Source organism: Myotis daubentonii, chromosome 12 (genome assembly GCF_963259705.1).
Source record: "Myotis daubentonii chromosome 12, mMyoDau2.1, whole genome shotgun sequence".
Lineage (NCBI taxonomy): Eukaryota > Metazoa > Chordata > Mammalia > Chiroptera > Vespertilionidae > Myotis > Myotis daubentonii.
The window spans coordinates 24,491,794-24,631,748 of NC_081851.1; the positions used below are offsets into that span (position 1 = coordinate 24,491,794).

The following is a 139,955-nucleotide window of genomic DNA, read 5'->3' on the forward strand; positions in this document are numbered from 1 at the left end:
CCCCCCTCCCCAGTAATTATTTTTATGTCTCCTATTGGTCATTACTCTGAGCCTCACAACAATGTACTTCCCCTCCTGTGCTGTGTGCTTTTCTTATCATACTAGAAGCCCGATGCATGAAATTCATGCAAGAGTAGGCCGTCCTTCTCCCGGCTGCCAGCACCGGCTTCCCTCTGGCACCTGGGACCCGGGCTTCCCTCACAGCCCAGCTTTGTCTGTAAGGTCGTCCGGAAGGATGTCTGGTCTAATTAGCATATTATGCTTTTATTATTATAGATACCTTCCTTACACATGTTATAAACCCCCAGTACATTATTGGTTTTTTTATTTAAATTATCAGTTGACTTTTAAATCATTTACTACAAGAATGAAGACAGTCCTTTTTTAAAAAAAATGATCTTTATTGTTAAAAGTTATACAGATGTACCCTTTTTTTTCCCCATCGACCCCTTCTAGCACCCCCCCACTCCCTCTACCCCAAGCCTTCACCACACTATTGTCTTTGTCCATGGGTTATGCATATAAGTTCTTTAGTTAATTTTTCCCCACCCACCCACCCCTGCCTTCCCTCTGAGATTCGACAGTCTGTTCCATGTTTCTATGCCTCTGGATATATTTTGTTTATCAGTTTATTTTGTTCTTTAGATTCCACAAATGAATAAGATCATATGATACTTGTCTTTCTCTGACTGGCTTATTTTGCTTGGCATAATACTCTCTAGATCCCTCCATGCTTTCTCAAAGGCTAAAAGGTTCTTCTTTTTTACTGCTGCATAGTATTCCATGTTGTAAATGTGCCACAGCTTTTTTATCCACTCATCTACTGATGGGCACTTGGGCTGTTTCTAGATCTTAGCTATTGTAAATAACACTGCTATGAACATAGGGGTGCGTGCATTCTTTTTGATTGGTGCTCTGAATCTCTTAGAATATATTCCTAGAAGTAGGATCCCTGGGTCAAATGGGAGTTCCATATTTAATTTTTTGAGGAAACTCCCTATTGCTCTCCACAGTGGCTGTACCACTCTGCATTCCTACCAGCAGTGCATTAGGGTTCCCTTTTCTCCACATCCTCGCCAGCACTTGTCATTGGTTGATTTGTCGATGGAAGCTGTTCTGACAGGTGTGAGTTGATTTAAGACAGTCTTTTATATCAACCCCTATAGTTATTATTTCAGTTTTCTTTGCTCCTTTCTGTAGATTCTAATTTTTATCTTGTATCTTCCCTTCACTCCGAGACATTACTTCACTTTTCTTGTAGTCTGGGTCTGCCGGTGGCAAAACTCAGGTTTTGTTTATTTGGAAATGTTCACATTTGACTTTCCATTTAAAAAATATTTAAAGCTGGACACAGAACTATAAATTGATAGCTTTTTTTTCTTCCTGTCAGCACTTTACGTAGATGTTGCATTGACCTCTGGCCTATGTTGTTTGTGATGAGAAGTTAGCAATTTTTCCTATCACTGGGTCCCTGTATGCAGTGCACATCTTCTCCTCTGTGTTCTTGTAAGAATTTTCTCTTATCTCTGTTAATTCAGGAACTGTGAAAGGACCTGAGATTTGAGTTTTCTCTGCTAGTAAGTCAGTGAGTTGGCATGTCACAGTTTTTAGTTACTGGCAGAAGATGAGGTAGCTTATGACTCACAGCAAAGCAGAGTAACCTGCATATAGGTTCCTGCCTCCAATCCCCACAGGGTAATATGACTGGGGCCAGATGTTACCTGCACAGGTAGTGAGCCATGTGACAACAGAGGAACCCCAATATTGGGAGGCCCTGATCTTACATAGGAAAATCCAAGAAACTCATCTATCTCTTGTCTGGCAGGAAAAGACTGAGGTATCTCTTCATTCCAGGGTCATAAAGACAGGGTTGGGGGGTTAGGGGGGGGGATACAGGTGTGGCCTAGAAAGGGTCAATGGGGGGAAAAGAGGACATATGTAATACTTTCAACAATAAAGATTAAAAATATATTTAAAAAGAAGACAGATATTTGCCTTCCTGGAGCAAATTTATCTATATTCCCCTTATTTGTTTATTTAAAAAATAATGGTGATCATATTTCTACTGACACTTCCTATCTCTTCACCCCATTATATTCATCTTTTGCTGTAGGTTTTTTAACATTCTTATACTTTTCATTTTTAATTCTTTATCCTCTGATTCCAATATCTTCTCTACAGGTGTGATATTGTCATATAAGAAATATATATTTGGTATTTGCCCCTGGTCCTGACACGGAGCTCCTGAAAACCCTTGTAAGTTCCTGAGTGATAGGGTGATAGGATCATCTTTGGTCATAATATTTGGTTTTGGCCGTACAGTGGACGTAGTGGATAAATACACTGTAGATGTGCTGGGTTCTGTTATTTTCCTCTGGGGCGTGTCCATGTGCTCCAGCAGGAAGTGAAATGACTGGGAGCCCGCCCTTGGCGTTGCAGAGGTATCGTTTTAGGTTTGGGATAGATTGCTTTTGGTTTTGTCCCTGAGTCTAGGGACAGCCCTTAATCCTGAGATGTAATCTTTACTCTTTAAGTGTGACCATTCTGAAGTTTCAGTGAACAACCCAGAGAGTTTACCAAGCTCCTCTAAAACGGCAGGACTTGAACCCCAATCTCCCCAGCAGCAGGCAATTCACTGCTCAAATGCCTTCTGAGCTACTGTTTTCCTTTGGGTTGTTTAGACTCTCACCCACTGTGTGTTCACTCAGGAGGGAGGTGAGGATCTGAGGTCAGTGTGGGTGCAGATGGAGGGCTTGCTCTGCGTGTGGCTCCCTCCTTCCCAGGGTTTTCCCTCAGGGAACTCCTACCCCTTGGCATCCCACTGCTGCTCACCTCCCTGCCAGGATGCAATCTTTTGGAATATTTGACTCATCCTACCCCACAATGTCCCGCCAGTGCCTCACATGCATACAGTAGGTGCACAATCAATGCTGGAAGAGTGAACAAATGAATTACTAATAAGTAATAGGGTTTCTGACCCTGCACCAGGGCCCCATCTAACAAAGACAGAACAGCAGAGCTTCACGGTGACAGAGCAAGGCCTTTGAGTACTGACTGTCCCACTGCGCGCTTTGGGGGCGCATGGTGGGGCGCGGGAGGTGTGGGGGAGCGCGCAGGGCGCGGGCAGGAGCCCGCCAGGACCGGCCCAGCCAAAGCCAGCCCTGCTCCGCTGCGGTCAGACCAGTCTGACGGCTACGCCCCTGGCTGCCCTCCCCGCCCCTTGCCCCGCCCTATCTCATGTCCTGCCTTCCCCTCCTTTCCCCTCCCCGCCCCCGGCCGCCCCGGCCGCCCCCGCCGCTGCACCTGGAAACCTGTCCCTCCCTCGAGTGCACCCTTGGAGCTGGACCGCCCAGCCCACGAGGCCTCCGCCCCCAGCCCTGGCTGCCTCCGTACTTGGACACCTGGGCACCTGGGCACCTGGGCACCTGGGCACCTGACCATGGGACGCCCGGGCCGGCGGGCGGGCGGAGCAGCAGCCCGGCGGGAGATGGGTAAGGGTCTTGGGGAGGCAGGCTGGGGGTCCCGCCGCCCCCGATGGGGACTGTGTGCGCTGCGCAGAGCGCCAGGCGGGAGCATCTGTTGGGTCGGGCAGGACGCTGAGGGAGGGCATGGGGCTGGAGCCAGGAAGAGCCGGAAGAGGCTGCAGGAGTGTGGAAAGCGAGTGGACACCTTCAGAATCTAACCTGGTCGGGTGACCAAGACAGGGACATCAAGGGGACAAGGCTGAGCGCCACTGGGAAAGCCTGCGGGCCTGGGTGCGGCCACCGGCTCCTCCAGCTGGGCCGGGTGGGTCTGGCTGAGCCGCCCTGGGCTGCTGTTAGATAGAACTACGAGACCCTGAGGGTTTTCCTCCATCTCCGTTGCCTCTATTGCCTCTATTCTGCTGTCCGGTGCCTCGGTGGCCCCTGGCGCCCAGGACCAGGCCAACCGTCCCCTCTGAGGCCCCTGCCTGGTGGGGCCCTGTCCCTGCAGGCAGCCCCCAGAAGAGCGCTGGGTGGAGGATAAGCCAGCCCTCCCTTAGCTCTTCTGGGTGCATCTGCCAGAGACCTTGGAGAGATTCCTGGGAAGGTAAACAGTATCCGCTTTGCTGACAAACTCACATCCCCTCCAGGGTTCCTTCCTGGCCTTAGAGCTGAGTCTAGCTGCCCTTGTTTCTCCAGGCGCACGATGGATTTTGCTGCTCTAGTCAGTGAACTCACCCAGACCCCTGTGCCAGGACCTGATGTCTAGGTCAAGAGGCTAGCGTCAGCTGCCCTTGAACCTCATTAGCCTGGCCCTTCCCCAGCCCCAGAGCTGACTGAATGTAATTAGCAACTAATTGGGTGTCTGGTAGCCCCTCTACATAAGAAACGCCAAGATCAAGTGTAGGCAGTGGATGTGTGGATTCATTTTTTTCTACCAGACATGGCACTTCTTCTGTGTGAAGGGTATGAAGAAGAGCCATTCATTCATTCATTCAGTCAACAAATATTGACTGCAAAAATGCAGATGACCCATGATTTCAGAGTGATAAGTGCTGTAAAAACAAAACAGAGTGGTGGTGGGCAGAGAACTTGGCTCTCAGCTGGAAAAGGGAGCAGGCAGGCCTGAGGGAGGAGGGAAGACGGCACCGTTTCAGGCCCAAAGCTCTGGGCACAGGGTGGGATGTCCTTGTTACTGTGAGCAGGACTTAGGGGCTTCCTAACGGATCAGTGAGCGGTGGAGGGCGGATGAGTGGTGAGCTGTCCCTCTCTGAGTCCTGAGAGTGCATTTCTTGCTGGGAGGCTTAGTCTGAGATTTAAGCTTCCCCAGAAGACATGCTCTGTGTCTCCCTGTTCATTTGTTCATTCATTCATTCATTCATTCATTCAACAAGTACTCCTGAAAGCCTGTATGTTCCAGGCACTGTTCCAGGTATTAAGGATGCAGCAGTGAAGCGGACAGCACTTTCCCGCACAGAGCTTATTTTCTGGTGGGAAAAATGGCAACAAATAAGAACAGCAATTTTAATGTCAACTCAGATGAATCCTATGGAGCAAAGCAGAGCAGCGTAAGGGTGGCGGGGGCTGCTGAGTTTAGTAGAGATGCCGGACAGGCAGTACCGAGGGGATGAAATTTGAACAGAGACCTGAATGTAGACAAGACACAATCATGTGACTCTCGGGGGGAACAGCACATGCTAAGGCCCTGAGGTGTGAAGGAGGTGTGAGCCTGCTGGCATGCTGGCCGTGCTTAGGAGCAGGACAGAAGCCAGTAGGCCTCTCAGAGCCTTTCCTTCAAGGTCGGGGTGCAGAGGGGTCAGCCTGATGACCAGAGGCACCCGAGAAAGCAGATGTTGTTCTCAAACCCAGGGTGAGGCTTGGGACAGGAGGTCACTAGAGATGGAGAGTGTGTATCTGGGCAGGAGGCGGATCACTTGCTTTTCCCACCCCCAGCTTTCACCCAAACATCATGGGCCACACAGACAACTAAACTGGGGAGCAGACCGAGTTTTTCAAATCAGTAAGGACTCTGGAAACTGGAAATGGGGGGTGGGGTGGAGCACTGTTGCCTTCTAGGAAAATTCCAATAACCTTTCATTGTTGAACTAACTAGGTGATCTCATTACTTGGCTTAAAAAGGCAAACAGGAGAGTACATAACAATGGACGTTTATTGAGCACGCACTGTGTGCCAGACACGCATCCCCCTCACAGCGAGTCTGTGCAGGGTGTACTCCCACTGCCCCTGTTTCACAGGTGGGAAAACTGAGGCTCAGTGACTAAGACAGCTGCCCGTCTTGAGACAGCTGGTGAGTGTGGAGGTCTGGGTTACCGTCGAGTGGTGCAATTTTAGAGCCCTGTGCTTTGAGAGAGATGTTTGGCTGCCCAGATGCTTGTCATAGTGGAGATGCTTGTCTTACCAGCAGGGTGGTTAGAGCAAGCATGTCGAACTCACGGCCTCAGGGCCGCATGCAGCCCACAACGAATGTTTTTGTGGCCCAGCCAATATAACGGTGTGAGTCGTTATTTACATTTATGAAAGGAAATAAGTCTCCTGTCAGATCCAGAATTACTGACACTCACCTTGGGTTAGTTTTGAAAGTAATCACTGTGAACACGATTTCCCCTGAAATAGGAAAGACAGTAGCAGAGAAGAGATGCCAAGTGTCAGGAAGAAAACATTAACTTTATCATTGCCCTTGTTGTTGTTTTTTTTATACTCCACTTTTCTAAATAAACCTGCGTTTCTATGAAAATGGAAGCTTTTGTTTTTTGCGGCCCACATAAACTTCAACCTTGTTTATTTGGGCCGTGTTAGCCTTTGAGTTTGACATGCTATGAGCCCACTCCACCGCTTTCCTTCTTTTTAAGGCAATGTTTTCATGGGTTAAATTTTCTTTAAAAAATATTTTTAAAGGCCATACTCGCAGGTGTTGAAAATGTTTTTCAACTGTTAATCCAAACAGCCCTTCAAGCAGCAGTGAAACACCTCCCCCCCTCTCCTGCCCTCTGATGCCAGTTCTCTTCAGTTTCTTGAGGCGACGTCTGGAGAGAGAGGTTCTGCTCATGAACAAGCATATGCAGTGTGTGCATGCCTCCTCTTTCTCTCTCTTTTTTTTTTTTTTTTTTACCAAATTGTAATAATGTCAGGTCTGTACTTTTAAAAACTTTAATATACTTACTGTTCTTCGTCAGGACATACAAAGGTCCTCCATCCTGGTTGAATATCTCACAGAGGGGAGGTCCCACGTGTAACTAGTGGTCTTTTCTGGCTTTCTGGGTTGTTTTACCTGTTTTTGTTTGTTAGTTTGCAGTGACAGACAGTCACGTATGAACATACTTGTGCCTACATATTTACTTACTTCTGCGTCTGTTTCAGTAGAAGAAATTCCTAAACGTGGACTCGCTGGTTGAAAATCCCCATGTGTTTAGATTTCGGCCGGTGCTGCCAGCCCGTGAGACGTAGCTCTGAGATTGTGTCTTCGCAGCTTCGCCAGTCGGTGTGTTAGCAACTTTCTTTCTTGCTAATTTTACAGGAAAAAAGAGGTGCCATCACGTTGTGGTTTAATAGGGGTTTCCTGGTGAGTTGTGTTGTGAGTCTCTCCTAGGGTTTAAGCTGTTTGTCTTTCTCTTTCTGTGGACTGTTCATGCCCTGGCCTGTGGTCTAAATTGGATTGTTGTCTTGTTTTTTTTTGTTATTGAATTATAATCTCTCATCTCTAGTTCCACTGACTGCCCTCCCCACCTTCCCCTACCGCCGAGAGCAGCTGCCACTGTGATGCATTTATGATCTGTTTATCCTTAGATCTGGGTGTATTTTAGAGAAAATATGATGTTGATTTGTATGTACATGTATTTTAAACTACATATACTGCATTGTGCCACAAATCATGATCCTTTTACTTCTTAAACCTGATACTGTGTTTTTAGGAAGATCTCTGACCACCGTGTGAACTCGGTGGCTACAGAGTTCCATGACTGGAATTATTGTGGAATCATCGTAAGCGCTGGTTCTTCTTGGCTGTGTGTAGGAAGGTTGTTCGGAGAAATGGCATTTTGGGTGTGTGCCTTGGGGGATGAAGAGGAGTTGATAGATGAGCAGGAGGATGGGGAAGGGAACAGCACTGAGCAAGAGGCAGCATAGGACACGCTGACATGTGAAAGTACTGGGAACATTCAGGGAAGCCCCAAGGCTAATGGGGTGGAGTTCAGGGGGCGGGTGTGTAGTCCCAGGAGAGGCTGGGGGTTTCAAATACCAGGACTGGGCTTTCCCTACAGGCCACAGGGTGTGGCAGTGGAGTGGGAGTCAGTTGTTAAGGTTTTCAAGAGCAGAAGTGATCTCTGGAACCGGAGTGGGGTGTGGACATCGATGTGAGAGGCAGGAGGCCTCTGCAGTGCTGCAGACCGGAGAGGACCGGGCTCTGTGTGAGAGTGGAGCAGCTTCGGAAGGAGAAGCAGAGGCCTGGGCACCAGAGGAGGCCTGAGGGGCCTAGGCTGGTGTCAAGGCTGCTAACTTAGGAAACCAGGAGAATGTGGTGTCACAAGCAGGGCCCAGGAGGGGTAGGCTGGGCCCAGGGTTCACTCCTGGGCCTATGGCTGTGCTGTCAGCCAAGCTGTCAAATTTAAAGGCCAGCTCCTCCAAGCTGGGGAGGGGTTTGTGGTAGCTCAGTGAGTGAGTAGGTGGGAGGTGAAGGTGTGGGAGTGGGTGAGGTCGCCAGGGAGAGTGAGGAAGGCAGGCGAGAGCCTGGGGCAGGCAGGCAGGCAGGCAGGCAGGCAGGCAGGGAGAAGTATGCAGGGAGAAGTGGACAGACAGGCCCAGCCAGCTGGGAGCTGGGTGCACTTTCGAACTCTGTCCTTTGCTGGCCAGACGCGCTTGGGAAGGCATCCTTTCAGGAGGGAGCGTGGGCAGGGGTCGGGGGTCAGGGACGGTCATAAACAAGGAGCCCAAGAAGTGGTCCCTGCTCTCCTGGTATCTCTCAGTGGGGCTTTGGCGGGAGCATAGGAGTGCGGAGACAGACAGGAGGGACTGGGCCCCCGAAGCACAGGTAAGTGTAAGGGGCTTTCTTCGCCGGGAGCTGGGCTTCCCCACCCGTTCAGCCTGTGGGTGACTGTAGAGTATAGCTATGGATGGGCTCCTGTGGCACAGACAAGGCCCTGGGCCCAGGGCTTTGCTGCTACAGGCAAGGTGCGTGTGGGCACCCCCCAGGGGAATACGCAGCCTGTCAGGTGACCCAGGAAATGCCCTGCTCTGAGCCCGGTCTTCCTCCTTCGCTGTCGCTGTGCCGGCCAGCGTACCCGTTCTGTTGCCGTAACACCCGAGCCTCCCTTGCCTGTGTAGTGGGAGCCTGACGTCCTGCACCTCCTGGCAGGTCTCGGCTCATGAGCATTGTTAGGAAGCGTTCATCCTCCAAAGGAACAAATGCTTGTCACTGTTTGTGACTACTTTTCCACCTGTACTACTTTATGTGTTTATTTTTAGAAAAGTAAGCAAGAATCTGCTAGTATTAACCGCAGCAAAAATATACTTAGGAGAGTGAAACAAGGAAGGGCATAGAAGAAGCAGCAGAAGAGCCCAGGCTGGGCTGTCCGGGCTCACTGGGAAGTCAGAGAAAAGGGGGTCTGGGAGACAGGTTCAGGGGTTAGCCTGGGGTGAGCTGCCACTGCTCACTGCTGCCCTGGCTGTAACTCTCCTGGGGTCCCTTAGAGGTTAGGGGATACATGCGAGGGAGTGGGAGCAGGGAATGGCACCGGTGTGCTCCCTGGAGGGAGAGCACCTATATAATTTTATTACATTGTTTTTTCCTTGAAAAAACAATGTAAAGCAGGTATTACCTACTTTAGCGTGATTCTAAGCAATAACATCTGTGAAATCATAGGTTTGCTGTATCAATTATTTTTAATGCAATTCAGGTAAATGCTTAACTATTTAAAATATTAATTCTGCGTCCGCTTATCCACTTATGCAAACCTCGTCTTAGATCTGAGGAGGCGGGAGGAGATACTCGGTACTATGTAGGAGAGGGAAAATACTACCTCTGCCCTGTTTGATTCAGTGACGGGGCCTGACCAAGGACAGACGAACAGTAGAAAAGACTTACTGGCATGCACAGGGGACCAATCAAAGACAGCTGGCTTGTTAAAGTTAAAGGCTTCTACAGTAAACCCTCATTTTGCAGACAACGATTTGATGGACTTCAGATTGAACGGACAGAATTCCCGGTCCATATATCATATTAACACCCTGTTAATTTTAAAATGCCTTTAACCAAGATTTGCTTATAATCCAATTAACACGTTGTTTTTGTTATTAATTCACTATTATTTTAAACAAATTTTACTGAATAGGCCATATGTTGGAAAAGACACTACAGTAATTTCGCCGACATAAGTGATTATTACATATCCACAACTATGTCTACATATTTAAATCCCAGAGTCACCGCCCGTAAATAGCGTTTGGCGAATGATCAGCACGTGGTCCCACGGAGGGCGTGTGACCTGCTGCAGCGGTTTCAACTGCGCAGGAGGTTCCCACGTGCACTGAGCCACGCCCAGCGCTCCAGTCGCCTGCGCTGTTTATTCGGGCGACCGGTGAATGCACGCATTTACTAGGCCTGCTCAGTATAAATTTAAAACGACAGTAATACATATAGAAAACTTCTCTGTGAAGTTGAACTTTTCATACATACTGAATTTTAACCACACAAACGTGTCTACATGAGTAAAACACAGGCAAACTAACTTGATGACTTTTTATCATATGCCTTTGGCAAACCTACTTCATTGGGCTTTCGGCTTTAAGGGACATCCGTAGGCTGAGTTAGTCCAGTAGAGTGAGGTTTTACTGTTTACTTAGTGGGGGAAATGGAGGGGAGAGAAGGCTCCTATGGGAAGGCAAATAGGTTTCTGGAGGACACACAACTGGGTGTTAGAACAAATGGAAGGTGAGAAAGCCTGTGGTAAAGTTTGGGTTTAGGAGCTGAGTGGTCTGGCTGTCCTGGGGGCCATAATCCCTCCCGGAGAAGGGTGGGTGGGTCTCACTGAGACCCACGGGAGCCGGGCTCCTGCAGGAGGAATTACGAAGCCGAAGCCGCTGTTTCCATCAGCTAAGGGAAGCTCTGAGGAGGCTGCTTGCTGCATCTGTGAAACCTCAAATGTCTTTACCTTAAACAATAATCTTCATACCAACTGTGGAGGCCAGGCGGGCCCCACACCAGCAGGAAAGAGGCCCCATGGCAGCCACCTGAGAGGTGGTCACCCCAGGGGCAGACCCTCCTCCCCGCCCCCGCCCCACGGAGCTCCGCCTTCACAGGCAAGGACAGAGGTCGGCAAAGAACCTTCCAGCCGTTAAAGCGAACAGGAATATTCAATTGTGATGTCACTCAACGAATTTAATTTTCTAATACCTTTATTATTTCTGCTGATGATCAACAGGATCCATACTTATTTTAAGAAATTAGATACATGCCAAAAAGCATAAAGCACTTAACCATGTGCACCATACCACACACGGACAGATAGCCACCATCGACCAATGTGTTGGCATTTTCTTGTCTAAATACACAAACAAGTTTTTAAATATTGAGCTTATAGTGAGTATATAAACAGTTTTCTTACTTGATGATATACTGTGAACATCTTTCCACTTCATTAAATACTCTACAGAAACGAGATAGTCACAGGCTGCCGGGGTTCACCATCTGGCCCCACGGCTTTGCCACCATCTACTTATCCAGGCCCCGATTGGGGATGTTGACGGGGGAGCGTTCTTGCCGTATAAGTAACTGCATGCACATGTGCTTCAGCAGATGTTTTGCAAGTGTCTTCTGGGTGCCCGGGGGCTTGGGGACAGAGGTGAGTGACTGTGGAGTCCTAGTCACTGCTACTTGAAGACAGATCCATGACAAGTGGCCTGGGAGTGAGGCCGGGCCAGGGAGCCCTGGCCTGGGCGTCTGTCCACGGCAGAGGAGGGATAGTCTTAGAAGGGTTCTGTGCCTGCCAGGGATTGGGCAACCAGGTCCAAGAAATACCAGTGTGTCAGTCACTTCCGCAATCACTCTCTGCCCGCTCCAGGAAGCCCAGGCCACACCAGGGCTAGCGCCCTTGCCTGACACGTCTCCCTCCCACTCTAAGACCGCAGGCATCAGGGGCGCCTTTGACCCAGGCCATGGGCTCAGTCACTGACACCCTCACTTGGCCCTACCTCCCAGCTCTGCTGCATCCCCAGGGAGCCCACAGTCCATCTGGGCATGGGCCCGTAACCTCTGACCTGGCAGAGGGATGTTGGGAGGCAGGTGTCTGCCTGTCTGTTCTCCCCGAGGCCAGAGAGCTGGAAGGGATGGGCTTTTTCTGGAGGCAGCAGCGTGTGTCTGTCTTACGCCAAGGCCTCCTACACATTCAGGGATACGGGGGGGGCCATCGAGGTGCTGCTGGCCTAGTTGTCACCCTGCCCGGGAGCTGGTGCCCTTGGAAGGATCGAAGTAAGCTCTGTCGGCTTCGAGGTTTTAAGCTGTGGGTTGGGAGAAGGGAGTTCGGGCCCCACTGTCAGCAGTGCTGTTGGCTTGGAAAGGCCTGCTCCTCGCCTGTAGGCTGCAGAGGGGAACGTGTAGCAGAACTTGTATTTGCCGGGCTCGGCAGCCCTGGGTTCCCGTGCAGCCTGCGTAAGTGCTCTGACCTCATCCGTGTGTAGCATGGGGGTAATGACATCCTCCCCGCCCGGACTCACAGGGTCAGAGATGCTGCTTGTAAAGGGCGTGGTGCGGGCCACTCAGCACCTAGGGGCCTCGGCCAAGGGCAGTACCAGCCAGGTGCCCGCTCCCTTCCTTTGCTGCCCCTTGGAGGGCAGAGCTGGTGCTGAAGTCCCCAGAGCTGCTCTCCTGGGGTAGGCTCTGCTCCCTGTGCTCTCAGTTCCGAAGTGCCACCTCCCCACCTGGGCTGAGTGGCTTCCTCTGTGGGCAAACAGGAAGTCGCTTACCTCGAGGGAGGGAGGAAGGGCTGCCTGCCCACAGCTGTGGTCATGTCCGAGGACTGGGTGTCCTCTGGGCCCTGGGGGATGGTGGCTGGGTAGGGAACCCAGGAGTGAGGGGGATTGCAGGGGACCAAACTCAATGTTGGCAGGGGCTCTGGGGCACACGCCAATTTCCCCTGCTGTGCCCTCACTGGGGCTACACGCCCTCTGTCCTTGCTGGCACCAGGGGTCCTCAGCCCAAGGTGCTCCTTGCAGTCTCGAGAAGGAGATGAAAGTCCTAGGACATGGAGCAGAGCAGGTGGCTACAGGAGTCTGGGAGTCTCTTGAAGTTTGCTGCCCGCAGGAGCACCTGCTAGCCATTCCCCAAGGCCCAAACACACACACCCTCACATACAAGACAGGCAGCTTGGAGGAGAGGGAGAGGCCATCTCCCCTCCCCTTGGATGGGGCTGGAGGTGGGCAGGGAAGAGGAGAGGAGAGTGGACTCACCGTGGGCTTGAGGCCCTGCACAACCGGGGTGAGCCAGCCAGCCCTGGCGCCTGGCCGTTCACAGTGAAGGGGAGGAGATGGCCACTGTCCCCTCCTGCTCAGCCCCATTCCAGCTGCAGGGAGCTGAGGGCCACCGGGCGGGTGGAGAGGCTGGGGTTGGGGTGGGAGGCTGGCCCTGTCCTCCCCTCAGGGCCGCCTGGCTCCTGTCCCATTGCCTATACCAGCCGTGGGCAAACTACGGCCCGTGGGCCGGATCTGGCCCGTTTGAAATGAATAAAACTAAAAAAAAAAAAAAGACCGTACCCTTTTATGTAATGATGTTTACTTTGAATTTATATTAGTTCACACAAACACTCCATCCATGCTTTTGTTCCGGCCCTCCGGTCCAGTTTAAGAACCCATTGTGGCCCTGCCCACCCCTGGCCTATACCCTCCTTCCCCGCTGGCCGGTACCCTCCCCGTGGCCCCATCGGTGGTCACTTCACTGCGTACGCATCTCCCTGGCCTTTGCAGCGGCATTCGATAGAGCCGACCACTTCCTTTCCCAGAGTCCTCTCCTCCCTCGTCCACTGTGACAGCATTGCTTATGCTTTCTCACCTCCTTAACAGTGCGGCCCTCCCCCGTGGGCCTCGGCCCCCGCACGGACCCACGTCCTGCTGGTCGCACACGCAGCTCTCTCCACTCCCGGTGTGTTTTTCCGTTGCCTGTTTGAGTAGCTCACAGATCCACAAGCCTAATATTTTTAAAAATCAACTCTTGGTTTTCTCCCCTCAGCCTCACCGCCCTGATTCTGTGCTTTGAGCAGATGCCATCACCACCCTTGGAGTCCCTCTCGCCAGAAATCCAGGTTACCTTCCACTCCCCTGTCCTCTACGCTCTCATCTGCTTAAGTGGCAGGTCCTGCCAATCATCCAGGACATACCCCCAGGCTTCTGTGTCCCCTCCTCCACCACAGCCTTGCCTTCCAAGCCACGGCCCCACCCCCCACCGCCCCTGGACGGCCACTGAGCCCCCACTGGCCCCTGGTTCTCACGGAGGAGCCTCCGACTGTCTTCTCCATTCAGCCGCTGCCGATCTTACCACTGCACTGAAATGCTCCCTGCCCGTCATTTCCCCGCTGACCGTGTGTCCTGCCTACCACTGGGGACCCTCAGGACCTGGCCCTGCCACTCCAGCCCACCTTCCCCTCACCCCTGGCCAAACTGGCCTCTCTCTGGTCCCTTCGCTCAGGGAGGCCTTTCTGGCTTCAGGTAAGGCAGTCGCTGTGCCTAAAACTCCTGCCCCAGGCTCGCTCTTCACATGCCGGCTGCTCCCCGGGTTTCCTGTCTCCCACCCGGTGAGCCCACCGCTGCTCTCTCATTCCTCCCTGCTCCTTCCCTCCCCGGTGCTGGCATTGCCTTATTCCTCTGCTGGTCTATTTTGTCTCTGGCCTGAGGGCAGGGATTGTGCTTGTTTCCTGGTGGGTCAGCAGCATCTCCTGGGTGAGCGTGTGGAGGAGGTGCTGGCTGAGCAGTGGCCACAGTGCAGAGGCCCTGGAGGCTGCGGGCCGAGGGGAGGGCCTGCGTTCGGCCTGGGCCACGAGGCTTCTGGCTTCCAGTGGGCAGTGTTGTAAGAGCACAGGTGCAGGAGGGGGAGCAGCTGGGGCGGGGCGGTCAGGAGCCAGAAGTTGTGCCACTGAAGTTGGGGTGCCCCTAACGTTTCCTTCCCAGAAAGAACAATGGGGGCCCCACTGACACAGGGGATATACATCTGGGTTATAACTGCAGCTGACAAACTGTCACCCAGTGCGTCCTGTCCTACTTCCCACCTTAACCAGGGGTTAGGTCCTCAGCCTCCTAGGAGGGTGGCCGCTGCCAGAGAGCCCCGCCCAGCCGTGGGCCCCGCCGCAGCCCCCTTCCCTGCCTGTCTCCCTCCTTGCCCATGGGCCCAGGTCCTGTCTGCCCCCGCCCCGCCGCCCTCAGGTGCAGGGCTGCGTGGAGTAGTAAGGCTGTGCCGCACGGAGGAAGAGGCCAGGCAGGCCTGGGAGGCGGAGAATCCAGGCTCCTGGGGCCTGGAGTGCGGTGGAGAAGGTCTGGGGTGCTCTCCCTGTGGACCTCTCCGGGGGTGCAGAGGAGCGGGGCTGGAGCTGCCGCCCTGCCTCTGGCCTGTGGGCTGTGCGGCCTGGGCTGTGTGGCCTGGGCTGTGTGGCTGGTGGTCTGAGGCGATATGCGAGTGGAGGAGTCTCCTGCGCAGTGAGAATTGGGGAGATGAACTGGGGTGGCTCGGGTCTCAGGACCCTCCGTTCACAAGTCGGTGGTGGTTGAGGCCGGAGAGGTAGGCTGTGCAGAGAGAGACAGGAGCCGTGCGGCGATGCCCTCCCCACCCCCACCGGGCTCACTCTCGGACACCTGTGGCCTGTGTCCCGCGGAAGGACGTTAGGAATCCCGTGTGGGAATGGACAAGAGCTGGTTCATGTGGTCGGAGGCTGTGAGCTCCCAGCCCAGCTGTGTGACTGCCCAGCGGTGAAGCCGGGGCAGAGGCCTCGCCTCGCTGAGCCTGCTCCCCATCTGTATAAGGGGTACAGCGAGCAGGTGAGAGGAGTGGCTGAGGCGCTAATGGGGAACACTGACCACCAGACAATTGTCATCAGGTGACAAAAGTAGAAATGTCAGTTGTTACGAGCAGAAAAGAACAGGTGACCAGCCCGGGCCTCCTGTGTCCCCCCTGGTGCCCTGCAGGGCAGTGAGAGCTGGGCAAGATGAGAACCTGTGACAGAACCACAGGCAGGAAGGGGTGGGGCCTTGCACAGTCCAGGGCCTGCACCTTCCCCTTTCTCTCGGGGCGGGTGAAGGGCGTGATTCTCTCTGGGGGCGGGGGCACGTGGGTAAGGGGCCGTGAGGCGCTGGGCCTGTGAGTGAAGGCTCCTGACTTGTGGGCAGGAAGTGAGAGGTGCAGAGCAGCTGGGGAGACTGGGGGAGGGGGGGCAGAGCGGGAGGGTGAGAGTGTCTGGGGGTGAGGGGAGCGGAAGTCGGAAGCTCCAGCCACCACATTCGCCACTCACAGGGCAGACACACGGCAGCGGGACCTGCTCCCTTGGAGGTGAGCCCGGTGGGCCCGCTTGGGGTGGGCCTGGGCCCCAGCGGGCCTTGTGTGCCCTGGGGCAGTGGCTGGGGCCGGTGGGCAGAAGGAGGGCGCTGTGGTCTCTACCGGGCACCTGCCGTGAGCTTAGCCCGGGCTGTACCCCCACCTTTCACTTCCTTCTCTCTGTCCCCTCCTCTCTCACCCTTCCCCGGCCCATCAGGCCCTTGCTCTGCTTCCTGCCCCAGCCCCGCCAGAGCCCTTTGGGGTCTGCAGCAGTGAATTGCCTGACGAGACTGCTGTGGCTGGGTGCCCAGTGGGTGCTCTTGGGGCCTGAGGCCTCAAGGAAGCCTGACCCTCGATCTTTGAGGGAGAGAGGCCAGATGGGCCGGGGGTAGTTTGGGGTGTGGCCACTGCAGGAGCTCAGACTCTGCTCTAAGGGGGCTCCTAGCCCCACCCGGAGGGGCTGGTTACAGGCAGGGCCCCGACTTGCCGGTTTGCCAGGTCACCTGGTGGGCAGCAGAAGCCATGACACTCAGTGTCCCTGTGCGGGCACTCAGGCCTTCCAGGTGTGGCTGTTTCTTCACGGTGAAGCCAGCCTCGGAGGGCCCGCCCCCCCACAGGACCTGGTTCTAGAGCCTGAGATGCTGAAAGCTGGGCAGGGCCCCCTGCCAGGGGCCAGGATTAGTCCCCTCAGGGCCTTCGCCAGGTTTGAAGGATGGGCCACAAATGGGCCTGTCGCCCTAACCTCCTGGACATGTGCAAACAAGGAGCTGCCCAGCTCGGGGCTCAGAGCCTGCTGAGCTGTTTGTGGAGTGAGGGGGGCGTCCCAGAGGGGTGAGGAGCCCAGCCTGGCCTGAGCCCTCCCCGTGCGCCTAGCCCTTCCCCGGGCTGCAGCTGCTCTGGGACCTGTTGGTGCTCTGCCCCATTCTCTGCCCCATCATCCCTCTTCTCTGCCTGAGTCCTGGCTGACCTTGACCCTGACTCCACCACAGGGTCCTCAGGCCCCCAGAGCCTCCCTCCTCCCCCTCTCCCTCCCTGCGCATTTGCATTAAGGCTCCTGGTGTGGCAGGAAGTGGGGCCTCCCCTGAACTTGGCCTGCTAGGTCCCCAGGTTCAGGTAGGGGCGTCAGTCCTGCAGCTCCGGACAGAGGGCTCACCCTGGGCTCCCGCCCTGAGGCCGACATTTCTGACCCGGCTCCTGCACAGGGACAGCACCCAGCACTTCCTCAATCCCTGCACAGGCCAGGAGCCTTTGCTTTTTCCATAGGAAGGAAACAACTTCCACAGTGAAAGGAAGGCATGTTTGCTGACTGGAAGCTTAAAAGAAGAGACACAGAGCCCAGGAGGAGATGCGGGGCTGGCTGGCTCGGAGGCCGCTGAGAGCGAGGTGCCCACCAGGCCGCTGCGCTGGGAGGGAGGCCGTTGGTGTGTTTCGCTTCTCTGAGTGGACCCTCCACGCAGCAGAGTAAAGGGGCAGGCAGGGCCCGGCACTGGCGCTGACCCGCTCCCGTCCCGTAACAGGCCTGTGGAGCAGCGTCCTCCCTCTCATCTCCGCGTTCTGCAGACCAGGAAGCAGGTGGCGTTTCTGACCAGTCGGTGGCTGGTCAGCTGCCGTTAGGGTGTGAGTCCAGTCTGTGGGCCTCAGGTGTGGGCGTGCAGGATGCTCAGGCCATCAACTGTCACAGGGCAGGGTGTCTGCAGCCTCTTGCAGGCAGAGGGTAAGCCGTGTGCCCAGCCAGGGGGAGAAAAGCAAGCGCAATCCTCAAAAGCACAGTTCAGCTCCCAGACGGGGTTCCCTCCTGTCCCAGCTTCACAAAGGAGCTGCCTGAACCCAAGCAGGTGGAACCCAGGTGGAGTGGAACCGGCAGTGGGGGTGTGTGTCCTGGTCCCCATCTCAGCCCATCAGCGGGCACAGTTCTCCTCCAGAGACCCCTCGAGATGGGACTTGCCTGACGTGAGTTTAGCTGACGAAGCCGGGCCGCAGTGGACCCGTGCCCGCCCCCCTCGCTGTCTTCTGGGGCGTCAGCATTTTCCTGGATCCTTCTCCCAGAACTTATCCTCGAACTTCTGAGCCCTCACGGAGCTTAGAAAATGAGGGGCCACTGTATCTTAGGGGTGGCAAACCCCCCTTGTGAGACGTGTGGCAGACTTTCCCCCTCCTTTGTTCTGAGGATACCTGAGATGAGCTATTTCAAGAGATTTCACTGAACGCCAAGAGCGGATAAAAAAGTAAACCAAGAAGATTCTAGATGCAGGAGACCAGGCACGCCTCCGCCTGGGAGGTGCCACCTGCCCCCAGAACAGTCTGGTCGCCCCCCTTGACCCTGGATCCTTAACCCTTGCTGGGTCAGGATGGGTGGGACTGCCTTGGTGGCTGTAAGTCACCTCTTTCCTCAGGTCCTTCCACCCCTCCATTCAGGGAGGAGAAATTGAAAAAAGAAAAAAAAAGGTGGGGCGGGGAGGGAGATAGAGATAGAGACTCAGACAGATAGAAAGATGATAGATGATAGATAGATAGATAGATAGATAGATAGATAGATAGATAGATAGATGATAGATAATACAGAGATAGATAGACTGGTAGTAATAGATAATAGGTAGGTATTTCTTAGCCCTCAATTGCCTGAAGGGTCCCCCAGTCTCCTCTCCGTCCAGCTGCTCCTGGGAAAAAGGGACGCACATGAGCGTGTTGGCTGCTGGCACCTAGGGACAGCTCTGCTGCCTGGCTTCCTGGGAGGAAGGTGCAGTTGGCTCAAGGGCAGCCTGGCCCTCAGGTCGGAAGGTCACGTGATGCTGAATCTCCTCTCAGCTCAGGCTCCCAGGCCCCCAGTGAGTTTGTTGAGCATCTGTCATCCCTCCCTCCCCATTCTCACAAACACCTCCGAGTGACACCTCAGCCCACAGCCTTGCTCTGACAGTGGGAGCAGAGAGTGAGTGACTGCTCACAGGGCTTTGTGACTGCAGGGTTTTGAAGAGAGCACAGACCCTTCCCCCCTGAGCTCCCTGCACGTTTTTGGAACTTGGCACTTTAGCATCTCCATTAGTAGAAGGAGAGAGATGTGGCCGCTGTCCGGTTCCTGTAGCTGCCAGGAGCTCATGGTGAAGCAGGTGCGGTGGGTCATGTTGCGAGGTCCACACGTTCCTTGCACCCCCCCGGGGGGGTGGGGGGGCAGGGTTGCCGGATGAAACCCAGTTATGTCTATGCTTCAGAGAAACAATGAATACTTCTTTGGTACAAGTATGTATCAAATATTGGGAATGGGTATCCTATATATTTATTTGCTAAATGTGGCAGCCCTGCCATGCTCAGCTGTGACCCCAAATGGAATTGCCAGCTGGAGCCAAGACCCCTCCCACCAGGCTCTGCAGCCCCAAGTCTCACAGGGGGTCCTGGACTTCGTAATCAACACTAAGGTTGTTTCTAACCTGCTTGACCTGAAGCACAACCACACCCCCACCCCGAACTTTACAGATGGGAGAGAGCATAACATCAGCGATCACCGAAGTGATTCGATCTAAGTGTAGAATTAACGTTGACCTACGTGGCTGCTCTGTGTACATACGCGTACTTATTTATAAGTACATGTTTGCAAAGATGGGTGTGGGACTCCTTGTAAAAACTTGCAGAGCACCCTCTTCCCTCACCCTGCCCGCCATCTCCGTCCGCTGCTGGCATGTGAACTCTTCCAGTCAAGCGGGTTCTCCCGTGACAGCGGAGGTGTGACGTCACTGGTGCCGCAGGCAGGCCCTGAGGCTGGTCATGTGCAGATGCAGGTGTGGGGTTTGGAGGGATGAGGACGCCTGGGAGAAGAGTCTGAGGCAAAGGAAAAAGAAGAGATGTGACGAGGCCAGGGGCGCATTTCATCCGGGAACTGGGTGTCATAGGGCCTGTGTTTAACCTTTCCGTTCCTGAGAGCCAGAACGAGGCGGAGACAGTCCAGCGACGAGTCTCACAGGCCAGGGCGTCACCTGGCCAAGCTGACGGCCGTAAACCAGCCCCCGCCGGCCAGTCTTGCAAAGGACGAGGTTCTAGAGACAGGAGACTCCGGAGTGGGAGGAAGGCCGTGGACTTCTTTCCCAGGTGCCTGCTTCTCCCGTGACAGATTCTGTTCCGTTTTCCTCGACTCTGGTCTGTGTTTCTCTGGCTGCCACCTGCTTTGGCTCACGTGCTGCTTTTGGCTCGCCACTAATTTCATGCTGTTCTGAGGCACTTCCATCTCCCGCTGCTGGTCGTCTCTCAGGTCGAGATCCCTGAGAGGAGGATCTGCTTCAGCCAGTCCATCTCTTTCAGCTAAGCTACTGGGGCCCCTTCAGCCCACAGATGGGTGTCTTTGGAGCAGGCGGCCGAGATGGTGGGGTCAGAGGGCTGTGGAGGGCAGTGTACCCCAGCCGCGGCCATGGACATGGCCAGGACCCCCAAGTACATCTGACACACTAGACAGGAGCTGGCAGCCCCTTGCTGACCTGCTGTGCTTTGGGTATTTCCAGGGCAGAGTGGATCTCCGTTGCCCCCCTGGCCAGCAGGCCCCCTAATCCACACAATGGGACTGTGACGGTGGACACTGCTGAGGACCCCTGCACACTTGCTCTCCGTGGATGATGGATGACAACACACTCTCTGAACCTCCAGAACCCATGGAATTTCTCAACGTCTGTTTGAGCGACAACCTGCAGCCCCACCCAGGAGTACAGCCCAGGGAAACGAGCGGCCGTCCTGACCCGCCTGGACCTTTGCAGGAACTGACCTGGGCGTCGAACCCTTCTGAGTCCACGGGGAGGCGAGATGCTCCTGCCGGGGGCTCTAGGACTGAGCCCGAGGGCCTGGGGAGTGGGTCTTCCCAGGGGGGTCCTCAGCAGAACCCCACCTCATCCACGCAGGTGGTGTTCTGGGCGGGCATCCTGCAGGCCCAGATGTGCGTCCTGGACCTGGAGGAGGAGCTGGAGAAGACCGAGGGGCTCCGGGCCGAGCTGAGGTCCTGCATCCCCACGGCCCCTGTTGACCTCCCCCCGTTTCCCTCCAGCCCGGCGGCCCCCCTGGACCCGGGTCCCCCCGCCAGCCCTCCCTCGGGGGAGGACAGCAGCAGGCCTGAGGGAGAAAGCCAGACCCAGGTGTCCCCCGGGAAGGGGACGCCAGACTCCTCCCCAGAGTGGGGTGCCGAAGAGGAGAGCCTGTTCTTTGACAACCCCCTCTTCCTGGAAAGCCCTGGCTCAGAGACCAGCGCTCCCAGAGAGCGCTTCTCCTGGGGGCACCCCGACTCCTGTGCTGACGAGGACAACGATGGGAGGCCTGAGAGCCCGCAGACCCTGGAGCCTCCTCTCCTGCTGGGCAGGGTGCCGTGGGGGCTGGGCGATGAGCCAGATTCGGGGGACAGCACGGCTGAGTCCAGCGGGCACACTACCCCTCCGTTCCCTGTGCCCACCTACAAAACACACTCCTTCTCCTGGGCCGAACCGGACAGCGCCCAACAGGCTCCCACAGCACCTCCCTGCTGGGCAGGGAGTGAGGTAAGCTGGGCCCTGGGCACCCACCCAAGTGGGGGGCCGGACCTGGGACACAGAAGGACAGGCCTTGCTCTGTGGCCGCCAGGCCCAGACACTCTCCACATGCCAGGGCCTTTGGGGACCCTGGAGAAATAAGACAGGAAGGCAGGACCAGCGAGGCCTTTAGAATTATGGGAAAGTGGACAGATACTGCCATGGCCACTGAACGTCCGCCCCATTACATCCACGTCTCCATCAGGGGTGTGGCTGGGCACAGGGGGGTGGGTTAGGGTGGGGGTGGGGGGACCGGCGGCCCCTCCAGGTGCAGCCTGTTCCTGCCCATCCTCAGACTGTTCCCTCCCGCCTCCAACACACCCAGCCCCAGCCGTAGCTGCAGGGGTCAGCGGCAAGGCGCCCTCTGCCCCCAGGAGGGTTCTGTCCAGCCGTCCTCTCTTTGCTTACAGGCTGCAGCATTTTGTTACTTTTAGCTCACCATCTCTCATTCCTCCTCCCGCCCAGTGTCAGCGGGTCAGGCCCACAGGAGGTGGCAGCGTGCTTGCTATCAGCGAGGACAGTTCTGGGGACAAGTGTGGGAGACAATAGGGGCACAGTTTTCCCAGGGCGGCCTCTGCTGAAGAGATAAGGAAGCTTCAGATGGCGGAGCAGGGCCGCGACTCTCATCTCAGAACCCAGAGAGCCGCGGAGGCCTGCTGCCGGGAGGGGATCCCCCCACCCAGGCTGCCCCCTGCCCCCATGTGGGCTGGCCTCCTGGCTCTGGGGCCCTGGGGGTCACCGAGGGAAGCCTGGGGCCCTGTCCTCCTTGAGCTTGCAGGGTGCTCCCACCGGGCATGGCAGACCCTGCCCGTGGCCGCCTGGGGGCTATTGCCCTCCCCATTACACAGCCCCTCCTTGGGCTGGTGCTGCGGGAGGCAGGGCCCCCGGGGGGACTGTGGAAGGGAGAGGAAGGGCCGAGAAAACAAGTCAGTGGACATGGCCTGGGGCTCGGAGGGTATGGGATGCCCTGGGGGTTGCTTCCCCGGGTCAAACCGCTCTCCTCTCCGTTTCTCCCCTAAGACTTCGCTGGCAGGCGGCCTTGGCCCTGCAGCATCCTCTGTGGACAAGGCACTGACCTGGGACACAGGGCATGTCAGATCTGACCCCAGCCCTGCCACCCATCCTGTGCATCCTCCGGCAAGTACCTCCCTCCCTGTGCCTCCCTCCCCGCTCTGCGCAGGGCTCAGCACCAGCACTCCTAGGGTCCTCCCCTCCAGAGTCCTCCCCGGGACGCAGGATCCCCGCTGGGTGGGCCAGCACAGCAGGGCGGGGCGTGTCACTGTTAGTCATTCTCCTCCTTCTCCCTCCCCTTCCATTCTCAGGGCCTCCAGGGCTCATGGATCCCCTGTGCCTCTCACCAGGCCCTGCCCCGTCCTGAGGGCGGGCAGACAGAGCAGGGCCCTTCCTGGCCCCAGGTGCCTCTTACCTCCCAGGACAGAGGTGAGACCCAGTGGGGGGCCCGGGACGTGGGGCGGTGGGAGGCTCTGCCATCTGAAAGGTCATTCTTGGATCCGTGGGTGTTATGAGGGCCCCCTTGTACCCTGTTAGATAGACCTGTGACATCATCAGGACCATGGGTTTACGTACTCCCCTCACTGAGGAAATGTATGGGAGACCCCGGTTTCCAGGCCTGGGTCCTAGTGGTTCACCTGCCCGAGCCTGGCTGCCTTGGGGCTGGGATCCCGGGAGCCCTGTGCCCTGCACGTGGGAGGACGCCGCCCGGAGGAGGGACTGGACGTGCTGCCAGCGGCAGGGAGGAGCCCAGGGAGGGTGCCCGGGGAGGAGGCCGAGGGCTGTGTGCTCTGCCAGGCCCCGGGCCCCCAGCCTGCTGCTCGCCCGCTGCCAGCTCACTCCGCTCGCCCGCAGGTGACAGAGATGCCGAGTGTCCCCAGGAGTCTGCTCCCTGCACCCCTGCCCCCCGCCCCTGGTGGGGCCCAGCCTCTTCGCCGGAGCCCAGCAGCCCTGAGTCTGAGAGCAGAGGCCTCGGGCCCAGGCCCAGCCCCGTGTCCTCATCCTCCTGGGAAGGCAGCCCGCAGCCCCAGCGCTGCCACCCCAGCAGCGCCTTCCCCACGTGGACACTAGACGCTTCCCGCCTGGCCCGCCTGGAGACGCAGGTGGCACAGCCACGGTCCTCAGAGACAGAGGAGGCCCCCGAGGCCCCAGACCCAGGGGAGGAGAAGAGTGAGGGCCCTGCGGGCACTGCCCACAGTGGAGCTGTCCAGCCCGATGCTCACCTGGCTTCCACGGGAGGGTAAGTGCGGGCTGACAGCGGCTCCTCCAAGGGCGCGTCCGGGGGTCCTGGTCTGGGAGCGGGAGCGGCGCACGCAGGGATTTGGCGCTCCTGTCAGTTTAGCCGGGATCGTGTGCCTGGCACCAGCAGGGCTCTGAGGAAGACAGGGCAGGTTTGGAAGCATCGGACACCAAAGAGCAGACAGTCATACACATGGGGTGGGATCTGAGCCAGAGCCTGTCCAAGGCTGGACAGCAGGAAGGGCGAGTGTCCAGGAAACCTAGCCAGGCCCATGTGCCCCGAGAGATGGGAGCCACGCCAGGTAGGTGTGGGCGTGGGAGGCCAGAGCACGGGACGTGGGGTTGCACAGGCTTTGACTCTGCGGAGGCATCTGGGAGAAGTTAACGTAGGAGCCTGGGCCCGGGAGCTGGCTCAGATCTCAGGGGAGCCGGAGCACCACGGCGGGCTTTCCTGGGACCAAGGGAAGAGGTCTGGGGGCTCAGAGCAGCTGGAGTAACCCAGAACTAAGGCCAGAGGTGGGAACAGGCCAGGTGGGAAGCCAGCCTCGTTCTGCCCCTCCAGATGCTGGGTGACGGAGAGGTCATGTTGGAGAGGCCAGGAGGAAGCAGTGGTGGTGCAGTCCACCTTCAGTGGACCTGAAGCTGCACTGCCTGCAGGGTCAACCGCACTCCCATCCCTGTGCCCCTACATGTGACTCAGAGCCCATCCTATGAGATCACAGAGCCCATCCTATCACATCACAGAGCCCATCCTATCACATCACATAGCTCATCCTATCACATCACATAGCTCATCCTATCAGCTCACAGAGCCCCTCCTATCAGATCACAGAGCCCCTTCTATCAGATCACAGAGCCCCTTCTATCAGATCACAGAGCCCATCCTATCACATCACAGAGCCCATCCTATCACATCACATAGCTCATCCTATCACATCACATAGCTCATCCTATCAGCTCACAGAGCCCCTCCTATCAGATCACAGAGCCCCTTCTATCAGATCACAGAGCCCCTTCTATCAGATCACAGAGCCCCTTCTATCAGATCACAGAGCCCCTCCTATCAGATCACAGAGCCCATCCAATCACATCACAGAGCTCATCCTATCAGATCACAGAGCCCATCCTATCAGATCACAGAGCCCATCCTATCAGATCACAGAGCCCCTCCTATCAGATCACAGAGCCCCTTCTATCAGATCACAGAGCCCCTTCTATCAGATCACAGAGCCCATCCTATCAGATCACAGAGCCCATCCTATCAGATCACAGAGCCCCTTCTATCAGATCACAGAGCCCCTTCTATCAGATCACAGAGCCCATCCTATCACATCACAGAGCCCATCCTATCACATCACATAGCTCATCCTATCACATCACATAGCTCATCCTATCAGCTCACAGAGCCCCTCCTATCAGATCACAGAGCCCCTTCTATCAGATCACAGAGCCCCTTCTATCAGATCACAGAGCCCCTTCTATCAGATCACAGAGCCCCTCCTATCAGATCACAGAGCCCATCCAATCACATCACAGAGCTCATCCTATCAGATCACAGAGCCCATCCTATCAGATCACAGAGCCCATCCTATCAGATCACAGAGCCCCTCCTATCAGATCACAGAGCCCCTTCTATCAGATCACAGAGCCCCTTCTATCAGATCACAGAGCCCATCCTATCAGATCACAGAGCCCATCCTATCAGATCACATAGCTCATCCTATCACATCACATAGTCATCCTATCAGATCACAGAGCCCTCCTCCTCGGGCACCTGGCCACTCCACTGTCCTTGGAGATGCAGAGGCTGGGCCATCACCGGGGCTCAAAATCTAGACAGAGAGGGACCCTCTCCCAAAACCAGTTACTTCAGCCCAAAAGAAATCAAGGAGACCCATCTCAAATGAGAACCGTACTTCTGGAGTAAATAATGAAAGGGTTAATCGGGGCCTTTCTTACTAAAGATTCCATAAATACACATATTGAGTCTTATATTGAACACAATAGCAGAGGTTTAATTTTCCTGGCACGAGCTTGCTGGCCCCATAGCTATCTTTCATTCACACTCAACTTTCACAGTGAGATCACCGAGGCTTATTTCATTTTAGTAACAGCTCTGTTAAGATACAAATCACTCTTGAAGGTGTACAATCCGTGGCAATTTATATTTGCAGAGGGGGGTTTTCCCTCCCAAGTGTCTCTCCGTCCCGATACCATTTTAGGAAGAGCACCAACTGACAGGGTCATTTTGGTAAAGTATTTTAGGGCTTCGTCTGCTGATCATCCATAGAGGTAGTTGTCTGTAGATGGGACAAGTGTGTCTGTTTCACTTCCTGCTCTTCAATGTTCGCCGGACTAACTCTCCCGGCTTCTCGGTCAGTGGCTTTCCGTGTGGTTCCTGGCATCTTCCCGCATCACCTTCCCCGACTTCATCAAAGCCTGCGAGTTTTTGCCAGATTCGTTACTTTACTTTTCAGTTGGTTTGTATTCTGTTTGCCCTGCCCTGTTGGGTGTGTCTGAGCGTCAGGACCTTGTAAGAAGTTCCCAGCAGACACGGAGCCCATTCCTTGGTGAGAGGGCCCTTATCAGTGAGATTCTCATGTTAGGATGAGTTCTGCTTCCCTGCACAATCCCTCACTGTGGCAGCTTGGATAGCGAGCATTCAGATAATGACGATACCAGGGCGGGGTGGTGCTGTTGCCAGGGCAACCGAAGCGTCGGGTGGAGGTGGGACTGGTGACCACTGCGTGTCAGACTGAGTCGGTGGGGTGGCCGGCCGGCACTCACTCGTGCCAGGCCACCATCTTGTCCTGTCTCCACGGGAAGGCCTTCCCCGGCACCAGGGAGAGACAGCGCAGGCCGATGCCCCGCCTTCGCCACCCCGAAGCCAGTCTGGCTTCCTCTTCTTGCCTCATCCAAGCACCTTCCTCGGTCGCAGGTCTGGCCGGTCGCAGGTCTGGCCGTGGAAGCTGGAGCTGGAGGGTGTGGGAGGGGCAGGCGTGCTGAGGGCTCCTGCAGGACCTGACCCAGAACCCATGTGTGCCCATCCACGTGAGAGTGAGGACACGGATGACCTTTTGCAGGCTTCCTGAGAGCCCCGTGCCCCAAGGCAAGTCCCCAGAGGAGAGCCAGGGGCTGCAGGCTGCAGACAAGCTGGCCAACGGCGTCAGGACGGACAAGCAGGCCTGGGACCTGGCCTCCCGCCTCTATCGCCTGGAGGGTTTCCGGAAGTCCGAGGTGGCCGTGCACCTGCGGAAGAAGTAAGGGGCTCAGCCTGAGCGAGGGCCCTTCCCTTGGGTGAGGCGGGCAGGCTTGCTCCACCACCCACCCCTCCCCAACCCTTCAGCCCATTGCTGCCCTCTCACCCCATTGTCCTGTCCTGGTTGTACCCCTCCCCTGTCCAAGCCTTCCTCTTCCTGTCACACTGGTGTCACCCCTTCTCCACACACTGGACCCAGCTTAGAGCCATTGGATTGTCCACTTTGCCTCCCAGCCCTGATCACGTGTGGCCCTGCCACCCAGCATGAGGTGGGGGCCGCTACAGATCAGACCCTGGCTGTCCCTTGCCCTCTTGGGTCCCAGGGTCCGGCTGGCTGGGCCTTTGCCTTGCTTGGGGCCCCCAGTCCCAATTCCCAGGCCCTGGGATGTGTGCAGACCTGGGGTTCCCCCTGCGCCTGTGCCTCCTGCCCCCTCCTCCACCCAGACATGATCTCCACTTCCCTCCACAGCAATGACTTCAGCAGGGCTGTGGCTCAGGAGTACCTGTCCTTCTTCCAGTTCGGTGGCCAGAGCCTGGACCGGGCCCTTCGGTAACGCCTGGGCCCTCCCTGGGGAGGAGGGGTGGCCGGGCAGACCCTGCCCGAGCCCGGGGCCTGCTGTCCAGCCCGGGCCTGTCCTGATCCGGGCCTCCTCCAGGAGCTTCCTCCAGGCGCTGGTGCTCAGCGGGGAGACCCAGGAGCGGGAGCGAGTCCTGTTCCAGTTCTCCAGGCGCTTCCACCACTGCAACCCCGGGCTCTTCTCCTCAGTAGGTAGGTGGGCAGGGCTCCGGTGCCCCAGGCGGAGGGAGCCTGCTCGGGAGTTCCCTGCTCAGGAGTTCCCCGGTGCCAGCGGGTGGGTGTGCTTGGGGGCTGTGGAGAACCAGAAGCACTTGGGGGTGCCCTGCCCAGTGTGGGCAGAGGGAGAGCCGAGTCCGGTCCCAGCACTTTCTCTCCACTCACCTCCCTGGGACAGATTCTGTGCACACCTTGACGTGCGCCATCATGCTCCTGAACACGGACCTGCACGGCCAGGTGAGCAGGTGGGGAGAGCGTCTGTGGGACCGGAGGCCTAGGAGGGGCCAGGAAGGACCCTGGGGAACTGGAGAAGGGTCCAGGGTGGCTGGCCGGGCGCTTCCTCTTGGTGGGGGTGCCAGCTGTCCCGCTGCTTCTCTCCTTGCCGCAGAACATTGGGAAGAGCATGAGCTGCCAGGAATTCATAAGCAACCTGAACGGCCTGCAGGACGGCGGGAACTTCCCCAAGGAGCTGCTGAAGGTGCGCTGCCAGGGCTGCCCACGGAAGGCTCCCTCCCTCCCAGGGCCTGAGCCGGGCTCCTGGTCCCCAGGGGATGCTGCGCTCGGGGCCTGGCTTCACCCAGATATCCCGGCAAGGACAGGGCCCCTTGACTGCCTGCAGTGTCACCGGGGGATTTCTTAGCTCGTGCAAACGCCCAGCCCCGCCCCGGGCCTCCTGGACCAGACTTCTGGGGCTGGAGCCCCCGAAATGGTTACAAAGCTCGATTCTGAGGCCTGTGAAATCAGAGAAGCACTGTTTTTTCCTTCTCTAAGTGAAAAGAGGCAAAACTTCAAAAAGAGACAGTCTAGAGCCAGTGCTCCGGCGTTTGAATTCTTGTCTTGGACAGTATAACACGTGGCCAACTTGGGTTCCTCCTGGGGTCGAACCACTGAAGTATTGTTGTCACAACGACATCAAGTGAGTCGGGAGCTCACACAGTGCCTGGCACGCAGTGTGCTCGTTAGCAATCGCAGCATTTCTTGAGCACTTATTAGGTGCCAGGCACCTGCAGGTGTGCCCAGGACTACACAAAGCTGGCAGGATGCATCTATGTGAATAGCCTGTTACATCATGTGACAGCTCAGCACCTCATTCATTCATTCACTGTAGTCATTGGCCCCATCAGTCGGCCGGCCCTGCTCTGGCAGCCCCCTCCGTGCAGGATGGTATGTGGACGAGTCCTTTGGAGAGAAGGAGTTCAGGCCTCGCTGAGCTCAGGCAGAGACTAGGACAGCACGATGTGTGGCACATGGCAAATGCCCCATGGACGGCATGCGTGTGTGCGTGCACAGATGAGCTCCTTCCCATTCACGGAAGGGCGGCAGCTGTGTTGGGTGGAAGAGGCAGGCTGCAGCACACCCCCCCCCCTACTTCTGCCCGACGGAGTTTGGGCCTCGCAGCCTGAGGCTCCCTGACCACCGTGTGCCTCTGTTCCAGGCCCTGTACTGGTCTATCCGGAGTGAGAAGCTGGAGTGGGCCGTGTAAGTGACCTTCCCTCCCCACACTCCTCCCTTCCCTCCCCATCCTTCCCCTCCCCAGCCCACCTGAGGGCGGGTAACACCTGGAGGAGCCAGGGGTGGGGGTGGGTGGGGCTTGTGGAAGACAGAACAGATGGGTTGGCTTTGAAAGATTTCTTCTGGGGTGTCCTGAGATGTGGCTCCCCAGTGAGAGAGAAAGGGTGGGGGGCCCAGTCAGCACCTCAGCCTGCTTCTCTCTGTTCAGGGACGAAGACGACGCAGCCAGACCCGAGAAGGCCCGGTCCTCACCACTCGGCGGCAAGATGAGCAGCCCCTTCCTCCAGCCGGCCCTGGACCCCACGGGGCCCACCTACAAGCAGGGCATCCTGGCTCGGAAGATGCATCACGACGTGGACGGCAAGAAGAGTGGGTGCCGGCTGCTGTGCGGGGCCTCTGTCTGTGGGGGGCGGGGGGCTCGGCTCAGGGACACGTGCTGACGTGTGCGCAGGGTAACTGCCTCGACAGTGACTGTGTGAGGCACAGCTGGGGGGTGGGTGGCAGACCCAGGAGGGATCCGCTATTCCTGCCCCTGAGCCCCGTGCTGAGGCAGAAGCCAGACAAGCCCGCCGGTGTGTGACTGTAGGAAGGGCTAGATCAAGGATGGGCCATGGCGGGGGCGAGGCTTGGGGTTCTGTTTTGGGGTGGATGTGGGAGACAACGGGTTCAGGCTCCTGGGAAATGATGAATCTGAGCCGAACCTCGGAAGGTCTGGGTATCTGAAGCTGGGCAGAGGGTGTCCCTCATGAGGAAGGAGCAGACATAGTTTGTTCCAAACATGGCGGGTGTGAGAGAGGACGCTGGGAAACGCACTGGGCGCAGCATCACCCGGGTCTGCAGTTGGGCCTCATGCCCAGGTGGCTGGAGCTGTAGAGCAGGGCACCAGCATGACGAGGGCACCAGCAGCCAGGGCACCAGCATCCCACAGGCCCGTGCACGGCGGTGACCACAGGGAGCAGGCCCTCTCCTGCCCACGGGCTCCCGCCCCGTGCCTCTCGGGAAGGGCCCATGAAGTTGAGGTCGTCCGCAGGGCCCTGAAGGGTGTCTGAGCTGGGGCTGTGCTTGTGTCTGGAGAGGGGATGGCCTGTCGAATTTGTTGTCTGTCAATAGTTCTCATCTGTTTGGGTTTCCACGGTGACTGCCTGTGTGTAGGACGTGGCCCACGCCTGTTTGTGACTGTGTTTTGTGTGTCTGAGTGATTCTGTGCACCTGGGGCTGGGGGCTGGAGCTGGTGTGAGGGGTGAAAAGCGGGGGCCTGGGCGTGTCTGTGGGTATCTGGGTGGGGTGCCCCCACTCACCTGTGCGTTCCGCTCCTGGGCAGCGCCATGGGGCAAGCGTGGCTGGAAGATGCTCCACACCTTGCTCCGAGGGATGGTCCTCTACTTCCTGAAGGTAGGCAGGGTGTCCACACTCGGGTGGGGGGGGGAGGGCAGGGGGGGGGACAGGGGAAGGCCCAGAATGGTGGGGGGCCGCTACTGAAAACCTCTTTCCTGAGCCGCTGTGCCATGGCAGGGAGAGGACCACGGCCCTGAGGGGGAGAATTTGGTGGGGCAGATGGTGGACGAGCCCGTGGGGGTGCACCACTCGCTGGCCACGCCGGCCACCCATTACACCAAGAAGCCACACGTCTTCCAGCTGCGGACTGCCGACTGGCGCCTCTACCTCTTCCAGGCACCGTGAGTCTGGGTGGGAGACAAGCAGAAGGCCCCTCTTCCTGTCCCCTGAGCCCTGCTCCTCTGAGGGCTGTGGCCCTCCCTGATGGGGCTGCCACCTGGACAGCAGACCTCAGGCGCCCTGCTGAGGGGCTCTGACTGCACCCCAAGGCGGGCTCCTGCAGCCACGCCTGCCCACGGCCCACTTGGCCAGGGAGCAGCTCTGCCCTGTCAGCCCAGGTCAGCCTCCCAGGTTTGAACAGAGGACTCCGGGGTAACGATGACATCATTTTGGGGGCATTTGATGTAAAATCTGTTGCCGTCCGAATTTTCCTCTTTGGTGAAGGGAAAATGCACCCGCGGAGGTCTGCCACTCTGCTAGCCACAGGGCTTCTGGCTTCTTGGGGCTCCAGTCCTGAGATGCTGGACTGCCCTGCCGGGAGAACACCGGAGCTGGGGGCGGGGGTAAGCGACAGGACAGACTCGGAGGCCCTGGGGACCCCTGGGGACCCGCCGCCTCTCTGCCCTCAGCACTGCCAAGGAGATGAGTTCCTGGATCGCGCGCATCAACCTGGCCGCCGCCACGCACTCAGCGCCGCCCTTCCCGGCCGCGGTGGGCTCCCAGCGGCGATTCGTGCGGCCCATCCTGCCCGTGGGCCCTGCCCAGAGCTCCCTGGTACGGCCTCGGGGAGAGGCGGGTGCGGCAGGGGGTGTGGGGGGTGCGCGCACTGGAAGACTAGAGCGGAGATGGGGGCCGGGGCTGCGCACCTGGCCCCGGGAGGAGGAGGGCTGCTGCTGAAGCTGCACACCTGGCTCTGGGACCTGAGGGGTGGGTGGGCGGGGAGCCGGGTGCTGCGCTCCTGGGCCCGGAAGGAAGGAGGGGGAGATCGGGATTGCTTCTCCCTCCGCCTCCCGCAACTAGGAGGAGCAGCATCGGTCCCACGAGAACTGCCTGGACGCTGCCTCCGACGACCTGCTGGATCTGCAGAGGAACTTACCGGAGCGGCGGGGCCGCGGCCGGGAGCTGGAGGAATACCGCCTGCGGAAGGAGTACCTGGAGCACGAGGTGAGCCGCCGGCCCCCGTCCGCCCCCTGGTGGCCGCGTCCGGCCTTGCAGCCTTCGCTCCTCTGTGGCTCTGGGCTGGCGAGGTGCTGTCTGCACTGGCTTGCGCAGGGCGTGTCCTGTTCTGGGATCACGGACCAGCCGCTTATCTGAAACGCTATTAAGGGACATTATTTTTATAACTGTTTTCTCCTGAGAGTATATTTGGCAGGGAAAATTATTTTATATTATTTCCCCTAACACCTACCTAATAATAGGCTGTATTTGTGGCGCTTGTATTACTTGCTCGGGTTATCTTGTTAAATTACCTAACAACTCTGGGGCAGGGACTATGACCCTCCTTTTACAGATGAGGGAACTGAGGCATCGAGAGAGCAAATGAGTCACCCAAGCCTGATCAGTGTAGATGCTACTCCAGTCTTAACGAAGGAATGACTTTTATTAGCGCTACGATCGACCTGAAATGTCTTAACCCCCTACCCCCACCCCAAGCTCTGCTCTGGCCTGACGTTGGTGCACATTCTAGTTCAGTGATGGCGAACCTTTTGAGCTCGGCGTGCCAGCATTTTGAAAAACCCTAACTTAACTCTGGTGCCGTGTCACATATAGAAATTTTTTGATATTTGCAACCATAGTAAAACAAAGATTTATATTTTTGACATTTATTTTATATATTTAAATGCCATTTAACAAAGAAAAATCAACCAAAAAAATGAGTTCGCGTGTCACCTCTGACACGCGTGTCATAGGTTCGCCATCACTGTTCTAGAACCTAAGCAGCCAGGCAGGTGAGGGGCGGTGTGACAACAGAGGGGTCAGAGGTGATCCAGAGGCAGAGACCAGAGACGCAATGGTCAGCGTCACCTGCTGGCTGTCCCACCCTCACCTCCTGGTGGTGCCCTCTGGCTTTTTGTTGCACTCGTGGCTGTGAGCGCTCCATTTCCCAGAGGCCCCGGGTGTGGGCCACAGGTCCCAGGTCGGCCTGCAGAGCTCCAGCACCTCCCACCACAGACCAGAGGGGTCTTTGGCAGCCGCCAGCCCTCTGGAGCCCTCCTGGCCTCCTTCACGAGCAGGGTCCTGATGGTGCCCCACCCAACCTCCCAGGCTGGGACAAGGAAGTGATCTCATGGGATGCCCCACCCATACCCCCAGGGCTGGGATGACGGCCTCATGGGATGGAGGGTGGGAAAGCACTGACCAAGCTGGAAACCGGATCTGGAGGTGCTGGTTACAGAGTCCTTAAGAGTGTGAGCAGACGAGGGCTGTTAGCATCATGCTCCCCAGATGCCAGTTGTTAACACGCCGCTCAGACTCAGCCAGGTTTCAGCGCAGGCATGAGCCGTCGTGTGCAGCACTGCACAGGTCTCAGGCCTGCTCGGTCCTGGCCTTTCCGTGTCTGGGAGATGTTGGTTACAGTGCATGTTGTTGGGCGTTAGAACAGGGCTGGCTGATCTGTGTTACTGTCAGACTGTCCAGATAGTGGCCGGGCTCTAACACGCTACTGCTGTGTTCTGCAAAGCCTGGTTATAGGTACAACACAGGCGCTAGCTGTGGGTCCAGCCCTCTCTCTGCAGCAGTTTTTATTGCCACAGCTTCATACACATGTTATCTGCCCGTCCCCCGTGATTCCAGCCTCCTCCCTACCTGGAGCCAGGCGGTGCTTAAGGTGGGGGTGCCTGTGTGTTGCAGAAAACCCGCTATGAGATGTACGTGCAGCTGCTGATGACCCGTCTGCACTGCCCCTCGGATGACCTGGACCTGTGGGAGGAGCAGCTGGGGAGGGAAGCCGCAGGCCCCCAGGAGCCCAAGCCCAGCCTGAAGAAGTCCCACTCCAGCCCCTCCCTGCACCAGGACGAGGCCCCCACCACCGCCAAGGTGAAGCGCAACATCTCAGAGCGCAGAACCTACCGGAAGATTATCCCCAAGCGGAACCGCCATCAGCTGTGAAGCGTCACTCACAGACTTTGGCCCCTGCTCTGGGGCGGACCTGGGATGCAACCCTGTGGGATGGAGGGGAGGACCCTGCTCTGCTGAGGGACAGCTCTCTCTGAGCCTGCCGGAGTACTGCTCTGCCCTGCTCTGCCCCGAGTCAGGTCCTCAGCCACCCTGGTCCCTGGCCACTCCCGAGGGCGGAGAGAGACCAAAGATTTGTCTCCACTCCCAGAGTTTATCCCATGTCACTCTTCCCTCCTCCAAAATCCAGAACGGCCCCTTTTCCTGGGCCTGGGGCAGCTCAGCGCTTGTCGGGGAAGCAGAGCAGATGGTCCCTGAGCTTCCAGGAGAGAGCCTGGGGCAGCCGAGGCCTCTGGGCGGTCGGTCAGGCCCCGGGAATAGTCTTGTTTTGGGAATCAGGTGACCTGCTGCTGGGAGAGGCCCGGGAAGACCCCCCCCCCCCCAAGCCTCCCGTTGCCCAGACCCTGCTCAGGGTGGGGCCGCTGTCAGGGGCAGGGCCTTGAAGGTAGGCAGGTGGCAGGGCTCCCGGAGGCTGGCTCTGGGGACTGCACCTTTGTCTCCTCATCCCTACAGTCGGCCCTGCACCAGGGCCAATGAGAGCGCCCCACCTCCATGCCCAATTGCTAATCAACAGAGCAGAGCCAATGGCCCCAAAGCGGTGGGGGCTCCAGGGCTCTGGGGAGCCCTGAACAAGGGGCCTTTGTGTCCCCAGCGCCAGGAAAGAGGCTCAGATCCCTGGGGAGGCTGAGGAAGAGGTGGTGACACAGCCCCTGGGGCTCTCCTGGCAGGAGCTGCCGCTGTGGAAGGGTTGAGAGTCATGGTGGAGGCCTGGACCCCCTCCCCACACCCCAGCCCTTAAAGCTCCATTCCCCAGGGGCACCAGGCCCCTCTGGGCCCCTGCCCTCCCTTTATGTCCACTAGAGCTGTCCTCTGGCTACTTTTGGCTGGGTCTGTTCTCAGGGTGGGGCAGGGGCTGGGGAGGGCTCTGGACACCCACGGATCTGAGGCTGTGCCAGTGGGAAGGAGGCTGGGCTGGGGGAGCAGCCACCATTGTCTCTGTTCAGCCAAGTGTGCCCACAGGCTGCCCGCCAAGAGGGGCCTCTGCTGCCTGCCTGCTGCCTGCTGGCTGACGCACTGCCTCTCCACCTTCCTGCTGGGCCTCCCCCTCCCATCCATGCTTGTAACCAGCCCTGTGGCCTGGAACTCCCCCAAGCTGGGCTGGCCCTGGGGGGCCACGAGAGGTTTCTGACCAGGGCCAGGGGCTGAGCCATGCACCCAATGGGTGTGCAATAAATACAGGCCAATGAAGAAAGGTGTGCACGAGTGTGTGAGGGGGGAGGGTTGGGCAGCTGGGTCACCTGTTCTCTGTCAGGCTGTATCCCCTCTGCCCTGTGGGCATATGCACATCTATGAGTATGTATGTGTGTCTGCATGTGTATCTGTGTTTATGCATGTCTGTGCATGTGTGTCTGTGTGTCTGCATGTGTATGCCTGTCTGCAGGTGTGTTTGTGTGTCTGTGTGGATGCATGTCTGTGCATGTGTGTGTGTGTCTGTTCATGTGTGTAGAGCATTGTGTGCTTGTGTGCAGGAGGCACACATTTACTATCAAACTGGAGGGGACCTCAGAATCGTTTATTCACCCACTCGTTCATTTATTCACTTCACAAATAATATCGACCACTTTTCATGGGTCAGTGCTAAGGAGCTAAAAATGAATGGACCATGTCCCTGACCTCCCGGAGGGGACGGTGCTGCTCTGGTTCCCAGCGGTCGGCATGGAGACACTCATCTCTCTATGCAGTGAGCTGACGACACCGTCCCACCCGCCCCCAGGGTTTGGGCCCAGTAGGGTTGGTTCCAGGGCGTGGACCTAGCCACCCCTAGGCCCTGGGTCGCTCTGACATACGACACAGGTAACAGGATGCAGAGTCCAGTCAACCCATGTTATGGAGGTGGAAGCCTGGTTTCAGGTGGACATGACTAGGGCCAGAACTGGCACTGAGCCTGATGGCCTTGGATGAGGTATTTGACCTGACTGGACGCGGATCCTTATTCTAAAACAAGAATGAAAGGCAGAGGGTGTCTGCCTGTGCGCATGTGTATAACACTCAATGCTTCTTTGCTCATGAAGAACTGGCACCTCCTTTCACTTGGGCACGTGAGGCCTGTGGATCCAGGGGCTGGTGCCCAGGTCCTGGCCCGTGTTGCCAGGCTACTCATGCCAGAGGCCTGGCGGGTGGAGACTGGGCTGTTGGGCTGCAGTTATGGTGGGTGGCCACTGGGGGGCGGGCTTGCATCTTCCTGGCTTCTGGGCCCAGGTGCTTGCTGCAGCCCTGGGCTCACGGATGGCAGGAAGCCAGCCTGTCCTGCCATCTACAGAACCAGGAGTGGCTCGGGCCAGGTCTCCCACATCCAAACCTGTCTCCCCCACACAAAGGGTAGGGACTTTGACATCGTCCTGCAGATGAGAGGAACATTTTTTCTGGACCTTTATGGGGACAGCCTAGAGCAGCGGTCACCAACTGGTGGTCCGTGAGGTCCGAAAGGCTGGCGGCCGCTGGCCTAGAGCCCCCCACAGAAGTGTCCCAGGTGACCTAGGAAAGTGAGAACAAGCCCAGTCCCGGTGTGGGGCAGGTCGGATCCTCCAGCCTACATTTGACCTTCTCGCCACCCCGCCTGTCCTCCCCCTGAGACGAGCTGGGTGCTGCAAGCTGGCAGAGTGGGTCTGAGTCCTCCTTCCCATCCAGGGGAGCTCAGGCTCCAGGGCCCTGAGCTGTCCTGACCCGGGTGGGACTGGACTCTTCCTGTCTCAGCATCAGCCAGGTCTGGCTTTCTGCTGACATCCTCTGTCTGTGGTTTGCCAGGCACCGCGGAAGAATAAAAGGTCCCACGGCCTTGGCCTGGGGTTTTCCTCCGGGGGCTCAGAGTCAGAGGGAGACAAGTGGGGTGCGTCGGGGTTGGAAGGAGCTGGGCTGGAGGGTGGGGCAGGCAGGTTGAGGAAGGCACAATGTAAGAGAGGCCCGAGGCCAGATCCCCAAGGACCTCACCAGAAGCTCAGGAGTGTGGCTTTCCAGCGGAAGAGGGACGTGCAGGGCTTGGAAACAGCCTAGGAGCCTTGCTTTCAGAGGACAAAACGACTCGAGCAAGTAAGGCCAACTGGCAGGGTCCGAACGTGGCCTGGAGATGCTCTTGCTATTAGTGCAACGCTGCTGTAAGCCACAATAAATTTAAAAAATGAAGGGGTGGGGGGCAGCAGCCTGGAACCTGGGACAAGGTGGTGATCCCACACCTGGCCCTCCTCCTCCCTTGTTCTCCCTGCCCCCAGGTGCTCCCAGGGACTTACAGGTGTCCAGACTGCCTGCTCTCTCTCATGGCTCCTCCCACCTGTGCCTCCAGCTCTTCTGGGTGCTGCATCCTTCACCATCAACTGTGGCTCACACCTTCACCTGTCCCTCACACCTTCACCTGTCCCTCACACCTTCACCTGTCCCTCACACCTTCACCTGTCCCTTCCTCCTCCGTCTCAGTAGTGAGAAGTGCTCTCTGCGTTCCTGAGCTGATCCCTCCCCTGAGCCCACACACAGCCCACCGGCTCCTCCCGTCACCATGAACTGTCTCCCTCAGGGTCCTGGCTGCTCCTTGGGCCTAATCTCCACCCCCTTTACCATCTGGCCTTGCAAACACCTTCAAGTCTCCCCTTCGCGAAGAAAAAGATGGTCTTTCTAGCCGTTTCCCTCCCTCCCCTGGCTCCTGGCTCCCTCCCAGCCACAACTCGCTGAGAGGCTTCCACCTGCCCCTCCCTAAACGCCACCACCCAAGAGAGCACCCAGAGGACCCTCAATCATCAAGGCCACGGCCTTCTCAACCTTCCTCCGCCTTCCCTCTCAGTGACCGTTGGGCAAGGCCCTGGAGCCGACTGCCCGGGAGCGAGTGCTCGCTGTCCCTGTGCCTGACCGGGGTCCAGTTGCTTAGCTCCTGCGCTCCATCTGCTTCCCCATAAAACAGGCTAATAACACTGCTTACCTCACGGGGTCCTGGAGGATTCGGTGAGGTGATGCACGTCGGCATCTGAGAACAATGCCTGGCACAGGAGGGCGTGGGGCAGGTTAGCCATTAGTGCCCAGCCTCGCTGCCTCACCCACGGACCTGCCCCTCCTCTGGGCTCAGGCTCAGGCTCTGCCTCAGACGTGTGAGTCCTCCTCGAGGCTAGGCCTTTGCACACGGCTCCTCCTGCCTGGATGCTGCAAATCGCACATCTCAACTCAGACGCACTTTAGCGGGAAAGGGCATCGACTGGCTTCAATAACTAGATGACCTGTGCTCAGGGCAGGTGAGGTGGCTCCATCTCCCTGGCTCCATCTCCCAGGCGGAGGAGGCAGGGGTAGCCTCCTGGAGCCAAAATGGCTCAGCGGCATCCCCCTCCTGTGCAGATCTAGCACAGACAATAGCTGCTCCTTGGAGCGTTCCTCTGAGCAGCCTGCCCTGGGCCATGGCCCGTCTCTGAGCCCATCAGTAAAGTCAGGAGCTTCGGGTCATCAGAAGCCATCTTCTGAGATGGGAGTGGGGCAGGGTGGAGGCAAACTCCCAAAGGATGGGACTGGGCCAGCTGTGGAGAGACTGTAAGTTTATGAGGAGCGGGAAGAGGAGAAGCCACTGTCGCCAGTGCCACCTCCCGCAGACAGCCTGCTTGAGCCCTGCTCCCAGCTGTTCTGTCATACTGCATCCACAGCCCCCTTCCCCCCCTCTGCTCCCAGGAGAGCGGAGCTTCCGAGGAGGGCACAGGCAGCCTGGCATCCCCCGGGCCCCATCGAGGGTGGAAAATGTGAGCCTCAAGTCTGTCCTCCCTCAGGTGTGGCGCCCCGGTGCTCCTGGTTCTACCTGCCTGTTTGTCTTCTGTCTCTCCTCCTCCTGGTCCTCCCACCCCTGAACTCAGCCCTTCCACAAGTCTGGCTGCCTGCAGGCCCTTGGGGAACTTCTGGGACTCTCCTAATCGCAGCCTTCACCCCATCTTTGCTCTGAAGGTCCGAGCTGGAGTTCTAATGCCTGCGGGATGTGGCCCCTCAACAAATCCGCCCGGAAATGGTCCGTTTCTGTACAGACGTTACTTATCAGACCTCAGTCTGACCTTGGCATTGTCTGCTCCTGAGCCCTGTGCATATGAATGGTTCTGCAGTGGTTTGCTCACTGCTTTGAAAGACGGCACACCAGGATGGCCAGGAGCTGGGGCCAGGCCAGCCTCTCCTCACCTCGGTGTCGGGCACAAGGTGGTCTCTGGTCTCTCTGTCCCTATCTGGGGTGACGGGACAGGGTCGGGAGGGACAGGCACAGAGAAGCAATGACTCCCGCGCCCAGCAGATGAACTGGGTAAGTGCCTGGCAGCCCCTTTACCCGGCCACCGAGAGGCTGGAGGCCCAGGTCCAGCTCCGCCGGGCTGCCCGCCTCCTGACCACTCCCCCCCGTTTCCTGAGGTACCCGCGCTGTGCTGCTTCTTCCTACCTGACTCACGATGTGCGTTTCCTGTGGGCTGTCTCACCCTCTGGAACAAGGTGGGGAATACATTAATATTTAAAATAAGACAAACAAAATGTCAGTGTGTGTGTGTGTCTTAGGCTGGAAATTCCTTAAGGGCAAGGACCATGTCTGTTTATATAGCACCTGGCAGAGTGTCAAATTGGGGCTTAACAAATGAATTCTGATGAAGATGAGAAAGGAGCTGCCTGCATGAAGATGCAGAGGCCTAGGCACCCCGGTCCAGCTAAGCCTCATCCACCCCCTTAGCCAGGGGCACCCTTTCTCCTCCCACCCCAAACCCTCACCCTGTTCCCGACCCTCTAGGCTGCTTTCCATCCTCCCTGGCCTGTCCACACTGCCCACAACCAACCCTGTCCTCGCCCCCACTCTGCTCTCTCTGAGTCGTGCCCCTCCCTCACAAACACACTCACGGGGGGTCCACCCAGCCCACCTCCCACCTGCTGCCCAGCCCTGCACACAGCTTCCTACACAGCGGGTGGCTTGTCCGGGGCCTGGCAGTGTGTCCTGGAAGCAGGAGATGCCAGCAGCCGAGCCGTTGGAGGTGCTGTCCCCAAGCGTGCCTTGGCCCCGTGGGGGCCTCCAGCCAGGCGGGGACCTGGCAGAGGGAGGGAGAGGATAAGCCGCTTCAAAACTCCAGATGCAGCAGTTAAAAAGAGGACAGAGGCAATGATCCTTCAAATTGCCACATCTGTATAATCTGCCTTTTATTTTCTGCTTCATGAAGTTTTATTTCCTATTATTTATTCACCTCCCCGCCCTCCCCTCCCCCAGCTCAGCTCCTCCTTAGCGGGCGACATGCTCAGATAGGCCCTGAGCCTTAGCTGGGACCTGGCCCACCCCCAGCTCCCACCCTGGCCGGCTGCCGGGGAGGCACCTGCTCCCCTCCGTGTTGCAGCCCCAGGCCTCCCTCTATCCTCTATCCTCCACGCAGAGCTGGAGGACATGGAGATGGAGGAAGGGACCTGGGAGGTGAGGCCTGTCCCCAAGGCCTGCATCCTGTCCCCACCCTGAGCCGCAGCTTTTGGAGGAGGAGGCAAGACCGAAAGCTCACAGCCAGGGGGGCCTCAGCCTCCATGTCGGTCTCCCCTCCTGGCCTCTCTCCCGCTGTCCACCCAGGACCCTCCTCCCCCTTTCTTCCCTCCAGCTCCTTGGGTCTGAGGTCAAATGGCTGGGCAGGTAGGCGAAGGGGCACAGCCATGATCACACAGGGAAGGGCAGCTGCTGGTCTGTGTCAGGCCCCGGACACCACCCCTCCTCCCCGCCGGCCGCGGAGCAGAGACGCTCTGAGCAAAGCCCAGGCCTTCGGTGCAGGCTCCTGTCAGAGTGCCCGGCCGGGCCCGGCCTCCATGGGAGCAGTGGGTGACAGGGTGCTGGGTCCAGCCGCCCGCCCTGCGACACAGAAACACAGGGACAGAAGCCTTCTCCAGGGAGAGTGCCTGGCTGAGGCTCAGGTGTCGGGTCTGCGTTGGTTCCTGGTGGCTGCTGTTTGGAGGGGACAGGAGGGGCAGAGAAAGGCCCGGGACAAAGGGGCTTTGGGAGCATCACCTGACCCCGGCAGCACTTTATGTCGCTCCTCTTACGCCTGTCACTGCCTCCCCACCTTGCTCTCTAGGTGACGTTCACGAAGGTCTCCTGTCTGAGCTCCGAGGGGTTTCGTGTTGTTTGGGTTGTTGTTTGTGGGGGCTGTAACTCAACTGGACTCATCTTGTTTCCTCCCGAGCACCCATCATAGGGCCTGGCACACAGTGGGCGGCTTACAAACTTCCGAGGTGTGAAGGGGGCTTCTGGTGCCAGCCCGCATGGCTGTGGCCTGTGAGCTGGGTGCGGGCCCCAGCCTGGCGTGGCTCAGCCGCTGAGGCGGGACCCTAGCCCCCCCCCCCCCCCCCCCCCAGAGACCGGATTCCAAACGTGGGAATGCGGTTCTCGCCTCCGGTCTAGCGGAAAGTTACCTGGGCAATTTGGGAGAAAGAGGGCTTCACGCCTGAACCAGTCGGATGAGGCTGCACTGCCTCGCGCTGACCCAGGCGACATCCTGGCCTGCGCCTGGCATTTCACAGCTGAGGAATCACCCCCCCACACACACTCCCCCCGGGCATTAGCGGGGAGGGTGACAGGTCCAGGCCCTGGCTCTTTAACAGGGGGACCTGGAACAAAGGGATGACGTGTGGCCAGGCTCGTTATGAGGACAGTAAGGAGCAGCCCCAGTGATCCCCACAGCCCAGCCCCTGGATTGGCAGGAGGCCTGCTTCCTTCTTCCCCTGCCCTCACCTTGGGTGGGGGGTCACGTTCCCGTTCAGACCGAATCCACCCTCCTGGACACTGTGCTCTGCACAGGGAGGCCCCTGGGATCAGGTGGGTGGGTTGGGCCTCTCACCTCTCCAGGGGTACGTGTCGGGGAACCAATGTGGCCCACAGCTGGGCCTCCCCTCTGGCGCCCGGGAGGCTGGGGCAGGGTGTGGAAAGGCAGCCAGAGGGTGGAGGGAAGATGAGTTGGCCGGAAGGTGAGCTCCCAGTTCAGGCTCTAGCAAGGCCTCTCTTGTCAGTTCAGCTTGCTACCAATGAATCCCCCCACCCCACCCCCAAAAAAGCAAACCAACATGAAACAAACAAACATTTATTTGTAAGTGCACAGGTCTGGCTCCTGGACTTCAGGGCCTGTGTCTGACTATGGTGCGTGGCCGGCTCTCTGACCCGAGAGGTGCTTGGCTGGGGAGGAGGAGGGGCAGTGGGGGTCTGGGGCACCGTGGGGAGGCGGGGGGGGGGGGTGTTGGCTCCATGCTGGTGCTGCTTTGATTTATCCCTAATGAGTTCTCAGCACATGGCTGCTCCCAGCGCACCCCAGGGGCCAGCGCGGCTTCCCGCGGCCCAGCCCGCAGACTCCGCCACAGCCGCTCGCTCAGAAAAGAGCCAATTTCCACACTGCACAGTCCGCTTCACTCGGGGAAATCACATTTCCCTGGGAGAGCCGCAGGCGGCACCTCCCTGCCCGGCCTGGCCGGCTGCCACCGGCACAGATGGAGGTGCCCCCCCCCACCCCAGCGCCCCACTCCCACCCCCAGGAGACCCAAGCCGGGCCCCAAATCTCCAGGAGGCCTCTCCTCAGCTGGGGCCTGGCGTCGCTGCCCAGCAAGAAGAGGAGAAAGGGTGCTGTCCACGGAGCATGCTGGCCCGAGGGACCAGTCTCCAGGGAGAGGCACCGGCTCTGTCCCAGGGGCCTGGAGAAGCAGGGGCGAGTGGTATTGTGGGCCTGTCTGGAGGAGCGGGTGGGGGGGAGGGGTCTGGACCACCAGGAGGAAACAGCCCTGTGGGGTGTCCCAGTCCCCAGGAGCCAGAGGAAGGGAAGTAGGCCAGGAGGAGCATAAGAGGTCAGAGAGACGGCCGGCCCGGTCTTTCCTGAGCCCTTCCCACACCCGCGGTGCAAAGGTCTCTCAACAGGCTGCAAAAGGAGTCATTGCTGGGACCCGGCAGCAGAGGGACCCATTGCTGGGACCCAGAGACGAGGGACGGAGTAGGAAACTGAGAGGGGAAAGGAAAGAGAAGGGGAGAGGGAGGAGGTCAGTCGCCTCTGTGGGATGGGGCCCCTTGCTTTCACCAGCACCACAGCCGCGACCGGCTCCGCTGGTCATGCCTGTCGGAGGTGACACAGGAGCTGGGGCCCAGGAGCACCACAGGTCGTCCTTCAGATGGTGGTGCGCCTGGCCCTGAAGGCTGGGGAGGGAAGGGGGGCCAAGGATGCAAGGGAAATGGACCCACCTGACACTTCTCGGAGGGCCTGAAGGCTGGCCGCTGGGAGCCAGCAGCTCTGTCCCTCCCCACACAGCCAAGTGCCGGAGGCCACGTCCAGGCACCGGACGCCTCTGAGGGGGGAGCAGATTCAGCTTGGTCCCAGCTCCTCCAAACGACCTTGAAAAGGTCATCTCTTGCTGTCAGTTTCCCCAGGTGCAAAATGGGGACAATGTCCCGAATCAGAGAGAAATGGATGTGGAGACGTTTTACAGACAGACAGCATGGCTACGTGAAGGGTTGTCATAACCTCTGAGGGTGAGGGAGGGCGGGGTGAGGGGGCAGCGCAGTGGCGGGTGAAGGAGGGCTAGAGGGGAGCCCCCAAGCCGCTGGGGGTCAGCCCCCTCCTCCTGCGCCTACCCCAGGACAGGGACACCAGGAATCGCCTCAGAAAGACGGGTGGGTGTGGGGGAAAGGTGCATGGGGGTAGGGGGGCGGTGAGCGGGAGGAGAGGGAGCCCTTGGTGGGCCCATCTGGGCTGCGGCACCAACTCCCCTGCCTGAGGTTGTCTGAGGGTTGAGTGTGGCCCTGGGAAGGCAGGGCAGGGAATTCATGTTCTTCAGTAACAACATTCAGCAGGAATGTTAGAGAAGCGAGGGTTGGACCCAGCCCAGGGCCTGGCCACGGAGGCAGGACTCCCAGCTGCCCCGTCCCCAGCCTGCAGGACAGAGGGTCTCAGCAGCTCCAGCCACCGTGGGAGATGGGCTCTGCCCCTCCTTGTGGGCCCAGGGAGGGTTCGAGCTGCTCTGTCTCCCACCCAGCAGGGGCTGCCTTCCCCACCAGGGCCTCTGTGGGCTGCAGGCCGGCCTGGCCCAGCTGGTGCAGGGAGGACGGGGCCCTGAGGAGGGAATGGGGAGCATGAGGGACCAGGGCGAGTGGCCTCAAAACAGAGGGGCCTGTCTACAGCGGAGAGGGGCTGCTCCCGTGTGCAGGGGCAGGCGAGGTGGGCCCTCCCTGCCCTGGGGATGCCTCGGGCCCATGCTGTTCCCCCAGTTCTCCTGCCAACACCCTGCTCAGACAGGCCTTTGGAGAACCAAGGCCCGACAGCGCCACACAGTCAGCCAGCCCCTCCCTCAGGCCGCTGTGATGGGTCCGGTCCTCCACACACAGGCCCCATCAGGTGGCTCCCAGCTCTGCCCTGCACCCCCCTGCCCTTCTCACCTTCTCCTCACACCCTTCTCTGCTGCCCTCACATTCCAGCTTCTCCCAACAGCACCTCAAGTCGCCTTTCTCCCCCAGGACATAGCTGGCTGCACAGTTTGACCACGGAGGGAATATCTGGCTGCACACCTGGCCCAGCCACACTCACCGGCACCTCAGAGCAGTGTCCTGGGCGCCCAGGTGGCCTCCGAAAGAGGAAGGGTGGCTCAGTTACCATGGCACAAGCACAGCCAAGCCCCTTTGCCACTCGGGGTGGGAGAGGGGTGGCCAGGGCACCGGTGTTTGGATCGCTCTGCAGGCTCCCTGGGTGCCATGCACCCCACAGTGATTCCTGGGTGGGGGTTCACTGTGGCCCCAGAACCAGGTGGGAGCTGCCTTAGGGCCTCAGGAGCCCAGCGTTTCAGGGTCACGAGGAGTCTCAGGGATACAGGGCTCGGTCCCCCCACCAGGCTCGTGGCCAGAGGGAAGCCGTTATTGAGGACGAGCCTCATCTCAAACCTCTGGGAAGAGATGGGGACCAGTTATTCCCATGGGAACGTTCTCTGGCCCGTAGCTTCCTGCTGTCCTCATCCTTGGTGAGCATCTTGGCCTCTCCTGTCTCCCAGCCCTTGCCCTCCCAGGCTGGAGTCCCTGGATGCTGGGTGTGTGTGCAGGGGGTGGGGTGGGGTGGGGAGGGGCGGGGGAGAAGGGAGGTTGGAATCCTCTTCCATCTGACTCAGCCTCAGGTGCTGTCCTTGCAGCCGTCAAGTTCACCACAGCCCTGCCTCTTGTTCCAGGGTCAATCGGAGAGGGTCCCTGTGGACAGCAGACAGCCCCTGGGGGACCCAGCACCCTGCTGGGGACAGAGCCCCGGAAGCCACCATGGTATGTGCCCCCTTGTTCTCTAACGTATCTTAGAAAGAGGTTGTCCCTGCGGGCTCCCTCCCTACTTGTTGGCACTGCCACCCCGTGCCTCTCCATGGCGCCCTTCATAGGTCCCTCCAGCACCAGACAGGGCTCTCTGGTGTTGGGTGAAAGTGCTGGACTTACGGTAAGAGAACCTGACTGAGCCCACTGCCTCCACGCTTGGATTTCACTCTTCCTGAGCCTCAGTTTGCCCACAGGTACAATGGGGCTAAGCCCACCTTCACTGATGGGAGGCCTCCCCCCTGTGCCTGGCACAGCAGAGCCCAGTAGATGTCTGCTCACTCACCCCCCTAACCCACCACCACCTCATACCACAGGGTCACAGGCTGCCTCTGTGCGCAGCCATTCCTGGGTCAGCTGCCAGCTTCCCCGAGACACTGGCTTCTGTTAACAGCAGCAGCCACTTGTGGGGCGTCTACCACCGGCCCGGGATGGCCGTGTGCTTGTTTTATTCTCCAGGCACTCGGAGCTGAAGACGTTAAAGTGTGGGATGGGTGGTGTGCTGGCCTGAAACATGTCAGGGCAGAGGGACAACCTAAGTCAGGCCTCCGGGCACCCCAGTCCCCAAAGTGAGTGTCCGCTGGGCCTGAGGTTCTCTGGACAAAGCCCCTCCCCTCCCCCCATGCCTCCCAGCCAGCCCCGAAGCCTGGAACGGAGTAATGGTTTATTGAGCCGAGTGGCAATAGTGGCGTCTTTAAAAAAGAAAGAAGCATCGGGGAGAGAAGCCCAACATGGCAGGGAGACACTTCACTGAGAGGCCACAGTCTGGGTGGACAGAGGGAGCGGCGCCCATCAGAGCTGCATGTACAGTATTTACAGTCAGGCCTTGGGCGGGAGCGGCAGGTGCAGAGGGAGCCTGCGTGGCTGGCTGGGGTGGCCGCAGGCCTCCTCGGCTGTGGGGTGGGGTGGGGGGGCTTGGGCCAAGGCAGGGCTGATGGGAGGGACACGGGTCCCCAGCAGCTCTGCCTGCCCTGCGCTGGGCCCTTTGGAAAGTCTGTGTCCAGCTGTCAGAGGCTGGTCTCTGGGAAGAGCTGCAGGAGGAGAAGTTGGGGCGCTGGTGCATCACAGAGCAGGCGGAGGAGGGCCCCTGAACCGCCAGTGGAGCTTTTGGTTGACTGGGCCCGGCTCTCAGGCTCTCAGCCCATGGCCCAGGGGAGGTGCAGGCGGAGCCAAGCAGGCTGGGTCGGGGAGGTGGACAGCAGGAGCCTCAACTCTGGGGCAGCTCAGTGAGTGACCCTCAGGGTGGCTGTGGGGACAGTCTTCCCACGGCTGCGACGCGTGAGCCTGACGGAACTGCTAGCAGCCCAGGAGCGACCGCTACCGCATGTTGACGGCGGAGCCTCAGAGGCGCCTGGGCCCCTCAGCCCCCTGGGGGCCGCCTGCCATCCCCTCAAGCTCGTCGCTCCTCTGCTCCCCGAATTCCTCCAGTTTTGCGTGTTTCGGGGTGCGACGTCCCTCCCTGGGACTCCGCCTCACGGAGGAATCCCGGAGGACAGTCTGGCCTTCTGCAAAGTCATCCTGTCTTTCACGGTTCATGAGGTCAGCCACACAGGAGTGCGACCTGCGCGCGGACTTGTGATTGTTTTCGTGTAATAAATAAAGATTCCTTTCTGTGACTCTCTGCGGGCGTCCCCGACCCGGTCCTCCTGCGGCTCCTTCGCTCCCACTGTCCCCATGGCGACTACAGGTGGTCAAAGGCCGTGGCGGTGGTGGGCGGCGCGCTCGGCCTCGATGTGGAACTGTAATAATATGGGGAACCTGGACACGTCAGAAAAATAACAACAGCACGGCTGGTCAGAGGGGGAAACTGCACCGCGGCCGCCCTGGCATCTGCTAACCTTTAAGACAGCGCAGGTTAATCATTTACCCCCGGGCCTATCTGATCATCAAAGATTAACTCCTCTCCGCCTGTTTCCTCCTTCTCTGACCTCACCTTTGAGTTTCTGGCCAGAAGGAGAAGGTGGCTCCTTGTCCCGCCCCCCCATGATCACTGTGACCTTCAACGCCCTTGTTTCAGGGGGAGAGGGAGCAACAGAGAGCAGGTACGCACACCGGGGGATCATCAGGGTCTCCCCAGCTTTGCCCAAACTGTGCGAGGCCATAGAATCTTCCTCTTCCAAATCAGAGGGATTAAACATTTTGACTGGTTGTCCTGGCCAATGTTTCCCAGTGGGTAGAGCGTCGGTCCAGGCACCAAAGGGCTGTGGGTTCACTTCCTGGGCAAGGGCACCTGCCTGGGTTGCAGGTTTGATTCCCTGCCCCAGTCAGGGAGTATGTGGGAGGCAACCAACCAATTGTCTCTCTCACATCAAAAATCAATGGGGAGAAGGTCCTCGGGTGAGGATTAACAACAACAAAACTTCTGACACGTCAATGGGGGCCTCCACGGGGAGGCTCTGTGGGAAGGTGACTGGCCCTTAGCCCCTCGGGCTAAACTGAGCAGAGAGGTGGCATGGAGTTGAATCATCTGATAACCCCGCCCCGACTCCCGCCAGTCCCTTCTGGAATGCCAGGAGGTAATGGGAGGAGAGGGAGGGGGTCTCGAGAGCGGTCGCCCTGCCAGGCCTGCGATAATGCCTGTGGGGTCAGCCACGCTGGCACCACTGCCTCTCTCTGGCCCAGGTTGGTCCGAGGTCATCAGTCAGGGAGGCTGAGTGAGTTTCCTCAAGTTCCCCTCTTATGGGGCGTGTTTCCTGAAAAGCGTCTCCATGTAGCCCAGGCCCGAGGGCGAGAGGGGTGGGGAGCAGCCCGCAGGTCACTCTCTGGACCTAGGTTCTAAGGCTTCACATCTCCAGCCAACTTCCGGGACTGGGTGCAACAGAGGACTTCTGTGCAGGGCCTGCTGAGCACTGCGAGCCACCTCCATGCCTAATGTGGGCAACAGGGCAGCGTTCGGTGCCATCGGCGTGCTCCCAGGCAGGGCCAGCGGGCGCTCTGCGGCCAGCCCATCAGTGTTAGTGCTGCTGGACTGTGAGCTCCTGAAGGTGTGGCATCCACAATGCGGTTTCTTAATCCACCCTGGCCCTTCCTGAGCCCTGGATCCTCCTCAATAGAAAGATCTCAGAGACATGGCCTTGGGCAGCAGGAGAGAGATGGGCAGGGAAGTCTCCCTCCCCCACCCCCCCCACCCCCCGCCCCGCCTTCTTGCCCCAAAGACCTGGCCAGAGCCTGGCACACTGCCTTCCCACTCGAGTTATGAGTAACACCTGTCTCCCCAGGCCCTGGTCTAACCTGGGCCTCCCAGGTTTGAGATGACCTTGGCCCAGCCTTGTACCCCACCTGCCCTGCACGCAGAGGGCCTGGGCGGCCCCGGGACTTACTCAGCAAGCTGGAGTTGGGGAAGCGCCAGGCCTCGCTGTAGGAGGAGTAGGGGGTGTGGCCGTAGGCATTGCCAGAGTATTCACTTCCTGTTGGAGAGACACAGTGAGAGGTGGGGTGCAGCACCCACATGGGGCTGGGGTCAGGGAGAAGGGTGTGCAGGGCTGGCACTGGGTGAGCCCTGGGAGGTGGAACCAGGGCAGGACAGTGGCAGCTCAGAAGGCCCCTCCCTTGGGGGCCCTCAGTTGGTGTCATTTGAAGGGAAGGAGGGAAACAGGGAGGGAGGAAAAAAGCAAAGAAAACTAAGAAAGTATCTAATCCAACCATCATTTCCCAAATGAAAAAACTACTATGCAGAGAGGGAAAGACATTAGCCCTCAGCCACATGTGCACGGAAGGCCTGCACCAGAACCAGCCCCAGCGCCTACTCCAGCTCTTTCTTGCACCCCACAATGTGAACTGCTCTGTTTACTGCTGCTGTAGCCAGGACATCCTGGGTTCACTGCACCCAGCGAGGAAGCCGATTCAACCCTGGCAACACAGCAAGGGCCCCGTGCCTCTACCCCACCCCACCCAGTGCCAACACTGCTGGCGCTAAGGGACAAGGAAGAGAAGTGGAAATGCAGCGTGCTTGCCCTCTCGTCTTGTCACTTACTCATGCATTCACTCACATGTATGCACTCCCTGAACTCATGTCTACCCATCTGCTTCAGTTCCTGCTGCAGTGGGGACGGGCCTTGGAAGGTGGTGCAGCGTCCTCCCTCTGCCAGATCTGTCAATGCCCCTGCACCCACGACAGGCCAGCCATCCTCTTTGCTCTGCATCCCACCCCACTCATCATGGCAAGGACTTGATTCCTACAATGGGTCCCTTCTCCTTTCTGCTTCATCGGTTATCCCTTTCTAATTCATCACGCCCTTCAGCCAGCAAACCTGCTCTGTTTTCTTTTCTTTAAAAATCCTCTTCCTACTCCACATCCCTTTCCAGCTCCCAGCCTGTCTCCTGCTCCCTGGTCTTTGCCTTCACCACTGCATTCCCCTCCAATCAGACTGAGCCCTCCTATCCTCACTGCCTCTACCCAGTCATCCTAGTGGTCACTTCTGTCTACCATTCCTTAACTCTCAGCCGCCTTGGACTCATCCACCAACCCCTCTCTCGGGGGAGGGGGTGGGGTGGGGTCTGTCCTGACCCACTGGCCTCTCCACCAGTCTCCTGGTTCCTTCTCTGTGAGAACTCTAAATGTTGAAGAACCCCAGGGCATGATGTGTGAACCTTCTGTGAATTTCTATCCACCTTCTCTTTCCTGTGATCTTGTCTAATCCTTAGCATTAAATTACAGCTCTGAGCAATGGCTGAAATGCATGCCCTCGTCAGGATGGTTTGCTGACTTCAGACATATATTGCACCTACTGACTTACTCAACTGGTACCGAGGAGGTGTCTCAATCCTAATCTGGCCGCACAGGACTCTTGATTTCCTCTCCTAGTTTCCCCCATGCATACTTGCCACCACCATCCAGGAAGTTTCCCAATTCCCAAGCCTAGGGGTGTCTGAACCCCTACAATCACTTCACCAGCAAGTGTTGCTGGCTCTATATGTCTTGAGTATCTCTCTTCTCCTCCTTCACTGCTGCCTCCCCAATCCAAGGCCACTGCTTGAGCCACAATTGCCCCTGGTCTCTGCTGCCTCTTTTAAATGCCCACAACCAGTTCCCCAGCAGCCTGAGTACTCTTAAAATTTGACCCAAGCCACTGCCAACATCTCAAGGTGGAGTCCTTTCCCGCTCACTCACACTTCTATCTGTGTGCGACCACAGTCCCTGCCTTGGGGCCTTTGCACTTTGAACACCTCAGAGAGGCCTTCCTGGTCTCCCCATCTAAAGTAGTATATCCTTTCCCGGTGGCTTTGTATCACATCATCCCATTTTGTTCTCTTTACAGCACGTACTGTCTATTCATTTGTTGGCTTGTTTTCTGTACTTTTTTCTTCATTATTAGGTTGTAAACTCCATCAATAGAGAGACTGGCCTTATTCACTGCTATATCCTCAGCATCTTAGATAGATCCTCAACCAGTATTTGTTCAGTGAAAAAGTAGTGGATGGATGTATGGTTGAAAGAGTGGATGATGGAAGAGCAATAGATAATGGAAAGATGGATAGATGAAAGGATGGATGTATGAAAGAATGAAAGGATGGAGAGGTGAAAGCATGGATGGATGAATGGATGGATGAATAAATAGATGGAAAGATGTAAGGGTAGATAGATAGAAGAATGAATAGAGATGGATGGATAGAAGGAAGAATGGATAGGAAGATAAAAGAATGAATGAGAAGATGTATGTATGTATGTATGTATGTATGTATGGGAAAACGTGTAAATGTGAATGGAAAGGAAAGATAGATGAATGGATGGATGAGTCAGACTATCTCTGGAGCTGTTGGTTAAGCTCCAGAACTGGTGTGAGCATCATTAACTGTGTGAATGGGGCAGGGTCAACAACAACAATTAGGAGGCAAAATAAGAGAAATCTGAGTCCTGTCCTGTTCCTATGTTGTTCTCTGACATGGTGTCCTGATTTCTAGGATGGTGGGAGGCAGTGTGGTGTGGTTGACAGAGCCCTAGGTTTGAAATCAAAATACCTGTTTTTGAACAACTCAGTCACTTAGTATGGTTATAACCCTGAGCACACCACTTTGCTTTTCTAAGCGTGTTTCCTTATCTTTATAAAGCTAGGATAATACCAGCTTCCCAGGCTTATGGTAAGGATAAATGAGAAATAAAGTTATATTTATGAATGGCCAGGCACACAGAAGTACAGAATAAGTGATCTCTTCCTTTTTTCCACAACTGACTGAAGACTGTCATTAACATGCCTTGCTTGAAGCATTTATTGTTTACGTAGCACCTAGTAGGTGCTTAATGAAGGTTTATTGATTTTAATGGAAGGAATCCTCATTGTTCCTGGGAGATTGTGGCCACTGGGAAGAGATGAACAAGTAATTTTCCTACAAAAAATTCACCACGGAGTTCCTAGGAACCAGGTGAAACAATGAAATAGCACTGCATTTTCTGAAGATCAGATTTGCATGTAACTTATTGGGAGCCAACCCTCTGTGCACTGCACAAAGCAAGGCCCCTCCCTTCCAGTGCACTTGCAGTGGATGCTGTGGTTGTGCTATTTTTTTGTTCACAACACCCACGCGGGATGAGGTCTTTCTGGAAACAACCTGGGGCCTTTGATGAGAGGCCCAAGCTTTCCAGCTACCTCCCAGGTCAGACTCTGGGCCCCAGGAGCCCCTTGCCCTGGGCATGCCCCCGGGATGATTCATAATTAAGAGAAAAGCCTGGGCTTTATGTTTCCTCCTCTAAGCAGGAGGCCGGAGAAGGTGGAGAGGTTGGATGGGGGTTGGGGGAGCCGACTGGAGCCTGGGATTTTGATTGAGAGGCCCCATTATCCACACTCTTAAAAAAATAACCGAATCTTTTCCTTTTTTATCTTGACCAATCTCATTTCACGCTCCAGAAGAGGAAGGGAGGGAGGGAGGGAGTCCGGGGCCAGGAGGGAGAGAGGAGTGAGTATTCTGTATTTTCAACGCTGCATTAAGCACATCGCCACGGTAACCAGTCAGCAACAAGTGCCAGCTCAGCAGGTTCCCAGGGAGCATAGAGCCTGCTTCCCTCCCTCACTTCTCCCTCCCTTCCTTCTGCCCAGGAGAGCCCAGCCCCCTGCCTCACACAGGGCACCAGGGTGGGTGACTGGCAGACAACCCTGCCAGGGGGCAGAAAAGCAGGTCTGGGTGAAGGCACTGTCTCTGGGGTCAGGCCAGGGCACCTGGCCCAGGGGTGGCATGGGGATCGCAGAGGCCCTGATTCAGCCCCTTCCAGAAGCTCCAGGTCCTCAGGCCTCTGGGCAGTGAAAATGTTCTAGCCTATCCTTCCCATCCTTCCTTTATGGTCCCTGAGAGACGCCTGCCAAAAGAGACTCTCCTTGTCCTCCTCACCTGTCCAGGCCTTGACACCCTGGGTCACCGTTGGGTGATGACCTCACTGGTAGACAAAGAAACCAAATGACTGGCAGGCAGGATTCCAGAGCAGCTCAAATGACAGTGGAGAAATGCTCCCAGCTCCTCTCACACTCTCCAGTACCTTCCGAATATCTAGAACTCGGATCCCGCCCATACAGGGTTGAGTGGGTGTGGTGTATGAAGATGGCTATACTTCAACCATCATCATCATCATCATCATCATCATCGTCGTCGTCATCATCATCGCCATCGTCATCCCTACACCACTCATATTCAGATGTTACAGAATGGTAAGCTGAGATTCACCCATTAAATAACTGGGACACCAGGAGTTATTGGAAGGCTAGGCTTATGTTTAGCTGCCAATGTTTTCCAGCCCCACCTGGGCTCCCTAAATGGAAGGACCAGGTGGTAGAGCTCCGATTAGAACACCAGTCTGCCTCAGCCCCTCCCTTTTCACCACCATGGGTGACGTAGGAGGATTTGGGAAGGAGGAGGCAGAGTTGGGGAGCGGTAAGAAGCCAGGGCTGCACTGAGGTCTCTCCTCCAGACTTTCAAGAAATGCATCCTTCGGTCCCTCCCCCAGTGCCCTTCGGGGAGTCTATGAATGGGACACACCCTTCCTCTTGCTCCACCTTTGGCCAACACTTCCTCTTGGCAATGCTCCCCTTCTGTGCGGCGTCCCCTTACCTGCCACCATGCCTGCGATGGCAGAGGAGGCATAGCTGCCCTGTCCACTGGTGGGGATGTGGGGTGGGTATCCGGGCAGCGTGGGCCCCACCATCTCTCGCCCTGGAAAAACACAGGAAGGAGTCCTCAGTTGGGCCACAGGAGGCCGTTGTACTTACCATCTTGCTTCCTGGATGATCAGCGAGGCTTCCCTCCTGCCACGCCCACTTGCTCTCAGACCATTCTCCAATCCACTTCCTCCCTCCTTTCTCCTCTGCAGCCCCCAGGCTCCACCAGGAAGGGTGCACTGCTGTGGCTGTCCAGCATCATTCCCTGCTCTCCAGGGATTTTGTTTCTGTGAATCTCATTCATCGCTAACTGTCATGTAATGGAGGGAGGCTGGGGCTGTGTCTTCTGGGCCCTGGTTTCTCCTACTGCATCCAGGACAGTTGGCCAAAATGAATACGATAGAGGTCACTGGACTCAGAGCTCACACCCTTTCAGCCCCAGCTCTGAGCACAACCAAGAAGAACAGGGCTCTACTAAGGTGGCATAGGTGTGGCCTGCTGGCCCATTACTATCCTTTTTTGAACCCATGCAGACATTACTAAACAATCACTGCAATCTTTTTCCACTGAGCCAGAGGGAGGTCCTCCTTCTCTTCCTGCCTGACAGATGGACACAGCCTATCAGAGTTACAAGGGACAGGAAACCTACTGGCTATCCCCAACCCACAAAGGGGCCATGGACTGAGATGTATTAAACATTTACACATGACCACCAACCCCACATCTGTCGATCCCATTCCTGAAAAAGCATTTTCAGCGAAACAGACGCCCATCTCTTTGTTAGTCTATATTTGTGGGTAGTGTCCCTGCCCTGGTGACACGGAGATGGCTCAGACCTGATTTCCCTGGCTCCCCCTGTCCTGTACATCAGGAAGTTGAATCTTCCCTTTCGGGAGACCCCGCCTGACCTCTGAGTTTCTTTCCATCTGCACCTGTGTCCACAGACGCACGCCCCTCCACCCATCACCCCTTTTTATGACCTGCAGGCCCAGATCAGACCCCTTCAGGGATTTCTGGCAAGGTGACGACACATGCTGGCCTGCCCAGTTAGAACCACTGTCCCCGCATACTCATTAGTAATGCCCATCTCACTTTCAAAATGCCGAGCTTAAAGGATGAATTACTTGGTCATCGGGGCTCTTGCTGATGCTTCAGGGTTTTCAACTCAGCACTGCTGACATTTAGGATTAGTTAATCTTTGTTTGGGGCTGTCCTCTGCCTTATAGGATATTCGGGACCATCCCAGGCCTTTACCCACTGGGTGCCAGTAGCAGTTCCCTCCCAATGTGACAACCAGAAATGTCTCCAAATATTGCCATATATCCCCTGGTTGCAAAATTGCCTCTGGCCGAGGGACACTGTGTTAGACTGGGACCATTTTACCCAATCCCGCTGCCTCTTCACACGGAGGCTGATTTTTCTCCTAGGACCTGTGAGGTTGGCCCCTGTCAACCAACTTACTAAGTCCATCCCCTTACGACACTGCCTGTCCAACTTCCCTCCCGCTGGTCCCTGTAGGACCTTCATACCTCAGCCCTTCAGGGGGTGCCTGGTAGTGATGGAAGGAAGGTACATCCACGGAACTCTATAAATTGTCAAAACCACAGTGACTAACTCCTCCTCACCTCTCTTTCTGGAGAGTCCCTGAAGGCAAGTTTTTCATTCAACAAATACTTATGAATGAGTCTCATGGACTGGGCAGCTTTCTGACTACTCGGGGACACAGCAGGAAACAAGAATGCTCAATTAGCAAGGCCAAATGGGGCACAGACTAGGCTGGGCATGGGGAGCCACGCCTAAGGGGTCAACAAACAGTACCAGGCCTACTGGATGTCAGGAATCCGAGGACCTTGCTTCTTATCCTGCTTCAGTGGCTCCTATTCCAAGTGCCCTTAGACCAGCCGCCCATGTGCCCCAAGGCTCAGTTCCTTCACATGCACAATGGGAGGAAAAGAAGAGAAGGGCTATGCACCTCATCACTCTCTCTATCTTAGCACTGTTGCTACGATGTCATCCGTGTCATCCAGAGACAGGGTCTCATGCAACAGGCAAACACTGGTTAGTGCAATGAACACATTCTACAAGTTGTTATATGTCAAAGGAACCTGAATAGAATAAATCCCATTTGAAATGAGTTATCAGTGAGACCGTGAATATGTTGATAAAAATAAACACCGCCCCTAATTTGTTTGACCTTCAGTACAATGTCCGGCTGTGATTGGTGCTGGGCCAAACAGGGTGGAACCCACTGGGATTCCACAGATGGGTCCAGTGCGCTTGACTCAGGGTCTGAACAAGTGAGGCGTTGGAAATGTTGGGGAGGAAAAAAGGAATGTTAGCATATTTACAGGTAGCGGGAGGAGGATGCAGAAGCTATATGGAGGTACAGTCTTATCTTTCTTCCAAGACTGCAATATGGTCAGACTCAGTCCTCAGCCCTTGGACCAAGCGCCTGGCCAGGAACCCAGGAGAGAGAAGGAGAGATGTGCCATCTGTAAGGGCAGGAGGAGTACAGAGGGTGGGCAGGTGCCCTGAGTAAGAGAGTGATGGGAGAGAGGTGGCTGGTTCAAACCTGATGCCTTCTCTCTTCCTATTTCCCTTACTTCCTCCTGTCAATCGGGGAGGGAATGGGGTCTATGTCTAGGTCAGCTTGTGGCTGAGGAGCACGTTCCTTAATTTCTTTGAACTGCATCTTCCCGTCTGTCTCATGAGGAGCTGGGTTGGATGAGAGATGGTGAAGTGGATTCTCCTCACTTCTTCATTGCCTGCCTGGGGCTTCCTGGGGCACTGTGTTGAGGACTCTGAGGATTCTCAATCTTGGCTCGCAGGCCACCTATGTGCAGGGCTGGCCTAGGCACTCTCCAGGGATGCTCCTTCCCCCTGCCCTTGTCCTGTCTTTTCTATCTCCTGACTCTGCTGCTTCTTGAGCAGCTCGGTGAGCGGAGCACCAGGGCACATACTCCTCTTAAACCACAACTTAATTCAGTCATAACTGCTCCCTGCATCCCATCCCATGAGAACTAGCCCCCAAATTGCTTTTGGAAACTGAATTAATAAGTTTTGAGATTTTAATCTTTGTTTCTCCTTAGTTGCCTAATTTCCTCCCAGCGGGGCAGAGATTTCTGAACCGAATGCTGGAGCAGACCCCGATGGCCTCCTCCCAGGACCTTGGCCTCCTGGATAGACTGGTAAGACCCTCTTCGGTGCCACCTTCTCCCAGACTATTGTTCCATAAACTTTTCCAGCAGTCCCATAAAACTCTGCCTTAATTCCTTAAACTCGTGGTTTCTTCCCCCAAAGCCAAGAACCTCGCAACCTTCTTAGAGATGAAACCGGGGAAGCCGTGAGGTGAGGCCCTCCATCACAACCTCACCATGCCCTTCTTTTCATCCACTATTGACTTTTAAGGCTCTTCACCATAAGTTTATCTTTGGTTTGTAATTTTATCTCCTCTGCACTCACACATCCTTCCAATGTGGTCTTATTTTTAAGAAGCTGGCGTAGGCACTGGCCCACACTGACTTGCTGTGAAGTGGGGTTCTATAAGAAAACGCCAGCACCCCGGATATATTGGTGACTCTTGTAAATATGGGTAGGATCGGGATGAGAACCATGGTGTGGAGGAATTCAGAGGGCAGAGGTGCTTTCAGACAATTTTATTTGCCCCTTTGATGTCTGCCCTCTATGTGACCCTTTTAGTTCCTTATCTTGTTCTGATAGCAAGGAGAATTTATGGCGATCCAGGAATCTCTCTGGCGGGACTAAATATAATTTTGTACAAAAGGATGGAGGAGGGTAATAGACTCTTTGATGATAAAACCAAACCCAGAGCCTTCCGACCAGCGGAGCTGGAGTGAGCCCTGGAGCAGCCAGGACCAGGCGCCTCCACATCGGTCCTGGCGAGAGTGCCGGGACCCCAGCTGGGGCGCCCGAGGGCACTGGGGGAGTCAGGGGCAATCCTACGTCCCCGAGCCCTGATGCTGCTTTGTTCTTGGCTGGTTTAGGGAGAAGCTGAGAGTCAGAGGTCAGCGAGAGCCTCTGGGCTGGGTAGGGAGGGACCTGGGGAGACTGTGAAGCAGGAAGGCTGCAGGAGGCAGCAGGGGGTCCTCAGGAGCCTCAGGGGGGAGGGCCCATGTAGGTGGGGCTGAGCCTCCCTCCCAGCCCCTGGGTCCTGCCTCCTTTTCTTCCTTTCAAACTCACCTCTTCTTCCCTCGAATAGGTTTCTAGTCTCCCACCCTCAAGATGCTTCTGCTGACCTCCCACCCTTCCTCTCTCTGCATGGCCTCCTGGTCTGTTCACCGTGGTTCAGCCACATGGTAGATGTTTAGGTCCGATCTGGACCAGGGCCCCTATGTGGACATTCTCTCAGGAGCTCCAACACCCGGGGTCCGGCGTGGACACCAGCCATCAAAGGCCTTGTGCCCAGGCCACAGGACTGGCCCAGCTCTGTAAGCTTCCTACTCTTTTTTTAAAAAATATATTTTATTGATTTTTTACAGAGAAGAAGGGAGAGGGACAGAGAGTTAGAAACATCGATGAGAGAGAAACATCGATCAGCTGCCTCCTGCACACTCCCTACTGGGGATGTGCCCGCAACCAAGGTACATGTCCTTGACCGGAATCGAACCTCGGACCCCTCAGCCCACAGGCCGACGCTCTATCCACTGAGCCAAACCAGTCAGGGCAGCTTCCTACTCTTGACAGCCTGCCCGGACCCAGTCCTTTGAGCTAGGGCACCTCCTGCTCTTCTCCAAGCTCCCGGACGGGTGGGCTGGGCCCTTCAGTCAGCCATCAGCCTTCCCGGGGATCACTCCCTGCACCCCAGCACCACCTGGCCCTGGCCAGGGGCCACCACCCTGAAGGACACATCAAAGCTGTGCATGGGCTGCCTGAATGGACCCAGGTCACTGCCATCAGCTGCTCCACCCCAGGGTGCATGTCCCACAGCTGGTTTTAGAGTGGGCATGTCACTAAACTGAGAGCTGAAAGGAGTTGGAAGGTCCCTGATCTGATTGTGTGTTGACAGGGGTGCTTAAAGCCCCAACAGGGTGACGGGAGGGGAGAAAGTGTGGGGCTTTGGGGCACGGAGTTTCCCTGGGCTGACCAGCTCCACTCTGTTCTGACACCCGCTGTGCTCTGAGACATCTGTCCTTCCCTCGCTTGCGGGCCCTGCTCCCCCTCCTCATGGCCTCGTCCACACCCTCATCCCTCACCTGCCTCACTGTTCACATGAGAGGGGCAGGCTGGGAAGGCAGACTCTTCTCCTCCCCCTCTCTCCTCCCTCCCACCCCATTTTCTCCGGCTGACATCATCCTACCCAGCTCACGATTTCTCTCCTTTCATCACTTTGGTCAAAACAAATGACCCATCTCCGCTGACTTCACCCTCTTTTGAAATTCTGAAGTCTGAGTCAACATTTTCTCCCTTGCTTCCCACACACTGGCTTCCTTTATTAACCCTTCACCTCTGTGCCCACCTCCTCTGAGATGACCTCCCTCCTCAGAGGTGCGGGGGAAACTCCCCGTGCCCCACGCAGAGGGGAGAGTCCTTGGAAGGGAGGGTGGAGACCACGGCTCCCTCAGAGGCGAAGGCCCGCTCTTCTCCTCGCGAGCAGTGGTTCCCAAGTCCAAGGGCGCTCGGGGCAGAGCGGGGCTGCAAGCAGGGCCACTCCGCAGTGGTCTGGCTGGGACCTGACTTCCGGAGAAGCTTTCATTTCCAGAGTTGCGAGGCCCCCGGCATGTTTGGAAACCACTGGTCAGAGGGGCCGCCCCCGTCTGCTCCCCCATGTACTCTGGTTCAACACCTGGGCCCACACCTAGAACAGCCCTTGGCAGTGGCCGCCCTTCGGTGGGTGCCTGAGCACTGTTACGGGACCTGCCGTCTTCACTCCACCACCGGCCTCCTCTGCCCAAGCCCGCTGCCTCGCTCGCCCCGTGCCCCTCAGGCCCTGGCTGGCCGCCCATGGCCTTCAGCCAGGGAGACCCCGCCCTGCGGGGGTCTGAGCAGGGGCACAGGGGGTGAGCCCTCATCTGCCAGCACCATATTCCTATCCAGGGCCCCCACCGGCCCTTCTCTGGGCCTGCCTCCCTCAGTGTCAGGACTGCTCCAGCCCCCGGCCCCGGTGCTCTGGCTTTGAGGCGAGGAGACTGGGGTGTGAGTCCTCCGAGGTGGCACCACACCGTGAGGCACGCATGACCGGAGCTCCACTGTGGGGACCCGACTGTGACTGGTCCTTTGTCTTTAGAAATTTGATCTGGAAATTGGCTCCAAAATCCAATGACTTTTTTCCTTCAAAGCTTTATCAATTTTTTCCTTCTTTCTTGTTTTTTTTTCCCCCAGACCAAGTGTTCAGCAGAGCGCCTGGTTCCTGGCCTAGGGTCCCTGCTCTTCCACGGGGCCTCGGGGCGAGGTTCTGGAAAGCTGCCAAGCACCCCATTCCAGGCACCCCCAGAGTGCCCACCCCCCATGCCTGACTTTGCTGCATGGAGACCCACATACTGGTACCTCCAACAATAGCCAGAGGAATTTGGAAAGAGGTTGACGGTGGACAGGACTGAGGACCAGAGAGGGGACTGGACCCCTGGGAACCAAGGGACTGGCCCTGGGCCCCTCCCACCCCCACGAAGGCTGCAGGCCCGGCCCTCCCTGTCATACCTGAGAGGAGGGCCTGGCCCGCGAGCTGCCCGTACACTGAGGCAGCGTGGGGGAAGGCATTGAAGGGCGGGACCGAGGCTCCCGCGGGGACCCCAGAGCCGACTTGCTGCAGGTCCAAAAAGGCGGAGCTAGATAAAGAGGAAGGGGTGGAACTAGAACTGGACACCTCGGGGCTTTCCTGCTTTATGGCGAAGGGTGAGTGAGGATCTGCCGGGGAGGGAGACAAGGAGAGAGGGTGAGATGATGGTGGGAGCATGCACAACAAGCCATGAGATGGGGGTGCAGGCCCGGGGTGGCTGCGCTGGTGCTCCTGGAGCTGAGAGGCAGAGCAGCTCTGCTCTGCTGTGCCCCCACCAGTGTGCAGAGGGCTGGAGTGCCCGCCTCTCCACAGTGCGCAGCAGGCAGAGGAGGGGCTGAGCAGAGAGGGTAGGACCCTCCTGACCCACCAGGAGGCCCAGCCAGCAGAGCCCTCTCCTCTCCACGTCTAGGGCCCTAACACCTTCCTCCTCATGCTAGCTTTGCCCTGCTTTCGCCTGCCCTCCAGCCCAACCTGGCAGCCAGGGCCACATGGCTCAGGAGATTCTGGGCATCCTACCTGTCACCACGGGGTAGGTCTGGTGAGTCGAGAGGTTGCGCCCCAAGGGTGTGTTGGAAGGGGTCAGGGTGGCCTTCCCGTCGTCCAGGGCGCTGTTGAGCAGGGGCAGCGGGTAGAGGCCCTGGGGAACAAAGAAGAGTCGGCACAGAGGCCCCTGGGGCAAGCCTTACCTGCAGCTGTCTCTGCTCCTCGACTCCACTTAGCGTGTTTAATGGCTTCTTATCCCTGACGCACAGCCCTGCTGTTCTCTTACCCCGGCTCCCGGCTCCCCCTCTGCCATGGCTCTTGGCCTGTGAGCAGGCACAGGATGGAGCGTCTCCTTCCCAGTTCCTCCCCCTGGCCGGCGGGTCCCTTCCCTCGCCTGCTCACAGGATGTGAACCCACCGAGGACAAGATGCGGGTGGAGCTTCAGCCCACAGGACCCTGTGGGACCATTTTTTCCTCCCAGAGAGGAAATGCGGGGGCGAAAGGTCAGGGAGCCTGTCACTCTCACACAGGGGGCGGGAGCCTGTCACTCTCACACAGGGGGTGGAGCCAGGACTAAACCCAAGGAGCCTGGCTGCAGTGCCATGCCGCCAGCCGCTGCCCTGGACTGGTTAACAGCATCGCCACATCTCACATCTGCCAAGAGCTTTGCCGCTGTTATCCGGGTCCACGCCCCTGGCAGCCCTGTGACGTGGGCAAGCGACACTGTGCCTGCTTTCTGTGCGGAGAGCCTGAAGCCCGGAGCCCTTATGAAACAGGGACCACACTGGGGACACCGGCCCCGACCGGTGCTCTCTTCTGCGGCCACTGGGCAGCCGTGGTCCCCACCAGATCAGGTGGATCGCCTTTCTCCTCTCCACATCCAAGCAAATAGAAACGTTCAGTCCAGCCTGAAGGTGACACTTGGGTTAATTCTGTCTCTTTATCAGTACCTGGGTGTTTTGTTTTGTTTTTATTAAGAGCTCAGGTCAGACTCCCCCCAGACTCCACCTACACAAGCAGGGCCATCTCCTAAGGCACTCCCTCCAGAAAGAGGTTGTTCAATTCAAGGCTGCACACATCGCCCCCACTGGGACCCCTCTCACCAAGAGGACGAGGCAGCACACACAGTGCACCCTGTTCCCCACACACGTCACTAACACGCTATGCAAAACTGAGCTCAAGCTCTGGCTGGTGTGGCTGTTGGTTGGGTATTGCCCCATGCACCAAAGGGTTGCTGGTTCGATTCCAGATCTGGGCACACGACCAGGTTGCGGGCTTGACCCTTAATAGGAAGCATGTGGGAGGCAGCTGATCCATGTTCTGCTCTCACATCCATGTTTCTCTCTCTCTCACCCTCTTTTCCTCTCTCTCCCTTCCTCTCTCTGTAAAAAAAAAAAAAAAAAAAAAAAATCCATTTAAAAATCTTTATTAAAAAAAAGATAATCTTAAAAAAAAACTGAACTCAAGGATTGCTTCCTGGTTACATAATAGTCCACTAAGGCAATCACTTCCGGTGACTTCCATGGAGCTGGTGCTAAGGAGCCGCAGCACCTTCCGGGTGTGTGCCAGGCCCTGCTGGAGGACAGGAGGGCTCCGTTACCGTCAGAGCAATTACCGACTAAGTGGTGCTCTGGTCCCATGCCTCTGAGGGTGGAGATGCTTACGGCACAGCTTAGCAAAACTGAACAAAATACCTAATTTCTAGAGAGGGTGAGGCAAGTTTAAAATGCCTTTGAATGTGTTGGTTCCATACCAAAATACCTATTGAAATCTATAGCTGCTCTAAAATCCAGGAAATTTAGTGGAAAAAATCAAAACTAAAAAACAAAAAAAAACAAAATCCCAAACCTATCTAGCCAGCTACTTTGGTGCTGTCACACAGGATGGCTTACATATCCCGGAGATGACTGGTTTCTCACACGGCCTGAACTTGAACGGGTGCGGAGCGGTACGATGCTTTAGAGCAGTGGTTCTCAACCTTCCTAATGCCACGACCCTTTAATACAGCTCCTCATGTTGTGGTGACCCCCAACCATAAAATTATTTTCGTGGCTACTTCATAACTGTAATTTGGCTCCTGTTATGAATCATCATGTAAATATCTGATATGCAGGATGTATTTTCATTGTTACAAATTGAACATAATTAAAGCATAGTGATTAATCACACAAACAATATGTAATTATATATGTGTTTTCCGACGGTCTTAGGCGACCCCTGTGAAAGGGTCGTTCGACCCCCAAAGGGGTCGCGACCACAGGTTGAGAACCGCTGCTTTAGAACGTGGCGAGCCCCGCTTCCGCACCGCCAGCCAGGCAGCTGCTGGGTCCTGGCCTTTGGGGCCTTGGTTTGTGTCACCTGTGCGGCAGGGGCAGCAGGCTCTGAGGCTGAGGTCCGGATGGAGGTGTTACACACATGGATGGAGCACCCAGCGAAAGTGTCTGGGGACAGCGTGCGCTCTGTACAGACTTATCACAGGCAGTGTTATTCCCGATATCTGGGAGTAGGAGCTGCCAAGTTCTCGGTCCCTGTCACCCTACCAATATTCCCTTCTGTTGATCGGTTTTCCGTGCACTTGATACGGAGGAACAAGGGCCGCAGAGACTCCTAACTACACCTGGCACTGAAACACTACGCTTCTGCCCAGCACTCTCCCCCATGTTGCTTTTCCAGAAAAGACAGCATGTTTGCCCCACCTGAGGCCAGGTGTGAGGAACTGGCTTCTATCGGCTGCCGGGACCGTGCCAGGTGAGAGAGCACGGCTGCTTCTCTGGCAGCATCGGCAGCCACCAAGGGCGGGAAAGGCCCCCTCAGCAGCCTGGGCTCTCGGGGGGCTCAGGAATGGGGGGTAGGTTCTGCACCCCAGCGGGTGCCCAGGGCCTCAGCCCCAGGGCTCTTTCCCTCTTCCGGGATGGCTGGTACTTGCACGCTGGGCTGTGCAGGCTCCTGTGAGCAGGGCGAGCTCCCACTGCTGCGCCCCACTCCCTCCAGAGCCGTGTGCTGGCTCGATGAGCACCAGCCCTGTCCCCAGGTCTGCTGACAGCCAGCTTTCTCTGCACCCCTCGTGGCTACCATGGCCCAGGCCGATAAAATCGCTGACGCAGATTGCCTGCCCAGCTGCAGGTGCTGGCACAGGCCCAGCTGCCCAGACGGCCACTGGCAAGGGTTCAGCTGATTGGTGGCATCCTCACCGTCGTCCTGCTCAGATCTTAAAGGTATCCACGTTTGCTTCACTCCTAGACCCTGATAGCGTGAGCAAAGAGGAGGGGCAGACACCACCCTGAGACCCCTCAGCTGGCTAACTGCCTGGGTCGGGGGGAGATGTGGGCTGTTGACAGACAGAAGCGGTCAGAGGCAGCGCCTGGCCGCTGTGTCAGAGTGTGGCACGTTGCTGGCCCCGGGAGACTGGGCTGCGGCGGCCACCCTCACAGAGGCCAGCCCACTCACTATAAACTCTCCTTCCTGAGTGTTTGCAGTCAGTTGCCTGCATTTCTCAACTCCCTCACCCAACCCGCCTTTACTGAGCATCTATTATAACGGCACGCGCGTGGGGGTGGAGACTTTATAAGGTGCTCCAAGGGGCTGCCCACTGTGTCCTTACACCTCTGCCCACTGGACAGCTCTGACGCCGCGGGAGAAGTGACGAGGAGTGGCAGGTGAGGTGCAGAAGCCCAGGAGGGAGAGAGGACACACACCTGGGGGAGGGGAGGACTCATGGGCAAAGGGATGCTTGAGCTGAGTCCTAATGGCAGGCGGTATTTTTCCAGGCAGAGGCGTGGGAGGAAAGGCATTCGCAGGGAGGCACAGGGTGTGCCAGGGCAGAGAGGTGTGAACGAGAGTGCACGCTCGGGGGCGTGAGTAATGCAGGGTCATGGGGTGTGCAGGCCTGAGTGGCCGGAGTGGGACTGGAAGTGCTGGTTGAGGTCACAGTGGGAAGGCTTCGGGTTGTAGCTCTAGAGCTGTGGGACCCGACCCTGTGGTCTGGGAGGCACTGCGGGCAGGGGGGGTGGCACGACCTGGCTGTGGCTCCCTGGGAGAGGGCTGAGCTCAGTGTGGATGAGGGAAGAAGGCAAGAGGGCTGGGAGGAGGAGGAGCAAGTGCCAGCATTGGTGAAACAGCAGGTGTTTGGGGCTAGAAGCTGCATGAAGCTCCTGCCCCGAGCAATCAAAGCAACTTCCTGCGGCTCTGGTGGCAGGACTGCAGGCAGATCACGGGTCTGCAGAGACAGAGACGCACCCTGCTGGGCCCCAGCCCACCCAGTCCCCTCCACTCCCCATCTCACCTGCTCGCCTTTGGTGTGGCCGGGGGAGGCGTAGGCCTCAGGGTAGTGCTGCCGCTCAAAGGGGCACTCAAGGGGCTCAAGGTGGTGCTGGCTGAAGGCGTCCGTGCGGAGGTGCTTGCGGGGCCCGCTGCTGCTGCTCTGGGAGTCGATGCTCAGCCGGCAGCTGTCCTGGTCACCTGGGGTCCCCGGAAAGGAAGACAGCTCTCAGGGGACCCACCTACCCATCCCCAGGCCCGAGTGGAGGGGCAGACGGAGCTGCAGAGGCAGGAAGGACCCAGGTCCCAGGCCTCCGGGCCTCCGGGCTATGGCTGCTCAGAGACAGACCACATGCTACAGGCCAATAGCTGCCAAAACAACACATTCCTGGGCCCAAAGGGCTCTGGCCCATCGGAGCCTGAGCAAACTGCCCTCCTGCACCCCAACCTGCCCTCCATGCCCCCCACACTCACTGTCATCCATCTTCCTCTTGCTGTCGCTGCCGGGCTGGGCGATCCCCAGCAGCCCATTGATAGAGTAGGTGGAGCCCAGAGAGTCGGACTGGGGTGACTCCGGGGGCGTCACGGCTGAGCTGGGGACTACAGCATGAGAGGGACAGGGTCAGGATGGGGGAGGGACACCCCTGAGCGCCCCTGCCCCACCACGGAGTCAGGCCTCATGCTGTGCTTCCTAAATATCTCCTGGCTGGTTCCCGGGAGCCCACAAGACTTTGTCCCCTGGAAAGGCCGAGTCCACACGGGGGTGTGAGCCATGTGTATGCAGATGGGCACGTGTGTGCAGGGGAGTGTGCCTGCGGCCCCTCCACACTCACTCAGCGTGTGTCCTGGGCTCAGGGACTTGGTGGCCACGCAGCTGTCCATGGGGAGATTGAATGGTTGCTGCACTTTGGTCCGGATGATTCTGTAAGGAAGGGAAGCAAGATGGGTAGAGAGAAGAGGAGGAAACATAACCAGCAGCTGCCCCAGGTCCAGTTGCCTTTCTGAAATCCCACTTGGTGACTTAAAAGCACCTCACACACAACCTGTCCACATCGAACCCACGACCGTACCCCTCACATGTGGTCCTTCCCGGTGTTCCCTGGCCACCCATCTGCTCTTGACCTTTCTAGTCTCTTCTCCCTATTGCAGGCAGGCCGGACTTTCTGAAATGCAAGTCCACCTGTTGCTTAAAACTGCCAAGAGCTCCTCATTGCTCAAGTGTCAGAAGCAAGAACACGTAGCCCGGCCCCTACCCTCTCAAGGGCAGCCTTTGCTGACAGCTCCTCCTCAGCCTGCTTCCTGCTCCCCTCTTATCTACTGGCTTTCTTCCAGCTTCTTGTATAAGATCCTGCTAGCCACAGGGCCTTTGCACGTGCTGCCTCAGAGCTCTGCTCACTCCATTTCTAAGCTAGTTAACTCTATTCATTGCTTCTTACTCAGAGGCATCTCACAACCTTCCTAAACCAAGTCACCCCCGAGACAGCTCACATACCCCCGTTAGAACTGCACTTTTACAATTGTTCCTGTGGGTGCTTGAATAGTGTGTGTCTTCCCACTAGACCCTTGGTCAGCAAACTGCGGCTCACGAGCCACAAGCGGCTCTTTGGCCCCTTGAGTGTGGCTCTTCCTAAGCCTTAGGATTACCCTAATTAAGTTAATAACAATGTACCTACCTATATATAGTTTAAGTTTAAAAAATTTGGCTCTCAAAAGAAATTTCAATCGTTGTACTGTTGATATTTGGCTCTGTTGACTAATGAGTTTGCTGACCACTGCACTAGACTATAAGCTCTACCACAAGGGTCCTCAAACTACGGCCCGCGGGCCACATGCAAATACAAATATTGTATTTGTTGCCGTTTTGTTTTTTTACTTCAAAATAAGATATGTGCAGTGTGCAGAGGAATTTGTTCATAGTTCTTTTTAAACTATAGTCCGGCCCTTCAACCGTCTGAGGGACAGTGAACTGGCCCCCTGTTTAAAAAGTTTGATGCCGAAACCAGTTTGGCTCAGTGGATAGAGCGTCGGCCTGCGGACTGAAAGGTCCCAGGTTCGATTCCGGTCAAGGGCATGTACCTGAGTTGCAGGCACATCTCCAGTAGAAGATGTGCAGGAGGCAGCTGATCAATGTTTCTAACTCTCTATCTCTCTCTCTCCCTTCCTCTCTGTAAAAAATCAATAAAATATATTTTAAAAAAAAAAAGTTTGAGGACCCCTGGTCTACCAGGACAAGGACTTTGTGCCCCCAGGGCCTAGCACATAACAGTGAATTATGTGTGTATGAATGAATCAATGAGTGAGTGAGCCAATGATAGATTAAGGTAGTGAGTGAATAACTAACTGAATGGCTAAACAAATGAGTGATTATCTGAATGAGGGCCAAGTTAGGGTTCTTGTGGCTTAAGAAAGGATCAATTCATGAAGGAGATTGTTTTATTCAATGAAAAATGATGGTGTGTAAGGAAGGAAACTGCAGGAAGTACAGCCAGGAAGGGAGTGGGGATGCCTGTGGCCGAGGAGGTGAGGAGGTGAGATGCCAGCCCTGTGCCTGGGACTTCCTGCCTGACTCCAGGCTCTTCCCAGCTCTGCTCCGTGAGCCAGGGCCTTCCTCAGGTCTCTCCCATGACCCCCGAGACCCCTGGCTGCCGTCCGCCGCTCACCTGTTGATGGAGCTGACACTGGGCACAGTGTCGTTGTCACAGACGCCCTCAGCCAGGAGCCGATCTCGGATCTCCCAGGCAAACATGGTGGGGTTCTGACGCTTGTAGTCCCCGATCTTCTCCACCACCTTGGGGGTAGCCACCTTGGGCTTGGAGCCACCTATCACCCCAGGCCGGATGCTGCCAGTCTCGTAGTACCTACTCCAATAGACAACCCAAAGATTACCCAGTCAGCAGGTGAGTCTCTGGGCGCGGACTTAACCAGAGACCCTTGTCCCCTCTGAGGCTTCTGGGAAGGGGCCCAGCGTCACATGTGCCCCCAGGGCTGGCCTCAAACGCTGGGCCCTCCAGTGCTGTTTCCCCTGCATGGGCAGGTTTGTGCTGCCGGCCGGCCACTCTGCTGAGCACCTCACCCCCGGGCCCCTGGTCGCCTGGACCCCTGGCTCATCCCTCGCCTTTCCCTCTGGCTGGTATGAGTACCTGCCAGGCCGCCCTGGGGGCCAACAGATTCCTCTCTAGAACAGGAATGCGGGCTCCAGTAGGTTCCCTGTGAGTCACAGCTCCCAGTGGTGCGTCCTTGTCCCGGCTCTGCTGGCTGCAGCATGACTCACTCTTCTCCCCGGCGACCCTGGTTTCGCCCTCCCCAGGAGGCCAGCTGGGTCACTGAGCCCTCTGCCCCATCTGCTGATTCATCTTTGCTCCCCATCCCACCCCCCCACCCCCACCCCACTTTGGGCACTGTTTTCTACCAGGTTTCAGGGTTCAGGTAGAAGCCCCTCCTCACCACCTCTAGAATCCCAGCCTTGCCTGGGTGTCTGGCCATGCCCCCTCCTTACACTGAGCCTGCACCCCTCTCTTCCTCTCCCTTCACCCCAACCAGCTGCATTGGCAGGTCAATGACCTACATCAGGATACCTCCTCCTCCTTGTTCTGGAAACTCTCTTGTCTCTTCTGCCATGAAATGACATCTGCCCTTTAAACTCTGTTTGTTGCCACCATCCAGGGACCACCTCCTCTCTGGGGTGCTTGGCCCATCCTGGGGTCCCCTCTCCTGACCCTGAAGGGGACACTCTTCCCTGACAACATCAGCCGGGAGGCCTGAGCTTCCCACCGTTTGGTGATGGGTCCTTTGGCTCCAAACCAGAGCTCCCCCCCTCCCACCCCCTGCCCCAGTCCACTTGTGGGTCAGGAAGGGAGGCAGCTCCCCGCTGACAGGAAGCCCTCCACCCGCTGCCTTGGGCACTTGGAAAGGAGTGGCCCTCCAGGCAGTCAGCCTGGATGCATAGCTTTGCTGTCCTGGCTTCTCCTGAACCCCTGGGCAGTGATTTCAAGTCCGGCTTTAGAATCATGTGGGGGCCCGAAATAATGCCAACCCTGGGCCCTGCCCCTAACATTATGCTTTAACAGGCGTGGGCTGGGCCTAGAACTGGACTATTTTTTAAATTAAAGGTTCTCCAGGCAGGTCACCTGGTCATCTCATAAAGCTCACAGCATCCAGGCCTGGCTGCCTGAGAGGGTGAGGCCCAGGGGTCTGACCTTGGAAGCCACCTCTGAGGGCGTGCCCCTTCCCTAGCGGCTCCATCGCCCTGGGTCTCAGCGGGCAAGGCCCTTTGGGGAAGAGTCTCCTGCTGTAGGAGTGAGAAGCCTTTGGAAAATGAGACACACCAAGGAGAAAAGGAGGAGGCAGACACCCAAAGGCGGGAGAAAGGGATAAAGAAGGAAGGCAAGAAGGGCGGGAGCACGCCGCTGGGGAGCAGGGAGCCCTGGTCCCTGGGAGGGAGGGGCTGTGAGCAGGGAGCCCTGGTCCCTGGGAGGGAGGGGCTGTGAGCAGGGAGCCCTGGTCCCTGGGAGGGAGGGGCTGTGAGCAGGGAGCCCTGGTCCCTGGGAGGGAGGGGCTGTGAGCCTGGCGGGTGCAGAGGCCGCCCTGCTGGAGGGTGGTGGGTGGTGAATTTCGTGCTTACCTGCCAAGAATCTTGCTGACACAACCATGGCTGACGCGAAGCTGGCGGGAGATGTCACAGGGCCTCACGCCCTGGTGGGCCAGGTCCACGATGCGCTGACGCACCACTTCGGGCAGGGGTCTGCCGTTCACGAAGGCCCCGCCCAGCTGGTTCAGCCCTCCGTGGCCTGGGAAGACAAGAAATAGTCCCAACACAGTGGTCAGGGCCAGGCGGCAGCCGGTTCACTCAGAGCCTACCCACCCATTCAAACACACATGGACTGCGTGCCCACTACGTGACGGGCACTGTACCAGGCCCTGGGGACGCCGGGGGAATGAGGCAGATGTGGCCTCTGCTCTTGCCTCGTGAGGTTTATTAAAGTGCGGCCAAGACTGCCCACGGCCCGTCAACATTCCTCACGACCACTGCTGGGGCCAGGGACATGCAGAAGGTATGGACCCTGGAGGGGACCAACCTCAAGCTCAGGGCACCGAGAAGGGCTCCTGGAGAAGATAAGCTGGGAGTGGAGATGCAAAGAGAGGAAGGAGAAAGCCATTCGGGCGATGGGACGCCAGGCGAAGCTGAGAGGCGAGAAGGGGCTTGTCCTTGGACTGACCAGCTGCCTAGAGGTGGTCGGGCTAATTTCAGGGCCGAGAGCTCCCTTTTTCTGATGAGGACACTGGGGCTCGGGGAGTTCTAGTGGCTTGACTCACAGGACTCATGTGACTTGGCCTCTAGGAGAGGGAGTCAAGACACGACCCAGGGTAAGGTTCCATGCTGTGTCCTGCTTCCTTTCACGGCCCAGAACCGACCCCAGAAGCTGGGCATTGGCCCTGAGTCCTGTGCTGAGAGGCCATGGCCTGGGTGTGAGGCATCTTTTCTCATGGGGCTGGGTGTGCTGACCCGCTGTAATGGTGGAGCCGGGCGGTGGGGTTGGGGTGGGGGGGGGTTGTTGGGGGACCAGGCAGGCAGAGCCAGGCTTCTGCATGAGCCCATTAAGGACTAGTTATGGCCAAGGTGGGAAGTGCCTCTGCTGGGCACATTGTGCCCGTTACCGCCCACTGACTTAGCACATTCAGAACTGCTGTGTCTCCTGGGGGCCCAAGCTGTCTTCAGCACGACCGACCATCAACTTATCTTTTAAAAAAGAACAAGAAGAAGATGACCAGAAGCCTCAGGCCAGGGCACTAAGTCAGGAGGAAAAGCCCGCTGGCCAAATGCCCGCAGGAGGGACACAGTGACCCATCTTCCTGGTGAGCTTGGGCACAACTTCCCACCTTCCGGTTCTCGGCAGCCTGTCCCTCGGGTGCTTTCCCACCAGGGCTGGGAAGAAGCCGGCAGGGCACCAGGGCCACCAGAAGGCGGGGAGTGGCCTGTGCCCACTGCTGGGCCCATTCCATTGGCTCCTCATGGGCCACAGTCCTTCCCAGCAGAATGGCTGCAGCTATTTGACCCTCATTCCCTCCTGGCTGCCTTTCGGCTCTTTGAGATGCAGACACCAGACACCAGGGGGCGCCAGACAGCCACTCAAACCCAGGCAAGCCCTTGGGGGTCCAGCTTTGTCCCCATTTCCCAGAACTTGGGCTCCAGGCCACCCCCAGGCTTAGGCGTTGGCACCACGACCTCTGTATCTGGCAGCGAGGCTTCCTATGGTGAGGCTGTTCGTCCCTGGGCAAGCAGAAGATTTAAAACACCAAACGCCATTTTTGGGGGTGGCACGAATTGGGAACTTGGACTGAAAAAAACACACAAAACTACCCTGTTTTCCCACCGAAGCTGGGTGGGTGATTGTCCTCAGTGGTCCTGAAGGGCTGACCTTGGAGACCCGAGGGCCCCAGGACCCTCCTGAAGGTTCGACCCTAGATCAGCCAGTATGGCTGTGAAGGGGAACCTGAGTTCAGCCTCCGGATTCTGAATTCTCTGGGGCTTTATTTTATTGCACTGGCTTCTGAGTGGCTCTGTGCTGCTATGCAGAGCGTCGGGTCAGATTCCTGCATTGACTTTGCCTACTTTAATTTTATCATTTGAAAAAGTGGGGTTTTGTTTCAACCGTAGTGTTTTCATCCATTGAATGGCGCTAAAAAGCACCTCTTACTGCGTCCACTGCTGACCTCTAACAGCTACTGTAAGGGGGGGGCGGGGGGCGGGGAGTGAGAGTGGGAAAGTGTTTGGCTAGTTGAAAATCTTGATTTTAAGTGTCAAGTTTTTCTAATCCTATCTAATAAAAGAGAAAAATGGTAATTGGCGTACGACGATACCCTTTTCATTGGCTAATCAGGGCTATATGCAAATTAACTGCCAACTAAGATTGGCAGTTAACTGCCAACAAGATGGCGGTTAATTTGCATATGTAGGCACAATGCAGGGAGGCGAAAGGGAAAGCAGGAAGAAGCCCCCTGCCTCTGACAGTGATCGGAAACCCAGGGGGGAGCTAAGAGCTGGGGGGCAGGGCAAAGGCGGCCCTGGGGCCGCCTTTGCCCTGCCCCCAAGCCATGATCAAAGAATCAGGTGTCTTTGCCGCCCTGGCCAGTGATAGCAGGAAGTAGGGGTGGAGCCAGCGATGGGAGCTGGGCACGGTCGAAGCTGGCAGTCCCGGGAGCTAGGGGTCCCTTGCCTGGGCCTAAAGCGAAGCCCACGATCGCGGGGCCGCTGCAGCTGTGGGTCCCCGCTGCCCGAGCCGGACGACTAGGCCAGAGGCGTTAGGCCTGAGCAGGGGCGGAGCCTGCAACCGCGGGGAGCTGGGGGTCCCCTGCCCAGGCCTGACACCTCTGCCGGAGGCCTCAGGCCTGGTCAAGGGGCTGATCCGGTGATTGGTGATCGGAGGGTGATGAGGGTCAACTCCTCTGGCCGAGGCATCAGGCCTGGGCGGGGGGCGGAGCCAGGGATTGGGGGGATATGATGGTCCCCTTGCCCAGGCCTGAAGCCTGGGTCAGAGGCGTCAGGCTTGGGCGGGGGGTGGAGCAAGCGATCAGAGAGAGATGGGGGTCCCCTGCCCAGGCATGATTCCTGGGCCAGAGGCCTCAGGCCTGGGCGGGGGCCAGAGCCAGTGATCAGGGGGACATGGGGGCCCCCTGTCCAAGCCTGACACCTCTGGCGGAGGCGTCAGGCCTGGGCAAGGGGCCGATCAGGCGATCGGAGGGTGATGGTGGTCTACGCCTGAGGGCTCCCAGTATGTGAGAGGGGGCAGGCTGGGCTGAGGAACACTCCCCCCCCCCCCCCCACACACACACCCAGTGCACGAATTTCGTGCACCGGGCCCCTAGTTTTTAATATGTACATGTTCTGGCCCAAGTGTGGCCCTAAGACTGGGGCAGTGGTTCTCAAACTTGAGGTGCATCAGAATCTCTTTAGGGGTTTGTTAAGACACAGGCTCCTAAATAATGAAAAGAAAAAAAAGAGAGAGAGAGAGAGAGAGAGAAACCCAAAACAAACAAAAACCCCAAAAAACACAGGCTTCTGAGCTCAGGGCCCCGAATTTCTGCATCAGCAGATCAGGGATGGAACCAAAAACCTGAGTTTCAACAAGTTCCCAGAAGGGGCGTGCTTGCTGGCCTGGGGCCATGTGTTGAGAGCCACTGGGCAATGGCTGGCAAAGAAACTATAAGAGAATAACAAACTACTTGTGCACCTCCTACCCCACCCCACCTTATTCTAGAATCCTCTTTCCTATTGTTTGTCTATTACAGTTTTCATTTATTTTCTTCTGAACACATATATACCGAGTGCCCACCATGAGTCAGGTTCAAAGCCCTGGGGATACCGCCTTGAACAAGATGAGAAACCAGGCCCTTGAAGAACTGGAAACCTTCGGGGGGGGGGGGGGGAATGCAGTTGTTCAGGAAGAAGTGTTTTGAGAGAGGTAAGTCCAGGTGCTAGGGGGCCCATAAGTGGTGGGAAGGAAGCTGTAGGGAGGGATGACCAGGAGGTCACCAGGCGAAGAGGTTTCCATGGGAAAAAAGTCCACGCACAAGGTCTCGGGGCTCTCAAGACATGAAAGGCTTGTGGCAACTGTGGGACGGGAGGAAGGAGGGCCTGGAGATGGCCCCTCTGGTTTGAGGTTTGGAGCTGAGTCCCTGTAATGGAGGACTTTTGTCCTTCCTGTGTCCGGTGTGGGGGAGTGAATCACACCAAATGCCCAGAGGTGGGTGCAGCCTTCCTGCACAGAGGGCCGGACACCCACTGTGCTGACCACCTTTCCAAGTGGCTGTGGACAGGAGGACTTTGAGGCTGGAAGCCAGAAAAGAGTGGGAGCCCCTGATTGGACCCGGGGAAGGAAGGTGTGCACCAGGAAGAGGCCTAGAGCTTCCTAAACAAGGCCCTTTGCATGGTCCGGAGGGTTGTGGGTGCAGAATGGCGGGTGTGGAGGAGGAAGATGAGATGCCTGGCCGGACACAGCAGGTTCTGGGTGCTAACTTTCCGGGGCCAGGGAGGGTTTATTCTACAAGCGAGAGCATTTGCAAGTCTGCAAAGGCCTGGGGGAAGCCTGCTGTTCAGAAATGTAAACTTTGGAAAAGTGACCATCTGGGTGGGTCTTAGGATTTGGTTCTTTTTTAATTTTTCTTTCTTTTTTTTATCTTTATTATTGAAAGTATTACAGATGTCCCCCTTTTTCCCACTGACCCCTTTTAGTCTCCCCTACTCCCCTAGTCCTTCACCCCACTATTGTCTGTGTCTATGGGTTATGCATATAAGCATGCAAGTTCTTTGGTTAATCTCTTCCCACCCACCCATCCATCTACCCACCCCTGCCTTCCCTCTGAGATTCGACAGCCTGTTCCATCATTCTATCTTTTTAAAAAAATTTTCAATGACCATTTACATTCAATATTATTCTGCATTAGTTTCAGGTGTACAGCACAGTACCCTACACAGCGGCCCCCGATATTTAAGCACCCACTTGGCCCCATGTCTAGTTATCACAATATTACTGACTATAGTCTTTAGGCTGTAGTTTACATCTCTGTGACTCTTCTGTAACCACCAATTTGGAGATTAGGAAGTACACCTTGGGACTTTCTTTGATAATTTCCTCACCCCTTACAGGCTCAGAGGACTAGGGATGGTAGAAGGACCAGAGAGGCTCATTGCCCCAAATTCGCATACAGTCACCAACACCCAAGCTCTGAGGACGTGGGGATGGTTTCCTGGGCCCCACAGTTCTTTGCACACGCCCCTGTCACGGCAATGACTGCACCACGCCTGTGGCATTGCTTTATGTGTCTCCTCTTACATACCTAGCACCTCTCACAAAAGTTCAATGAATACTCCAGTAAAATACATGTGATAGACAAATGCTTCGCAGGTGTGAGGGGTGCTGGGATGGTTGTTGCGTCGATTCTCCATCCTGGACCCCTGAGTTCCAGACTCAGTTACTTTCCTCTTGTACCTGCTGGTTTCTCTCACCTCTGCCTAGTCCTAAATGACAATGGTGCAATATCTTGTTCTGTGGCAATTTCCATTTAACTACCTTGGGATTTAACTTCTTTGGCCCCCAAAGAGTTTTATGGTAAGAATTTGAGGCATGTCAGGACTGTAATGGGAGGTGGGATGTTCTTTATTTCTTATTATTTTTAAAAAATGTGTTTTTATTTTAGACAGAGAAGAAGGGAGAGGGAGAGAGATAGAAATATCAATGATGAGAGAGAAACATCGATTAGCTGCCTCCTGTACACCGCCCACTGGGGATCGAGCCCACAACCTGGGCATGGGCCCTGACCAAGGAATGAACCGGCAACCTCTTGGCACATGGGTTGATGCTCAACCACCGAGCCACACCGGCCAGGCGGTGGTGTTCTTTAAATCATGCTGGGCCCACACCCTTCCACAAAGGCGTGGTCGTGTCAATCTGACCTGACTCTGGAGTCTTAGCCTGGTGGTGGTGGTGGTCTCTCCAGCACACTCACTTGCAGGCTGCACTCTCCCACTGTGGCCTGCCAGCTGCTCCCCTTGGCGTGGCGCCTTTCTGGAACACACCCAGTGTTCCAACCTCTTGTTCCACCTTCCGTCCCAAGTCCGCACCATGGGTCACTCCCGTATCCACGAGGTGTTGGGCTACCAGGGCACACAGGCCTGGGATGGACCAGGACACAGGGGCTGGGATGCTGGGAGCAGCACCTGCACCTGGCTTCACCCCCAGCTGGCCATGTGGCCCTTGGCATCCCTGCGCTTGTCCTCCTCTGAAGGGAACTGACAGGAGACAGCAGCCACTTCCCGCTGAGGCTTCTGAACAGATGTTCTCAGAGTGCCCACTACCTTTCTTGAGTGGCGTCATTCGCGTTCTAATTTTATGTGTATTTGCATGATCATAGTATGAGTACCTCTTCTCCCACCACACTGAAAGCTCCATGAGGGCAGGGCCACGTCTGCTTTGTTCATCATTAAATTATGTTAGGTGTTCAGTAAGTATCTGCCACATGAATTAACTGCCTCTAGTCTTTGTCCTCCCCATGCGGAGTACTCACCAAACCATGGCACTTTCACGTCCTAGTTACCTAACCGGTGCTGTCCAGCCGTGCCCAGCAGCACGCGTTCGCTTATCCACTCAACACATGGTTACTGCACATCTACCACATGCCAAGCTCTTTACTAGAACCGAGGACATGGAGCTGATCCTGCCTCATGAAGCTTCCAGGGTAGGAATCATGAAACACACAAGGAAATGTACAACTATTGCCTGGAGAAGGGCTAAGAAGGACACGGCAGAGTGCAGTGTGAAAGAATGGCGGGGGAGGGTAAGGCATGGAGTATGTTTCAGGTGACCAAAGAAATTGAAGTCATGTGGGACAAAGGTGAGTAGGGTTACCCAGCCACCTGGACTCACTGGTCTCTGCGCCCAGCCTTGCACATGCGACCCTTAGCTGGGGAGCGGGACATCTAAAACCCAAGCCTGACCATGTCACTCCCACGTTTAAGAAAACTTGTGGGGCACGGCTCCATCACCTGCATGGTGAAGTCTAGGCTACGAATCTGGAGGACTGTGCCCAAGGGGGGACCCTGGCTTACCTCGTTTCCTACCTGTCTGAGACTTGAATCTGATGCCCTAGCCAGAGGCTGACTTGCTGCTCTTCTTCCATGGCATCAGAAGCCTCCCATTCCTTGTCTATGCTGTCCTCTGCCAGAGTGCCCCATCCTTACCTCCTGCTGATCGATTCACACTCAGACCTGAAGCAGTTCAGGAAGCTACAACCTACAGGTAACTACGTCTGCTTTTTGATCTGGTCCTTTCTTTTATTTTTTTAACTAGAGGCCTGGTGCATGAAAATTCATGCACTCAGGGCGGCAGGGGTTCCCTTAGCCTGGCCTGCACCCTCTCGCAGTCCGGAAGCCCTCAGGGGATGTCCAACTGACAGCTCCAGGGAGCAGGCCTAAGCTGCAGTCTGGCCTCCCTCTGCGGGAGACGGCTGGAGGATCAGCTCTGGCTCACACCCACCCACACTCTGCAGTCCTGGCCTATTGGAGGTTCCCCCACCCCCCTGGCCCTGGGAACAATAGGATAAGAAGTCTGGCTCCTTGGCTGCTCTTCCTTAGATCCACCCAGAGGGTGGGAGGTTAGCACTGTCCTTCCCCAGCAGGAGAGAGCTGGTGGGGGGCAGAGGCAGGCAGACACAGGTGTACAGAGACACTCCCTGGATTAGCCTCTAGCTGGGAAATAACCAAACTCTGTTGGCGTTTTACCAGCCTTGGACTTAAAAGAAGAGGAAAGAGGGAAAGGAGGAAGGAGAGAGGCGATTGTCAGTATTCAGCCCCCTTCCCCATGAGTCAGTGCTTAGCGGTAACACCTGTAGCCAGGTGGCGGGGGGAGTGGACTCTGGAGCCCAGTGAGCACAATAAACGAGTCTTCCCCTCTACTTCGCACAACAGCCCTTCAAGAGGCAGCACATTGTTCCACTTTGCAGATGAGGAGATGAGAAGCAGAGATGGTCCATAACCCATGGCTGCTTCACGACAAAGGGGCAGAGCCGACTGCGGCTGAGGCCAGGCTGCCCCCGCAGGCTCTCCGGGCTCTGGCTAGCCCAGGACAGCCGGCCCCTCTAGAGCACATGTGGCTTCCTGTCACCACCAAGCGCAGTGCTTTCCAAAACCCACTGCAAAATCCCCGCCAGGTTTTCATTTTGTGGGGCCTAATTTTCCCATTTTACGATTTTCTTTAGTCAGAGAACAGACCTGATTCTGTTATATTTCTCCCCCTATTCCATGTCTGTTTATGTCCCTCACTCTTTATGCCCATCCACGGCCCCCAGTCCCCCCACACAGCTTATGCTCTGGGTTTTATTCCTCTGCCCTCAGTCTCCTCCAGTTGCTTTGCTTTTATTTCCATCCCTGCTGACCCCGCTCCTCCCCCTCCTCATCCCCTCCCAGCCCCTTCTCTGCCCCAGTCCTATCTGGTCAAACAGGGGACCCCCACTACCATGTCTCCCACCCTCTCACTCCGAGATTTCCCTCCTCTCTGCCAGGGCTCTTTTGGCCTGTCCCCCTCCCTGCATCGTCTTCATTGCCTGCATGACTGCTCAGGTTCCTTATCCCATCTTCCCCTCAAAGGCATTTGCAGCTCGCTGTTATTCTTGTATTAGCATCGAACCCATTAAAGCTAATTTGTTTGCCCTAATCTCCATTTATTTTTCCCTAGTTGATATTAGATTTCCCTTTCTATTGCTCCAGCATGATTTTCTCTTTGTCTTCCTAATGGTCTACCCCCCTCTCTCTTCCTCTATTAATCTGGTTGGCTTCACTACATGGTTTCAAGGCCTTTCCTGCCTCCTTCAGCCCTTAGATTAACCCTGTCACCTCCCTCTCAGGATGCCCCGTGCCCAGTAGATTTCTGGGGATGGAGCTGCTGCAAATGGCATAGGCCCATAAGCTCCCTAGAATAAAGCAACGGGGGGAGAGGCCCTGCTTGTGCGATGCCTGGTGAACACAGGGCTGGGCAGCTTGAGGCCAATGGGACACACATGGGCCGCTCTGAGCCCTGAGGTCGCCGAGGTCAAGGGTCCCTGGAGTAGGTCCCCACTGGAGGCTGTCGCAAAGGCTTCCGGAGGCCCGGCCAGCTTGTTCAGGTCCTGTGCATTGTGCCAGTAGGCCCAGCGGAGATGGGCACTGCCTCCCTCTGACTAAGATTAGACACCATTTCTGTTTCCCTGAAGACACACTCCCGCTCCTTCCTGAAGAGGGCAGGTGTCTCCTCTGGATGTGGTTTTGGGGGGGGGGCGGCTACTCTGCACCCTGCACCCTGGCCTGCATGTTCCCGGCACAGAAGCCGGGGGCCTGCATTCGTGAGAGCGGAGATGTGCACGAGGCAGCTGGGCCAGCCCCGCTGCAAACGCACTGGGGGCCAGGAGCCTGCAAACTCCCTGCCTCTGGGGTCCGGGGCCTGTGGACAGTAACACTGTTTCCTAAAAAAACATTAAAGCAATTTTCAGTTCATTAGACTTCAATTCAGTGAGCACACACTCTGTGTCTACTAATATTCCAGGCTGTGCGGGGAAGGCGGCTCTGAGCAGAAGACACAGTCCTTGAGAAACATACATGTTAATAAACCTGACGTGTTGTAGAACCTGAGTGTCTGATCCACTCACACGCCCTCTCCTGCAGTGTTCCCACAACTTAGGGTACCTGCAGTGTGCATGAGTGTGCGTGCATGAGTGTGTGCCTTTCTGTCTGTGCTTGTGTGGACATGTCTGTGAGCGTGTGTCTCTGTGTATCTGTGTGTCTCTGTGTGTGTGTGTGTCTGTGAGTGTGTGTGTCTGTTTATCTACCAGTGTGTGCCTGTGTGTGTCTATGAGTGTGTGTATATCTATTTGTGCATACCTGAGCATATCTGTGTGTCTGTGAGTGTCGGTGTGTGTCTGTAAGTGCATGTGTCTGGGTGTCTGTGTGTATCTGTGCGTGTCTGTGTGTGTCTGAGTATGTGTCTGTGCATGTGAATGTCGGTGTGTGTATGTGTCTGTGTATATCCGTTTTCATGCGTGTCTATGATTTTATGTATCTATCTCTGTGTTTGTGTGTATCTGTGTGTGAGTGTGCCTATCTGCGTGCGTGTGAATGTCTGTGAGTGTGTGTGTCCGTGTGGGGTGCAGAGCCCTAGGACAGGGGTGGGGTGGGCTGTCCTAAGAGTGGAACCACAAGGGACAAATGAAGAAGAACCGCCGTTTCAAGCCTGACATACTGAGCAAAATCTGTGACAAAACTGCATATCTGTGCTTTCCACACTTGTCGACGGAATGCCAGAGCCGCAGCAAAGTGGATTACGCTCTTTCCGGCCGCTTGCCACGCCTGAGGAAACCGGAGGGGCGGGGGAACAGACAGCCTCGGCTTGTGGTCCCGGGAGAGGAAACGGGTTGAGAACCAGGAGGCGGGTTCCGCCCACGCTGACCGCCCCTGTCTGTGCGTCAGTTTCCACATCTGGCTTACAGGGCACATGACCGTGACTGTCCTCCCGTCCTAACATCTGCAACACCAGGATGGCCTTCAGGCTGGCACAGAGCGGGTGCCGAGAGCTCTGATGGGGGGATCTCGGGCAATTTCTCCACAGACACTGACAGGAGTGGCCGTAGAAGACGAGGGAGAGCAGCACACAGTGGGCCCGTGGGTGGCGTGTGAGCCGCTCTGGTTAGCACGATGCGGAGGCAGACACACACCAGTGGGGTGGGCACATCTGGGGGCGTCCATGGCCAGGGAGGCAGACGGCCCTTCTAATGTCACAGGTCACATCATGGCAGAGCCAGGGCAGCACTCACGCTCTCTGACCTAAGTCCCTGTTCACGCCACATCCCAGACACCCTTTGGGTCCCTGGTGCCCTCTCCGCGGGGCCCCTGGGCAGAGAGTGAAGGAAGAAGGGGGGGGGCGGGGTTGGGCAGGATGGGTTCGAGACCGCAGCAGGCCCTGAGTTTTCTGGCCCACGTATCGACTTGCTTGCTTGCCATTTTTATGTCTTCGGTGGTAAACCCAGACATGAGGCTCCCCTCTTATGCATCTTGGGTTCCTCTGTGGGAGCCCTGGGGTGGGCGCAGCAGGAAAGGCTCCAGAGAACGGGGTCTGCTTCTCCTCTCTCTGTTGGTGTCACTCAGACCCAACCCTGCTCTCTGAGTCTGGCGCAGGGCTGGGTGGTGGGCGGAGCCAGACCAAGAACATGCAATGCTCAGACTTCTGTAGGTCGAACTGTGTCCCCCAAATCTGTGTTGAAATCCTAGCCCCCAGGACATCAGAACAGGACCTCGTTTGAAAATAGGGTCCTTGCAGATGATCAGGTTAAGCTGAGGTTATTGGGGTGGGCCCTAATCCAGTGATGGCAAGCCTATGACACGCGTGTCAGAGGTGACACGCAAACTCTTTTTTTGGGTTGATTTTTCTTTGTTAAATGGCATTTAAATATATAAAATAAACATAAAAAATATGTCTTTGTTTTACTATGGTTGCAAATATCAAAAAATTTCTATATGTGACACGGCACCAGAGTTAAGTTAGGGTTTTTCAAAATGCTGACACGCTGAGCTCAAAAGGTTCGCCATCACTGCCCTAATCCCACTTGAATGTGGCCTTATGAAAAGGTGACATTTGGATGCAAGAGAGAGAGAGAGGATGTAAAGGGAGGGTTGGCGTTATGCCACCACGTGTCAAGGGTCACCAGCGATGCCAGCAAACCACCTGATGCCTCAGGAGAGGGTGAGAGGTTCTCCCTCTCGGCCCGGAAGGAACCAGCCCTGCCTCACCTCCGTCTCAGACTTCCAGCCTCCGGAACCCTGAGATAATACATTTCTTGTGTTGACACCCTCAATGTGTGGTATTTTGTATGGCAGCCCTAGGACAGATAAGCAGATAACCAGGATCTAACTCTGACCTGGGCACAGCAGGCGCGGGGAGCCCTGGGGCCCCCTCCTGGGGTGTCTGGCTGCCCCTCCTAGTGACTTCTCAGCCTAAGGCAGCTCAGGCAGTCAGGCCGCGAACAAATGCTTTCTGACCTATGACCCTCCGCTCAGGCCCCTCCATCCCTTGCAGGTACAAGAGCATCAACCTCTCATCACAGCCGGCCTTCCACCCGCCCGGCTCCCCGGCCACCGGGCTTCGCCCCGCTCCAGGGAGATTTTGGAAGCCCAGTCTAGAGCTGGTCCTGAACTCCCCCGATATCTGCAGGACCCTGTCAAAGTGCTGCCAGCTAAGCGATTCCTAAATTTAACTCAATTCAACAAATGTCGACTGGGCCTTGGCTTTCACACTGTGTACGACGTGGGGCTGGCGCTTGAAGCCCCATTTCATATGAGAAGATGGCAATTTGACGGCTAAATGGCCAGTGGGGAGCAGACCTGAGGCTGGGTCTGCATCTGACCCACTCGTGGGAATCCCCGAGAGGCGGGCGCCCTGCAGGGAGAAGGCGCCACACAGGAAACATCTCTGCCCGGCCTGGAGGGGCCGGCTTAGGTCTGCGGGTCTCCGATGCTGGCCCACAGCAGACTCGCCGGGAGCTTGTGCAGCTGCTGGTTCCAGGCCCCGTTTGCTAACAGAGCCCCAGGAGGGTCTGAGGCTGGTCTAGAGACCACCCTGCAAAACCAGGCTGTACAAATACGTAATGAGCACCTGCTGTCTGTCTACTCTGTGCCGGATATTATTTGGGAAGTTTTATCCCCAACCTGCTGGTCCTCACAGATGCTCGGCCCTAAATCTGACTGGCCACCCTGTCAAGCCGACGCCCAGTGTCCCCCAGAAAGGTCTCATGTGGGGTCAGACCTGCCCAGGCCTGCCAGTGTTTGCTACTTTCAGAGGTCACTGCTGCCCGGCCTCACCCCCCTGCACCTGAGCCCAGCCAGCACGATGTCCATCCCAGGACCAGGAGGGGGTCCAGGGGGCAGCTTGGACCTCGATGGTGGCAGCAAGTTCCCCTAAAAGGGAACTTTGCTTCCTCAGTCCCGTAGTAGCCACTTTAGGAAGAAAACAGAAGAGTAATTACAGCAACATCGTGTCAAAGAACCAGTGTGCCTCACGTTGGGAAAATTTCATGAGCAAAACTTGAACGTACAAGATAGGGCAACTGGCGAAACAACCAAACATGTCACTGTAGAATTGTGTGAAAACTCCCAGCGCAGACATCTGGGGCGCCCTCACGGCATTTAGGAACTGTGTAAAGTGCTGGGGACAGAGTGAGATCCACCGTTCCTACTCTACCTGCCTCCGAGGTGGGCTCCGTGTGAGAAGGTAAGCCAGCCACGCTGGTGGGTCCCTGGACCCGAGTGCCCAGGCAGGGGCAGAGAAGGTGCAGAGGGCAGTCGGATGACAGCCACGGCAGGTGAGGGTACCAGAGAGGGCTCTGGTGAAGGAGGTGGTACTTGGCCGAGCATTGCCAGGGCGGGAGTGAGGATGGTATTCCGGGCGGCTGCCACTGGATGGGCAAAGGCCGGAGGTGGGAGCATGCACAGTGTGTTTAGGAAACAAAGACTAGTTGGCTGGACCAGGAGTTTGCACGCAGAAATAGTGGGAAATAGAGTCAGAAAGTAGGAAGGGATCTTCTCGGATTATACACCAGGGGTTTGCCCGCAAGTGCCAGTTAATGATTGGATTGACAGGAAGTGCGAGCAGGACTCCAAGATAGTTTTGGAAAGTCACCAGGGTGAGTCTCTGGAACAGGGCTGGAAAAGGAAAGAAGCAAGAACATGTTTGTAATGCAAACCCTCCAGCTCCCGCAGACTGTTCCCCGCTGGCCCACTTAATACCAAGGCCGGGACCCACGGACAGAGGGGATTGGTGAGTGGCACTGGCACGAGAGCTGAAAGGGGCATGGGAATTGACGCCTCAAGTGTGTAGTAGCCCAGGCGAGGACGGCAGTTCAGGCACCCCGTGCACCCCACCCAGGCTTCTCTGTGGCAGGTCAGAATTAACACCTGCACCCTCTCTCATCAAAGCCCATGGCTTGTCTGAACCACACCTGTCTTTCCACTGCTGTCCCCTGCACCTGAGCTGACTCAGGTCCCTGAACTGCATACTCCTCAGGTCTCCACATCCCTGCTCCTGCTGGTCCCTCCTCAGATCACCTGGTGGAGACCTGCCCCTGACTCAGGAGGCTCCCTCCCCGACCCCAGCCCAGCGCCCGCCCTCTCCCGCTCACTCAGCATCCATGTCCGTCTACACTGGAGCCTCCCCTCTCTCGTCAGCGTGAAGGCCAAGGCACGCCTAACTCCATGGCTGCCATTCCCAAGGATTCAGTAGATATTTACATACTGAACTAAATATTACCGTAATAATGCCCTCTGAAGTGATTTGGAGATAGAACCCAAGGTCTGTGTGGCCAGGGGTGCCTGGCTGGGTGAGAACGTGTCCTGAGAACTGGGCGGCTGAGAGCTGGTGCCGTGAGCGATGGCACGGAGCCCTGGGGCAGTGCAGGTGTGCTGGGACTCAGAGGCAGAGGCGGGGACACCAGGTGCCTCTTTAGGAGCTGCAGTGAAGCCCGAGGTGGTCCAGGCACAGGTGCACACTGAGCACCCCTCAGGGAGAAACAGGCAGGAGAGGGGGTTGCCATGCAACATAGAGGGCTGGGAATACAAGTGTCTCTGGATAGTGGGCCAAGAAGAATAAAAATAAATCATTATTTCTGTGGGTGTTGCTATGGACTGAATGTGCGTGTCCCCCCCCCCCCCCCCCAGATTCACATGTTAAAGCTCTTAACCTCCAACATAATGGTGTTCGAAGGTGGAGCCTTTGGGAGGTAATTAGAGTCAGGTGGGGTCATGAGGGTTAGAAGCAATCTCAAGGGTGGGGCCCCGTGATGGGATTAGTGCCCTTATAAGAGAAGGAAGAGACAGCAGTGCTTGCTCTCTCTCCGGGCACACACACTGAGGAAAGACCCAGTGAAGACACAATGAGGAAGTGACTGTCTTCGAATCAGAGATCCTGACCACACTGGTACCCTGATCTTGGACTTCCAGCTTCCAGAACTGTGAGAAGCGAATGTCTGTTGAGTAAGCCACCCAGTATGTGGTGTTCTGCAGTGACATACCAAGCTGACTAAGATAGGTGGCTGGAAAGGGGACTTCAGGGTGACAGGATCCCCGAAGGAAATCTTGAAGAGGTGTCATGCTCCAGGTTTGTACCAGGAAAGCTGAAACTGGGACAGAGGAGCGACTTGCATGAGGTGTGACGGGCGAGGGACACTGTATAACAGGAGACCCTAGTCCAGCAGCCACCCTTCCTGTGTGTCCTTACAAAGCCACTGGGTTCCCTAAGGGACCAACACACGTGCTATGAACCTGAAAAGGAGGGTTTTTCGGTAAAAGGACAGGTGAGAGGAGGGGCCCAGGGACAGGACTCCTCTTTAGATGGTGGCATGTCAATTCTCCACGATGGAAATGCTCAGCTGCCTCATCATTTCACAGCGCTGGGCACCGCGGCCACCATGTGGACATCAGCAATGCCAGCCTCACTGCAGCACCGGCTGCCTGACCCTGGGCAGGAGCCGGGCACCTGGCAGGTGACGCTCAGTGCTGCAAAGAGCACCAAGAACAGCAGCTCACCACGCGGACACTACCACGTGCTGCTCCTTCAGATCTGAGGCCCTAAGGAATATACGAGGCTGTGGCCATTGGTGATACAGAATTATACGTGAGCTCGAAAGTGTTTTATCCACAAATGTTCTTTGTCCTGCCCCCATTGTTCAGTTTCGTTTCTTCGGCGAGCACCTGTGCCCACTCTGCAGGACGAGCTATTTGATAGTCGCTGACTAACGCACAACGTATGCAAACACTTGTTGATCAAGTGTCAGAAGCATCATGACGACACCATGGTGTGTAATAATCCATTCATTTGGTGCTGCAACTGCATGGCCCATGTGTCCCTGAGACAGGCTCACACTCGCCCTTCTGGAGGGATTTAGGGACAGAGCGCACTCACAGGGTGCCAGCAGGTCTGGGGCTCAGAGCAGAGCTCAGGGAACCCCGTGCAGGCAGCATCCTGGGGAAACATTCTCAGGGTCTGAGCAGAGGAGCTGGCCAGTGACAGCCCCTGCCACCTGCCCTCAGTGTTGCTGTTCTTAGAGGAACAGGAGGCCAGACACTAGAACAGGCAAGTCCTGCTGCTGCCCACCCACCTTATGACAGGCTGTCCCCATCTGAGCAGAGCCACCATGAACCCCTGAGACCAGCATTGCTAGCTGACAGGACACTGGCCAGATGACTGACCTGTGCAAATGACTGTCCCAGGGTCTCACCTGGGGCCACAGGACCACCCATGTCCTGAAAGTCAAGTGGGAGGTGGGGGGTAGGGGTGGGGAGCTGTGGCTGCCAGCCAAAGTGCCTCTGCTCAGGCTTCAAACCCAAGGTCGAGAGAACGGGGAGGTCGCAGGTCAGTGACCTCATGCCTAAACTGACCAGAGTTGGTCCACTGACCAGAGCTGATTCCCTGATATCTTGGACCCCACTTTCCCTACCATGTCCGCTGTGGGAGCCTTCTCAGCAGCGCGGACTCAACCTGGACTCATCGACTGCTCCGTGACTTCACAGCCTCGCCTCTCAGGGTCCCTGAGGGCAGGGGCTTGTCTGGCCTTCGTTTTCTTCACCAACAGACCTAGGACAGCATTCTGCACATACCTATTTTTGTAAAAGCTTCTTCGTCGTGTGTTCCTGAATGAGGGGTGAGTATTGCGTGTGTGTGAGTGTGAGTATGTCACACCCAGGGGACTGGGGGAGGACAGCAGACACCCAGGGTACAAAATGTAAGGAGGCCTCGCTCTCAGGCCAGCCCTACCCTTGTGTGGGCTAGTGAGTGAGAGTCTCCTGCATTTTGCAGCCTCGGTTCCTTCGTGCCTCACTCTAGTCACGGCCTTGGCTGTGTGTGAGTGTGCGTGTGTGTGCGTGTGTGTGTGTGTGTACAGTTGTGTGTATAAGAATGTGTTGTGTCTATGTGTGCATGCATGAGTGTGTGTGTCTTTGAGTGTTTTGTGTGCATGTTATGCATACGTGTGTGTGTGCACGCGCGCGTGTGCATGTGCGTGTGTACAGCTCACCAGTCCACATCATCAGAGGCCCCTTTGCATTCCCCTGGGTGGGTGCCCACTAGGGACAGGTTGCCCTCAGTGCTCAGGCTGGGGTCAGCCCTCCTCTGCCCTGTGCACTCTCTGAAAGGCAGCGCCGCTCAAGAGAAGCCCTGGCTGTCAGCGTGGAGGCTCTGCTCTGCCTCGAAACTTGTGGGGTCTGGGCAAGGCACGCCTCTCTGGGTCTGTTTCCTTATCTTGGATCCCCTTTCTGGCTTGGGCCAACTGTGGGTCCGGGTGGACCCTGCGGGTAACAAGAGTCCATGAAACTCCTGGGAGGTGTGAGGTACATCCTCCCAGGCACTCAGGTAGCTCACGTGCACAAGGTGAGAGCCACAGAGGGAAACATCGCTACACCAGCAGAGGGCAAAACGGGCCATAACAACGGAGTGCTGGGGCCTTGGGGCGTGGGAGGAGGAAAGGGTTTGCAGAGGCCTCAGCTCTGAGGGTGGGGGGAGCCTGTGACTCAGCGTTTTATAAACATGAGCTGTTAGTCCTTGGCAGTCGCAGAGGCCGGAGCCATGAGTCTCCTTCCCTGGGGAGGTCACGCAGGTGTCCGTGGTGGAAGGGGAAGCGAAACCAGGTGTGTCCAACTCCCAACTCCGAAGGCCCAGCCAACAAGGGGGACAGATAGGCTTCCTCCCCTCAAGACAGGCACCATCGACGTGGGGAAGTGGTGGACACGCACACACAATAGGAGGCTGCACACAATTGTATCTACACTGAGGTACAGACAGTGACTTCCAAGCAGGTGGGACGGACAGCAGCGTGGGCAGGGGCACGACGTGCTCCTGGCCTCAGGTCTCTCAGCGAGATGGACACCTTCCAGCCAACAGGCCCTGAGGACAGCGAACGAGTTGCTGTCAGCAGGACTCCTGAGAGCAGTCCCACTGCTAAAGGGTCGCCTGAGGCCCAGTCAGGGACACCTGACCAGATACCTCTGTGGCAGCACAGGGAGGCCGTGGGATCCTCCTGGTATATATTATTACATATGCGGTATATTCTGGATTATGATTACACAGTGTCATGTCATCACAGAAGATGAGGACTGGAAGGGCCCAGTCAAGGAGAAGGGAGGCCCAAGGGGCGTCCTGCAATCTGAAAACCTCTGAAGCCACCGGGGTTAGGCATTGGAGTGTCCAGCCAGAGTTTGATTTGGCAGAAGTGGGCCTGTCTCCATGGCAAGAGCCGGGGAGGCCGCGGCGGAGCCTGCTGATCCTACCGGCTCGCGCCTGCCTTCCTGCCACAGTGAGCGCCAGGACCCAGCAGGTTCAAGGCAGGACGAGGTTCACCTGGTGTTGGCAATGGTGTGGTTGACCTGGCTGATCATTCAGACAAATGGCTTTGGTGTGCCCACCAACCAGGCTCTTAGTTTCCAGCCCTTGTTCCCCCGCTGACTTGTTTGGTCTGATTCCTCCCTTCCTGCTGGTGGTCTGTCCACGTGAGGGAATCACAAGACTCTAGCTTCCTGCCTGACAGCTGCTCCCCGTCCTGGGCACCTGCACACAGCGGGCGGCCTGTTACATGAGTTGAGCCCCTGGCCCTCAGATTCCAGCGGCTCCCAGCTTGAGTCTGTACCTTCCTGCTCAGACACTCTCCCTCACAGCCTCCTTCCTGCTCCTGGTTCCCGCCTCAAAGCCACAGCCGGACACCTAGGACCCGTCTGGCGGTCACCCCATTCCTGCCGCCTCCATTTTGACCTCGGTGCTGGAGAGCAACACGGAGCTGGGGCCAGTGACCTGGTGCTCAGTTAGTCACAGCTTTGAAATGTCACCCAGGGTTTGCTGTCATGCCAAAGCTGGGCTATTATTACACAAAGTAGAGAAATATTAGACAGGGCAGGGGAGGTGGAGGGGAGAGAAGACAGAAGATGAGTAAATGCTCATTTGAAAAGAAACGTATGGTTCTGTGTCAGTGAAGAGCCAGTCTTCCTGTGGTCCTGTCTTAGCTGCACAGGGAGCTGCAAACCGCCCCCCCCCCCCCACCCTCCAGACACACACACACAGCTCATCCTTCCTCCAAGACCAATGCTACTAAAGCCTTAGAATATTCTGGATTCCAATGTAAAGTCCACGGACAGCTCGTTCTATCGCCAGCCTGGGGCTTCCCCTACAACTGTGTCTTCTGCTAAAATGAAACAAGGAGCGGTTTTCTAGACCGGGCTGCTCAGCCGCTGATCACGGCCACAGCTCCGAACCAGCCCTTCCCACAGAGCCTTTCATTCAGCCCCAAACCGCTGGGCAGGCAGCCTTTCATTTTGTCTACGTGCAATGTGAGAAGGTCTGTCCTAAAATGGAACTGCAACCAAGTGCCGGCACTGGTTTCAAGTTATTCATGGAGCTTCGCAGAAAATATTCAGAAAAGGTAGGGTTTGGGCATCTGCCCTGGAGGGCTGTTGGAGACTCCTCCCTGGTGACCGCTGTACACAGGAGGGAACATGTATGAGTAGCTGCTATGCTCCAGGTGAGGATCTGGCCTACCTTTCACTACCTCCTGGAAGCCCGAACCATCCTCCTAATTTATACAGATGAGGAAGTTCAAGGCCAGAGAGAGAGTTGACTTGCCTCAGGTCACACAGGGAGAAAGCAGCAAGGCCAGGCCAAGGTCAAAGCCTCCCAGGCCAGCCCCTGCAGAGCTGGGGAGGCTGCCACAGGGCCTGCTCCACAGTGACTTCAGAAGTCCCCTCTTGACACCTCACACCCCGCATTTACCCTGGAATAATGGTGCTGCTGTCCTCCCAGAGAAGCCGAAAATCAAACACACAGAAGGCCCTGGGTTCGTGCAAATGCGCAGTCCCGTGATGACAGCAGATGAAGCTGTTTCTCTCTGGGACCCGTCACCCAGCCAGCTCCCTGACCTCTCTGCTGTGCTGGTCTGACAGCGACAGTATGTCCCAGGGGACTAATCAGCACTTAGCACTCAGGTCGCTCCAAGGCCACTTAGGAGAACAGGGCGGAAGACAGAGCTGAGGGCCTGCAGCTGAAGACGGGAGAAAGAACAGAGTGAAGAGAAGGGAGGAAAGACACTGTTTGAACTACAGAAGGGTTTTCATCTGAGAAATGCCCCCGGTCCACTCCACACAGACAAAACTGAACATTAAAATGAAATCTCTTTCCTGTCAGTGTTCCAGGAGGCTCCCCAGGAGCTCAGGCCTGGGTTTTGGACCCACGTGGAGGGACCCTGAGGAAGCAGCAGAGGGGCTGAGCCTGAACTTGGAGAGCTGGGATCCAGCACCTCCAGTGCCACCACTCGCTGCCTGGGGGCCTGGTGGTGAGCGGGGACTTCACGGATGGGTCTCCCAGTAACTCTGAAGCTGATTTCATCACACCCACTGGACCATTAATTTGTGAAATGGACCCAAAAGGCAGCCTAAGTGTGGCTTGAAGACGCCCGGGAGTATGGCCTGTGATTTATTAAGGTGCTTTAGGTAGCTGCTTTTTTTTTTTTTTAGGTGGGAACATAGCACCCTGGGAGGATGTATTCAAAGAAAGCTCCTCTCACCCTTGTCGGTTTGGCTCAGTGGATAGAGCATTGACCTATGGACTGAAGGGTCCTGGGTTCCATTCTGGTCAAGGGTTGTGGGCTTGATCCTCAGTTGGGGGTGTGCAGGAGGCAGCCAACCAATGATTCTCATCATTGATGTTTCCCTCTCCCTTTCTTGCTGAAATCAATAAAAATATTTTTTGAAAGAAAGAAAGAAAGAAAGAAAGAAAGAAAGAAAGAAAGAAAGAAAGAAAGAAAGAAAGCCGCTCTCTCTGCCTTGCCTGCTGGTTGATCCTCTCCTTCCTCCTCAGAGGGACCTCCGGGAGTGCTGCCCAGATAGGGATCACTTCTCCCATTTTGCAGATAGTAAGACTGAGAACGACACTGAAAACGGGGCTATTTTAGTTGAGCTGGAGAGTTGGGGACATTGACAAGAAAAACAAGCTGAGAGACCAAAGGCCCTGCCTGTCACCACTGCTGTCATATAGGCCCTTGTGCCATCTCACCAAGGGCTGTGTGTGGCCAGAGTTCCCAGTGGAGTTGCAGGTGCAAACCATCTGGTGTCACAGGGAGTTGTGACAAGTTGGGCTTTGGTGAGGGGGTGGGGGGAGGGCAATGAGCAGAAACTGCCTTCTCTTCTGTGTAAGCGACAGTAACACCTCCTGCCTGGGAGAGTCCTGAGAATGAGAGGAGCCCTGGACACGCCTCTCCAGCGGAATCCCATGCCCACTTCCATTTGCGGAGGGCTCCCTGGTGCCGGGCACACTCAGCTCTTCCTCTAGGTACACAAGTGGTGCTGGCAGAGCTGGAGCGGTGGGGGCTGGCTGTGCTGAGCCCTCGCCATTCTTGGCCTCCTCTGTGGGGTTGTGGCAATGGGAGGATGCTCAGGAATCCGCACAGACACAGGACCCAGATATGCCCGGGGGACCGCCCGCCTCAGGAAGGAGATGCTTGGAGAGGGGCCCGTGGTCACTGTAAAGCCAGACTCAGCGAGGCGAGGCGAGTTGTGCATGTAAAAGAGAAACTGCCCCAGGAAGGTTGCTCTGGTGTGTGGCCCGTGTAAGAGATAGTTGCTCATCATGTCCCCACCTGGCTGGGGAAGGAGCTTTCAGAAATCCAAACAGGCTTGCGGGTCCCCAGTCTGGCCGTGAGGAAATAATTACAACCCTCAATGATCCACTTAAAAGCGCCGTGGCCGCAGACACCTAAGGAAGGGTGCTGCCTCTGCCCAACCCTGACCCAGGGTCACTGAGCATGGGCTGGATGAGCAGGGACTGGCCTGGGAGAGTGTTCACGAATGGATTGCAGTTCTCTGTACCCGTTCCCGCAAAGAGAACCCCAGCCCCGCTGCTGGAAAGAGTCACTGCGCATCCCCAGGCAGAACTGTCCTCAGCTCCCTGTCCTGTGAACCTGGGCTGACTGTGGGTGCATTCTCCTCTCTTTAGAGGGTGTTTTGCACCTCAAGTTCTATCTCTGAAGGGAGTGGAGGCTGGGCGACTCAGCCTTTCCCCAACTCTCAACAAAAGCAGAGTGCAGTCTTGAATGGGGGCGCATTCTCCCCTGCCCCCTCCTTTTTCAATCACCTTTTTCTTCGAAAACAAAATTGTTTCTTTTATCCTGTGGCTCCTTGTGTACTCAGAAGCACGGAGCTCAAAGCATCCTGTGCGCTTCTGGGAGCTCGCTACCTCTTGGACTGATAAACACCGCAGCTTTAAATGCTTTAGAACGGAAGCCAGACCAACTGTGGCCAGAGAGGAAACACATCCCTGCAGAGTCAAGCCCGGGAAGCTCCTCCGAGATTACAAATGGCAGCTGCTGCCTGAGCTGGGAGGCGGCTGGTGCAGGCTGGGGGTGAGGGGTGTGCACGGCCAAGGAGCAGCCCTCTGCCTCAGGTAGGTGTGCCCCAGAACAGGTAAGCCACCTAGGACAAGTCTGGATGTCTCTAAGCAAGTAGACTCTACCAACATGTCCCCCACTGGTGCCACCTGGAAATGTCCCAAGATAAGAGGGTGGCTGTATTCTTCTCCTCTCAAGGGGACTTCTCCCCTTACCCCTACATTCCTCCTGTGCAGGTGGAAGTCACCAGTGAGAGAACTGGGACATTTTGCAAAATACAATGTGAACACTACATAATTTGATATGAATATTTGAAAAACTTTTCCTATGAAAAATGGATACTTTAAACACACCTGCAACCACACACACACACACACACACACACACACACACACACACACACACATTGTTTTTATGAGAACCAATTAATAAATGCTAATTCATTCAGGCATATCTACACTGAATTACTGTTTCATTTAATTGCAGGGGAATTTTCCACTACTAAACTCTCCCTTGCTGTTTTTTTTGGCATTATTTACATATTTTTCAGTTTCACTAATAGTGAGGTTGGTATGTGATATTATCTGCTGTTTGTATGTCTTAAAGTTCTTTTTCATCTAAAATGTTTCCTCATTCTTGTAGCTCCACGTAATCCAGGAGAAACGCCATTAAACGCAGAGAAGACTTTACGCATAAATGATTGAAAAAGGCACCGACTGCAATTAGCCTGCTGGGAGGGCACCTTGTCTGACTGTACCGCTCTCTGTCCAGGCGTGCGCTCTGGGCTAATGTGGAAATACCCTCCTATGTCAGCGAGTCACAAGTCTATCCACAAAAAGATTGTGGGTACACAACTAGGAAAGAGCACTGCAGGGGCTCTAATAATAAAATAAACACGAAAATCTGTTTATAAGCCTCCCCTCCCCCAGCTCCGCGCACAGCTCCGGCTCCCTTTTCAGGGACACAAATCAGGATTCTGACATCTAGACACCAGAGATCCAGACCAGCTGGCTCCCCAAAGACCCTGCCTCTTTTTATGCCCAGAAGGTGGGGGGTTCCGGTGGTGGTTGGGGGTTACTTAGGGGCGGCAGTAGGAATCCTATTCAGAAGGATGTGCTCTGAGGTAGCATGCGATTTTCTTATATAGGAATGGCCAAGGTTCCGCGCACCTGGCTACCTTCCCTTCTCAAATAAGTCCTTTCATTTTTATTATCTAGCCACCTTCTCCTGAGCCCCCTCCCCCTGCCTCCTTTCCGTGTCTTTCTTTCTTTTTCTAATTCTTTCCCTTTCACAGTAACTATTCTGGAGGAGGATGTGAATGATTAAGCTGTTTGCTCTGAGGTTTGGAAATGAAAAGGCATGTCACTCCATAAGTAAAGTTTCACCTTTATACTCAGCTCTATCAATAATTACAGAACAAGGAGGACTATTGGTAATATTTTTTTTTTTTTTACAATTAGCTCTTACAAAAATAATGCCATTTATTCAAAGCATCCTGAGTTCTGTTCATTTTACTCTTTATAAAAATTAGTTACAAAACAGAGTAACTGCCACCATGAAGTCAGCATATAAAGGGATTGTGAGCACTGCATAGCCACGGGAAACATAACCCTGTAAACATGCACCCATTAAAACTGGCGATCAGAGACCCTTAATACAAAGTTCTGACACACTATTATATTAGTTAATGCTCTCCTTTGAACAGAAACATCTCTTCATAATTAAAATTCCATGAGATTGATTTTTGCACTGTGTTCCTTTACTTCCTTTGTCCTCTTCAGCAAAATCGGGCAGAGTCCTTTTGGGTATAGACTGATAAAATTAATTAACTTTCCTTCCACTCCAAAAAAAAAGTCCCAAATAAATGCTTCCAATAGACATCAAAAAGTGTCAATTAGAAATAATTACTTCTTATCCATCAGTGGGGCAATTAAAGTGACAAAGCTTGAAAAGATACTTATCTTGAAACTAATTCACAAGGTCGCTAAATTATCTCCTAATTAACTTGCATTGAGGAGGGTGGGAGCATGGACTGTCTTGAAACAAAGATGAATTGGGGAACCCCAATACCTCTTTATGCTCTTCCCAGACCTTCCATCCCGGGAAGACCTTATTTTCATCCCAGGCTAGAAACCTGGGAAGAAAACAGATCCTCCCCAAATGCATTTGGCCCCTCTCCTCCTTTCTACAACCTCAATTTCCCATCTCAGATCTGGGGGGTTAGAGGCATGCTCCTCCACCACCTAAAGTCTCATTTTATCGCGTGAATATCCCATTTTCAGGAGCCCGGGCCACAAGGTTGCGGGAGTTGTTCCACATAACTTTTAATGACCGCCTGCTCGCTAACCTCTCTTCTTCAAAGTCACAGCATTGTTTACCTTTTGATATTTATGTGGCATTTATCTTTCCCATGCGTCTGGAATATTTAAAGAATATTTTTGCTTGAGAGGCTCTTTGGTTCCCTGATGCTACAAAATCCCCACCGGGTTTTAGGGAAGGTTCAGCCCATTGCTAGCCAGTGCGCACCAGGATAATTCGCTATCGCTCTCCACATGCCTTCAGAATAAAGCTGTAGAAAACATGTACACATATCTATTAAGACAAGGTAAGATCAGCCCAGAGGAAGCCCTGGGTGGGCTGGTGGCCCAGCGCAGAGGCGCGCAGGACACTCGGGAACCAGTGCGCGCCCGGGGTCGCTGGAAAGGTGAGCCCGCCTGGCTCCCGGCTCCCGGCTCCCGGCTCCCTGGCGGCCTGAGCTCCCCCTTCCCCTGAGGAAACTTAGCTGGGAGTCTCCAGGTGAAGCCCCTCAGAAATGGAAGTGCAGGGAGAAAGAAGCCGCTAGCACCGAAGCGAGAAATGGGCTTACAAAACCAGGAAGGTCAGAGTATGAACTGAGCTCCACAGACAGGCAACAGCGTGGAGTAAACTGATCGGAAAGAGGGGATCCTCGATGCTAAACCGACTGAGGATTTAGAAGAGAAGCCGGGGTAGCCCGGACACTCAGAGCCGCATTTCCGGCAGTTCTCTTCTGCTGTGTTACCATTGCATGAAACTAACAGGGAAAGTCTCTTTCTCCCTTCCGCTCAGCTTTCTTTCTTTGTTTTTGGTGTGTGTGTGGGGGGTGAGGAGGGGGAGAAGCCCCTCTCGCCCCCACTAGACGGAAACGCCTGACCCTCTCCCGCCGGTGCTCCGCTCCCTCCCCAGACCAAGGGCGAGTTGTTGGTTTCTAAGCTCTCGGGAATCCGAGCAGCATCTGGGCTCCTTGATGATTTACAATGAAAACAAATTGTGTCCTTTTTTCTTTCTTTTATTCCCATTTACCCTAATGAGTGCTTCTAGAATGGAAATAAGTAGCGAAAACAAACTCAAGCCAGCCCGGGGAATTGCGACGTTGCCTTATTTCCCAAAGGGTCTGGTCCGGCGCAGTACATTCGGGGTCCGAGAGCACCCAGCCCTCCCGCCTCCAGAAAGGGTCGGGACAGAGTGGGGTGGGGTGGGCGCGGTTGGAGCCCGACCCGGAGCGGAGCGGAAGCGGCCGGACCGCCCTGGCGCAAGAACCCGCACCCTGCGCGCTGGGCCTGGGAGACGGTCCTGCTCCCGCGGGGCGACGCCCCGTATTGTACCCCGTTTGGCTAAAGACTAAGAGGCCAAACATCTCCCTGGCCTCCGAAAGTGGCCCAGGAGCGCGCGTGGCGCCCGGGTGCCGCCGGGCAAGGGGTGCTGGGTAGACCCACTCGCACCCGGGCTCCCGGAAGGGTCGCGAGGTTTCGGACCTGTGCCCCAGGACTGACGGCAGTGTGGGGGGTGGGGTACTGCTGACTCGGTCTCGCCAGGCAACCAACCAGAATAAGAAACCATCCGCCCCCACCCCCGGGTCTCCCCGCGCCGCACACCGCGGAGCCTGGGCCCGCGGATCCGAGGCTGCGCGCGGAGCTGGACCGCCGCGCTCTGGCTAAATAGAGATCTCAGCCGCGCGCCGCGCCGATCCGACCTCCTTATTATAACAAATGTCCCGTTTGCCGAGCGGACTTCATATTCGCCGAGAATTCATCTGAAATATTGATTTCCTCTCACTTCGCCGGCCCAAATCGATAGCGCTGCGCCCTGGCCCCATAAATCGCCTTCCCGGGGGGCCAACCCCGCTCCATCCATCACCGCGGCCGGACCAGGCCGCTGCCCACACTTGCTGCGCGCCCGGCGGCCGTGCCCAGCGCGCCCACCAGCCCGATTGTAGGGCACCTTCCCAACAGAGACCCTCACCCGCCACTCCGCCCCGGCCTCGCTGGGCCCAGGAGAAGGGGAGAGCAGGTGCCGAGGCTAGGGACCCCGAGCGCGTTTGAAGGCCCTAGGCCCGGCGCTGGTGGGGAAGAGGTTCCGCGCCGCGGAAGCTCAGTCCTAGAAGCCCAGACGCCCGGCGCGCCCGCTGCTCCCCGCCTGCCCCGTGCTCGGCCAGGAGGAGTCCGAACCCGAGCTCACTCAGGGCTCCCAGGCCCCGAAACACGGGCTTCTTTCCCGCGGGCTGGAGAGGTGCGCGGGCTCACAGTCGCGCCTGGGGATCCAGGAGAGCTGCGTGCATCCGGACAAGCGCTTGGTGGTCGGGGCAAGGGACCTGCAAGTCCAGCATCGCACGGCCCACCCTCACCCGCCATGCCAGCCGGGGAGGGTGTGAGGGACACCTCTCTGGCCCCGCGGAGAGCTCTTACCCCTCCGTGTGGTCCGCAGAAGCCAAGGCCTGCGTTGGCAGCCCCGCTGGGCGCGGGAACCTCAGAGCCGGAGAGAGCGGCGAGGCTGCCTGAGCGGAGAGCCAGGCCCCAAGGCACCCCTGCCACGTCCTCGCGAAGGGGGGTCCTGCGAGTCCGGCGCGCATGCCCCCCCAACCCCGCTGCCCCGAGCGCACGCAGGGAAGCACGGCGACCCGGGGCTGGGGTCCGGCCACGCGCGTCCTTACCGGATCTGATGGAGTTGTGAGGCATCCTAAGGATCACTCGTGGCCCGCGCGCGAGGCTCAAGGAGTCCTCACGCAGGTCCCTGCCGCATCCGCCGCGCCGCTGCCCTGCAGGCCCAGGGGAAAGGGCATGAGAGCGTGTCTGCTGCCTTAGTCCTGCGCCCAGGCCCTGTCCCCCTGGCTTTCGCTTCGTGGCTGGAGTCAGAGGGGTTTAGGCGAAGTGTGGCCAACCTCAGCCTGGCCTAGCAAGCACGTGTGGGTCGTGAGGTCCAGGATTGGGGGTCTGCCAACTAAGTCCCAACTCCAGCCCCGGTGCCCTCTCCTCTTCCGCCCCTACCTCATCCAGTTTAACCTGGGAGGAAAAACGCTTCTTGGGACCGTCTCCCTTCTCCAATCATCCTCCCCCAGGAAGCTTTCGGCCGGGCTGTGCAGCTTACCTGGCCTGTGGCCTCCGGCCCTCAGTGCCCGGGTCCACTGCGAGGGTGCCCTGGGCCCGCGTCTCTCCTTGGTCCCAAGTTTGTTCCCATCCACCAGGCATCGCTACCGGTTTTATCCCGCCAGGGCCCTGACACAAGGGTCTGGGGAGGCTCGCAGCCCGCGGATTGGCTGGCTGGGTGCAGGGGGGTGCGGGAAGGGGAGGATTTTGCAAGGGGGACATGGCTGAGTGGACTCAGGACTTAGAAACATTCTCTGGAGCTTCTGTTTCCAGCGGCGAGGAGAGGGAGGCAGCTGAGCCCTAACTCAGCAGGCCTGGGAACATCCAAGGAGTGCGCTGGAGACCTCAGGCCTGGGGATGAGGGTCCCTGGGTCCTCCCAGGCCATTGGCCACCAGAAGTGAGAGACACAGCTGCTGGGCAATGCCCTCTCGCTCCTGGTCTGCTTGTGGGCAAGGAGCCTTTTCCTCTGCAGGAGGAACTGTTGTTTTTATGCCGGCTTCTTTAGGTAGAAGCTGCGCACCTTCTCACCGCTGGTGCGGGCCTCTTTGAGGACAGAACCCTGAATAGCCCCTGAGCCCACTCCCTCCTCGCCACCAGACAGGGTCCATACTACTAGGTTAATGACAATGGTCACAAAACCCATTTCACAGGCCCTCCCTCCCCCAACACACACACACACACACACACACACACACACACACACACACACACACAGCACCAGCCCTCTTTCTTGCTCCTGGAGGCTTCTGAACTTGGGAGAAGAGTCCACAGGCCTGTTGGTGAGAGCCTCGATCTCACCTCACCGTGGGAGGATGTTAGAAAGGGACAGGACAGAGGTCAGCAGCCTTGGGGAGTGAGGGCCTGGGTATGGATAAGGTCCTGTGTGGGACTGAGGAGCCTTAGTGTGGCAAAAGTGGGGTACAGGCAACACTGGGGGGGGTGGGGCAAGGCCTGGATGCTCCTTCAATCTCAGGCCAGGCTCTGGGGCTCAGGGTTACAGCCCAGAGGACAGCGTGCCCCCTCATCCCCAGGGGCTGTGCTGCCTGGGGAGGCTCTGGAACAGAGGGTGGAGCTGCTGGGTGAGCAGGAAGCAAGAGGCAGAGGAGACAGAGTATTCAGGGGTGTATGTGTGTGAGGGAAAGAGAGAATTCACAATATTTTTCTTAATTAAAAATAAAGTTCTGTCTTTCAGGCTAACCCACTTCCTCCTCCCTTCTTGGTTCTCAATTTATCAAAAATTAATCATTTTGTGGACATTTACTTTATTCAGTTTCTTCTTCAGGTGAAGAAAACTCTTTGTAAATGTCCTAGAGAAATATAGTAGCTTTCTGTTCACACTTTGCAAGTAAAAAGGGTGGCTCGTTCCACTACTAACATATTTAAAAAAAATAAAAAATTAATCATTTTGTGAAAGGAAAAAGAATATGTACGACCCTAAACGGAGCCTCTGCATTTCTTAACATCTCTCAACAAAAGCAGTAGGTGCTTTATTGTTTTAAAAGTTCCTCTAAAATTGTCATTTACAGTTGCTCTGTGGTTTCCAGATGTCTGGACGCTCCACTTCTCTGCTCAGAGCCCGGAGAGATGGAGAGATGCTGGAAGGGTGTTGAGATGGCAGTGGGCCTCAGCATAGGTCCCACCACCACTGGCAACTGCCCCCCACCCCAGCTTCTAGGGGAGCCTGAAAGCCACCAGGAGGCTCCCCTCCCACCCGTGAGGCTGTGCTCCAGGGCGAGCCTCACAAGCCCTCATCCCAACAGCTGTGCAGACCTCAGAGGGGCCACCCAACTGCAGGGCTGGCTGAGAAGTACCAGCGACCATGGAACCCAGGCACCCGCCTATGCTGTTCTCTGGCTCAACAAAACAAGCCCCACCCCGCACCCGCCATTTCTGACAAAAGCTATCAAAGGACCAAAACCACTGGTAAGTCATCAAAACATCCCTGTCTCACTTGTGAGCTCACCTTCTAAAAGTATTTTTATTATGAAGACTTAGTGTGCAAAACCTACCTCCAGACACCTTGAGAGCACCCTGCCCCAGACAGCAGGGGCCAGGAGGCCCCTCTGCAGAGAAGTTCTGGAGCCCACAGGCCGCAGGCAGGAGGGACTGAGCCGCCGTCGCCTGCTCTGGCCCTGCTTTCTGGTACCCGTGGGAAGCAGGCCGGGTCCTTGCCATGTCCTGCTTCTCTTCAGCCAAGGCCAAGGAAATGGTGTAATCGCATCCCGACCCCTTGGGGCTCTTTCCCTGCAAAATGAAGAGGTTGAAATACATAGATGTTTTTTAAATGCCTTTTGTCCCAGTTTTTTCTCAGACTTTTAAAAATCCACGATTCTCTTAGTTAAGAATGAAAATCCCAAACTTTCCTTCGATGTTACTTCAGATTTCTAACTAAATTTAGCATCATGACTGACAGACTCTCGGGTCAATGGGAAATTGAGAAAAACCGCTTTTCAGAACCGACACCTTCTTCTCCAGCGCTTCTTCTCAGAGTCGATGCCGCGGCAACCTGTGGTTTAAGCCTCGTTACAGGTTGTTTTTTTTTTAACCCAGTGTTTTTCCCAAGAAAGTTGATTTAGTTGCCAATATGAAGATAAATAGAGGAGAGAAAGTAACTCTGGCTTGTCTTTACCGTTTTGACACATCTGGCCCCAGATCTGAGTGTTTCATTGTGGAAATGAAGATTCTTAAAGAGTTTACTACCCACCCCAGGCAGCGGCCTGTGTCCACTGAGTATTCTGTGCTTTTTAAAGTTTAGGTTGATCAGCTGAGCCTTCCAAAGATGGCCTCTTTTCCGCGGGACCCAGCTGAAACCCACCGAGCTGGGGGCAGGGCTTGGCAGGGCTCTTGTTCCCTGGATGTGGGATTTGGGTGCTAAACCCACTGTCCCAGGCAAACCAGGATGAGGTGGCCATCTAGCTGATGGAGCCGGAAGGCCGGTGGTTTGGGGGCCAGTTAATTGTGCAGCTGGAATCCTACCTCCTGGCTCAGTCTGCGTGGCCCTGGAACTCCCTGTGGTCCATGGGCCTCTCCCTCTGCCCCAGGTACGCCGGGAGAGGTCAGCCTTGGGAGAAGGTTTTTGCCCCCCAAGAACCCTCCTTGGTTACCTGCCCTCCCCTATGTGATAAACACCTGCTGGGACTAGTGTACACCCTTTGGGAAGGAAACAGCCGCTCCTGTTTAGAGTTAGGAGGTGAGCGGCTCTGCCCTGGCTCCCTGGGATGGGCCCTTTCCTTTCTCTGAGCCTCGGTTTCCTCTTCTTTGGGGTGTGGGTGCAGGTGGGGAGTGGGGCGGGAGGCCCTGTCCTGGCTTTGTTGTGAGGTGAATAGAGTTATGGATGTGAACGCCCTTTGAAAGCCGCAGCTCTGCACAGAGTTAATTATTATTAGACAACAAAGGCAGGGCAGCACTTCCAGAGGGCAGAGGGAAAAGTGCTCTAAGATTTTGCTGTAGAAGTCGGTTCCTTTAATCCTTTCCCCAAAGCGCTGTGAGTTACAAACAGCCACCTGAGCCCCGAGGTGATGGACAGGTGATTTCCTGTTGGTAGGAAAGGGCCAGGGAGTGCGCTGTGGGTGGAGGGTGGCTGTGGGCTGCATGGGGGCTGGGGTGTCCCTCAGGGGACCTGGAAAGAGGAAGCACAGCCAAAGGCAGAGGGGGCCCCCCGGGGGGCAGAGCCTCCAGCCTCGATGAGGGCAGCAGTGCTCAGGTCCCTTCTCCCCTCGGACTTGCCCAGGGGTGCCGCAGCCACTCAGCCTGGCTCCCCTGTCCCCACACCTCGGGAAATGGCCAGGGCAGGCCCTGAGGCCTCCCGGTGGTTGTGCCAGACAATCAATCATTAATTGTCTTGTGTTCCTCCCCTCTTCCCCTCAGGCTTTCAAAACCCAGAAATAGAAATACAGGTCCTGGCAGGAGAAAGGAAAGGGCCACCGGTTGTGGAAAGCACTTTGGAAAAAGCCACTGGTGGCAGAGGTCCAGTGGGCTTCAGGTTGGAAAGGTGTTCTGGGCACATCTCTCTGGGGCTCCTTGCCCACGGGCAGCCCCTGGGTGGCTGCCACCCGGGCTGCTGGGGCAGAGTGCTGTCTCCAGGCTGGTGTAGGAGCCGCCCTGGGGCCCAGAGAGGGAGGGGCCAATGTAGAGAGGAGGTAACACTGGTCAGGTTTTCTCTCGTAATAATAGTTTTTTAAAAAGTTAAAAATACCCAGCCTGGTGTCTTGGTTGGAGCGTTGTTCCATACACCAAAATGGTTGCAGGTCCAATTTCTGGTCAGGGCACAAAACTAAGTTGTGGGTTCGATCCCCAGTCCGGGTATGCAGAGGAGGCAATCCACTTTACGTTTCTCTCTCTCTCTTCCTCTCTCTCCCTAAAAATCAATAAACATATCCTTAGGTGAGGATCTTTGAACATTATAAACAATGAGCGAGGCCCTTTTGCGACCTATTTTGCAGATGAGAAGACAGAGCCACAGGAAAGGAAGCACCACGTCCCAGGTTCTGATGAGCCAGTGGGTGGATGACGCAAGGTCCCAGGCCGCACTGGTGGCCCAGGCCTTTCCTTAAGTGTTGGGAATTCTGCTCTCCCAGCCTAATCCCCTGCCCTCCTCCAGCACCCATACTCCTCCCTTCAGGAGGAAGGTTCTGGAGCCCAGGAAGTGGCCGGGGTGAGGTGAGGTCTGACCCGGTGGCTAGAAAACTTTCCTGTGCCAGGAGAGGGTGCAGCTCACTCTGCAGGAATGCCCTCCCCTCAGCCAGGCCCCTGCCTCCCACCAGAGCAGCCCGCCCCGAGTCAGGCCACAGGAATCCTCCCAGGCCAACGCTGGGCACCTGAGTGGGGGCCTCCCTGGCACTGTTGGTGGGGAGGTGCCATGGAAAAAACCCAGGCGCGGGCCTTCATCAGACTCATGGCTGGCTTTGTTCTCCGTGGCCTTGGAATGCCAGAGGTTCCTGCTCTTGGCACAAACCACAGAATAGAGCCTGCCCTTCCCTTGGCCCTTGGCACTGCCCAGGGGCCTGAGGAAAGGACCAGGCCTCTGGTGCCTGGGAGGTGGGGCGGGCTCCCGCCAGAAGGAAGGAAGGAAGGAAGGAAGGGAGGGAGGGAGGGAGGGAGGGAGGGAGGGAGGGAGGGAGGGAGAAGGCGCACATGGGAGCACAGCGGTGGTGGGCCTGGGCTCTCCTCCCAGTCAGGCGGCTTGCATTCTGCTGCAGACCAGGGTCCTACCTCCCAGCAGCCCTGAGGAGTTAGGGCTTTGTGCCTGCATTGGTCTCCAGTGCCCAGCGAAAGGGCCATCCTTGGTGTCGCATGGCCCACACATGAGGATGGACACACCCTCACCTTGAGGGAACTCAGGGCATGGTGCTGGCTTCCTTCTGTAAGAGCAGCCACTTCTACTGCTATTTACTGGTATCGCTAAATGCCGGGTACGATGGCATGCCTTACGTACAACCCACTTATTCCCCACGACACCCAGTGAAGCTGGGTTTGGAGACAACTGAGACGTAGAGGTTGCTCTGGGTCATTCCAGTGCCGCAGAGTCAGGATTTGAACTCAGGCTCATCTGAACCCTGAGCCAGCACTCTCTCTAGCACCCAGGCTCCAGGGCACAGACGCAATAAATGCTCCAAGAAAACCATTGGAACAAACTGGAAAGCAAACTAGAAAGTCTTCTCTGTTAGTTTCAGGGGTCGCCTTGGCCTGTTGGAGGGAGCTTGATCCTTGGCGAGGAGACTTAGGTGTTCCAGGCCCTCAGAGAGGACAGACGGATGGAAGGACGGGAGAAAATTGAGGCCACTTACCCCAACTGAATTCCCACGCACTTGGCAAAGCTTAGACACTGGGCACCCTGGTGGCAAGAATGAGTGAATCATACACCTGTACATTTCCTTTTTCCTCCTCCTCCTCCTCCTCCTCCTCCTCCTCCTCCTCCTCCTCCTCCTCCTCTTCCTCCTTGTCCTCTTCCTCCTCCTTCTTCTTGCTTCCCAGCTTTATTGAGGTAAATTGTAGGATATTTAAAGTGTACAACATGGTGACTTGAGGTGTGTACACTGTGGAAGGGTTCCCCCCAGTTCATTGACACCTCTGTCACCTCGTTTTTTATCATTTTTAATGGTGAGAACATTTAAGTTTTAATTTCCAAGAAAATTCCAATGATATAAAGCAGTGTTATCAACGGTGGGCAGCATGCTTTACATCAGCTCCTCAGACCTTAAACCAGGAGTGGGGCCGGCGAAATCATTTGGTCTGGCCCTGCCAAAGCGTGAGGGGTGGGTTAATCGAATGTTTGACCCAATATCGCAGGCCGGTTTTTAAGTTGATAATTTGGTATGGCCCGAAAATGATGTTATAAACATCCAAATGGCCCTTGGCAGAAATAAGGTTCCCCATCCCTGCCTATACATTTTTCTAAACTTTGTTTTGGAACTCTTCATTTTCAGGCAAATGGTCTCTGCAGGAGAATTTCCTTTTTTATTTTATTTTATTATTATTTTTTTTGGTCCTAAACTCACCTCCCTGAGCCTCTTGGGTGTGCTGTGCCCTGATGGCTTCTGTTGCTTCATCCATGGTCCCGGTCACTTGGTGGACTTGGAGCCCATGGGCTCCGTGACTTCTGTTTCCATGCAGTCACTTACCTTGAGCTCACTCCCCTGGAGGGTGGAGGGGCCCAGAGTCCGGGAAGCGGGCTTTCCCACCGGAGTGCTGGCACATCTGTGCTTCCATAATGCAGAGGCAGCACAGGAGCCACAACTGATAACAATTGACAGGGGCTGGACGTCTGGCACCCAAGCTGGAATCCGGGCACAGCCCGCCCTGCTGTGTGACCTTGTGCAATCGCCTGCCTTGTCTGAAACTGAGCAGGGAGACTAACGGGGATGATTATTCAGACAAAATGCTCAGAGCACATGGGTGCTCAGTAAATGTTCGTGACTGGCGTCAAACTGACCCGGATAAAGGGGAAGGAGTGTTGCTCATAGACCTAAGGTGGTGCCACTGTCACCATACTCAGGACACTAGGAGACAGGGACAGAGAAGGAGGAGAACTGGACTCGCAGGTTGCTCCAAAAGCAGAGCACAGGGTTCCAGGCCTGGGAGCTGCATCCTCACTCCACCCTCAGCTGTGGGTGTGCACTCCCCTCGCCCAGCTCTGGGTGTGCACTCCCCTGGCGCAGCTCTGGGTGTGCACTCCCCTGGCCCAGCTCTGGGTGTGCACTCCCCTGGCCCCAGCTCTGGGTGTGCACTCCCCTGGCACAGCTCTGGGTGTGCACTCCCCTGGCCCAGCTCTGGGTGTGCACTCCCCTGGCGCAGCTCTGGGTGTGCACTCCCCTGGCCCAGCTCTGGGTGTGCACTCCCCTGGCCCCAGCTCTGGGTGTGCACTGCCCTGACCCCAGCTCTGGGTGTGCACTCCCCTACCCCAGCTCTGGGTGTGCACTCCCCTGGCCCCAGCTCTGGGTGTGCACTCCCCTGGCCCAGCTCTGGGTGTGCACTCCCCTGGCCCCAGCTCTGGGTGTGCACTCCCCTGGCCCAGCTCTGGGTGTGCACTCCCCTGGCCCAGCTCTGGGTGTGCACTCCCCTGGCCCAGCTCTGGGTGTGCACTCCCCTGGCCCCAGCTCTGGGTGTGCACTCCCCTGGCGCAGCTCTGGGTGTGCACTCCCCTGGCGCAGCTCTGGGTGTGCACTCCCCTGGCCCAGCTCTGGGTGTGCACTCCCCTGGCGCAGCTCTGGGTGTGCACTCCCCTGGCCCAGCTCTGGGTGTGCACTCCCCTGGCCCCAGCTCTGGGTGTGCACTGCCCTGACCCCAGCTCTGGGTGTGCACTCCCCTGGCCCAGCTCTGGGTGTGCACTCCCCTGGCCCAGCTCTGGGTGTGCACTCCCTTGGCCCCAGCTCTGGATATGTACTCCCCTGGCCCAGCTCTGGGTGTGCACTCCCCTGGCCCAGCTCTGGGTGTGCACTCCCCTGGCCCCAGCTCTGGGTGTGCACTCCCCTGGCGCAGCTCTGGGTGTGCACTCCCCTGGCGCAGCTCTGGGTGTGCACTCCCCTGGCCCAGCTCTGGGTGTGCACTCCCCTGGCGCAGCTCTGGGTGTGCACTCCCCTGGCCCAGCTCTGGGTGTGCACTCCCCTGGCCTAGCTCTGGGTGTGCACTCCCCTGGCCTAGCTCTGGATATGCACTCTCCTGGCCCCAGCTCTGGGTGTGCACTTCCCTGGCCCCAGCTCTGGATGTGCACTCCCCTGGCCCAGCTCTGGGTGTGCACTCCCCTGGCCCCAGCTCTGGATATGTACTCCCCTGGCCCAGCTCTGGGTGTGCACTCCCCTGGCCCAGCTCTGGGTGTGCACTCCCCTGGCCCAGCTCTGGGTGTGCGCTCCCCTGGCCCAGCTCTGGGTGTGCACTCACCCAGTGGTCCTCAGTATGCCCAAGACTGCACTGTGGAGCAGAGCCTTCTCTCTGCTCAGAGGGACCACCAGGTTCTTCAGCCTCAGCTCTCTCCTCCTGGACCGTGTTCCTGTGGCTCCAGAGGTGGGGTGAGAATGTGACATGGTCCTGGTAGGCCAGGGGTGGGTCGGCTCCTGGTGGCAGATGTCTGACCTTACTGCCACCTTCTGATTCATTGAGAAGACAGTCTTCTCCAGTTTTCTTTCTGTTTTTATTTCTTTATTGTTAGCGTATACACAGAATATATCATAAATAATTCACACTGTGGTGATAAATGTCTCCCTTCGTCAGCCCTTAGCCTGAGGTAGCCCTCTTATTATTTGTATTTGTCCTTGCAGACCTTTCCCGTTCATATCTTATGTCTATGCCCCTGGAAATGAGGACTTTGTTTTCGGGGTGTGCATTTCGCATGCACAGTAGCAAACTGCATGGAAGTCTGGCTCTGCCGGTTGCTTTTTCTCCCTTAGCCAATGTCCTGAGCATCTTTCCACATCACGACATTTAGCTATCTTGTTCTCCCAACTTCTCCACCAGAAAACAAAACATGGATGTAATGTGTTCTAATGAACTGCCCCCTTCCCATGGGTATTTCTCTCATTTTTTCTTAAAAAATATTCTGCAATGAACTCTTTGTGCACATGCGTGCGTATTTTCCTAGAGAAGTGTGAAATGGGGTGGTGGGAGCACAGGGTGGGTGCCTTTAAAATAGGATGAAGCCTAGTCTGCCTTCCCTTTCCATTGCTCTGGAATATACCTTTGAAGATTGAAGGTGAGCAGGCTGGGCTGGAAGAAGTGGGAGCTGGGGAGGTTCCCTAATCCTCCAGGCAGTGACCATGGTGTGCACCCCTCAGGGCAGGTGACCTGGCAGGGGAATGCCCTTCCCCCCAGATCACCCTTGACTGCCCTGAGCTAGCCAGGGAATGAGGGGTGACCTCAGCCTCCGGGATCCCAAAACAAAGCCACCTCCACAGGTCAATTTGGGTGCCTGAGTTCAGCATTATACTCTCTCCGTGCTTGGGGCTCAGTCTCTCTATTCCAGAACCTGAGAGGCCATGAACTCAAAGTCAGAGAGACCAGGCTGTGGCACAGCCCTGCCCTGCCCCAAGTCGTGGGCCTTTGGGAAAGTCACTCACCCACTCTGATTCTCAGATTTCTCAGTTTTTTTTAAAAAGGGCATATATTGTTCACACCCTATCAGCAGGGTGTGTGAATGTAATTTGTAAACTGGTAAGAGGGATGATGAAGTTGGAGCCATTATGACTATGAATATAATGCCAGAGGAGCCCTTTCTCTTTCCTCTCTCCTTCCTCCTCACTCCTTCTCTCCTTCCCTCCCTCCTTTTCCATGGATGTCATTGTACAAATATTTATTGAACATTTACTAAGTGCTGGGCCCTCTGTTAGGACCTGGGAACACGGTGGCCAAAACAAGAGTCATGTGGTCATGGAACAAACAGACAAGTACTTGAAGGGGGTGTGCTACATGTGGTGATGGGTGGGCGTGGACAGCGGGAGTGTTCCCCACCTCACAGAGCAGGCAGCTCACAGGGGGCTGTTCAGATAGCATCTCAAAGCAGAGACCAGAGGGAGAGGTGGAACCAACTGGGCAAGCAGAGGATGGGAGGAAGTGAAGCTAGAACATTGTGGTATGGAAAGAAAACAAAGAGCACGTGCGAGGGTCCAGTGGCCACAGGCATCAGGCACATTTAGGGAACTGAATTCACTGTAGTGCAGTTACAGGGGGTGTGTGTGAGTGTGTCTGTGCGCGGTGGGTATATTATTTATCTATATATATAAAAGCCTAAGAAACTATTACGACTGGTTGACTGAATGACCAGTCGACTGGTTGCTATGATGCACACTGACCACCAGGGGGGCAGACGCTCAATGCAGGAGCTGCCCCTTGGTGATCAGTGCGCTCCCACAGCCAACCTCCCTCGGTCCCTCCCTCCCGGACTGGGTGAGACGGCCCCAATAGGCCCTATCACCGGCCAGGCTGAAGTGATGTATTCCATATAAGGTATGGTGGGATTGGAGAGATAGACGGGGTGGTGTGCAGGGTTCGATCCCGAGTCCTTGTAGGCGAGTTAAGAAATGTGGACTTTATCCTGAAAAGCAAAGGGGAGCGCGTAAAAGGTTTTTATCAGGGACAGGAAGGGGCAGCCTTATGTTTTAGACACTTTTCCTGGCTGCAGTGCGGAGAATGGGTTGCAGCTGGGAGGCCATGTTCCCATAATCCCCTGAGGGCCGATGGGAGCGTTGGGGATGGGAGAGCGATGATGGCGATGGGGTGGTGGAAATGTTGTCAGACTCAGCGATGGCCTTCACTGTCTCCCTGGGTCTGGTGCTGAAGGATGTAGCGCCGTGAAGACCAGGCTCAGTGTAAGTGCTGGCCCTGCCTGGCTTCCTGTCCTCTGGAGACAGAGCTTGGTCCCCCAAAGTGGTGGCCACTGCGGGCGGGTGGGCAGGCAGGCGGGCAATCTGGCTCTCCCCCCAGTGGCCAGGAAAGCTTCTGTTTGATTGCAGTCAGATCTGGCAAAAGAGGAGGCAGGTGCTGGCCCAGGACCAAGTGCACAGGTGGGCTGACAGGATCGGGAGGAGGTTGGGCCTAACCTTGCCCTGGGTTTGGATTTCAACCCCCCGCCCCCCCATCTAAACACTGACAGAGCAAGGCTGGCAGGAGGAGGAGGGGGGAAAGGCACACAGGACATGTCTGCCCCTGTGTTTGTGCAGGGCCCTTACAGAGTCTTGGCTGGGAGTCAGGAGGTTGGGGTCGAGGTGCAGGCCCCCGAGGAGGCCACTCACCTGCCTGGGCCTGGGTGCCTGGTCTCTATGAGGACGAGTGTGTGGGAGGTGGCCGGTGTCCTGGCTCTCAGGTCACAGTGCAGAGGGGCCGTTCCCAGAGCTGTGCCCTGAGCAAAACCCAAACTCTACACACCGTGTTTTCTCATTTTCCATACAAAACGCTAAGGACGGCTGCCTCCGCATCCCCTGGGGTGGGCTCTCCTGAACTCCTGTGCGCGGAAGCACTTGGAAAGCCCATAGGTTGTCCTGCTGCTGCGAACCGATAGGGCCCACTCTTCCCAGTGAATAAATGCCATCAAATCCATTATCTCATGAATGCACTTGCCAGTGCTTGTGTGTGTTCTTACGTATTGCTATTGTGTCTTCTATATAATAGTGTGTGATACTGTATGGAAGACATTACCCTATATATTAGAGCAGGCATGACATTCTAATATACTCTATTATCTTCCAGGGCCCATCCGGGCTTCCCGGCACTCACACAGCATAACAAGTTCTTGCACTGCCTTCCCAGTCCTGCTCCACCGCACACCCCGCTCACTGCCCTCTTGGCCTCCTCCCCTCTCCCCTCTTATTCTACTCCCACCAGGCTGGCCTCTGCTGTCTCCACATCCACCAGGCTGGCTCCCACTCCGGACCTTCATGCTGCAGCTCCCTCCCTGTTACCTTGGCGCTCGCCCCTCACCTCCAAGTGTTGCTCACCTCACCTTTTCAGTGACCCTCCAGGCCTATGGCTGCAACCCTCTCCCCGCCTATTTCTCCTGACCATCTGACATGTCATATATGTCACTTCCTGTGTATCCCTGTCTCCCCCAGGCAGGTAAGGGGTGTGCTCACTATGTCCTCTGTGCCTAGAGCAGTGCCTGGCACACAGGAGGTGCTCCGTAAACCTTTGTGCTGGCCTGATTGATGTCTCATGGAAGGAATGCGAGTGGCGGGGACAACTCAATGACCTCACCGTGGCAGCACGCACCCAGGTGCCAGGCACATGGCAGTTCACAAGACAAACACTGGGCCAAAGTCTCAGCCAGGCATGCCCGCAGTGGTTTTGGGCAGCTGGTGGTTGAAGCAGAAACTCAGTAGCCTTAACATTTACCCGAGGACGGTGTCTGCCTGTCACTTCTTCGCTCTGGGCAGCTGACGGTCCCCTGAGTAGACTCTGGGTGGGAGGTGGGCTCAGACCCTGACCAGGGCCAGGAAGAGGCTCAGAGGGAGGGGTTCCCCAGACCCTGGGCAGTGGGAACAGCCAGACCACCCTCCTCCTCGCTGGCACTCAGTCCTGCACCGAAGGCTCCAGAACTCTGGGCAAAGGTCACAGCACCTGCTGCCAGGGGAGCATGTGACCCTCTGAGCACTGCTGAGTTGGAACAAGCCACACAATCAGGTCATTGTGCTAAACATGCAGGTCCCCTTGCCAAGCCACGCCCCATTCCATCATTGTCAGACCTTTCTGGAACCCTGATTTACAGGGGCCCCAAACTGGGGAGGGTGTTGTCGCAGTGGCCCTGGGGGAGGGGCCTCCCCTGAGGCCCCGGGAGAAGCAGGTAGGAGCAGGAGGCCAGAGCCTGCGTGGCTCCAGGCCCATGAAGAGTGGCAGATGCTGATGAGACCACCATGTCTGGCTCTGGTGGCACATGGACACTAAGCACTGAACGTGCCGTGGGTGGTGAAGACGGTGGGTCACTGAATTTTTGGAAATCCAAAGGTTTTCCTCCTTCATGACCGGGTCCAGGAATTCACACTCAGTCCACTCCGGGAGGGAGATCTCCCCCTATAGCACGGAGCCTCCACTGCCACTGGGCAAGGATTTGGCCGCTGGACTCCGGGTGACCCTTCCCATCTCAGACAGCACGGAAACGGGGGTGGGGGTCAGACTGAGCGCCCAGGGAGGGGGCCCCGCTTTTTCACCTTATCTCCCTGCGCCTGTGTGTCTGCAGCTATAAAGTGGGGATGACGAAGGGTGTCACACCTGATGGCAGATGATGGCACATGAAATAGGGTCCTGTATGGCACGAGTGCGCCTGTCACTGTCCTTTTAGGAGTGAAGAGTCACCCAGGGCTTTGCACCCTGCAGACCCTCAGGCAAAGCTCCCCGGGGGTTTCACTCCACGGGCCACTGGCTGAGGCCACCCTGCTTGGGTTGCTTCGTTTTGTCATCACAGGTGACTCTAATGGAGATGGCACCATGAGGTGGCACTCCGCTCGCTGAACACAGAAATCTTGACCTCAACAGGCAGGTGAGGAAGGACTGGCCCTTTGCCGGGTACGCTGCAAGGTTCTCGAGTGCCTGGTGTGCGGTGAATGCAAAAAGGAGGAGCACCTGAGTCACGGAGCTTGAGGCCAAGCAGGACCCCCAGGCCCTGGGGACGCGTGAGGACTCGGCACTCACCCTTCTCACCTCGCCTGCAGGAAGGAAGTTGGTCCAGAAGCCAGGACCAGACACCGACATGCTCTTGCCCGTGAGCCTGGCCCTTGGGGACCAACAGCTGATTTCTGTGCCCCATGTGTTGTCTTTCCAGGGACATCCTCCAGGAGGATCCCCTACCACCACCCTGTGAAGGGAAGTATGGGAGAGAGGGGGGCATTACAGTGATTGAGCACCAGTAACACATGCTATCCAAGGGCCGTGTGTATGCCATTTCCACCACGCACCTCCCCAGGTGCCCTGATCCCTGAAGAAAAGGCCCTGCCCGAGACCTTGAACTTTGGAGTTGGATGGTCGTGGAGGCTCCGCTCCGCCCTTCCTGTGGGTCCTGCACAAGGACTGAGCCTGGGAGCCTCAGTTGCCACCCCTGTGGGATGGGGATAATTTCGTGGGCTGCACGAGGATGAAATGAGATGAGAGAACTAAATCAAAGGGCACAGGGCTTGTTACGGGCTCTACAAATTTTAGGGATGATGATAAGATGGAGCGGCTTGGGCTCTAAAGCCTCCCTCGATGTTACGCTGGGCCTCACTGCTGCTTGGGACTCAGGTGGCTTCTGACCAACTTCCTCCCTGCAGGTGAAGTGGAGAAAGGCAAGCCTGACTCTATTTCTCACTTTTCTCGTCACTTTGGGGTCCGATCGCTTCCACCAGACAATTTCGATTCTGGGGTCTGAGAATTGGGTGCCTGGGGCGCTGGGCCAGTCTGCCACGTCAGAGAGCTATTCCAAAACACAGAGGGTCCTGCCTTTTCCTGGCGCCATCTTCGCCCCCAACTCAGCGGGTGGGCCGCCCCCTCCTCTGTGTGGCTGAGGGGTGGTGTCCAAGCAGGGCCCTGAGGAAAGGGGGAACCCTGTGGCTCAGCGGATTCCCCTCCATCCCACCCCACAAGGCAGTGCGGTGCGACCTGCTCCAGTCCTGGCCCCTCCCTTTAATTAGAAGCAATTAGCCTTCGATTACAGGTGCCTTTTTCTTTATGCAGCCTCAGTTCTTCAAGCTTCCACCCTGCCTCTAGCACCAGCCCTGAGGTGCCATTCTTGGCATTTTAGATGAGACTGTGATCCATTCTCAGAGGGGATCCTCCCAGCAGCTGGTCTGGGGACAACAGGGATGTCCCCCGAGTCCAGTCGATGCTTCCTTCTGCTGTGGCTGACATTCTGGCTGAGACGAGGGTCACCCTGGGGGAGAGGCCACAGGGCCTTTCCGGAGACAAGCCAGGCAGAATGGCGGTGCTGGTGCAGCCGCTGAGGTTGGTGAGACTCACCTTTCAAAGTCAAAGGAAAAGACAGTCCCTCCATTTCATACCTGTGTGTGCAGGGGGTGGTCCTTCCATTCAGTCTTCAAAGAAGTGGAGACCAGAACTAGCGCTGGTCAAGTTTCACAGGTTTTGCTTGTTACCTTTTTCCTAGTTCCTATACTTTTTACAGGAAAGGGAGCTGGGGGAGGGAGTGGGGGGTGGGAGGGGGAGGGAAACAAACATCCCAAATCCATAAGGACTCAGTCAAATAAAAATAACAAGTCCTGAGAAGCTGGTCTGGGCCTGTGAAGGAGGTGTGGGACCCCAGGCAGTGTCCCTAGTTTCTTTGTATTGGCTGGACTCTGCCTGTAATTCAGGTAGGTGCCACCAGGGGGAGACATGTCCGCCTTGCACTCATGCAGATTTCCATGGGTATGGGTAACTGAGATGATAGAATTTCACCCTCAGGTTTACACTGTTTCTAAGCCCCCCACCCCCCACCCCCACCCCACCTCCACAAAATACTAATTACTGAGAAAGGACTCCTCCACTAACCAGTTGTAAATTTATGGAAGTTGCTCATCCCTAATTCCTCAGCAGGCCTCTGTTGCCGCATCTTTATAGTGAAGGGGTGGAGACAGGGACTTCCAGGCTCCAGCTCTGAAATGATTGGATTAAAGGCCCATCCTAATGACTGCATCCTTACTATAACCTCTGTAAATGCTCTATTTCCAAACAAGGTCACATTTGCGCGTAGCAGGGATTAGGACTTGAACATGTCTTTAGGGGGGATATAATTCAGCCCATACCGCCACCTAAATGTTCTTACCGCCAACTCATTCCTCGGCTTCTTGTCATCTGGTCTCTTTCCACCCCGCGCTGCTCACATGGTTCCCTGAAGGTCACCAATGCCACATTCAGTGGCTTTTCTCAGTCCCCGTCCTTGTGACTGCCCTGCAGGATTTGTCCTGGTCACCTCTTCCCTCCTTCTAGCCCTCTGCCAGCCCAACATCCAGTCACACCTGCGGCTGCTCCAGGTGTGCCTTCTTCTCTGACCTTCCTTCCCTCCCCATCGCCAATTTCAGGTGCGTTGGAATCCTGGGGACTTGCTCCTGTTCTCGTCTTTCAACACCCTCTCCTCTGGCCAGCTCCCAACCTCCATGCTTCAGCGCTCTCTCGGAGAAGATAACAAATATCTCTTTCTGGCCTGACTCTCCCGAGCTCAAAGCTGGAAATCACTGAAGAGCCTTGAAGGTAACACATCCCAAGTGTGACATATCCTCTTCACACACACACACACACACACACACACACACACACACACACACACACACACAGGCGCCCTGATCAAAGAAACAACTCGCATCTCCCCCTGGCTCCCCTATGACCAGCACAAACACCGCCATCTCCCTTTCTGTATTTATCAGGCATCTCTGTAAGTCTTTGTGACATTGTCCTGAGACGCCCAGAAATACGGTGGCACTTTGAACGTGGACAGGCAGCCACACAAATGGGTGGAGCCAATTGGTGAGATGTGCTTTACAGCCATTATTGTGACCCCACCCTTAGACACAGGCTGCGGGGATCCTCCTGCCTCTGTGGCTGAGACTCAAAGCAACAACACAAAGGCATAGGCAGCAGGCCATTTAGTTTCAGACCCAGTGAGGCCCAGGGCTCCTCTCTCACGTGCCGTTTGGTCTGCGATATAAGATTTCCACGGCAATTCTGCATTTCTTCCGGAGCCTCTGGTCGTGTGCTCGCACAGAGCCGGCTGCCTGCCAATGTGGGGTCTCCTGCAGTTTGCCTGGGCGCTTATCTCAGCCATAAAGCCCAGCACACTTGCGTTCAGGGATCTGTAAATAAGCAGAGCTTCCGCTGCTCTGCACTCCACTCCCAGAGCCTCAGCCCTGCACAGCCAGAGACACAACCATGGCGATGCTTACGACACAGGCTGGAGTGGACACAGATGACCCGCTTCCGCCCTTCATTTCATCAACCAGGAGGCAGCCACTGAGACACCAGGAGACTTCCCCAGGGGCCCCTGTGTGTCCCCTTACATGCCATCGGCCTTTACTTACCTTCTCTTTAGAAAGGATAGCCTGGGGTCAGGTGGCCATTCCTGGGACCGCAGAGGGGGCCTCTAGGAGCTCACAGCCTGCAGCATGTCGGGGTGCAGTCCCGTCGCACATTTCATCCTGCGACATCCACAGCCCCGACATCCACCCACAGCCCCGACATCCACCCACAGCCCCGACGTCCACCCACAGCCCCGACGTCCACCCACAGCCCGACATCCACCCACAGCCCCAACGTCCACCCACAGCCCCGACATCCACCCACAGCCCCGACATCCACCCACAGCCCCGACCTCCACCCACAGCCCCGACATCCACCCACAGCCCCGACATCCACCCACAGCCCCAACGTCCACCCACAGCCCCGACATCCACCCACAGCCCCGACATCCACCCACAGCCCCGACCTCCACCCACAGCCCCGACATCCACCCACAGCCCCGACATCCACCCACAGCCCCAACCTCCACCCACAGCCCCAACCTCCACCCACAGCCCCGACATCCACCCACAGCCCCGACATCCACCCACAGCCCCAACCTCCACCCACAGCCCCAACCTCCACGCACAGCCCTGACATCCACCCATAGCCCCAACCTCCACCCACAGCCCCGACATCCACCCACAGCCCCAACCTCCACCCACAGCCCCGACATCCACCCACAGCCCCAACCTCCACCCACAGCCCCGATATCCACCCACAGCCCCAACCTCCACCCATAGCCCCAACCTCCACCCACAGCCCCAACCTCCACCCACAGCCCCAACCTCCACCCACAGCCCGGACACCCACCCACAGCCCCAACCTCCACCCACAGCCCCGACATCCACCCACAGCCCCTACATCCACCCACAGCCCCGACATCTACCCACAGCCCCGACTTCCACCCACAGCCCCAACCTCCACCCATAGCCCCAACCTCCACCCACAGCCCCAACATCCACCCACAGCCCCGACATCCACCCACAGCCCCAACATCCACCCACAGCCCCGTGGAAATGCTGCCTGGCAGCAAGCATCTTGGATCCCTGGGTCTGCAGGGCTCAGCAATGGGAGGAGGGAAGACCAGGAGCGTGTAGGGTTGCCACGTGTATGTTTTGTTCTCAAGGACTCTGCTGGGATCTTATGGCCTCTTTCAATGAAGGAAGCCATGTTGGGCAGAAAATCAGTGTCAGTCACATACAGGGGTGGACAAAAGTAGGTTTACAGTTGTAATACAAATAAGTAATACAATAATTAATAGATGATAATACAAAAATAAACTCACATGCTCACAACTGTAGACCTACTTTTGCCCACCCTTGAATTTATGCGGCTCTTTATTGGGACCTGTACTCCACCTTGTCTTGATGTAACAGTTTCTAGGCAGTAAGCCAGACCAGGATCACAGGTTGTATTTTATCTTACATTTAATTTAATTTACTTTATTCGTGTGTGTGTGTGTGTGTGTGTGTGTGTGTGTGTGTGTGATGGGTGCCCTGGGGGCCCAAGGTCCAGGCACAGGGACATGACGGCTTTCAGAGGTGCCACATGGTCAACACACGCCTTTGGAATCTGTGCTATTTGCTCAGGGAGACCACAAGCAGGGGTCCAGGCAGCAGGTGGGGTCAGGGCAAGTGAGAGGCAGGTGGCAGGCATCGCAAAGGGACGGGGTCCCCATCTCCCCAACGTTCAGGCTCCCCTGTTACATGACATGTGGGGGGGCCCAGTGCCCTTGTTCTCTGACACTGGATACTCACTGCATCTGGTCTCATCGGGCCATTGTCACCCAGGCTCTGGCATCAGAAGGACATAAGGATGCAATAGGAGGAAACAGAGGTTTGGCAAGATGGACTCATGGAAACGAAGTCCTACTTAGGCCTGGAACACTTACTGGGCTGAGCCATGTCTCCATGGCCCTGACCCCATGGGCACATCACCCTGTGACTTCGGTACCCATGGGTCAGGCTGAAGGGATGGAGCACCTGCCCCTGCTCACAGCGCAGCAGGATGCACGCCAGGCTCCCCATGTCCACGTCCGCCTGTGGCCGCCTTGGCATTGCCCGTTGCCCGCTCCCCATCTTCTTCCTGTCAAGGCTGCAGGGCCCAGCTCTGGAGACGAAGGCAGCCGTGTAGCGTTGGTGTGCGCCTCTTAGGAGCAGGCGTTTGCAGGAACTCCTGTGGTCTTTTCAGCAGCCTTAGGCGTCAGGCGGTGATTTCTTAGTGTGCAGTTCAGGAATTTTCACTCGGAGAGTTACAAAGTGCCCTTGAGTCACCCTGGCCCTCGCTGCACTGCCAGGGAAACTGAGACTTGGACTCTCGCCCCCCTCCCCCACCCCGGGCCTCCTCAGCCGCCCCTCCACTGGGCAGCCCCTCCACCCAGCACCTACCTGCCAGGACAGGAGACTGCGGCTGGAGAGTGAGGCGTGCAGAGCCTCGCCGCCTGCCTGACAGGCAGAAGATAAACAGCTTCCCGTTAAATCTCGCTTAATGCTGATATTTATAAATTTATTCAGCTGTGTTTACTGAGTCGCGAGAATGCCTAATAGCATAGCGTGCTTCGTCTCACATGCTCCTACTAATGAGAATGCAAGTGTTGCTTAATTTTTATTTTTTTTTTAACATTTCATTTGCTTTCCTTTCCTTTCCACTTCTCTCGTTGTTGGCTTGGACTTTAATCTGCTACCAAATTCTGAAAACTTTGGCCTTTTGGGGCATTAGTAAAGTGGCCTGGAGCACTCAGTGGACTGAGCCCCGTCCCCACAAGCACTTCACCCTGTGACTCTGGTACCCATGGGATCAGGGTGCTGAGCAGACAGAGCACGCTGTTGGAGAACAACGGCCTCTTCTATTTTCTGCTGCAGTTTGCAGAAGCTGCATGGTTTGGGTCAGAATTATAGTATTTGGGGTTTTAGGAACAGGGAATCTAGGGCAAAGGGCAGGGAGCTGGGTCCTTGGCTTTGGAGAGACAAGGAGGATGGTGTGTGTGTGTGTGTGTATGTGTGTGTGTGTGTGTGTGTATTTGTCTGTGATAGAGCTAGAGAGAGAAACGGAGAGAGGGAGTGAGAGTGAGAGGGCAGACTCCACTTTTACTTTAGTTTGATCTGCTTTGCTATGAGTTTGTTAAGATAAAGGTCTTGCAGGGAACAGACTGACATATCTTAGGGTGAAGGGAGGTGGAGGGAGTGGGAAGAGTTAACCAAAGGACATATATGCATACATGCATAGCCCATGGACGCAGACAACCGTGTTATGAAGGCCTGGGGTGGGGTGCAAGTTGGGTGGAGAGGAGCAAAGGGGGCAGGGGGTGAGGGACATCTGTAGTACTGTCAACAATAAAAAAGAAGAAACAGTTTTTACAAAAATGTCTTTCCCTGGCTATTGATTCCACTAAAGTCAACTGTGCTGATGGTAACTCACGGGCAGCCTTCAGCTGGCCCGGAGGAGCCCAGGACCAGGCAGGGAGAGATGGCGAAGAGATCAGCAGAGCTCGGGAGGCGACTAGGAAGGCATTGAGGGGTGAGGATGGGGAGGGTTGGGCTGGTCTGTGCTGGGCTTCCGTGGGTGGGGTGGGCTGGAGCTGGTGGCAAGCTGCCAGGCCTCAGAAGCACACCAGGCATAAGTCTGGAATCAGGAGCTGGGGAGGAGGAGGGCTAGAGAGACATGTCCGGTGGGCAGGACCAGGAGAGGCTGTGGTGGGGCACACAGTTGGGGAGGGGCACAGGATCTGGGATGAGGACCCAGGGAAAGGAGATGAGATGGTGCAGGCCTTCTCCGCCCCTCCTCCCCACCCCAAAGGGCTGCTCTCTGCTCTCCTCCAGCTCCTGTGGAATCCTCACACTTTGGTGTTTTCTATTCCTTCTCTCCTCCAAGCAACATGTCATGGAACTAAAGCTTCTTTGTAAATTTTAAAAGATGTCTAACCTTAAATGTAAGAGTTGAGTGGAATAATTTATACTGCCCTGTCAAATCCCCCACGTATGCAAACTTATAGAGAGCTGTAAGCATTTTCTTATCAGTCGGTGGTTGCCCTGCCTGACCCTGTGTTGGCCAGAGAGAGGCCTTGAGAAGGAGACCAGAGCCTGGCCCTGACCCCTCTGACCTTGGATGAGCCACGGCTCTTTGGGTCTCATGACCCAGAGTTCTCCACCTTTTGGTTCTGCTCTTTTTTAAAAATATATATATATTTTATTGATTTTTTACAGAGAGGAAGGGAGAGGGATAGAGAGTTAGAAACATCGATGAGAGAGAAACATTGATCAGCTGCCTCTTGCGCACTCCCCACTGGGGATGCGCCTGCAACCAAGGTGCATGCCCTTGACCAGAATCGAACCCGGGACCCCTGAGTCCGCAGGCCAATGCTCTATCCACTGAGCCAAACCGGTCAGGGCTCGGTTCTGCTCTTCATGTAAGTTCTGGTCCGGATATCTTTTGCTAGGCGGGCAGAGCTGGAGGCCGGCCTGGCCATGTGGCGGCTGCCCTGGGAACAGCACCCTGATTTTCTCTCCTTTGAGAGGCAGGACAAGGCCTTCTCCCTGGTCTGGCATCTCACGAGGCCATGCCTGTTGGCATTATCCAGGAAGCCGGGACCCCTTGGGGAACCCCGGAGACTGGGGAAGCCTGGACCAAGTGGAGACTCAGCTGAATGCCAGAGGCCCAGTGTCTGGTCGGGGCAGGGAGTGGACAACCAGCAGGTCCCAGGTCTGCCCAGCACTGGACTGTGCCCTGTGCCGAGTCCTCTCCCTGTCTGGGCAGTAGTGTCCCTGCCCAATTAAAGGCAGGTTGCATTAGATGACCAATGAACCTTCCCCAGCCCTGGCTGCAGCCTGGGCAGCCCTAGGCCATGGTGTCCTCACCTGTGCCCCTCAGACCTGTGGGTAACCTGGGCAGCGCGGGGAGGGGGCGGCCTTCCCCACCAGGGCCAGCACATCCCGAGGGACAGGAGACAGGCAGGTGGCATGGATACCAGGGGTCTTGGGTAGCAAGATGCCTATTTGAGGAATCTGAGGAGTGAACAGAGAAGCCTCAGGCCCAGCCTGGGCCACCTCCTCCTGCTTTTGTCCCGAAACTCAGTCCTCTCCACGTGCAGCCAGGGTCCTGTCGCCGTGCACACCTGAGCCCATCAGGTCAGCCACCCCTGCGCCTCCTTGTTCTGCAGTAGCAGCAGGAACTTCCTCCTGACACCCCCTCTGGGCCCAGCTCTGTTTGGGGTTCCCCCGGGAGGAGGGGAGGAGCACAGGGGCTCATCCCTCTCCTTTGTGCTGCCTCTCCCTCCCACTTCCGCTGCCTGCGCTGCTCCGGGTGACCTTTCACCCCTCCCTTGGATGTCCTTCAAAGGCAGCTCCCGGGGTTAATAACTTTGGCTGGCAGCCCCACACAAAGCCAGGCCCGGAAACTATTGTCCGGAGGACAGTGGCTGCGCAGCCCAATAATGAGGCCTCCGCAGTGTTGTCTGACGTCCTGGGTTGCCCTGGCGAAGGAGGAGGGGCGCGGGGCTGCCCTGCCCTCGCCTCCCGGAGATGAATTATTCCCCGGGGCCCACGGTGGGTCCTCCTGATGAGGCACCAGGCTCCAATCAGCGCATTTTCATGAAGGTCCATGTCACCTGGGCCGAAGGGGAGGGAGGGGTCAGGGGGAGGAGACACCTGCTGTGCACACACCTCTCTCCAGCTCATTGTTCGGCTCCCCTGTTCTGGGTGGGAGCACCTCACAGTTTAGCAACTGGCTGTGGGGGTAGCCCATCCTCAATTATAATTCAACTTCTTTTTATGCAAGCCCCTGCCTTGTGTCCAAAATCTGACTGGGAGTTACTCAGGACATACTGTGCCACATGCTGTTCCTTTCCTCTGCCCTCTGCCCTCTGCCCTCTGCACGTGCTGGGCACCGGGATCCTGATGAAGCCAGGGGAAGTGGTTGCTGAGGCGCCAGAATGTCCTCAGCCCTGCTGTCTGCTGGAGAGGCTGAGAAATCCCAGAAACAGTGACCTAATCGGTATGGACTGTGGCGCTGGGCCTGTGTGGGAGACAGGGGACTATTGGAACATGCAGGGAGAGAAGCCCTGACTGGCACCCAGAGAACACATGCCACCTCTCATTTATTCCTGAGCACAGTCCTCCTCCGGGGGCAGCACCAGACTAGGAAGTAAGACATTCGTGGTGCCCTTGAAGAGTGTTCTTCTTTCCTACAGCTTTACCCTAAGGAATGGTATAGGGTGGGGTCATTTTCGTTTTAAATCAACTTTATTGAGATATAATATAAACATACTAGAATGCATGAGTTTTGACAGCTATCTCCATCCCTATAACTACTGTCCCAATCAAGGGACAGACTCAGCTGTCACCCCAGAAAGGCCCTGTGAACACCAGGGTTCCAGGTCTCCAGGGTTTGTGACCGCCTGGCTCACAGTCTCAGCGCTGGTCACAGGCAGGCTGTCCAGCACGAGCCCCTCACTCTTCCGCATGCGCAGCGCCACCTGGGGACCTGCTGAAAGCCGGTTCAGCCCAGGGGCCTGGGGCTCTGCATTCCCAACCAGCTCAGCCACGCTTTCAGGCTCCGAGTCTCTCAGGTGCAGATGAGGGAACTGAGGCTCAGAGCTCGGATGTGCGCAGCTTGCAAACGCTGGTCCTGCACTCCTGGCCAAACACCCATTGTGCCCCACTGCCCTCCAGTCCTTCTCCTTTGGATCCCTGCCCAAACCCTGCATCCCACAAGAGGTAGGAATGTTAACCTTTTGCCTCTCTCCCTCTGAGTGTTGTCTGTCCCCTCCTGCCCACTCCACCTGCCCTGCACCCCGTGAGCCACTCTCCTGGAAAGCACCCCTCCTCTACCTGCTCCTGAATGAGCTGCCCGTGCCCATCAGCACGCACTTTGGTGGTCCACCTGGTCCCCATTGTGCACCCATTCGACCGATGGCTAAGTGCTTATGGAACAAGTGCTTGGCGGGGTCTGTCCCATCACCCAGGAGGAAGGGCAAGCAAAAGCTGCGATGAAGTAAATCAGATGCAATGACGCACGAGGCTATGCGGGCCGGGGCTGCCCAGTTCATTCCCCTTGATTACAGACAGTGTTGAGGATCAGCCTCCGCCCTCACCGCCCCAGTTCCCGCAGTTCCAGCCAGGAGCAGGCAGAGCAGACCTGGAGGAAGAGCAGGGGTTGAGAAGGGCTCGGAGAAAACTATAGGACAAGCAGAGAGAACAGGCGGATGGGGGAAGGTGAAGAGAAGACACTGCCAGTGGAAACGGAGTCCTTTTCATAGAAGAATTGGGGAGGAGGTTCTGGAGACATGGGTGGTACAAACTCACTACCGGGCCACCCTCACTGCTGGGACACCCTCAATATAGGCACAACCTCACTGCTGAGACACCCTCATTGCCAGGACACCCTAAATACAGGCACAACCTCACTGCTGAGACACCCTCATTACCGGGACAACATTACTTCTGGGACACACTCACTCCCGGCACAACCTCACTGCCGGGACACCCTCACTGCCAGAACAACCTCACTGCCAGGACACCATCATTGCAGGGACACTAGAACTGCCAGGACACCCTAACTGCCAGGACACCCTTACTTCCAGGACACCCTTACTGCTAGGACACCCTCAATACAGGCACAACCTCACTGCCAAGATACCCTCGCTACTGGGACAACCTTACTACTGGGACACCCTCACTACCAGGACAACCTTACTGCTGGCACAACTCACTGCCGGGACACCCTCACTGCCGGGACACCATCTCTGCCGGGGCAACCTCATTGCCGGGAAACCCTCACTGCCGGGACACCCTCACTGCCGGCACACTCTCTCTGATGGGAGAAACTCACTGCTGGGGCACCCTCTCTGCTGGCACAACCTTACTGCCAGAACATACTCTCTACCGGGACACCCTCACTACCGAGACAACCTCACTGCCGGCACACCCTCTCAGCAGGGACAATCTCACTGCTGGAACACCCTCCTTGCTGGGACAACCTCACTAAGGGCACACCCTCTCAGCCAGGACACGCTCACTTCTGGGACACTGTCACTACCGAGACAACTTCACTGCCAGCAAACCCTCTCTGACGGGACAACTTCATTGCTGAGACATCCTCTCTGCCGGGACAACCTCACTTCTGGGAAAACCTCACTTACCAGTACACCATCTCTAAGGAGACACCCTCACTGCCGAGACAACCTCACTACCGAGACAAGCTCACTGCCAGAACACCCTCTCTGCCGGGACAACCTCACTTCCGGGACAACCTCACTGCCAGCACACCCACTCTGAGGAGACACCCTCACTGCCGAGACAACCTCACTACAAAGACAACCTCACTGCTGGCACACCCTCTCTGCTGGGACACGCTCACTGCAGGAACAACATCACAGCCGGGAAACCCTCACTTCCGGGACAAACTCACTTCCGGGACAACCTCTCTGCCAGGACAGCCTCACTGCCGAGACAACCTCAATACCGTGACAACCTCTCTGCCGGGACACCCTGACTGCCAGGATATCTTCACTGCTGGGACACCCTCTCTGCCGGGACCACCACACTGCCGGGACATCCATTCTGCCGGGACAACCTCACTGTCGGGACACCCTCACTACCGGGACAAACTCTCTGCCGGGACTCCCTCCCTGCTGAGACAACCTCACTGCCAACACACCCTCTTTGACGTGACAACCTCACTGCCAAGACACGCTCACTGCCGGGACACCATCACTACGGAGACAACCTCACTGCCGGCACACCCTTTCTGATAAGATACCCTCTCTGACGGGACATCCTCACTGCCGGGACACCCTCTCTGCCAGGACAACCTCATTGCCTGGACACCTTTTCTGCCGGGACAACTTCACTGCTGGGACACCCTCTTTGTCAGGACAACCTCTCTGCTGAAACAAATTCACTGACGGGACACCCTCATGGCTGGGACAACCTCACTGCCAGGGCACCCTCTCTGATGGACAACCTCTCTCCCTGGACAACCTCTCTTCTGGGAAAACATCACTGCTGGGCCAACCTCACTGCCGGGCCAACATCACCGCCGGGATACCTTCTCTGCCGGGACACCCTCTCTGCCAGGACACCCTCTCTGCTGCGACACCCTCACTGTCGGGACACCCTCAGTACCGGACAACTTCACTGCCGGAACAGCCTCTCTGACAGGACACCCTCACTACCAAGACAACCTCACTGCCAGCAAACCCTCTCTGCCGGGACACCCTCTCTGCTGGGAAAAGTTTACTGTCGGGACATAATCTCTACTGGGACAACCTCTCTGCCGGGAAACCTCACTGCTGACACACCCTCTCTGATGGGACAACCTCACTGCCGGGACTCCCTCTTAGCCGGGACATCCTCACTGCCAGCACACCTTCTCTGAGGGGTGACCGTTACTGCCAGGACAACCTCACTGCCGGCACACCCTCTCTAATGTGACAACTGCTCTGCCGGGACAACCTCACTGCCAAGAAATCCTCTCTGCCGGGACAACCTCTCATCCAGGATACCCTCTCTGCTGGGAAAACCTCATTGCTGGGACACCATTCCTACCGAAACATCACTGCAGGCACACCCTGTCTGATGGGACAACCTCACTGCCGGGACATCCTGACTAACGAGACAACCTCACTGCCATTACACACACTCTGACAGGACACCCTCTCTGCCTGGACACCTCACTGCTGGGAAGCCCTATCTGCCAGGACATGCTCTCTGCCAGGACACCCTCGCCTTGGGACACCCTCTCTGCCGGGACACCCTAACTGCCGGGATACCCTCACTGCCGGGACACAATCCCAACTCAGACAATCTCACTGCCGGCACACCCTTTCTGATAAGACACCCTGTCTGATGGGACACCCTCACTGCCGGGACACCCTCTCTGCCAGGACAACCTCACTGTCTAGACACCTTCTCTACCGGGACAACCTCACTGCCAGGACACCATCACTGCCAGGACATCCTCATTGCCGAAAACCCTCTCTGACGGGACAACCTCACTGCCGGAACAACCTCACTTCCGAGACAACCTCACTGCCATCACACACTCTCTGACAGGACACCCTCTCTGCCTGGACACCTCACTGCCAGGACACCCTCACTGCCGGGACACCCTATCTGCTGGGACAGCTTCAGTGCCGGGACAGCCTCAGTGCCGGGACACCCTCACTGCCGGGAGACCCTAACTGCTGGGACAACCTCACTACTGAGACAACCTCACTGCCAGCACACCCTCTCTGACAGGACATGCTCTCTGCTGGGTTACCTCACTGCCGGGACACCCTCTGCTGGGACACCCTCACTGCTGGAAAACCTGACTACCGAGACAACCTTACTGCCCTCTCTGCCAGGACACCCTCTCTGCCAGGACACCCTCTCTGCCGGGACAACCTCACTGCCGGGACACCCTCACTGCCAGGACAACCTCACTGCCAGGCCACGGAGACAACAGTGTGTTTCTGCTCTATCTGGGTCTCTCTGAGCACAGTGCGTGGGGTTCCACCTCCGGGAGCCCCAGAGTGTGTCTAAGGATCAGGCTTTACGAGTCCTGGGCCCTGGAGGCTGGACTCAGGAAGCGAAGGTGTTTGTTCTGGGGGTCTGAGGCCATGTTCAGAGTCGGTTAGTTCTATGGCATTTAAGGCAAAGCAGGCTTTACTTCACCCGTGGGAAGAACTGGGTTCAAACACCCCTCCTGCGACTGAGCCACCTGAGGAGGCAGGGTTTTCAGTCCCTGGATGTGGACAGCGAGACCAGGTGAGGACAAAGATGTCAGATGTCCAAGCCTCCTGCCCACTCCCCGAGAGTCCTCCAGGGGAGGGTGCCCCGGCCTCGTGTCCATCTTCATGTCTGGGGCGCAGCCCAGAGCAGCTTCCCCTGTGGCTACGCGTCTGGGCCGGGCCACAGATCCTCACCAGGAACCTCGTGGCCAGAGGTAGGAACAAGGTGACATTTAAGGCTAGGAATGAGGACGGCAACGGGTGCACAGGCTGCATCTGAAAAAATGGGGCTGGACTTTTTAAATAAGAGGCTGATGCTAGTGATACAGAAATTAGAGTTAAAATAGCGAGCGAGGCCTGTCTATAGTAAGAAGGTCATGAGACTCCAGATTGCTGTGGGCTGAATGTCTTGTAGGGTTAAGGGGAGGATCAGATGGGAGTGGAGTTTGGCCATGACCAGCCCTGGGAGTCGGCTCAGTCCTGCCCCGGCCAGCTGTGTGTCCTTGGGTATAGCAAGGCTATTTCCTCTTTCCCAAATTGGTGAGATTGTCCTCAAGATATTTAAGTTCCTTCCGGCGTAGACAGGCTAGAATTGAGTGGTGCTAGGGACTCCATCCAAATTTCTGTCCAGCAGTAGACTCAGCTGAGCTGGACAACCCTGGGGCGGTGGGGTCAGTGTCTAGCGGGCCAGCATGGCTCTCCGGCAGAGGCCCTGAGCAGAAGCCCTGAGCACACACAAGAGGTGGGCAATAAGGATGATCTGGGGTGGGGGGAGACATTGGATTGTCCTCAGTTCCTTCAGTCAAGCATTGAGGAAGCTTTGCCTGCCTGCCAGCCGCCTGCCACTCAGACCAGGAACGTCCCCACAGGACCTCGCAGGGCTTGCCTGGCCCGTGTTCCATGGAGCAGGAACAACGGCTGGGCCACGGTGCAGACGTGAGGTGAGGCGCACAGCTGTCTTTGGAGCAAACTCATAAGGAGCCGCAGGTCTGCAATCTGCTCCGGGCCAAGTGAGGGGACGGGTTTCACGTCTCAGCGGAATGGCCCACAGGCCCCTCCATCACACATGCGCCTGGCCCTGCTCTCCGGGGGCGGAGCTTCTCCCTGGGCTGGCTCTGTGGTTAGGGGAAGCCGAGGCTCACAGTCTGGCTCCAGGAATTCGGTTCGTTGCTCTAGCTGCGTGGCTGATCTCTGCAGCTCAGATCCTCGCCCTGGAAGAGCCGGGACCTCGCAGGAAGGCCTTCTAAGGGGATGCAGGACCCCCGACCAGGAGAGCTGACAGATGCTGGCTGCATGCAGCCTTCAACATGGAAAAGCCAACATGTCAAAAACCCTCTACCCCGGATCCCCAGGCACTCTTTCCACTGGTTCCCATTGGCCCCAGAATACGTCTTAACCAGCACCCCAGTCAGTGGAGTCCCCACATTTGCTGAGCCCTTGGCCGTCTCTGCACTAGAGGGTTAGTCCCAACAGTAGCACATGACTGTGGGTTTACTTGTAGGATGTGCTTCCTCTGGCAACTGCCAGAATTACTTGTAAATATCATCTCTCTGGTGGACAGGACAGGACCAGTGTGGATAATACAAAATATCTGGTGGTAGCCATTGTCACAACACCCACACCCATACCAACACCCACACCAAACTAAATGCACAAATGATTTTTTTAGAAAATGACTAAAAAAGTTACCCATGATCTCCTTTCTACCTAATTTCCTAACAGGGCAATACGAAACTCCTGGGGAGTCATACTATTTTGGCTGACAGTCAAGAAGACTGCACGTAGAGAGTAGTTGTCAAGTGCTTTTGAGTGAATGAAGGCATGAATGAATGAACAGTGAATGAAACTAAAGCTCTTCCAGTGTTTCTCAACATCACGGACAGTCTGCAGTTCTTCCTGAACCCACAGCATCACTTTGAAAACCTTTGTCAAGTGACATGTGGCAACATGCTGTCGGTGAGGTTTTACCACGGAAACATTTCCATCCCTGCACACGGGAGCCATAGCTGTTCCAGTAGTGGAGATACATGGTGGGGAGGGGGAGGGAGGGTGGTAGGGAGGGGTGGTGGTCAGGGGGGAGGGGTGGTGTCCAGGTGGGCCGGCCTGCCGAGGGTGGAGCATGTTGGTCAGTAACTCTGTAAACGGACTTTCTGAACCACTGTGGTCTGTGTAGCCTTGGCGTGCATTCACTCGACTCTTTTCCGGTACTTTCTCTTTCCTAATTATGTCAGCTTTGACTCACTGTAGTATCGGGTCCAACTCCTGAGATGCTCTGTAAGGTGAAACAGCAGCGTGTTGTGAGGCTCGATATAAATGAAGCTCCGGCCAGCACAGCAGCCACCTGCATGGGGCACACGCAGGCCCGCCTGGTGAAGGTTGGACATTCACGTGAGAGCCCCCGCGTTGGCTTGGTGCTGCCCATGGGCTCCAGGATCTCTGGATGACAGTCTTCTCCCTCTTTCTTGCCATCCCTGCCCCTGACACGGGCAGCAAGGACATTCTGCCCCCTGGTTGAGGGTGGAAGCCCAGGCTGGAGGCATGAGGGGTGGGGTGGGGGAGGAAGAACTCCTTCCTCAGGAGGCCCTGGGAGTCATAGAATTCCACGTGCCTGAGGTGGAAGGGGGACTAAGGAGCATCGAGTCCAGTGTCCTTATTTCAGAAAAGAGCAAACCAGCCCCAGAGAGGGGAGGAGCCATGTTACAGGAGCTCATATTGTAGAAGCCCAGGACTGCAACCCAGGCCCCCTCACCCGATCCCTGCTCGTCCCCGTGTCCCACGCTGATCCAGGATGGACAGTGGGCACTGGTGTGAGGTTTCCCTGGGAACATCAACAGTCTCTTATGAAACCCTGGGCCCTCAAGGTCACCCATGCAAACTGCAAAGCTGATGGAATTGGCCTTGGGTTTGGGGGTAAACACCCTTTTATTGTCACCTTTTCTAATCTCTGTATTCCTGTTGAACTGGAACATTTTGTACACTTCCAAATAGTTTTAAAATATTTATCATGTCATTTACCTTAAAAACAACTTGAGCTCCCCCTCAGGCGGCCAGCAGTCCTCCCCACCCTTGTCACGTGAGACCTCCTATACAGATGGCCAGGAGCGTCTCAAAGGGGGCGGGAATAAGGGTCAAAATCTATTGTACACCTCGAGACCCGCCCTCATTGGGCCGTCCATAGCCCGAGGTACACATCTGCTTCCTTCAGGGTGTTTTAGAGTCCAGAGCTGATGGGGGTGGGAGGTGAGAGTTCATGCCGGGCATTGAAAACAATTAACAGTCTATTACCACAGTAACTTGGGTTTGAGGCCAGCCTTGTCGCTTCAAAGCTGTGTGATTGGGGGAAAGATACTTAACCTCCCTGAGCCTCTATGTTCTCATACAAAGATTAGCATGTGGGAGGTGTACATGTGGTGAAGTGTGGGGCAGTGCCTGGGGTCAGCACCTGTGGAGGAAGGAAAGAAAGCGGGTTGGGTAGAGGGAGAAGCAGAACCCGTGGGGCTTGACCTTAGTGAGCCGGCTCCCTCCAGGGAAGTCTGAGACCTGGGAGTCGAATCCTCCAGTCTGTAAGGGGACGGGGGGACGAGGACAGTGTCCAGCGCAGCGCTCTGCAGGGCTGTTCTGGGACTAAATGAAGCGGTCAGAGTGCATGCACCGCACAGGGACCAGGACACAGAAGGTCCCAGTCCACGTGAGGTCCTTCCTCCTCCCACCTCTCATTTCTGGTTAGGAAGCCTCTGCCTGACTTTCAGGGGAGCCTACAGTGAGCAGAATCCCCAGACCTCACCGAGACCTCAGGGGACCAGGGGGTAGGAATTCACTGGACACCTGGCCTGGCCAAGTTGCTGTGAAACATGGAGGGTGTGAGGGTGTGTGTGCTGTATGTGGTGTGTGTGTGTGTGTGTGGTGTAGTGTGTGTGTATGTTTGGTGTGTATGTGTATGTGGGGTGTGTGATGCATGTGGTATGTGTGTGGTGTGTGTGCTATATGTGGTGTGTGCGCGCGCGTGTGTTTGGTGTGTATGTGTATATGGCATGTGTGTGTGATGTATGTGCGTATGTGGTATGTGTGTGGTGTATGTGGTGTGTGTGTGGTGTGTAGTGTGTATTTGTATGTATGTATGCTCTCTGAAAAATCACCTGTAAGCTCCCCAGGACAGGAGCCATGTCTGCTCTTTCATTCTCTTTTTCCTAATAGATCCTTTGCTTCGTGTTATGGGTCACAATGGAGCTTTGTTAACAAGATTTAAATCTATTTGCTTCAATCCTGCTATACAGAATGCACGTTTAACATAAGGAGATTAAAAATGGCACCATGGGGATTATAATAACCAACCACACAGGTATTCTAAGACCTCAATGTGACCACATGCATGTAACACCAGGCAAACTGGGCAGCTGAGCGAAGTCCCCACGAGGGGCCTCGGACAGTCCTCACACAGTCGTTAAATACAAACCACGTGGATGGCGTTATCGTAGTGCGTGGAGGGGGAGGAGGCTGACGCCCCGGTAGTCACAGCCGCCTCGTGCCAGGTACGATGTGCTGGATGTCCCCTAACCCTGAGAACCTACGTGGTGGGCACTGTTCCCACCCACCTTGGCAGACCGGGAGCCCGCAGCACAGAGTGGTCCAGCCACAGGATCCAGCTGGCCCCGCCCATAGTGGCAGAACTGGTCCCCCGCCTGGCCTCTATCTTGGGCCATCAGCGTGCTCCAATGCCTCGCTCTTTTGCCAGAGATTCCCTCTTTTCAGGGGGAAAAAAAGGGTGAATCTGGGCCTCCTGTGGGAAAAGAGAGAGCAGGATTGTGAAAACATAAAATGGCTTGCCAGCCCACACCAGGACCATTCATGGTGCCCCCTCCTAAGTGGGGTGGGTGGGGGCAAGTCTCAGACTGAAGGAAGTTTAGGAGCTGGAATGAGATTGAGAGAGAGGCTGTGGCTCCTCTTGCCCAGAGACCACTGCAAACAGGCCAAGCTGCCGTCAGTGGCGGTCATCGGGGGTTCGCTGTGCATCAGAGCCCAGGGTGGTGGGTACGCACCACGGGCTCAGCCCCACCGTCCCACTGCGCAAGGCAGGCCTGCTCTGCCAACGCCAGCCTGCAGCCCGGGGGGCGGGCTGATGGTTGTTTACCGCCTTAAACTCCGTTATGCCTCTCACGTAACAGCTCACAGCCACCTCTTATTTATAAGCCTTTTTAAGGTATAATTTACACACATCATTATATTAGTTTCAGGTGTACGACGTAATGATTTGATATTTGTATATATTGCAAAATGATCACCATAATATATCTAGTTAACATCTGGTCCCACACATAGTTATAAAAATGTTTTCCTGGGGATGAGAAATGTTAAGATCTACTCTCTTAACAATACGGTGTTATTAACTAGAGTCACCGTGACTCATTATTTTTTAACTGGAAGTTTGTACCTTTTCACCTCCTTTACCCATTTCATCCTCCCCTATCCCCCACCCCCACCCCTGCCTCTGCAAGCACCATTCTCTCCTCTGTTTCTATGAGCTCATATTTTCCCCTGCAATTCCACAGATAGGTGAGACCATACAGTGCTTGCCTTTCTCTGCCTGACTTATTTCACTTAGTGTAATACCCTAAGGTCCATCCAAGTTGCTGTGTATGGCAGGACTTCTTTTTTATGGCTGAGTAATATTCCATTGTGTACATGTACACATCTCCTTTATCCATCACTTTATAACATTTCAGAGCGCCCCCCCCCCCCCCCCCGGCTCTGTGCCTGCACACCGTCCAGCAGGGACTGCCTCCCTTGGTGTCCCAGGTGCCTGAAATCCGGTGCTCTGTCCCAGTACCATCCTACTTCCCAGTCCCATCCTGATTCTTTTGCCTGGAGATGCCTGGTTTTTACTGCTCACCTTTTGCTGACTTCTGGCTCCAGATCTATAACTCTACTCCCCGTTGTAGCCTGTCACCTGTTCAACTGGCTCTTGATGGTCTTGCTCTAGGGCTCACCTTGGGTTCCCTCTATATGCGAGCCATACTCACCACCTGTCTACTCTAAGGGTACTTCTTGTAGAGGAGCCCAGACATGTACATGATGTTCATGTGAGCGTGAGCCCCCAAGACTGGGAGGGACAGAAGGTGCAGGATCTCAGAAGGAAGAAGGTTGATAGCAACACCCATTTCTCAGCTGCCCTGCCCAGCCTCTGTCACCTATTGAATCTACTCATCTGGAAAGTGGGACACTCATGTCTGCCTTCTGCGTTGTTGGGCAGTGTTTGCAAAGGGTGTGGCACTGTAATTGTTACAAGACAAGACTGTAGGCTCCCTTGAGGGCTGGATGGTCAGGAGAGATGGTGAGAGAGGGGAAGCCAGTTCTACCAGAAAGACAGGCACACAGACACCAGAGGCCCAGGGGACACCCTCAGGGTGGGGAGACAGTGCTGGAAAGTATCACTGCTGTCGCTACTGCCAGGCTGGTGTGAACCTCATGTCACGGACCCAGGGTCTGCACTGCTGGGAGCTCACTCCAGGCCTAGTTTGGGGAGCTCAGTGTGGATCCCAGAACCAAACTTGGCACCACCAGTACGCTTCAAAATCTGGGTGATCTTACCTCCAACAGATTTTCTCCATGATTACCAATTGCTTCCAGCTCCTCAGAAGGAAAAGTGAACATTACAGAGGAGCTCAGGAGTCTGGGCCTTGGGCATGGAAACACTTATAAATCCTTAGACTTCCCACATCAGCCACAGAGTGCAGCTGAGATCCTGCACCCAGACAATGAAATGAGCCCTATATTCCGTTGCCGCTGTGTTAGTGATTATACAACGCATTTCAACACTGAATGGACTGTTTGCATTTGCTCTGGAAGCTGACCTCTTGAAGGAAAGGATTCACCTGGTGGAAGTATATGGTAGACTTTTGTGGGGACCCTGATGCTCAAGGATGTCACGACATCTACTCCCACTCTCCTCTCGGGATTCAGATGGATCCTCTGAGCAATGCTCTTGCATTTATCAGTCATCATTAAGGTTAACTGTTGGCTCACAAATAGGATGACTAAGGGAGAAGAAGGTAAGGGAGGGGGAGATGATGAAGGAAAAGGAAGCACGAAGATGTCTTTAAAGACATAAAACAATAGCTGACTCAATAAACAAGGCTTAGGTTTAGGTCTTCTGCACGAGACCCTGAAGGAGAGGGGCAAAGAACAGAGGAGGACATGACACTCAGGAACAGACAGGGAGCAGAGGAGAAAGCGGGAGGTGGATCGTGAGGTGCTGTCCCCTCAGGACACTGGGGGGAGGGTCAGCGGTGGGCTGTGGGCAGCTGGCAGAAGCAATGCAGTGTTGTACAGTCAGGTGTTTGTAATTTGAGATTATATGAGGCTCAGGGTCATATGTTGGGGGAGAGTATAGCGGTGGTGGGAGTTGGCTGTTCTATCATTATTATTATTATTATTATCATATTAAGTAAATGTGACCCATTTTATGTCAATTGATTGATTAATTTTATTTCTTCACCCAGCACATATAAATTGAGCTCCCACTAGTTCTTGAGTTACAGCGATGGATACAGACAATCTCTCTGTGAAGAAGTTTGTAGTCCAAGGGAGGAGATAAACACGAGTCACACACACACACACACACACACACACACACACACGTAAACCTGCATCAGAGACAGATGCGGTGAAGTGTGGGGGTTCGGCCCGGTGGGTTCTGCAGCAAACCTTCTCTGAGGAAAGAAGCTTAAACTGAGACCTGAATTTCAGGAGCCCCGGGGTCTGGGAGTTGAGGGGAAGCAAGTGGTCAGGTGGGCAGCAGGTGCAGAGGCTTCATGGTGGGAGGGGGCCTGGTGGGAATGGGGCTCCCAGGGGGTCAGAGCTACTGGAAGGAGACAGGAGAGAAGCCTGGGGAAGGGAGGCTCAGGAGGGTGGCCCATGCAAGAGGCACAGATGGGGACATGAGGCTTAGAGCGGTAAGAGGTTTGAACAATATCAGACAACTCAAGAGTACGAGCCTGGCAGGCAGGCCTCGTTGCTGGAAAAGTCTTGCTCCCTGTCGGTGCTTTCTGTCTGTTAGGGGCTTTGTTCAATGTGAGTGCATGGTGAAGACCATTTATTATAGTTCATTAACATTAACAATATTATGTATTGCTAGTGAAGCATTTAGAAGACTTACATAACACCATGATTTGTCTTATACTATCCTATATAATAAAAGGCTAATATGCAAATCAACCGAACGGCAGAACAACTGGTCACAATGATGCACACTGATCACTAGGGGGCAGAAGCTCGATGCAGGAGCTGCCCCCTGGTGGTCAGTGCACTCCCACAGGGGGAGCACCGCTTAGCCCAGGGGTGGGCAAACTTTTTGACTCGAGGGCCACAATGGGTTCTTAAACTGGACTGGAGGGCCGGAACAAAAGCATGGATGGAGTGTGTGTGTGGACTAATATAAATTCAAAGTAAACATCATTACATAAAAGGGTACGGCCTTTTTTTTTTTTTTTTTTAGTTTTATTCATTTCAAACGGGCCGGATCCGGCCCGTGGGCCGTAGTTTGCCCACGGCTGGCTTAGCCAGAAGCCAGGCTCACAGCTGGTGAGCCCAACGGCAGTGGCAGGAGACTCTCCCCCCTCTGCAGCAGCGCTAAGGATGTCTGACTGCTGGCTTAGGCCCACTCCCTGTGTAAATTTCATGCACCCGGCCTCTAGTTAGTACATAATGTATACTAATGTACAGAATAACATATACTAGCTATTATATGCATTAATTAACATGTACATAATAACTAGCCACTCCTTGTTTAACAACCAAGCATATGTTTCTGGAATCTCTCTGGTTAGTGACACCACACTATCAAGAATGACTTGTGCCCTGTGAAGTCGAAAGGCACACCCCCATAGCGTGGGCAGGCTGTTACAGCCCAGCGGTCTGCAATGCTGGGCAGGGCTGCATTCTTGCAGGCATCATCTCTCTGCACAACAGACATGTTCTATGAACACTTCTCTAAATTAAAGGTGGACGATCCAAACAGTCACGGGAAGAATCTTCCAGAACCAAGTTTGATGCAGTCACACATTTGTTTAACAAGTTTTCTTAAAGCAGGGCCTACCTGTTATATGTCTCAAGTCATTTATGAAGGTAACTTTTGAGGGCGAACAACACTTTTGCTGTCTTCAGGTGAGAAGATGGCAGAAATGCGCCCTACAGGTGCCCACTTCTTTTTTTTAAACCTGATAGTTACTATAGGTGTTCTCTATCTGATGTTACACATAAACAGACTGGCTGGTTCTCTGTAGCAGACTGGGAGGCTTCTTGGGAGAGCTGACACAGGATGATGGCAGCTGGATGGCTGACCATCAAGACCTCCTGTCCAGCCTCGTGCAGCATCCGTAATGAACTGCCCTCTCCCTGGCAGATGTGCCTTATGCTAAAGCCGCCTCGCATGCAGGCTGCAGTGTCCTGCACTGGTTTCCTGAGGTGCCTGTTCTCCCTGCACTGCCCTGGAGTCTTACCTCACGACCTCCAAACTCCTCATCTGTGTCCTCGTGGTTTGGCTTGCTGCTCAAACACATCTCACAGCTTTCAACCTCCACTTTCTTCTTGTCAACATTTCGCCCCTCCTCTCGGCCAGGGCGGGTGTCCTTAGTAATTTGCACTGTAACTATCTCATTTTTTCTTAAAGGGGGAGTCAGGGGAGCCCTGGCCAGATTGCTCGGTGGGGTGGAGGTCTAGATGGAGAAAGAGTTTTGGAAGCAAGCAGACCTAGGCTTGAATCCTCGCTTCTCCAATTGGTGAAGTTATATTTAACTTGGCAAGTTATTTCAACTCTCTGAGCCTCAGTTTCCTTAACTATAATATGGTGAGGAAAATCCCAGTCTCATAGGGATATAGTGAGGATTTAGTGAAAGACAGTATGCAAATCACCTGGCACGTATACAGGTGGTAGCACTTGATAACGCTCATTTGATTATGAAAGGTGTGGCCTACAACAAGGAAGCTGGAGGGTCCGCCTATCTTACGGGGGTGGGGAACGTCCCGCCTGTGGGCCACAGAAGGTCTGAGAAGTCATTTAGTCTGACCCCGCCACGGCATTGGGGGTGAGTTAATTAAACGTTTGATCAAATTTAGCCGACTAATTTTTAAGCTGATGATTTTGTATGGCCTGTGAATGATGTTATAAATATCCAAATGGTCCTCAACAGAAAAAAAGGTTCCCGAGAGATTGGCAGAATTCTGTCAAGTTCAAGGAGTCAGTGTAGAGTCAGGAATGAGAGATGGTCAGAGTGGGGCAGACACTGAACAGGGTCAGCCACCTGAGGGAGGGTGGGAGACAGCAGTCAGAGGAGGCCGGGGGTGGACCCAGCCCCCAGTCACTGACACAGGCTGCCTGGCCCCCCAGTGCTGGCCCCGGAGAAGGGGGACAGGAACATGCGTCTCTGTGGAGCCAGCCCTCTGAGTCCTCCTCTGGTACCAGTCCACACCCCAGAAAGCCCCTCCTCCAGTCTCCCAACCCAAGACCGTTTTATATGTCACTCAGCGTCTCCATTAGCTGCTCTTATTTCAGCCAACACAAGCCTGAGTCTATGTCGCTGGAACTGACACGACTCGGGAGGTGAACTTAGCTTTTTGGTTCTAAGGCTGAACTTCCACGTGGCTCATCAATAGTGTTGGTCTCAGCAAGTTCCAAGTTTCATGCTATAAAACTGTGATGGTTTTATTGACCAATTATCACAGGTTAATGATGATTATTTTTATGAAAGTTGGCGGGTCACCCATGGACAGCGGGTTGAGCAATGTCATCTCAGTGTTAATCACAGAGCATAAAATGTTAGAGCTGGAAGGGCCTCAGAAGTCGTGTAGTCCAGCCCTCTCGTTTAACAGAGGAAGGAACTGAGGCCAACAAGGCCTGCGGCCCGTGAGCCGCGAGCTCGACATGCTTGGCCGGGAGAGACTGAACTCTGGGTTAGAAATGCCGGCGGAATAGAGAGACGGGGAAGCCCCTGGAGGGCAGGCCTCCCTCCTAGGCAATTCTGTGAAGAGTCTGATCTCTTTCTCATAAATAAGGGGCCATCGGCCTTCCGAAGGCCAGGTATAAAGATGATGCTGTTATCTGGTTTGCATTGCCAGTATATGAGGAAGTGGCTACTTTAAAGGCCAGAAAACTCTAAGGTTTTGACCAACTCTGACACTCCAGGGCAGTGTTTTATATGGAATGCATGATACTGTACACATGATAATTTACTTATTTGCTTACATTCTTTCTCCTGTAAAGCAGTGCCGTGAAGACAGGGCTGTGCTCCTCATTTTTGTTTTTCCTGCAGCCTTGCTTGTTGTCTGTGCTCAATAAAAGAGCTGCTGGATGGATAAACGGATGCGTGAGGGCGAATTGAAAGTGTGTGACAGTGTGACGAGGAGGAGCCAGGTTCTCTCCACAGAGGGCAGAGCTTGAGAGCGGAGCAGACTCTCCTTTGGTTGACAACCTGAGAAAAGACCAGTTCGTGGGGTGGGAGAAGAATTGGCTTAGAATTGAAACACTGAGAGCTGTAGTCTAAAGCTTTTCTGTAAAAAGAAAAAAAAAAAATTCTTGCAAATGCATTGCAGCTTCTTGGCTCAAGAAGAGACTGTAAGGACTGAAGATGGGATCCAGGGGCACCTTGACTAAACCACGTTGAGAGAGGAGAACAAGGTTGAGCCAACAAATTCTCCACGGCCCTGCTGCCAGCTCCCAGCAGCCCTAGCAGCGGAACCCTGCGCCCAGCCCTCCTCTGTGTCTGCGGCAGATTCCCGCTCCGCTGGGGAGAAACAAGCACGGGAATCTGAGGTCCCTGCATCTCAGGAAAAGGGAGAGAAATGTGGGACGACATTTCCATTGGGTTCACGCCTCAGTGGACTCTTTCTCCACTGCCTCCTGCGTGAGGCTCACAGGCAGCCCTCCAGCCATCCCCCGTGTCCACCACCTGGAGAGGATGTCCTCACCTGGACGCCACCGCGTCTCGGGCCAGAGGAGCTGCCGGGCCCTCCCCTCTGCGTGGCAGCCTCCTGCTCCTAAAGGGAGCGGCGCTGCTGATGGGTTTCTTATCTTTCTGGATCCGGCTCAAGGTTGTTGATCTGAGCAATCGCAATCACCCACATGAGTTTGCAGCCGCTCCTTCTCATCAGAAACACACATTCAGTGGTATCGATAGTGTCGGTTTCCACACAGGGTGCTGGAGACAGGGGCTCTGACCCCTGGGTGACAACAGACAGTTAAATCTGCTCCTGGGCCAGGAGAGGAGACACCTATAGGAGGGGCCTCTGCATTGTTCCCAGTGTTTCCACCCGAGAGGGAGAGCGGACGGAGCGCTTCGGAAATCCTCCTTCCCTTCACCTCTCCCTCAGTCCTCCCTTCCTTCCCTCCATCCCTTCCATCTCTCATCCTCCCTCTCTCCTTCTCTCTTCTTTCTTCTCTTCCCTCTTTTCCTTCCTTCTTTCTTTAACACACATTCATTGAGCACCTACTAAGTAGGAGGCGTTGAGTCAGGGCCTGGGTGGAGGGAGGGGAACTGAGGGTGCCTTGGGGGCTTAGAATGCAACCAGACAGAGATGTGCACTTCTGCTCTCAGGAAACATAGACGAGATATGATGGATTTTAAAACAGACTTTAAGATAGTAGCCATTCTCTATCAGCAAATAGAAATCCAGTGTAAAGAAGGCGGTAAAAATACCTCGCGCAGTTTCCAGAGGGAAATAGTGCCATCTGGGAGCACTGGGAATTAGCCAGTCAGTGGGTCTGGGAGGGTGTCGTGGAGGAAGGCAGGCCTCGGGGACTGAGGATCCAGCGTGGGCTGGGGCGGTGAGCGGGCACCTGAGCTCACCACACCTGAGCTTCTGGAGGGGAGAGCCGTGCGGCAGAGGCTCTGAGTCTCCACAGCAGTGTGAGCCCGGCACATGCGTGAATGAGCCATGGTTGAGTGTGGGAGAGTGGATGGCTGGACCAGACAGTAGAGGAGGCTGAGGTGAGGGTGACTGAAGGGGCTGAGAAGGTGGGCTGAGGTGGAGCAGGGCCTGTGGGCACCTCCCAGGAGATGCTGAGGTGGAAAATGCTGTCCCAGAGGAGGCCAGTCCCAGTGAGACCCATCAGGGCTGTGGGTGGGGATGGTCCAAAGGATGGCCCAGGAGCAGGAGTCTAGAAATGGCTCTGGGAGCACCCTGTGACCTTGGGCAGGTCACCTCACCTTCCCACCTTGCTCACCATCCTGGTGTCTGGTGCCCTGGAAACCCAAGGTCATGAGGCCCTAGCGGAGTGGGGTAGGCGGTGGGAGGCAGGGAGGGTAGGCCAAGGTTGTGAACTAGGCACGATCAGAAGGGCAACTGAAAGACACAAAAAGCTGCAAAGTTTGGCAACTGATTCATTGTTTGGGAGTGAAGACGAAAATAAGGGGAACTGATAGTAGGCATTGTTGGGAGCTTGATATGTGCCTACTGCTACATGCACGTTATCTACCTTGTAAGATAGGCACTGTTATTGCTGTTATCCTACTTTATAGATGGAGAAGCGGAGGCTTGAAGAGGTACATGACTGTTCCAGCCTAACACTTTATTTTATTTTATTTTTTAAAATATATTTTATTGATTTTTTTACAGAGAGGACGGGAGAGGGATTGAGAGTTAGAAACATCGATGAGAGAGAAACATCGATCAGCTGCCTCCTGCACATCCCCCACTGAGGATATGCCTGCAACCAAGTTACATGCCCTTGACTGGAATCAAACCTGGGACCCTTCAGTCCTCAGGCCGACGCTCTATCCACTGAGCCACACCGGCCAGGGCAGGCTAACACTTGAGAAGTGATAGAGCTGGGGTTTGAAAACTTGATCGTTTTGCTCTCACCAGAGCTCCCAGCCCCGCTGCACGCTGCTCCCTCACGCAAATCACTCCAGAGCCTCACCTGGGCCCTCAGCGGTGTGTGGGCTGTCCACCAGGAGCCACTGGGAGCCTGCTGTCCCCTGGGTCAGGCCCGGGATAGTGACCACATGCATGGCGGGCTAGAGGCCCGGGCTGGAGCATGGGGGCTGGGAATCGGCCACCAGAACCAAGTGGAGAACAAGAGGCCTCTCATTTGTGAACTGCTTTCCAGCTTTTGCCTTAACTGACTCTCATGACAAGCCTGGGAATGAGGCTCAGAATTTTTAATCCGCATTTTCAGTTCAGGAACCTGAGGCCTGGAGAGGGGCGAGCATTGCCCAAGGTCCCCCAGCTGGTAAATGGCAGGAGACCGGAACCTGGTTCTCTTCCCCTGGGTTCTGCTGCTTGTCTGGGTTGGACATGGAGGTTCCCAGAGGAAGCCCCCCTTCTGGGGGGTCAGAGGGCAGGAGAGCAGAGCCAGTGAGGCCGGGTCCCGGGAGCTGAGCTGGGAGAGGCATGAGGCCTCTTCCGCCAAGACCCTAGGCCAGCCGTGGGCAAACTACGGCCCGCGGGCCAGATCTGGCCCATTTGAAATGAATAAAACTAAAAAAAAAAGAAGACCGTACCCTTTTATGTAATGATGTTTACTTTGAATTTATATTAGTTCACACAAACACTCCATCCATGCTTTTGTTCCGGCCCTCTGGTCCAGTTTAAGAACCCATTGTGGCCCTAGAGTCAAAAAGTTTGCCCACCCCTGCCCTAGGCACTGAGGGTCTGCCTGAGTGGCATAGCCTGAAGCCAGAGCTGTGGACAATGCCAGTGACACAGAGCCTCCCAAGTGGGGTGCCCTCTGGGGTCCCCTCTCCAGAATCCAGAGGGTGAGCAGAAGACAGGGCAGGCACTGCAGGTCTGCCCTCTCTGCCCCATCCTGGCCTCAGGCATTGGGAGGCCCCGGGTCAGTGGGCTGTTAGACTCACGCTGACAGAGGGCCCGGCCCTGGGCTGCAATGCAGGGAGCAGGTGCTTCGGAGACAGAGCGCTCTGGGTTCAAACCCCGGCTTTGCCACTTCCTGGTTTGGTGATTCTGTGTCTTGCTTGCCCTGTCTGTAAAATGGATCAACAGCGTCCTTACCGTTATAAAGTGAACAGGTGAGCACATATCTGTGATACTCATAGATTCCACCCATTTCATGAGCCTCTGTG

The 139,955-nt window shown here is 56.0% G+C and overlaps 2 protein-coding genes and 1 non-coding gene across 10 annotated transcripts; 2 read left to right on the forward strand and 1 right to left on the reverse strand.

Annotated features, from left to right (window-relative positions):
• The first annotated feature begins 3,281 nt into the window (after positions 1 to 3,281).
• PSD4 (pleckstrin and Sec7 domain containing 4) lies at positions 3,282 to 35,306 on the forward strand. Of its 5 annotated transcripts, none has more exons than XM_059659199.1 (18): positions 3,282 to 3,491; positions 13,693 to 13,765; positions 20,466 to 21,482; positions 22,533 to 22,649; positions 22,835 to 22,952; positions 23,379 to 23,763; positions 26,846 to 27,022; positions 27,491 to 27,571; positions 27,678 to 27,790; positions 27,993 to 28,051; positions 28,203 to 28,292; positions 29,250 to 29,293; positions 29,535 to 29,695; positions 30,648 to 30,718; positions 30,839 to 31,002; positions 31,510 to 31,654; positions 31,901 to 32,044; positions 33,731 to 35,306. In XM_059659199.1, exons 3-18 carry the CDS (start codon positions 20,574 to 20,576, stop codon positions 33,986 to 33,988), a joined length of 3,036 nt encoding a protein of 1,011 aa, XP_059515182.1. In that variant the 5' UTR covers positions 3,282 to 3,491; positions 13,693 to 13,765; positions 20,466 to 20,573; the 3' UTR covers positions 33,989 to 35,306. The 5 variants fall into 5 exon arrangements, with proteins under 5 accessions (XP_059515182.1, XP_059515178.1, XP_059515179.1 ...); XM_059659197.1 differs by lacking the exons at positions 3,282 to 3,491; positions 13,693 to 13,765 and adding exons at positions 18,962 to 19,085; positions 19,605 to 19,751; XM_059659195.1 differs by lacking the exon at positions 13,693 to 13,765.
• Positions 35,307 to 46,922: 11,616 nt separating this feature from the next.
• PAX8 (paired box 8) lies at positions 46,923 to 97,340 on the reverse strand. 4 transcript variants are annotated; one of them, XM_059659202.1, is made up of 12 exons: positions 97,239 to 97,340; positions 96,805 to 96,909; positions 69,553 to 69,718; positions 67,592 to 67,789; positions 65,765 to 65,853; positions 65,406 to 65,531; positions 64,957 to 65,132; positions 60,708 to 60,828; positions 60,113 to 60,319; positions 53,412 to 53,513; positions 48,698 to 48,784; positions 46,923 to 47,135 (listed from the first exon to the last, which is right to left on the reverse strand). In XM_059659202.1, exons 2-12 carry the CDS (start codon positions 96,827 to 96,829, stop codon positions 47,059 to 47,061), a joined length of 1,374 nt encoding a protein of 457 aa, XP_059515185.1. In that variant the 5' UTR covers positions 96,830 to 96,909; positions 97,239 to 97,340; the 3' UTR covers positions 46,923 to 47,058. The 4 variants fall into 4 exon arrangements, with proteins under 4 accessions (XP_059515185.1, XP_059515184.1, XP_059515187.1 ...); XM_059659201.1 differs by having other exon boundaries at positions 67,592 to 67,792; XM_059659203.1 differs by having other exon boundaries at positions 47,001 to 47,135; positions 60,113 to 60,240.
• A 1,148-nt stretch (positions 97,341 to 98,488) lies between these two features.
• Positions 98,489 to 98,617, forward strand: LOC132214102 (small Cajal body-specific RNA 24). The gene has a single exon (XR_009448197.1). It is a non-coding gene; the product is annotated as a small Cajal body-specific RNA 24 (non-coding RNA).
• The last annotated feature ends 41,338 nt before the right edge of the window (positions 98,618 to 139,955 follow it).

Coding starts and splice junctions, on each gene's coding strand:
- PSD4 (XM_059659199.1), top strand. CDS start 20,574: ATGATGGATGACAACACACTCTCTGAACCTCCAGAACCCATGGAATTT. Junction 28,052..28,202: donor ACACGGACCTGCACGGCCAG/GTGAGCAGGTGG, acceptor TCCTTGCCGCAG/AACATTGGGAAGAGCATGAG. Junction 28,293..29,249: donor TCCCCAAGGAGCTGCTGAAG/GTGCGCTGCCAG, acceptor CCTCTGTTCCAG/GCCCTGTACTGGTCTATCCG.
- PAX8 (XM_059659201.1), bottom strand. CDS start 96,829: ATGCCTCACAACTCCATCAGATCCG. Junction 65,133..65,405: donor CAAGAGGAAGATGGATGACA/GTGAGTGTGGGG, acceptor CGGGGACCCCAG/GTGACCAGGACAGCTGCCGG. Junction 47,136..48,697: donor CCCCAACTCCAGCTTGCTGA/GTAAGTCCCGGG, acceptor TGACGTGTCCAG/GTTCCCCATATTATTACAGT.